General features: G+C 46.2%; 1 protein-coding gene across 1 annotated transcript; it reads left to right on the top strand.

The window, feature by feature from the left end:
* Positions 1 to 61,351: 61,351 nt before the first annotated feature.
* Positions 61,352 to 109,669, top strand: ANXA9 (annexin A9). Its single transcript, XM_040332386.1, has 12 exons — positions 61,352 to 61,541; positions 81,447 to 81,543; positions 82,808 to 82,899; positions 86,482 to 86,595; positions 88,858 to 88,948; positions 92,216 to 92,295; positions 92,370 to 92,429; positions 94,713 to 94,803; positions 96,833 to 96,928; positions 99,947 to 100,005; positions 104,084 to 104,206; positions 109,181 to 109,669. Exons 1-12 carry the CDS (start codon positions 61,494 to 61,496, stop codon positions 109,241 to 109,243), a joined length of 1,014 nt encoding a protein of 337 aa, XP_040188320.1. The 5' UTR covers positions 61,352 to 61,493; the 3' UTR covers positions 109,244 to 109,669.
* Positions 109,670 to 129,045: the final 19,376 nt, after the last annotated feature.

Here is a 129,045-nt window from a genome sequence, read left to right on the forward strand (position 1 = left end):
GTTCTGGAAACTTAGAGAAGACAGGGGGAAGCAGTCAAACCTGCAACCTGTGAGATCTAGAACAGCCCAAAGAAATAAATAGCTGCCCCATTGACTACAAAGGAGCCAAAATGGACTAAAATTGCCTGGCATTCTAGCAGCCTACCTAGAAGGGTGCTACACATCTTAGATCATGTCTGAACTTTTTTTTACCGACTTCAGCCCCGGACTATTTTGCTGGTCAATGACCAGGCCTCTTTTTGAGATTCAGCACTGCGTCGCTTTAACTGACAATTGCGCTGTCGTGCGCCGTGGCTCCCAAACAAAATTGGCGTCCTTTTTTTTTCCCACAAATAGAGCTTTCTTTTGGTGGTATTTGATCACCTCTGTGGTTTTTATTTTTTGCTCTATAAACAAAAATAGAGCCACAATTTTGAAAAAAAAATAATATTTTTTACTTTTTGCTATAATAAATATCCCCCAAAAATATATATATAAAAAAAAACTATTTTTTTCCTCAGTTTAGGCCGATACGTATTCTTCTACATATTTTTCGTAAAAAATAATCGCAATAAACTTCTATTGATTGGTTTGCGCAAAAGTTAAAGCGTCTACAAAATAGGGAATCGTTTTATGGCATTTTTATTAATATTTTTTTTGTTGCCTAGTAATGGCGGCGATCAGCGATTTTTATCGGTACTGCGACCTTATGGCGGACACTTTTGACACATTTTTGGGACCATTGGCATTTTTATAGCGATCAGTGATATAAAAATGCATTGATTACTGTAAAAATGCCAGGGAAGGGGTTAACACTAGGGGGTGAGGAAGGGGTTAAGTATGTTCCCTGGGTGTGTTCTAACTGAAGGGGGGGTGGGACTGACTAGGGGAAATGACAGATCGCTGTTCATACATTGTATGAACAGACGAACAGTCATTTTTCCCCTTGACAGGACCGGGAGCTGTGTGTTTACACACACAGCTCCTGGTTCTCGCTCTGTAACGAGCGATCGCAGGTGCCCGACGGTAATCGCGCCCGCTGGGCACGCGCGTCGGCACCAGGGGCGAGCAGGGGGCACGCGCCTCTGGCGGCGCGGACGCGCCCCTAATGGCTGAAATGCGAAATGACGTATACCTACGTGACTTCGTGCAGCCGGGCCGACCTGCTGCCGTATAACTGCGGTGGCTGGTCGGCTAGTGGTTAAGGATAGTAGTTACTTTCCCAACAGGGCATTATGTTCTATGCAGATTCTAATGCTGCGTACAGACGATCGGACATTCCGACAACAAAACCGTGGATTTTTTTCCGGCGGATGTTGGCTCACACTTGCCTTACATACACACGGTCACACGAATGTTGTCGGAAATTCCGAATGTCAAGAACGCGGTCACGTACAACACTTACGATTGGCACTATTAAAGGGAAGTTCAATACCAGTCGTGTTAGTAGACGTTTTGATGAGAGACAATTTGCGCTTTTCAGCCTTGTGCTTTTCAGTCCGTTACAGCGTGACGAATGTGCTATCTCCATTACGAACGCTAGTTTAACCAGACCGAGTGCTTCCATTTGGCGCATGCGTGAAATTTTGTGCGTCGGAATTGCCCACACACGATCGGAATTTACGAGCACGGATTTTGTTGTTGGAAAATTTGAGAACCAGCTCTCCAATTTTTGTTGTCAGAAATTCCAATAGCAAATGTTCGATGGAGCCTATACACCAGACCTGGGCAAACTACGGCCCGGCGGACCTTTTAATCCGGCCCACCCCTGCCGCCGAAACCGCAGCCGCTGCCACGTTAATCACCGCGGCGGGGAACATTAGACAGCGTTCGTTTGAACAGCTGTTTTCCCCGCCGCGCATAGACACTCCCCCTTGGACGGATCTGTCCAATCGCGAGCAAGGGGGAGTCACATAGACACTCCCCCTTGCTCGCGATTGGACAGATCCGTCCAAGGGGGAGTGTCTATGCGCAGCGGGGAAACAGCTGTTCAAACGAACGCTGTCTAATGTTCCCCGCCGCGGTGATAACAGTAGGCAGGGCCGGGAGGGGTCACACGCAGCCACTTGTGCCAACACACGCAGCCACTTGTGCCAACACATGCAGCCACTTGTGCCAACACATGCAGCCACTTGTGCCAACACACGCAGCCACTGTGCCACCATAAATTGTCGCCACTGTGCCAATCACACGCAGCCACTGTTCCCAAACACAGCCACTGTGCCAATCACACGCAGCCACTGTGCCAATCACACGCAGCCACTGTGCCACCATAAATTGTCGCCACTGTGCCAATCACACGCAGCCACTGTTCCCAAACACAGCCACTGTGCCAATCACACGCAGCCACTGTGCCAATCACACGCAGCCACTGTTCCCAAACACAGCCACTGTGCCAATCACATGCAGCCACTGTGCCAATCACACGCAGCCACTGTGCCAATCACACGCAGCCACTGTGCCAATCACACGCAGCCACTGTGCCCATCAAACGCAGCCACTGTGCCAATAACACGCAGCCACTCTGCCCATCAAACGCAGCCACTCTGCCCATCACACGCAGCCACTGTGCCAATCACACGCAGCCACTGTGCCCATCAAACGCAGCCACTGTGCCAATCACACGCAGCCACTGTGCCAATCACACACAGCCACTGTGCCAATCACACACAGCCACTGTGCCAATCACACGCAGCCACTGTTCCCATCAAACGCAGCCACTGTGCCAATCACACGCAGCCACTGTGCAATCAATTGTTGCCACTGTTCCCAAACACAGCCACTGTGCCAATCACATGCAGCCACTGTGCCAATCACACGCAGCCACTGTGCCAATCACACGCAGCCACTGTGCCAATCACACGCAGCCACTGTGCCCATCACACGCAGCCACTGTGCCAATAACACGCAGCCACTCTGCCCATCAAACGCAGCCACTGTGCCAATCACACGCAGCCACTGTGCCATCACATGCAGCCACTGTGCCATCACACGCAGCCACTGTGCCAACACACGCAGCCACTGTGCCAACACACGCAGTCACTGTGCCATCAATTGTTGCCACTGTGCCCATCACACACAGCAACTGTGCCATCAATTGTCGCCACTGTGCCTATCAAACGCAACCACTGTGCCATCACATGCAGCCACTGTTTAATCAATTGTTATTGATTTAACAGTGGCTGCCTGTCCCCAGCCTCTGTCCCCCTCCTGTGCCATGTCCCCAGCGTCTGTCCCCCTCCTGTGTCATGTCCCCAGCCTCTGTCCCCCTCCTGTGTCATGTCCCCAGCCTCTGTCCCCCTCCTGTGTCATGTCCCCAGCCTCTGTCCCCCTCCTGTGTCATGTCCCCAGCCTCTGTCCCCCTCCTGTGTCATGTCCCCAGCCTCTGTCCCCCTCCTGTGTCATGTCCCCAGCCTCTGTCCCCCTCCTGTGCCATGTCCCCAGCGTATGTCCCCAGCGTCTGTCCCCCTCCTGTGTCATGTCCCCAGCCTCTGTCCCCCTCCTGTGCCATGTCCCCAGCCTCTGTCCCCCTCCTGTGCCATGTCCCCAGCCTCTGTCCCCCTCCTGTGTCATGTCCCCAGCCTCTGTCCCCCTCCTGTGTCATGTCCCCAGCCTCTGTCCCCCTCCTGTGTCATGTCCCCAGCCTCTGTCCCCCTCCTGTGTCATGTCCCCAGCCTCTGTCCCCCTCCTGTGTCATGTCCCCAGCCTCTGTCCCCCTCCTGTGTCATGTCCCCAGCCTCTGTCCCCCTCCTGTGTCGTCCCCAGCCTCTGTCCCCCTCCTGTGTCATGTCCCCAGCCTCTGTCCCCCTCCTGTGCCATGTCCCCAGCCTCTGTCCCCCTCCTGTGCCATGTCCCCAGCCTCTGTCCCCCTCCTGTGCCATGTCCCCAGCCTCTGTCCCCCTCCTGTGTCATGTCCCCAGCCTCTGTCCCCCTCCTGTGTCATGTCCCCAGCCTCTGTCCCCCTCCTGTGTCATGTCCCCAGCCTCTGTCCCCCTCCTGTGTCGTCCCCAGCCTCTGTCCCCCTCCTGTGCCATGTCCCCAGCCTCTGTCCCCCTCCTGTGCCATGTCCCCAGCCTCTGTCCCCCTCCTGTGCCATGTCCCCAGCCTCTGTCCCCCTCCTGTGCCATGTCTATAACAAGTACTCGTAACAGTTTTCCAACAATGATATTTACTGCTTTTTATAAAGAAATACAATTGATTTTATGCAGTATTGAGTTTAGCCTTTTGGCCCGGCCCTCCAAAATATTTTTAGTTTCTCATGTGGCCCCATCGAAAAAATAATTGCCCACCCCTGCTATACACGGTCGGAATTTCCGACAGCCACCCCCCTTTGAACATTTGTTGTTGAAAATTCCAATCGTGTGAACGTGGCATTAGGCTGCGTAGAGGCATTGTACAACTGGAGAAATATCCACCAGTGAAGATATATAAACTGCAAGGCTAGGTTTAATATAATCTCAGATCTGGAAATGCAAGTCCTCCTGTAGAGGTCAGGAGTTTTAGGGTGTCAAGAGAAAATCTGCGGGACCCCATAGAAAGGAGATCACTAACAACTGGACCATTGGAATGGTATTGTCATTGGATGTGTGCCAGAAGACTGCAGGATTAAAGGTATGTATAAAGCAAACTTAAAAAAATTGCAGAGGAGGCTTTAACTTCTTGAGACCCGCGCTATAGCCGAATGACGGCTACAGCGCGGACCTGAATATCCAACTGGACGTCAATTGACGTCCGCCCCTTTGGGCGTTCCCCGCGCACGCTCCAGAGCGCGCAGCGGGGAAACTCTGTGTTGGCCGCGTCCCTTGGACACAGCCAATTACAGATCGCCGCGAACGGCCAATCAGAGTGGCCGTTTGCGATGCGATCTGTGCGGCCAATGAGAGATGATCTCATATGTAAACATATGAGATCATCTCTCATTGCCGGCTCACACAGAGACAGTGTCCTGTCTCTGGAGAGGAGACCGATCTGTGTCCCTTGTACATAGGGACACAGATCGGTCACCTCCCCCAGTCACCCCCCTTCACCTACAGTTAGAACACAATGCAGGGAATACATTTAACCCCTTCCTCACCCCCTAGTGTTAACCCCTTCAATGCCAGTCACATTTATACAGTAATTAGTGCATATTTATAGCACTGATCGCAGTATAAATGTGAATGGCGCCAAAAATGTGTCAAAAGTGTCCGATGTGTCCGCCATAATGTCGCCGTCCCAATAAAAATCGCAGATCGCCGCCATTACTAGTAAAAAAAAAAAAATAATAAAAAATAATAATTCTGTCCCCTATTTTGTAGGCGCTATAACTTTTGCGCTTATTGCGATTTTTTTTTTTTTTTACCAAAAATATGTAGAAGAATACGTATCGGCCTCAACTGAGAAAAAAAAATGAGTTTTTTTTTATTAAATTGGCATATTTATTATAGCAACAAGTAAAAAATATTGTATTTTTTTTCAAAATTGTCGCTCTTTTTTGTTTATAGAGCAAAAAATAAAAACCGCACAGGCGATCAAATACCACCAAAAGAAAGCTCTATTTGTGAGGAAAAAAGGACGTCAATTTTGTTTGGGAGCCACGTCGCACGACCGCGCAATTGTCAGTTAAAGCGACGCAGTGCCGGAAGCTGAAATTTCACCTGGGCAGGAGGGGGGTATATGTGCCCAGTAAGCAAGTGGTTAAGAGGGAAGAAGGAGGCCACGGGAGGAAATAACTGCAGGATTTCATTTTTAAAATGAATCAGTGCCATAATCAAAAGTGTGGATGAAACATTTCTTGCTATATAAAGACGTTTGCAGGTAAATGGTACACTTAATTATAGAGATCTCTGCACCGGAGCTAAAAGAAAACAACCAAGCAGCAATGAGGGACAAAGGATTTAGAAGTGACAGTTGGTTGCCATGTGTATGTTGCTGTCCGTTGGATGTATCTAAACCGTATCTACAACTTAAAGAAAGTCACTTAACAAGTTCTGCCTGTCTGAAACAACCACTTAGATGAGACTCCATAAATATCCCTCCAGTGCCCTCAAGTCAAACGGAGAACATATCAATGTCTCAAAACATGAGGTTGCCTAGTCCAGGGACAGGTAATGGCTAGTGGTATATAGACGTAAACCTAATCAACCTTTTCCTCTCCATCCAAATTAAAAAAAGGGGCTTGGGCTGGAGATCTGTTCTAAGGTGCCTACAGGCACAAGTTCGATTCTAGTCTTTAACCACTTCCCGCCCGGTCAATAGTATATTGACGTCTGGGAAGTGGTTCTGAAATCCTGACTGGACGTCTATTGATGTCCTGCAGGATAACAGCCGCCGCACGCCCGAGGGGGCGCGCAACGCGGCGATCGGTGATGCGGGGTGTCGGCGGCAGAGGCTCTTTACCACGTGATCAGCCGTGTCCAATCACGGCTGATCACAATGTTAACAGGAAGAGCCGTTGATCGGCTCTTCCTCACTCGCGTCTGACAGATGCGAGTAGAGGAGAGCCAATCGGCGGCTCTCCTCACAGGGGGGGTTCGCGCTGATTGTTTATCAGCGCAGCCCCCCCCGCGGATCCCCAAGCTGGACCACCAGGGAAGCCACCCTGGCACCATCAAAACAATAATAATAAAAAAAAAAAAAAAAAGAGCACAATAAATGCCAATCAGTGCCCACAAATGGGCACTGACTGGCAACATGAGCACTGACTGGAGTGATGCCCAGCAATGCCATCAGTGACACCCCTCAGTGCCCACCAGTGCCACCCCTCAGTGTCCATCAGTGCCCATCTATGCCCAGTGCCCACCTATCCACCTATCAGTGCCGCCCATGAGTGCCCATCAGTGCCGCCTATGCGTGCCCATCAGTGCCGCATACCAGCGCCGCCTATTAGTGCCGCCTCATCGGTGTCCATCAGTGCCACCTCATCTGTGCCCATCAGTGCCACCTCATCGGTGCCCGTAATTGAAAAAGAAAACGTACTTATTTACAAAAAAATTAACAGAAAACAAATAAAAACTTAATTTTTTTCGAAATTTTCAGTCTTTTTTTAGTTGTTGCGCAAAAAATAAAAATCGCAGAGGTGATCAAATACCACCAAAAGAAAGCTCTATTTGTGGGAACAAAATGATAAAAAATGTGTTTGGGTGCAATGAAGCATGACCGCGCAATTGTCATTCAAAGTGCGACAGCACTGAAAGCTGAAAATTGGCATGGGCAGGAAGGTGCGTAAGTGCATGGTATGGAAGTGGTTAAAGCCCATCTCTAGGAATTAGACAAAATCTACCCTTGCAGTGGGGCCTGCCCGTACTGCAAAGGGTTAACTGCTCATTCAGTCTAGGGGTGCAGGAATGAGCTGTAATGGGTAACTTATTCTTGGCTCCAGAAGGGTCCCTTCAGTGGTGCGACAGATCTTCTCTAAGGTGCTCGTGGTTCGCTCCTGCCTCCTCCATGTACAATACTGGATTAAAGCTGAATTCCAAGAATGGAGCTCCTTTGTAAAAAAAGGCACACTATAAATTACTGTATTTATCGGCGTATACCGCACACTTTTTTCCTCTGAAAAAAGAAGGGAAATCACGGGTGTGCGTTATACGCCGATAGTGTACCTTGGGCTAGGAGGGGGACGGGCGCTGCCGAGCGCCGCCGGAATTCACGAGCCGTCTCTCCTGTTTACTCGGCTCTAACGTCACACACACAGTCCCGCTTCCGCCACCGGCATTGAACCAGTGTTCTATCAATCACAGGAGGTGGTCCGATGGCGGAGGCGGGACTGTGTATCCTCCCGCGATCCGTACCCGTGCTTCACGGAACGCTGTCCCCCTCTTCACAGCACCGGAGTGTGCGACACTTTTATATGAATTGCCTTTTTTATTAAAACAACGAGATTACTGGAGATGGGCACATAGGCTGCATTTAGACTGGAGATGGGCACATAGGCTGCATTTAGACTGGAGATGGGCACATAGGCTGCATTTAGACTGGAGATGGGCACATAGGCTGCATTTAGACTGGATATGGGCACATAGGCTGCATTTAGACTGGAGATGGGCACATGGGCTGCATTTAGGCTGGAGATGGGCACATAGGCTGCATTTAGGCTGGAGATGGGCACATAGGCTGCATTTAGGCTGGACATGGGCACATAGGCTGCATTTAGACTGGAGATGGGCACATAGGCTGCATTTAGGCTGGAGATGGGCACATAGGCTGCATTTGGGCTGGAGATGGGCACATAGGCTGCATTTAGACTGGACATGGGCACATAGGCTGCATTTAGAATGGAGATGGGCACATAGGCTGCATTTAGGCTGGAGATGGGCACATAGGCTACATTTATGCTGGAGATGGGCACATAGGCTGCATTTAGGCTGGAGATGGGCACATAGGCTGCATTTAGGCTGGAGATGGGCACATAGGCTGCATTTAGACTGGAGATGGGCACATAGGCTGCATTTAGAATGGAGATGGGCACATGGGCTGCATTTAGGCTGGAGATGGGCACATAGGCTGCATTTAGGCTGGAGATAGGCACATAGGCTGCATTTAGGCTGGAGATGGGCACATAGGCTGCATTTGGGCTGGAGATGGGCACATAGGCTGCATTTAGACTGGAGATGGGCACATAGGCTGCATTTAGAATGGAGATGGGCACATAGGCTGCATTTAGAATGGAGATGGGCACATAGGCTGCATTTAGGCTGGAGATGGGCACATAGGCTACATTTATGCTGGAGATGGGCACATAGGCTGCATTTAGGCTGGAGATGGGCACATAGGCTGCATTTAGGCTGGAGATGGGCACATAGGCTGCATTTAGGCTGGAGATGGGCACATAGGCTGCATTGAGGCTGGAGATAGGCACATAGGCTGCATTTAGGCACAGATTAGGCTGCATTGAGGCTGCAGATGGACACTGACCACAAAATTAAAAAAAAAGTTTTTTTCCTGAAACTTCCCTCTGAAATTGGTGTGCACATTATACGCCGGCGCGCGTTATACGCCGATAAATACAGTAAGTCCAGCGAGGTGCACGTCACCTCACGTGTTTAGCTCGATTATTTATATCTGACAGCTCTGTAGTATATCTGACAGCTCTGTAGTTCCGGGAGAGCGATGCTGATCTCTCTGAGCTCTACATATCTTGAACAGGAGAGTCTCTGCAGCTGCTATGCCCACCCCTCCCCTCATTCTGCCCAATCACAGAAGCCTTGGTAATATGTGAACACGTTCACTAAATACAAAGGTTTCTGTGAATGAGCAGTAGAGGGGTGGGGCGGGTATAGCTACTCTGTATGTTGCTCTCCTCTCAGATCCACAGTCTCTCCAGCAAAGCAATAAACCTATCAAATGTAAATAATAGAGATAATAATAGAGTAATAGAGATAAGCCCAGGAGATGTCATGCACTTGGACTTCACACATAGAATGCCTTCGCTTTTCACAAAGTGTCTGAATTCCATAAATTCAGCTTTAATAGTCCTGCATATACAAACAGATAGGGTGTCTGTAAGCATAGGGGGCAGACAGGTTACAGTTGTTTTTCAAGTCCTCAATGTTTCACTGTTGGATACCAAGCAAGGGTCACATTAGAGGCCTACCCCAGGGTGGGTTCTTTTGGCTATGCTAGGCACCTTATACAGGGTCACAGGGCCGCCATCAGGGGGGTACAGGATGGCAACCCCCTTATAAAAAAAATTTTTTTTTTTTTTTTTTTTAGGGCAAATTTTTTTTTTTAGAGGTCCGGAGGTCCCCAGGAGCCCGGAGGCCCCGGATGGCAACCCCCCTTTTTTTATAATTTTTTTTATAAAAAAAAATATTTTTTATATATATTTTTATTTTATTTTTTAATAAAGAGCCATTTTTTTTTTAGAGGTCCGGAGGTCCCCATATATATATATTATTATTATTATTATTATTATTAAAGGGCCCATAGGGCCCCGGATGGCAACCCCCCTTTTTTTATAAAAGAAATATATTTTTTTATATATATTTTTTTATATATGTATTTTTTTTTCTTTATATATATTTTTTTTATATATATATATATATATATATATATATATATATATATATATATTATTAAAGGGCTCAGAGGTCCCCAGGGCCCCATGTGTGGCAAACCCCCCCTTTTTTTTAATAAATGTTTATTTTTTTATTTTTGTTTATATATATATATATATATATATTTATTATTATTAAAGGGCCCTGAGGTCCCCAGGGCCCTGGATGGCAACCCCCCTTTTTTTTCATAAATGTTTATTCTTAATTTTTTATATATATATATATATATATATATATATATATATATATATATATATATATATATATTTATATTTATTATTATTATTAAAGGGCCCAGAGGTCCTGGATGGCAACCCCCCTTTTTTGCAATTTCTTTATATATATATCTATATATATATATATATATATATATATATATATATACACACACACACACACACACATACATTTATATATATATATATATATATATATATATATATATGTATTATTAAAGGGCCCAGAGGTCCCCAGGGCCCCAGATGGCAACCCCCTTTTTTAAAAAAAATATATATTTTTTTTTATATATATTTTTAATTTTTATTAAAGGGCCCAGAGGTCCCCAGGGCCCCGGGTGGCTACCCCCCTTTTTTTATATATTTTTTTCTTTATTTCTTTGTTTTTGTGTAAAGGCCCCCCCCCCGCTTCTCAATCCGCGGCAGCCCCCCCCCCGCTTCTCAATTTATGGCGGCAGCACCCCCCCCCGGTTCTCTGCTCCAGGGGGCCCATGCCTGAAGCTGTGCAAGGGGCCCCATAATTCCTGATGGCGGCCCTGCAGGGTCACTTTACTACACATAGGGTACCTTTTGCTTTGTGCCATTTTTACAGATGCCCTGGAACAAGTCTGAAACTGTCGTGGGAGAGGCGGACCTCCTATTCTAATGCCGTGTACACACGATCGGAAATTCCGACAAGAAAAGTTCGATGTGAGCTTTTGGTCAGAAATTCCGACCGTGTGTAGGCTCCATCTGACTTTTTCTGTCAGAACTTCCGACAGCAAAAATTTGAGAGCTGGTTCTTAATTTTTCAGACAAGAAAAGTTCCGATCATCTGTAAGCAATTCCGACGCGCCAAAAAACACGCATTCTCGGAATCAATTCGATGCACGCTTGGAATCATTGAACTTCATTTTTCTCGGCTCATTGTAGTGTTGTACGTCACTGAGTTCTTGACCTTCGGAATTTTGTGTGACTGTGTTTTCTTGTCGGAATTTCCGATCGCCAACAGCAATAATTAAAGAAAACAAGCAAAAAAATTGATTATATTAAGAAGGGCAAGAAATGGGTGGGCTTCCATAGTCCAATCCACCTATGTCGAATGTATCAAGAAACATGTTCCAATAATAATAATTAATAATAATAAAAAATTATTGTTATTTATTATTATCAATTTGTTACGTTCTATTTATTTAGATACAGCATTCGATATTTTGGATAATTCGTAGCTTCGGATAAATTCATATGCGTTACATTGACTAACAGCCAAATTTAAAAGGAAATCCCAATACAGTTGAACCTCGAATTTACGAGCATAATCTGTTCCAGGAGAATGCTCGTAATCCAAAGAAGTTGCATATCAAAGCGAGTTTTCCCATTGAAGTCAATGGAAATGAAAATAATTTGTTCCGCATTGACTTCAATGGAATGCAATACCTCATGCAGCCAGAGGTGGGGGGGGGGGCGCCGGAGAGCCTCGGAAACAGCCGTAAAGGCCCGAGGTCACGTCGGCTGACCTCGGGCAAACCTCGGAAAGGCTTGGAAACGTGTCTTTCCAAGCATTGCGAACAGCTGCAATCGTCGCTGTTCATCTCGGCTTAGGCGCCCCCCGCACCTCAGGCCTAATGCGGTACTGCAGGCCCTATTAGGTTGAATTCTGCTCGTCTTGTGAAACAACACTCGCAAACCGAGTCAGAATTTAAAAAAAAAAGTTGCTCGCAAATCAAAATGCTCGTTAACCGCGTTACTCTTAAACCGAGGTTCCACTGTACCTTTAATTTGATAATTAGTTATTATTAGTTAGTTGGTTAGTTATTCTTTCAAATTTGGGGATTTTCTTTCTTATTTTCGGATTTTAGAATTGTGATCATAACGAACGACCGGAAAAAGAAAAAAGAATCAAAGATGAACACATTTTTCGGCAATGCAGATGTTGAATGATTACAGGGCTACATTATTCTGTGTCTTTTATATCTGCCTGGAGTTTGGCTTTAACCACTTAACGACCCCTTCACGCCGATATACGTCGGCAGAATGGCACGGCGGGGTACATCAACGTATATGTACGTTGTCCTTTAAGCCCAGTCGTGGGGTCGCGGGCGCGCTCCCGCAACCCGGTCCGAAGCTCCGTGACCACGGGACTCGCGGACCCGATCACCGCTGGAGTCCCGCGATCGGTCCACGGAGCTGAAGAACGGGGAGAGCCTTGTGTAAACACGGCTTCCCCGTTCTTCACTGTGGCGGTGTCGTCGATCGCGTGTTCCCTTTTATAGGGGGACACAATCGATGACGTCACACCTACAGCCACACCCCCCTACAGTTGTAAACACACTTGAGGTCACACATAACCCCATCAGCGCCCCCTGTGGTTAACTCCCAAACTGCAATTGTCATTTTCACAATGAACAATGCATTTTAAATGCATTTTTTGCTGTGAAAACGACAATGGTCCCAAAAATGTGTCAAAATTGTCTGATGTGTCCGCCATAATGTCGCAGTCACAAAAAAAAATCGCTGATCGCCGCCATTAGTAGTAAAAAAAAAAAAAAATTATAAAAATGCAATAAAACTATCCCCTATTTTGTAAACGCTATAAATTTTGTGCAAACCAACCGATAAACGCTTTTTACCAAAAATAGGTAGAAGAATACGTATCAGCCTAAACTGAGGAAATTTTTTTTATATATATTTTTGGGGGATATTTATGACAGCAAAAAGTAAAAAATATTGCATTTTTTTCAAAATTGTCGCTCTATTTTTGTTTATAGCGCAAAAAATAAAAACCGCAGAGGTGATCAAATACCACCAAAAGAAAGCTCTATTTGTGGGGAAAAAAAGACGCCAATTTTGTTTGGGAGCCACGTCGCGCGACCGCGCAATTGTCAGTTAAAGCGACGCAGTGCCGAATCGCAAAAAGGGGCAAGGTCCTTTAGCTGCATTTTGGTCCGGGTCTTAAGTGGTTAACCAGCATTTAACCTTTGCAGTGTGGGGGAGGAGGGGTATTTTCTTTGATATAATGGAATCAATTAAGCTGAGAGTAAGGCCTGATTCACACCAATGCATTTTTAGTGCTTTTTGCATTTTGTAGATCTGCCCTACAGTCCGTTTAACATGGTTTCCTATGGAACACCTTCTGTAGAGCAAATCTGAAAAAATGCAAAAAGCGCTAAAAATGCCATAGATGTGAACCAGGCCTAAGGTAAGCGGTTGATGTTGTGTTGCTCCTACCGGTTGAGCAATGGTGACACTGGTTTGTTTAGTTTTTTCCTACGCAAAAGAAAATTCTCTTGCGTGTCCCAGCCCCCAGCTCGGTATCAGCCGGACCTGATCGTTATATAAGCTGTTCTGCACACAGCTTTCTGTTATCACAAGGTTTTATGACAGAAGATCTGTATAAACCTTTGCCCTCTTCCTAGTAAGAATACACGTGGTTAAAGCGGAACTCCAACCTTACCTTCGTTAAAGTGGAGTTCCACCCATAAATATAACATTACATCAGTAGTTTTAAAAAAAAATCATTAGTCCTTTACGAATTTTTATTTTATTTTAGATGCCATCAAAGTGTTGTTGCTAGGCAGAATAGTTAATCTTCCCACTTCCTGCACCTAGGTGCTTAATGCTTCCTAACCTACACCGCACAGACTCCTGGGAATGTAGTGGGTGTAACTTTCCAGGAGTCTGTGCACTCCCCAGTCTCAAAGAATCATGTGACTTGGACAGCACAGGTGCTGAAACCTGATCTGACACTGCTTGTGCAGCACTGAGCATGTTCGAGATCTGCAAGGCTGAAATCCAGGAAGTCATACAGTCTGGCTTCATGATGCCCACACTTAAGATGGCCCCAGTCAATTTCTATTTTATAAAGTGTCTAAATGCTCTAACAACCTAACAAAACGGACCTTAGTTTACAGACTAACTTTACTAGAATACATTAAGCTTGTGTATTACAGGGGTATTTATATTTAAAAAGTGAAATTGTGGCCGGAACTCCGCTTTAAGGTTGTACGGGCCCCTCTGCTGTATTGAAACTGATTATTCTGGTTTCTAGCATACTGTGAGCTTCTCACAGTGTGTATTTGAAGCTGCAGCAGATCCAATAGAGCCCGCCTCGTTTCTTGGCGGCCCAGCATAATTTTGCGCTTAAAGTGATTGTAAGTTTGTTTTTTTAACCACTTAACCCCCGGAACATTATGCAGCTTAAAGACCAAGCCACTTTTTGCGATTCGGCACTGCGCTGCTTTATCTGACAATTGCGCGGTCGTGCGACGTGGCTCCCGAACAAAATTGACGTCCTTTTTTCCCCACAAATAGAGCTTTCTTTTGGTGGTATTTGATCACCTCTGCGGTTTTTATTTTTTGCGCTATAAACAAAAATAGAGCAATAATTTTGAAAAAAAACAATATTTTTTACTTTTTGCTATAATAAATATCCCCCAAAAATATATAAAATACGTTTTTTCTTTTCCTCAGTTTAGGCCGATACGTATTCTTCTACCTATTTTTGGTAAAAAACATTGCAATAAGCGTTTATCGATTGGTTTGCGCAAAATTTATAGTGTTTACAAAATAGGGGATAGTTTTATTGCATTTTTATTAATAATTTTTTTACTACTAATGGCGGCGATCAGCGTGACCGCGACATTATGGCGATCACATTAGACAATTTTGACACATTTTTGGGACAATTGTCATTTTCACAGCAAGATACGCCGACATTAGCCTAAGATACGACTGGCATAAGTCTCTTACATCGTCGTATCTTAGGGTGCATTCTCACGCTGGCCGCTAGGTGGCGCTCTCGTCGTTTTCGGCGTAGAGTATGCAAATTACCTAGATACGCCGATTCACAAACGTACGTGCGCCCGGCGGTAGTTTTTTACGTCGTTTGCGTAAGGCTTTGTCGGCGTAACGTTGCTCCTGCTTCTATAAGGCGCACGCAATGTTAAGTATGGACGTCGTTCCCGGTTCGATTTTTGAATTTTTGACATCGTTTGCGCAAGTCATTTGCGAATAGGGCTGGACGTCATTTACGTTCACGTCGAAACCAATACGTTGTTGCGGCGTACTTGAGAGCAATGCACACTGGGATATGTACACGGACGGCGCATGCGCCGTTCGTAAAACACGTCAATCACGTCAGGTCATCACACATTAGCATAAAAACGCCCCCTCCCCTTCCACATTTGAATTACGCGGGCTTACGACGGCTCCATTTACGCTACGCCGCCGCAACTTACAGAGCAAGTGCTTTGTGAATACTGCACTTGCTCCTGTAAGTTGCGTCGGCGTAGCGTAAATACAATACGCTGCGCCGCTGTAACTAGGCGCGCAGGTACCTGAATCCGGGCCAATGAGTTTAAAGCGTTGCCTCCACATTCTCCAGATCTTAATCCAATCGAGCATCTGTGAGATGTGCTGGAATAAAAAAGTCTGATCCATGGAGGCCCTACCTTGCAACGTATAGGATTTAAAGGGGTTGTAAAGGTTTACATTTCTTTAAATAAAAAACGTGTTATACTTATCTGCTCTATCAGGGGGTTTTGCACAGAACACCAATCCTCTTCTTCTGGGGTGCCCAGTTGTAATCTGATGAAGCTGTTGGCAGTTAGCTGTAGGTCACTGCCCTTTGCATGTTAATATTACTCTTTTCCATGGCATATGATATACGCCTATTTGTTTCTAATGTTGCTTCTCATTCACCATACTGTTGGTGAGAACAAACATACAAATTAATCCTATAAAAGAGTCTTTAAACAAGTGAAAACCATTTCCTTGGTAGCTGCCCAGATGGCACAGGATGTGTTACGTTAGTTTGGTGACTGGTCTGGGAATTAATACCTGCTTTTCCTGAAGGTGACCAAGACAAATACTGTAAAGGAATATGTTGATCATGGCATTTAGCTTAAGCTTGTTGTTAGCAGAATGGGTGTATAGTACTTCAAACAGCGTCTAAAGAAAATCAGGTCACCTTAACAGCCCTGGCATCATATATCAAGTGTCTACAATCAAGATTAGCGCTCATGTATATGACCTGAGGTGCCCTGACTTTGCTGGGACTCTGATATGCACATAGGGCCGGATCCACAAAGAAGTTACGTCGGCGTATCTATTGATACGCCGCGTAACTTCTAGGAGGCTCCGGCGTATCTTTGTTTTGTATCCACGAAACAAGATACGCCTGAATGTGGGCTCGATCCGACTGACGTACGTCTTAGTACGCCGTCGGATCTTAGGTGCATATTTACGCTGGCCGCTAGGTGGCGCTTCCATTGATTTCCGCGTAGAGTATGCAAATTAGCTAGATACGCCGATTCTCAGAACGTACGCATTTTTTTACATCGTTTACGTAAGGCTTTTTTCGGCGTAACGTTACCCCTGGGTCTGAGGCGTACGCAATGTTAAGTATGGACGTCGGGCCAGCGTCGAATTTTCCGTCATTTGCGTAAAACGTTCGCGAATAGGGCTTTGCGTAAGTTACGTTCGCGTCGTCTCGGCATTGAGCGGGCGAAATTTTTTTTTTTTTTCATTTTTTTTTTTAGGTGTATTTTGTGCGTGTACTCGAGAGAGGAGCCGGATTGCAGGAGTTGGGAGTAGGCAGGCCTCCCCCAGAGGCAATCTGCCACCTTTCTCCATGCCCCGGGTGGCAATGGCGGGTGTGTGAGGGGGTCCTCCCCCCCTAATTTGAAAATTCTACGTGATACTGAGCATGCGCGCGCATGCGCCGTTCGAAAAAAGCGTCATTTACGTGGGGTCATGCTTAGTTTACATAAAACACGCCCCCCTGTTCCTCATTTGATTTAGGCGCGCTTACGCCGGCAGATTTACGCTACGCCGCCGTAACTTTAGACGCAAGTGCTTTGTGAATACAGCACTTGCTTCTATCAGTTGCGGCGGCGTAGCGTAACTACGATACGCTACGCCCGCCTACATTTACGCCGCTGACTGTGGATCTGGCCCATATTGTTCATTTTCATAGGTACATGTCCCACCTTCAAAACTTTACTATTGACATGTAAAGTCATCAGTCACAGTGATGGGTCAACAGTAATGCCGCGTACACACGATCGGTTCGTCTGATGAAAACGGACAGTTTTCATCAGATGAACCGATCATGTGGGGGCCCCATCAGTTTTTTTTCCCATCTGGGGTGGCACTGATGGACACTGTGGGGCAGCACTGATTTACCCATGTTGCCAGTCAGTGCCCATTTGTGGGCACTGATTGGCATCTTTTTTATTTTTTAAAGCTTTTTTTTTTTTCAATACTTTTTTTTTTTTGCCCTTCCCTGGTGGTCCAGGGTGGGCTTCCCTGGTGGTCCAGTGTGGCGATCCGAGGGGGGGCTGCGCTGATAAACTCAGACGCGAGTGAGGAAGAGCCATTAACGGCTCTTCCTGTTTACATAGTGATCAGCCGTGATTGGACACGGCTGATGCAGGGTGTCAGAATGACACCCCGCATAACCGATCGGCGCGCGCGGCATGAAATCCTGCAGGACGTCCATGGACGTCCAGTCAGGATTTCAAAACCACTTCCCGGACGTAAATCGGCTATAGGACGGGCGGGAAGTGGTTAAAGGTCTAGAAAAAACAGCGTTTTTTTTTTCAACCCGATCATTAAAACGGCCTTGCCTACACACGATCGTGAAAAAAAAAATGCTCTAGCAAAGCGCGGTGACGTACAACAAGTATGACGGCACTATAAAGGGGAAGTTCCATGCGGATGGCGCCACCCTTTCGGCTGCTTTAGCTGATTTTGTGTTAGTAAAAGACGATTCGCGCTTTTCAGTATGTTACAGCGTGATGAATGTGCTTACTCCATTACGAACGCTAGTTTTACCAGAACGAGCGCTCCCATCTCATAACTTGCTTCTGAGCATGCGCGGGTTTTTCACATCGTTAAAGCCCACACACGACCATTTTTTACAACCTTAACCACTTAACCCCCGGACCATATTGCTGGTCAAAGACCAGAGCACTTTTTGCGATTCGGCACTGCGTCGCTTTAACTGACAATTGTGCGGTCGTGCGACGTGGCTCCCAAACAAAAATGGCGTCCTTTTTTTCCCACAAATAGAGCTTTCTTTTGGTGGTATTTGATCACCTCTGCGGTTTTTAGTTTTTGTGCTATAAACAAAAATAGAGCGACAATTTTGAAAAAAATTCAATATTTTTTACTTTTTGCTATAATAAATATCCCCCAAAAATATATATAAAAAAAAAATGTCCTCAGTTTAGGCCGATATGTATTCTTCTACCTATTTTTGTTAAAAAGTGTTTATCGGTTGGTTTGCGCAAAATGTATAGCGTTTACAAAATAGGGGAGTTTTATTGCATTTTTATAATTTTTTTTTTTTACTACTAATGGCGGCGATCAGCGATTTTTTTCGTGACTGCGACATTATGGCGGACACTTCGGACAATTTTGACACATTTTTGGGACCATTGTCATTTTCACAGCAAAAAATGCATTTAAAATGCATTGTTTATTGTGAAAATGACAGTTGCAGTTTGGGAGTTAACCACAGGGGGCGCTGATGGGGTTATGTGTGACCTCAAGTGTGTTTACAACTGTAGGGGGGTGTGGCTGTAGGTGTGACGTCATCGATTGTGTCCCCCTATAAAAGGGATCACACGATCGACGATACCGCCACAGTGAAGAACGGGGAAGCCGTGTTTACACACGGCTCTCCCCGTTCTTCAGCTCCGGGGACCAATCGCGGGACTCCAGCTGCGATCGGGTCCGCGAGTCCCGCAGTCACGGAGCTTCGGACCGGATCGATTTTTTACTTTTTGCTGTAATAAATATCCCCCAAAAAGATATAAAAAAAAATGTTTTCCTCAGTTTAGGCCGATATGTTTTTTTCTACACATTTTTCGTTTAAAAAAAACGCAATAAGCGTTTATTGATTGGTTTGTGCAAAAGTTATAGCGTTTACAAAATAGGGGGTAGTTTTTATGGCATTTTTATTAATATTTTTTTACTAGTAATGGCGGCGATCAGCGATTTTTTTCCAGTACTGCGACATTATGGCGGACACTTCGGACACTTTTGACACATTTTTGGGACCATTGACATTTTTATAGCGATCAGTGCTATAAAAATGCATTGATTACTATACAAATGCCACTGGCTGGGAAGGGGTTAACACTAGGAGGCGAGGAAGGGGTTAAGTATGTTCCCTGGGTGTGTTCTAACTGTAGGGGGGGGGGTGGCCTCACTAGGGGAAATTACTGATCGCTGTTCATACATTGTATGAACAGACAGTCAGGCATTTCTCCCCTGACAGGACCGGGAGCTGTGTGTTTAAGCACACAGCTCCCGGTCTCCGCTCTTTTATGAGCGATCGCGGATGCCTGGCTGTGATCGCGGCCGGGCGCACGCCGGAGTCAGGAGCGAGCGGGGGGCACGTGCCCCTAGTGGCCGCTTCGCGAGGTGACGTTATAGTACGTGCTCTCACAGGGGAGCAGACCTGCTGCCGTAGAACTGCGGCAGCTGGTCGGCATGTAGTTAATGACATTAACATTTATTTTTATTTTTTAGAACCCGAAAAACAGTCGTGTGTACGCGGCCTAAGACTTGATAGGCTGTGAGGCGGGCGGCGGCGGCAACGGGCAGAGAGTCGCCGATTGCCTCCATTACTAGTATAAAAAAAAAATTATGTCCCCGGATTTCATTTTAAAAATCTGGTCACCTTACCCTAGGCCAGACCTGTGACGTATATATATATATATGACAGCTGTCAGAGCAGCCGTTGTCAAGCTGATGAGCCTCTGGCCACCTATGAACATGAATCCATAGTGATGGGGGTGTGCAAATATAATATCCTACTATCTGCTGTATGTATAGAGAGAAAATAACCGCTCAGTAGTCTTCAAAGAACCTCCTCACTGGAACCAAACCATGGGTGCCGGCAATGCAATAGTGCAATAGTGATGCAAAAATACGAAGGAAACTTGGACAGCCGCACTCCAAAAATGTTCTTTTAACCACTTAAGCCCCGGACCAAAATGCAGGTAAAGGACCAGGCCCCTTTTTGCGATTCGGCACTGCGTCGCTTTAACAGACAATTGCGCGGTCGTGCGACGTGGCTCCTAAACAAAATTGACGTCGATTTTTTTCGTGACTGCGACATTATGGCGGACACTTCGCACAATTTTGACACATTTTGGGACCATTCTTTATTGTGGAAATGACAGTTGCAGTTTGGGAGTTAACCACAGGGGGCGCTGAAGGAGTTATGTTTCACCTAGTGCAGGGGTGCCCAACCAGTGGCCCGGGGGCCACATATGGCCCGCGGAGCCCTCTGATGTGGCCCGTGACCTCCTGCTCTGGGATGGAATAGAATAGAATTCTGGTATTAAAGGTCAGTTTATTACTAAAATCAGTGTATATATGGGCATATAGGGCCAGATTCACAGAGATCTGCGGCGGCGTAACGTATCGTCTTTACGTTACACCGCCGCAAGTTTTCAGCGCCAGTGCCTGATTCACCAAGCACTTGCGTGTAAACTTACGGCGGTGTAACGTAAAGCGGTCCGGCGCAAGCCCGCCTAATTCAAACGGGGCGTGTACCATTTAAATTAGGCGCGCTCCCGCGCTGAACGTTCTGTGCATGCTCCGTGTGAAAATTTCCTGCCGTGCTTTGCGCGAAATTACGGTGCCCCGACGTATTTTTTGAACGGCGACGTGCGTTACGTATTCCCGGACGTCTTACGCAAAAAAATAAATTTGAAATTCGACGCGGGAACGACGGCTATACTTTAACATGGCTGTTCTAAATGTAAGCCATGAAAAAGCAGGCTTATGTTTGTGACGGGAAAAACTGACTAGCGACGATGTAAGAGAATGCGACGAACGCGCGTACCTTCGTGGATCGCCGTAAACAGCTAATTTGCATACCCGACGCTGAAAAACGACGTGAACTCCACCCAGCGGCCGCCGGAAAATTACACCTAGGATCCAAAGGCGTACGCCTGTCGGATCTTAGCCAAAAGCCGTCGTATCTTTGTTTGTGAATTACAAATAAAGATACGACGCGGCAAATTTCGCTCTGCATATGCAGAGCAGACACGGACATGCCATCCACCCGCTCCACTCATTGTGGTCTGCGACCGGTTACCAAGTTGCTTAAGTGGCCCTCGCTCTTCAAAAGGTTGGGCACCCCTGACCTAGTGTGTGTTTACAACTGTAGGGGGGTGTGGCTGTAGGAGTGACGTCATCGATTGTGTCTCCCTATAAAGGGGATGACACGATCGATGCAGCCGCCACAGTGAAGCACGGGGAAGCCGTGGATGGGTAGATGTACAGGACGTGCCGGTACGTCCATCTGCCCAGCCGTGCCATTCTGCCGACGTATATTTACAGGCGGCGGTCCTTAAGTGGTTAATTAAAGTCATTCACAAAATGAACATGCCACAGCAAAAAAAATTGGAACAAAAGCTAACGTTTCGCACTGTAGCTTCAGTGCTTAGTCATAGATAGCACTAGCTATGACTAAGCACTGAAGCTACAGTGCGAAACGTTAGCTTTTGTTCCAATTTTTTTGCTGTGGCATGTTCATTTTGTGATCGATTTTAATTAAAAGAACATTTTTGGAGTGTGGCTGTCCAAGTTTCCTTCGTATTTTTGTATCTGCTGTATGTATATCGCATCATATTGTCACCATATTCATATTGCGCAATCATTTACAATCTGCATCTTACCTTTAAAACAAGTCTCTATATTTGAGGAAGTGCTGCCATCTCATGACTGCAAACAATAATGCAGATCTCATTTAAAAAATAAAGTTTACAGAAGAACCCTCCAAAGTATTTTGGATGTGAGTTTTAGGAAGCAAAGCCTAATATTTAAAGCTTAATGTGGATGTAAAGCCCCTCTCATCCTTTCTAAACTACTGCCATAGTGCTGATCTATACGAATATAGACGCCTCCTGCATGTATCCTTACCTGTCACATGTCTCCCCTCTGTCTGTTATAAGAACTGAAAACCTGCAGATTCTGTGGGTGGATCTGTTGTCTGGAGCTCTGTGGGTGGAGTCGTGATGTCAGTAGACTCCCCTCCCACCTCTACACTCCCCTTGTCAACATGCATTTTCTCCTGTGTATTCCTTACACTGAATTCTGCTATGATCACTAGTGCCGGGTACAGACGAGAGGATTTATCCGCGGATACGGTCCGCCGGACCGTATCCACGGATAAATCCTCTTGAGGATTTCCGCGGATTTGGATCCGATGGAGTGTACTCACCATCGGATCGAAATCCGCGCCGAAATCCCATCGCGATGACGTGTCGCGCCGTCGCCGCGATGATGACGCGGCGACGTGCGCGACGCTGTCATATAAGGATACCCACTCATGCGTCGAATCATTACGACGCATGCGAGGGAGGGAATCGGACGGATCGATCCGGTGAGTCTGTACAGACCACCGGATCGATCCGCTGAAGCCGATTCCAGCGGATAGATTTCTTAGCATGCTAAGAAATTTTTATCTGCTGGAAATCGGTCGGCCCGGAAAAAATCCGTGGAAAAAGATCCGCTGGGATGTACGCACCAGCGGATCTATCCGCTGGAACTGATCCGCAGATCAATTCCAGCGGATAGATCCTCTCGTGTGTACGGGGCCTAAGGCCCCGTACACACGAGAGGATCCATCCGCTGAAAAATCTCAGCGGATCGGTTTCAGCCGATAGATCCCCTGGTGTGTACGTTCCAGCGGATATTTATCCGCGGATATTTCCGATTTCCAGCAGATAAAAATTTGTTAGCATGCTAACAAATCTATCCGCTGGAATCGGCTCCAGCGGATCGATCCGGTGGTCTGTACAGACTCACCGGATCGATCCGTCCGAACCCGTCCCTCGCATGCTTCGTAATGATTCGACGCATGCGTGGATTTCCTTATGACAGCGTCGCGCACGTCGCCGCGTCATCATCGCGGCGACGGCGCGACACGTCACCGCGGTTGAATTCCGCGCAGATTTGAATCCGATGGTGAGTACATGCCAACGGATCCAAATCCGCCAGAGGATTTATCCGCGGATACGGTCCGGAGGACCGTATCTGCGGATCAATCCTATCGTGTGTACCAGGCCTAACATCCAGTCAAAATCCAGAAAAGTAACCACATGACTTCAGAAAAGGAGTGGGGCTGGGAATTTAAAAATAATGCCTGTCTCCAGGCTAGTGCATGAGATATGTAAATAACCTGTCACTCACAGCAAGGGGGCGGAACGGACTAAGGTTTTTCTCTGTCAGTCCGTTTTATTTCACTGAACAATAAAAGAGGATTGCTCAGAGCTGGATTAACTCTGTGTGGCAAGACTGGGCACAGATGATAGGAAATCTTATACGGTACATTGTGACATCAAAAAAATTAAATAAAAAATGTGGGTTTACATCCACTTTAAGTTTTGTGGTGGTGGCTGCTGTGATCGGTGAAATCTTACTTCCTCTGCCCCCAGATACCCTCACCGCTGTGATCTTTTGGAGCTGTTAGGGTTAATATAAGCCACTGGACCTGTCACAAGTAGTCATTATCAGTGTTGACTATGCCCGCCCTTTCTGCCTCCATGTTCCATTCATTGAAGCTGTACCATCCATTCCTGCTCTATGAATGGAGAAGGTGGACCTTTCATTCATCCACCAATCCTCATAAACCAAGAGCTAGACAAAAAGTCAGGCCCAGATTCTCATACATTTACGTTGCTCCTGGGCAGCGTAACGTATGTGATTTACGTTACACCGCTGCAGGTTTACAGCCTGATTCTCAGAACACTTACCTGTAAACTTGCGGCGGTGTATCGTTAAATCGCTCGGCGCAAGCCCGCCCAATTCAAATGGGGCGGGCACCATTTAAATTAGGCGCGCTCCCGCGCCGAGCGTACTGCGCATGCTCCGTCGGGTAAATTACCCGACGTGCATTGCGCTAAATCACGTCGCCCCGACGTCATTTGCTTAGACGTTTACGTAAATGGCGTCCAGCACCATTCACGGACGTCTTACGCAAACGACGTAATTTTTTTAAAATTCGACGCGGGAACGACGGCCATACTTAACATTGGTTGCCCCTTCTAATAGCAGGGGCAACCTTACGCGTCCCGTACGCTACGGAAACAACGTAAATTCTCAGCGTCGACCACGCGTATGTTCGGGAATCTCGCGTAATTACCTCATTTGCATAGACGACGGGGAAAACGACGATGCGACACCTAGCGGCGGGAAAAAAAATTGCTTTTAAGATCTGACAGCGTAACAGCCTTACGCCTGTCAGATATAATGGGTATCTATGCGTAACTGATTCTAAGAATCAGTCGCATAGATACCCGGGGCCAGATGAGGAGTTACGACGGCGCAAATGGTGTTGCGCCATCGCAACGCCTTTGAGAATCTGGGCCATAGACTATAAAGGCCAAAAAAGAAGTCGTATAAAATTATACAGACCATTTATAAAGTGCTTTTCTTGAACAGGACTGTGCTCGAACCAGCCATTTACCTGGCACTTCAGCTGGAATTTTGACAGCTCTGAACCTGGAAATGCTCACAACCAGTGGTGGTGCCTCTATAAAGGGCGCAGGAGCGCCGCCGCCTTCCCCCTCTCTTCGGCACCTGTCTATCACCAATAGATAGATTTATGCATTGCATGAACCTATCTATTGTCGCCGCCAGCTGCTGCTGCCGCCCCCTATTCAGGTGTCCGGCCCCTTGTCGGGTGCCAGGCATCTAAATTACAGCAGCATTTTTTTTTTGGGAAGCGCCTAAAAGGCTTCCTGATGAAAGCCATAGGCTCTAATAGGCTTACAAATTGGTAAACAGCAGGCGCAATGCTGTGCGTTCGCTGTTTACTTAGTGTTGTGTTAGGGAAGCGAATAAATCGCTTTCCTAAAACACTGTCCCGCCTCTCAGCCAATCAGGTGCTCTGGTCTGGTTACCTGTCACCTGATTGACTGAATCTACAGGAGCTGTGATTGGACGCCTATCATAGCAGAGGATGGGAGAAGACATCGAGGACTCGGAGCGTGAAGGACAGCACCGTGATCCGAGGCAGGTAAGTGCCGGGCGGGGGATGCCCACTGGGGCAGCATGTGATGGGACATAGTAGCGGCAATTGATGGGGCAGAGTAGCGGCAATTTATGGGGCACACTGGCAGCAATTTATGGGGCACAGTGGCGGAAATTGATGGGGCACAGTGGCGGCAATTGATGGGCACACTGGCAGCGTTTGGCACAGTGGCTGCATTTTATGGGCACAGTGGCTGCCCTTGATGGGCACAGTGGCAGCAATTTATGGGTACAGTGGCTGCGCTTGATGGACACAGTGGCTGTGCTTGATGTTTTTTTTCTTTTCGTTTGTTTGCGCCCCCCCAAAACATTTTGAGCACCGGCCGCCACTGCTGCCTGGCAAGTTGAATCTGTCCCCATTCAGTCATCGCTGTAAATGCTAGTGATTGGAAGCATGCAGTGTGCATGCTGTAAAGTGAAGCTATGTCTTGATGAGATGTTAGTGAAGCCATATATACAATGCATCCATTGTGGCCCCTGGCAGGACTAATGCCGCGTACACACCATCACTTTATGTGATGAAAAAAAATGACGTTTTTAAAAACGTCACTTTAATTGACCGTGTGTGGGGGAAAACGTCGTTTTATGTCTTGTAAAAAACGACCAAAAAAAATTGAAGCATGCTTCAATTTTATGTGTCGTTTTTCAAAAGTGCACTTTTTACTTCACAGAAATTGACCGTGTGTAGCAAAAAACGTCGTTTTCTAAGACGTTTTTTCATCCGCGCATGCCCAGAAGCTACTTATGAAGCGAGCTTCAATGGAAAAACGTGGTGGAACGTAACCTCACTTTGCAAGAACATTGTGAGAAAAACGATGGTGTGTAGGCAACTTCGTCTTTGAAAATTGAAGTTTCAAAAACGTTGTTTTTTACTTCGCAGAAAGTGTCGTTTTTTTTCATCACATAAAGTGATGGTGTGTACGCGGCATTAGGTGTTGGCTATGGAGAATTGGAGAATTCCTCTGTGCTGTGCATTGTCTGTGTTCAATTACAGCAATTTTTATATCTGCAGGAAAAAAAATGCACTTTTTTTTAACATCAATGCATAGATTTGAAGGGGTTAAGCTGCAGGTGGATTCATCTGGTTGGGGTCAAACTCCTGTTAGCATGTAGCATGTGGTCTAACAAGTCTTGCATGTTCTTCCCTGGGGCCCGTCCAATGGTATGCAATGGCGCTGAGCCACTGCCTGCTGAATGAATGGAGATCGCCTTGCAGGGGCACGGAATGTGTAATATGGGTGTAGCCTGGAGCACAGAGATTACTTTTCAGGAGGAACGGCAAGGCTGTCAACATACCTTTCTCTAGATCCCAAGCCTTTCATCTCATGTACTGCAGAACCGGGACCAAGAATTGCTGCAGGCCTGCTCACAGCAATATTAAAATCAATGGCCCAGAGTCACAAAGCACTTACGCCGACGTATAACACGTTACGCCGACGTAAGTGCCAATATGTGCCGGTGTATGTGTGCGGCAGACCCACGAACCAACATGCGCCTAAAAACAGGCTACACCCCGCCGACGTAGCTTGCACACGCCGGTGTAGGGTGGGCGCACATATGGGCTGGGCGCATGGTGCTGCTCCCATTGATTAGCCATTCAAACATGCAAATGAGGGAAATACGCCGATTCACGAACGTGCGTGTGCCCGGCGCATGCTACGCGAGATGCGCTTGAGTTGTACGTCCGGCGTAAAGTTATTCCCCATAAAGGAGGTGCAACCCGGCAACAGACATACACAGGTCTGCACCAGGGAACACAAGCCGGCGTATTGTGCATTGGACGTGTGTCTGGCTGGGCGTACGTTATGTTCACGGCGTACGCAGTGATCCGGCGTAGCTTAGGCAGTTGTGCCCGCGTGGTTGTGAGCAGGCGCAGGGGGGTGCTGTGTATGTGTCTACGTCATGGCGCATGCACAGTTCGTGATACGTACCTATCTGGCGCTCGACCCATCATTTGCATAGGGTCACGCCCACTTCCACCTACGCCGGCGTGCGCCTTCGAAACCTACGCCACTCTGGCCAGTATGGACACTACGGCCCAGATTCACAGAGAGCAAGGCACACATTACACCGCCGTAGAGCAAACACTGTACGCCACGCCAACACAGCGCGGAGAGGCAAGCATTGCATTCAGCAAGCCAGTGCAGCGTTGGGAGCACTGGCTTGCTGAATGCAATGCTTGCCTCTCCGCGCTACGTTGGCGTGGCGTACAGTGTTTGCTCTACGGCGGTGTAATGTGTGCCTTGCTCTCTGTGAATCTGGGCCATAGTGTCCATAATTTGGAACTGTTACAATGAAAGGTTCTGATTAGACACGGCTAGGTGCTTGGCAATATTAAAGGGGTTGTAAAGGTAAACGTTTTTTCACCTTAATGCGTTCTATGCATTAAAGCGGAGGTCCGGTAAAAAAAAAAAAAAACTAAAGTCAGCAGCTACTAACACTGTAGCTGCTGACTTTTAATAAGGACACTTACCTGTCCTAGTCGCCAGCGATGTCGGGCCCCGCCGAGGCCGATCCTCGATCCTGGCAGCTCCAGGCGCCGCCATCCACAGTAAGGGAAGCAGGCAGTGAAGCTGTGCGGCTTCACTGCCCGTTTAGTACTGCGCATGCGCGAGCAGCGCGGCGCTTTGTGAATGGCCCGGCTGCTTTCTGAGATACACACAGTTCCCAGAATGCAGCGCGCCCCATTCACAAGAAGAAACTGAGTGTAGGAGGAGGAAAAGGATCCACCGCGGAGGATAAAGAGGCAGATTCGGGACTTCCGCATAGCAACAGCTATTTCGGGGAAGGAAACATTTTTTTTTTTTCATTTTATTTATTTTTTAGATTTTTGGAGTAAAAAAAATGTTCAGGGTGGAACTCCATTTTAAGGTGAAAAAACATCTGCAGATTAGTGTTCCCCCAGCCCCCCTGTTTACTTACCTGACCCCTCGAAAGTCCAGCGCCGTGAACGCGCTTGCTTCTCGGCCAGACTTCTCGGCTCATTCATTGGTTGATTGAAAGCAGAGCAGCCATTGGCTGGCGCTGCTGTCAATCAAATCCAATGGCGCGCTGGGGGGCTGTGACCAAGTGATACAGTGAGCGGCTATAGCCACCGGCTGTATCACAGGGGCATGCCCGCAAGAACTCATCACCATGCGAGCTCGCATGAAGGTGATGAGTTCTTGCGAGGAGGAGCCGAGACAGCCGCCGAGGGACCCCAGAAGACCAGGTTCGGGGCCACTCTGTGCAAAACGAGCTGCACAGTGGAGGCAAGTATAACATGTTTGTTATTTAACCACTTGCTTACTGGGCACATATACCCCCTTCCTGCCCAGGCGAAATTTCAGCTTTCAGCACTGTCACGCTTTGAATGACAATTGCGCGGCCGTGCGACGTGGCTCCCAAACAAAATTGACGTCCTTTTTTTCCCACAAATAGAGCTTTCTTTTGGTGGTATTTGATCACCTCTGCGGTTTTTATTTTTTGCGATATAAACAAAAATAGAGCGACAATTTTGAAAAAAAAACAAATTTTTTTACGTTTTGCTATAATAAATATCCAATTTAAAAAAAAAAAAAAATCTTTTCTCAGTTTAGGCCCATACGTATTCTTCTACATATTTTTGGTAAAAAAAAAAAAAAAATCGCAGTAAGAGTATAGTGATTGGTTAGCGCAAAAGTTATAGAGCTAGATTCAGGTAGCTCGGCGCATAGTTTTGCCGGCGTAGCGTATCGAATATACGCTACGCCGATGGCGGGTACAGAGCCCAGAGCAGTATTCACAAAGCACTCGCCCCGTACGTTGCCGCGGCGTAGCGTAATATGGTCGGCGTAAGCCCGCCTAATACAAAGTAGGCTGGTAGTGGGCGTGTTGTATTGAAATGAATCGTGACCCCATGTAAATGAAGCGCCGTACGAACGGCGCATGCGTGCGCATGCTCAGAATCACGTCGAATATACTCCCTAAGCTACGTCGGCTCAATGCTTTCGACGTAAATGTAGCCTACGCCCAGCCCCATTCACGTACGACTTACGTAAACGACGTAAAATCGTGCAGCGGGGGAGGTGGGGGCGCACGGAGACACAGGATCCTGTGCCTCGTGCGCCCGCACCTCCCGCGGGCCCGCGACGACTGGTAATTGAGGCTGCGGCTTTTTGGCCTTGTGAAGGCCCAAGCTTCCTTCTGTGACCTGGCGCCATCTGGTGGTGGCCGTTGGCATTACAAGTAAAACAGCAGTTCTAATCAATCACCGACGGGCACAGCGCCAGGTCACAATTTCTTGTCGCAATTGCGACCAGGCGCTCGGATTTTGTCGAGCCCTGCCTTAGTGACCACACTGGTCAGTATGAGAGCCCTCATTGGACAGAGATATGGCAGGTGGGCAGGGCTTAGAACTAAAGTCAGGAAAGTCAAGTCTTCTTAGTATCTCTGTGAACCAAGACTTTTGTCTTTGAATATCTCTATCTGTATTGTAGAGTAATGGTTCTGTAGATAAAGATGGCCACAGGTGCATACAGGAATGATTTGCATGGCTTTGCCTTGTTTCCAAATGTGAACATTGAATCATGTTATGTACTAGATTTTGGCAGAAAGCGATGGCATGTGTATACTTTGTGTTTTAATATGTACCTAAGATAAAGGTAATCTAACAAAACAACCATCCATCAGGCAGGAAATGCTTTGCATATGTCCACGGCTGGGTGCCATTCATACTTTCCTGTCATTTGTTTACCAGCTAAATTTAATCTGCTGGGTAGCAAATGATATTGCTTAACATATATAGTAGGGCTGCACGATTCTGGTCAAAATGAGAATCACGATTCTTTTGCTCAGACAAAAGATCACGATTCTCAAAAATTTAATGCCAGAACCCCCCCCCCCAAAAAAAAATAATTAATAAATAAACCTGTGATTTATCTGAAAATATGAATATATAAAAAAAGAGACCATTGATATGTCTATAATGTTAAAGATCATATAACTCCTATGAAAAAAGCAGAATCAAACTTTGATATCACTGGTCTCTTTTTTTATACATCAGAAGCAGTACCGCCGGCAACCATTGGGTGGCGCATGGATACACACAGTTGTACAGAACTGTGAGAAGGTTTAATACATCAGAAGCAGTACCGCCGGCAACCACTGGGTGCCGCATGGATACAAACTACTGTTGTGAGAGAAGCTTAGGCATCTATCCAGCGGCGCAGGCTGCTGACGTCGGTTTCGATATCGGCGGCATTTGCGTTCCACGCTTGTTACGTGGAACCAGCGGTGAACACAGAAGAATCGCGGGTCATCCCACGGGGAGATCGCGGGCGGGGAGAATCGAGATCGCGATTCTCTCCGCGATTAATCGTGCAGCTCTAATATATAGTTGCACCGCATATTAGCTCATTATGAAATACTTACCTCGGAACGAGGTAGGTAACTTACCTGGTCCACGCCGAGCCTCGGCGTGTCTTCCGGGTATCGCCGCTCCAGCGCTGTGATTGGCTGGAGCGGCTATGACGTCACTCCCGCGCATGCGCGCGGGAGATTTCCTTTCCGGGATGGGTCGGCGGGGCCGGCCCTTCAGCCTAGGATCCCCCCTGCGCATGCGCCGCTGCAATCTTTATACCTACAGGTAAGCCTTATTATAGGCTTACCTGTAGGCAAAAGTGAAAAAAGTGGGTTTACAACCACTTTAAGCCACGGACCATTTTGCTGGTCAAAGACTGGGCCAGTTTTTGCGATTCGGCACTGCGCCGCTTTAACTGACAATTGAGCGGTCGCGCGACGTGGCTCCCAAACAAAATTGACGTCCTTCTTCCCCCCACAAATAGAGCTTTATTTTGGTGGTATTTGATCACCTCTGCGGTTTTTATTTTTTGCGCTATAAATAAAAGTAGAGCAACAATTTTGGAAAAAAAAAGCAATATTTTGTATTTTTTCCAATAATATCCCCAATTTTGTTTTAAAAAAGCATTTTTTTTCTCAGTTTAGGCCGATACGTATTCTTTTGCAATCGCAATAAGCTTATATTGATTGGTTTGCGCAAATGTTATAGCGTCTACAAAATAGGGGAACATTTTATGGCATTTTTATTATTTTTTTTACTAGTAATGGCGGCAATCTGCGTTTTTTATCGTGACTGCGACTTTATGGCGGAAACATCGGACACTTTTGACACATTTTTGGGACCATTGTCATTTTTACAGCGAACAGTGCTATAAAAATACACTGATTACTGTAAATATTACACTGACGGTGAAGGGGTTAACCACTAGGTGGCGCTAAAGGGGTTAAGACAGTCCTAGGGAGTGATTCTTACTGTTAGGGGGAGGAGCTACTAGTGACACATCAATGATCACTGTTCCAGATCACAGGGAACAGTAAATCAGTGACATGTCACTTTGGTGACCACAATCGTGGGCCGCCCGGGAACATCAAGCACACTCACGAGACCCGGGCGGCAAATTTAAAGGGACGTACAGGTACGCCCATTTGCCTGCCCGTGCCATTGTGTCGACGTATATGTGTGTGGGATGGTCGGCAAGTGGTTAATTAGCAGACTCTAATAGGTAGATTCAGGTAGAGTTAGGCCGACTTATCAGTAGATAAGCCGACCTAACTCAGAATCTACGCCGACTTATGTTTAAAGCGGGAGTTCACCCCCAAATCAACTTTCTGACATTAGTTCCAGCATACTGCTAACATCTGCAGTATGCTGTTTTTTGTTTTTTTTTCCGCTACTTATTGTTTTATGAGCCCTTGTTATCCGGCTCCGAGCGGGGATCGCTTCCGGGTATAGGCGTTCCTAAGCGAAGAGGAGTTGATTGAAGGTCGGCTAAAGAGCGTCACGGCTTCCGAAAATACCCGAGAGTGACACTAGGGTGTTTACGGCGCCTGCGCAGTCAGCTCTACACGGCAGGCGCAGGCGCCGTTTAGCACCCCGTCAATCAACTCCTCTTGGCTTAGGAACACCTACTCCCTGCAGGATTCCCCGCTCGGAGCCGGATAACAACAGCTCATAAAACGATAAGTAGCGGAAAAAAAAAAAAAAAACCCCAGCATACTGCAGATGTTAGCAGTATGCTGGAACTAATGTCAGAAAGTTGATTTGGGGGTGAACTCCCGCTTTAAGTGTATGCTCAAACAGAGATACGCCTAAACATATCTAAGATACGACGGCTTGCGCCGTCCTATCTTAGATTGCAATATTTTGGATGGCGGCTAGGTGGCGCTTCCATTGCGGTCGGCGTAGAATATGTAAATGAGGAGATACGCCGATTCACGAACGTACGCCCGGCCGACGCAGTACTTTTACGCCGTTTGCGTAAGAGATAGGCCGCGTAAAGTTAGAGCTAGGCCCTAGTGGAATAGTAATGTTAAGTATGGCCGCCATTCCCGCCGCAAAGTTCAAAATTTTTACATCGTTTGCGTAAGTCGTCCGCGAATCGGGATTTACGTCGTTTACGTCCACGTCGAAATCATTAGGCCCGTGCGGCGTACTTAGCCGCAATGCACACTGGGAAATGTAGGCCCCCGGCGCATGCGCAGTTTAAAAACAAAGTGAGGTCAAGCCTCATTGTCATTAAACACGCCCCCCCCCCCCCACCCCAACACATTTGATAAAATAAAATGCGCTTTTTATCTATCAAGTGTTTTCCATCCAGTGTTAATTTCGTAGACTAAAACATTTTAGTAGACTAAATGAATACTATTTTAGTTGACTAAAACTATAACAATTGAGATGACTAAAACACGACTAAATTAAAATTTTAAATTTTAGTCAAAAGACAAAGACTAAAACTAAATTGAAGTTTGACATCAAAATTAACACTGGTCTGTAGTGCATGTCCATAGCTCAATACCCTAAATATTAATGTAGCACCCTCTACCGTAGGTAGGTGCTAGAGTGAGGATTTTTGTAAGGAAAGCTGTCAGTGCAGGTACATTTGGACAGGCCTATTCTTCAGGCTAGGCCTGTTTGTTTTGATTTGTGGGCAGGGAGTGGTTAGTGTAGCAGTGGGTGTGACCACATGTGCTTTAGTTCTGGGGCGCCTCCCCTGCTTCCAGGGAGAATGATCTGGAAGAGGGGCAGGGCACAGGACTGGAGTGGCAGGGAGCTCACGTGAGGATCCCTGACCAATCCCCAATTGCAATTGGCAGGGGGCAGGCCTCCCATATAAGCTCAGGTCCAGCCCACAGGGGGAAGTTGTTGGCAGTTAGATGTGGAGAATGGAGTACTAGGTGGTAGCAGGGGCCCCACCCCCATCTGGGGGGGGGGTGCTAGGCCGAGAGGTGGAACCCGGGAGGAGCTGGGAGGGAGCTTCATCTTTACACGATCATGGATGAAGTGTCCTGGAACAGAGGGGCTGGAGAAGCTGCCAGAATTTAGTCAAAGTTCTCCATCATGGACTCGGGGACTACTGGAGATTTAGTCGACTAAATACGACTAAAACTAAAACAAGTGCATTTTTAAAACTAAAATGCCACTATAGTCCTAAGACTAAAACTAAATCGAAATTCGCTGCCAAAATGAACACTGTTTCCATCACTAAACCTTTCATCTGATTTCTAAATGGCTGCATTTGTAAATTCCAAAAGGAATAGTAGTGGTAAAAAACTTACTAGTGGGTTTAACCAATCTTGTTTTTTGTACAATTCTCCTCTAAAGGGGGCGTGGCAAGGGGTGTGTCCTATACCTGCATGCTTTTGCCGATAGGTGTCCCTCATTTCCATCTCAAAAAATTGGGAGGTATGCATTCAGAATCAGTCCGCACAGGACACGGTGAAACAAACAAGTACAGTCAGTATACAGTACCTTCAGAGAAGAAAAGGGATGGAAGATTGTTAACCACTTGTCGACCGGCTAACCGATATATTTCGGCAGAATTGCACTGCTGCGCAAAGCAATGTACCTGTCTGTCGCTTTGAATTTGCCCGCCGCGAGTGTGCCCGCGGGTCCCGCACACTCAATGTCCACCAGTGTCCCGCGATCGTGTCACAGAGAGGCAGAACGGGGAGATGTAAACAAGGCATTTCCCTGTTCTGCCTAGCATCATGACAGAGATCTACTGCTCCCTGTCATCGGAAGCAGTGATCTCTGTCATGTTCTAGGTAACCCAGCCCCCACACAGTTAGAATCACTCCCTAGGACACACTTAACCCCTTCATCGCCCCCTAGTGTTTAGCCCCTTCCCTGCCAGTGTCATTTACACAGTTTTCCATGCATTTTTATAGCACTGATCGCTGTATAAATGTCAATGGTCCCAAAATAGTGTCAAAAGTGTCGGATGTGTCCGCCACAATATCGCATTCCCGATAAAAATCGCAGATCACTGCCATTACTAGTATAAAAAATAATAAAACTATCCCCTATTTTGTATAACTTTTGCGCAAAAAAAATTATTATTATTTTTTTTTTACAAAAAATATGTAGAAGAATACGTATCGGCCTAAACTGAGGAAAAAGTTAGTTTTTTATATATTTTTTGGGGATATTTATTATAGCAAAAAATAAAAAATTTTGCTTTTTTTTTAAAAAAAAAATTGCTTATGTTTGTTTATAGCGCAAAAAATAAAAACCGCAGAGGTGATCGAATACCACCAAAAGAAAGCTCTATTTGTGGAAAAGAAAAGGACGCCAATTCAGGTACAACTTTGCACGACCGCGCAATTGTCAGTTAAAGTGACACAGTGCCGAATCGCAAAAAATGGCCCAGTCATTGGGCAGCCAAATCCTCCGTGGCTGAAGTGGTTAACCAATCTTGTTTTTTTTTTTTTTTTACAATTCTCCGATAAGGTGGCGTGGCAAGGGGTGTGTCCTATACCTGCATGCTTTTGCTGATAGGTGTCCCTCATTCCCATCTCAAAACTTTGGGCGGTATGCATTTAGAATCAGTCGGCACAGGACATGGCGAAACAAACAAGTATATAGTACCTTCAGAGAAGAAAAAGGATGGAAGATTGTTAAAATCCTTACAATGCATATCGATCACCCAGATTTATTTATTTTTTTCACAATAAAAGTCTAGCTGCTCTTTTAAACAATTAAATAAAAACGGACTTGTGGGTTTCTTATAATGCAGTGTGACAATCTGCTCATTCTGTGCACAGGTCGGAGGATGGAGGAGGTCAGGCTTGCACAGGAAAGGGTGTAAGGGAACATCTGGGCAGCCAGTCAACAGATTAGAGAAACCCGCCCTTGTGCCAGTGAATCTACATTCACCCGGAGACCGATCCACTCGCTCTGTGTAAGTACCGTGTGTTTGTGTGTTCTCTTTTCTGCACCCCTTCATGCATTTCGGATCATTTCTGTTGTTTCTGTATTATAAAACTGTTGTTTTTCATCCTTTTTCCTCTTTACGACTTTCCAGAAAAAAAAAACTCCTGGCTCATCCCAATGGAGACAATGGCCTGGATTCAAGAAGCAATTGCGCCTGTGTAACCATAAGTTACACAGCGCAATTGCTTACTTGCCCCGGCGTAACGAATGCTCCTGATTCAGGAACCTCGTTACGCCGACTGCAGCCTAAGATATGCGCGGCATAAGGCTCTTATGCCCGCATATCTTAGGGTGCATTCTTGCGATGGCCGCTAGGTGGCGTTCCCGTTGTGCTCAGCGTATAGTCTGCAAATTGCATACTAACGCCGATTCACAACGTTGCGCGAGCCCTGCGTACGCAATTTACGTCGTTTCCATACGGCGGTTTTCGCGTAAGACTGCCCCTGCTATTAGCAGGGGCAGCCAATGTTACGTATACCCGTCGTTCCCGCGTCGCGAAATTTGAAATTTACGTAGTTTGCGTAAGTGAATCGTGAATGGCGCTGGACGCCATTCACGTTCACTTTGAAGCAAATGACGTCCTTGCGACGTCATTTGCCGCAATGCACGTCGCTCTACGCTCGGCGCGGGAACGCGCCTAATTTAAATGATTCCCGCCCCCTACGGGATCATTTAAATTGCGCGCGCTTACGCCGGGCATTTTGCCGGCGCGCCCACGCAATTTACGGAGCTACTGCTCCGTGAATCAAGGGCAGCGCAGTAAATTTGCGGGGGCGCAGGGCAAAAACGTTGCCCTGCGCCTCCGTAAAAAATGCGCAAATCTACTTGAATCAGGGCCAATATACTTTGTGTACTGAAGTTTTATTTTAGTTAATTACAGTATATGCAGGGCCGACATCAGGAGGGTACAGGCAGTACACCTTTAAGGGGCCCGGTGGTCCCCAGGGGCCCGGATGGCATCCCTCTTTTTTTTCTTTTACATCTTTTATTTATTTTTGTCAGCACCCAAAGCCCCCCCCCCCCAACCTCTAAGGGGCCCGGTGGTCCCCAAGGCCCCAGATGGCATCCCCCTTTTTTTTTCGTCAGCATCCAAAGCCCTCACCCCGACCTTTAAGGGGCCCTATGGTCCCCAGGGCCCCGGATGGCATCCCCTTTTTTTTTCTTTTTCGTCAGCACCCAAAACCCCCCCCCCTCCCCCCACCTCTAAGGGGCCCGGTGGTCCCCAGGTCCCCGGATGGCATCTCTCTTTTTTATTTTATGTTCATCAGCACCCAAAGCCCCCCCAACCTCTAAGGGCCCTGGATGGCATACCCCTTTTTTTTCATTAGCATCTTAATTCGTAACTTGCGACACTCTTCCCGCTTCTCAACTTTCGTCACCCCCCCCCGCTACTCAATTTGCGGTGACAGCACCACCCCCCCCCCCCCCCCCGTTCCCGGTTCTTTGCTCCAGGGGGCCCATGCCTGAAGCTGTGTAAGGGGCCCCAAAATTCCTGATGGCGGCCCTGAGTATATATGTTATTTTCTGGAATATTTTATCTCAGGGGTTTCCCTCTCAGCTCTCCATTGCCGTCGGTGTCTCTGTTAAGGAGATTCACTCTCTTTATTTGTCCTGCTTACCATTATTACCGAAAGTGGAAGAAAATCCCAAATGTTGGGTTGTCACCAGAACAGGAATATGGGGTAAATCTTCCAATGGGGATGCTAGTTTTGGCATACCTCCCAACATTTTGAGATTGGAATGAGGGACACCTGCTAACAAACCAATATAGGCATAGGACACGCCCCCTGCCATGCCCCCTTAACTACTTGCCTACCGCCCGCCGTCATATGTAGGCGGGATGATGAGGCTTTCGTTCTGGGAAGACGTCCTATGACATCTTCTCCTTTCCAGGCCACTAGGGGACCCGATGCACGTGCCCGGCGGCCGCAATGTAACAGTAACTGAGCAGGACCGTGGATCTGTGTGTTTAAGCACACAGATCCATGTCCTGTCAGGGAGAGGAGCCCAATGGAGTGTCCCTTGGAACACATTTAACCCCTTGATCGCCCCCTAGTGTTAACCCCTTCCCTGTCAGTCATATTTATACAGTAATCAATGCATTTTTATAGCACTGTTCGCTGTATAGATATGAATGGTCCCAAAAATGTGTCAAAAGTTTCCGATATGTCCACCGCAGTATTGCAGTCATGATAAAAATCGCAAATCGCCGCCATTACTAGTAAAAAATATTAACCACTTAAGGACCGGACCAATATGCTGCTAAATGACCCAAGGGGTTTTTACAATTCGGCACTGCGTCGCTTTAACAGACAATTGCGCGGTCGTGCGACGTGGCTCCCAAACAAAATTGGCGTCCTTTTTTCCCCACAAATAGAGCTTTCTTTTGGTGGTATTTGATCACCTCTGCGGTTTTTATTTTTTTGCGCTATAAACAAAAATAGAGCGACAATTTTGAAAAAAAATCAATATTTTTTACTTTTTGCTAAAATAAATATCCCCCCAAAACATATATAAAAACATTTTTTTTCCTCAGTTTAGGCCGATACGTATTCTTCTACCTATTTTTGGTAAAAAAAATCGCAATAAGCGTTTATCGATTGGTTTGCACAAAATTTATAGCGTTTACAAAATAGGGGATAGTTTTTTTTTTGTTTTGTTTTTTTTACTACTAATGGCGGCGATCAGCGATTTTTTTCGTGACTGCGACATTATGGCGGACACTTCAGACAATTTTGACACATTTTTGGGACCATTGACATTTTCACAGCAAAAAATGCATTTAAATTGCATTGTTTATTGTGAAAATGACAGTTGCAGTTTGGGAGTTAAACACAGGGGGGCGCTGTAGGAGTTAGGGTTCACCTAGTGTGTGTTTACAACTGTAGGGGGGTGTGGCTGTAGGACTGACGTCATCGATCGAGTCTCCCTATAAAAGGGATCACTCGATCGATGCAGCCGCCACAGTGAAGCACGGGGAAGCCGTGTTTACATACAGCTCTCCCCGTTCTTCAGCTCCGGGGAGCGATCGCGAGGGGGCGGCTAGAAACGAATAGCCGCGCCGTCGTCCCGGATCGCTCCTGAAGCCACGGGAACCGCTGCATGTACCGGGGGGGGGGTCCCGTACAGGTACGTTGATGTGCCTGTCCATGCCATTCTGCCGACGTAAATGTACATGCAGCGGTCCGGAAGTGGTTAAATCATATTTAATACTAAAAATGCTATAAATCTATCCCCTATTTTGTAGACGCTATAACTTTTGCGCAAACCAATCAATATACGCTTATTGCGATTTTTTTTTTTTTACCAAAAATATGTAGAAGAATACGTATCGGCCTTAACTGGGGAAAATATTGAATTTTTTTCAAAATTGTCGCTCTATTTTTGTTTATAGCGCAAAAAATAAAAACCGCAGTGGTGATCAAATACCACCAAAAGAAATCTCTATTTGTGGGCAAAAAAAAATGATAAAAAATGTCATTTGGGTACAGTGTTGAATGACCGTGCAATTGTCATTCAAAATGTGACAGCGCTGAAAGCTGAAAAATGGCCTGGGCAGGAAGGGGGTGAAAGTGCACGGTAATAAGGTGGTTAAAGGGGAAATAATAAAAAAAAACATAATTAACGACTTCAGCCCCGGACCATTTGGCTGCCCAAAGACCAGAGCACTTTTTGTGATTCTGCGTCGCTTTAACTGACAATTGCGCGGTCGTGCGACGTGGCTCCCAGTTTAGGCCGATACGTATTCTTCTACATATCTTTGGTAAAAAAAAACGCAATAAGCGTTTATTGATTGGTTTGCGCAAAAGTTATAGCGTCTACAAAATAGGGGATAGTTTTATGCCATTTTTATAAATATTTTTTTTTTTTACTAGTAATGGCGGCGATCAGCGATTTTTATCGTGACTGCGACATTATGGTGGACACATCGGACACTTTTGGTGCTATTTTGGGACCATTGGCATTTATGTGATCAGTGCTATAAAATTGCACTGATTACTGTGTAAATGTGACTGGCAGTGTAGGGGTTAACCAGTAGGGGGTGGGGAAGGAGTTAAGTGAGGGGGAAAGAGGGACAGAGAGACATTGCTCCAAATCAGGGACAGTCCTTCCTTACTAAGAGGTCCAGATACCACTTTATTCTATTAACCACTTAACCCCCGGACCATATTGCTGGTCAAAGACCAGAGCACTTTTTGCGATTCGGAACTGCGTCGCTTTAACTGACAATTGCACGGACGTGGCTCCCAAACAAAATTGACGTCCTTTTTTTCCCACAAATAGAGCTTTCTTTTGGTGGTATTTGATCACCTCTGCGGTTTTTAGTTTTTGCGCTATGAACAAAAATAGAGCAACAATTTTGAAAAAAATTAATATTTTTTACTTTTTGCCATAATAAATATCCCCAAAAAATATATAAAAAAAATTATTTTTCCCCTCCGTTAAGCTGATACGTATTGTTCTACAAATTTTTCGTAAAAATTGCAATAAACGTTTATTGATTGGTTTGCGCAAAAGTTATAGCGTTTACAAAATAGGGGATAGTTTTATGGCATTTTTATTAATATTTTTTTTTTTTACTAGTAATGGCAGCGATCAGCGCTTTTTTTTTTTCAGTACTACGACATTATGGAGGTCACTTTTGACACATTTTTGGGACCATTGGCATTTTTATAGCGATCAGTGCTAGAAAAATGCATTGGATTACTATAAAAATGCCACTGGCAGGGAAGGGGTTAACACTAGGAGGCAGGGAAGGGGTTAAGTACTTTGCGACCTTTTGCCACATTTCAGGCTTCAAACATATAGATATAAAACTGTAATTTTTTTTGAAGAATCAACAACAAGTGGGACACAATCATGAAGTGGAACGAAATTTATTGGATATTTCAAACTTTTTAAAAAAATAAAAAACTGAAAAATTGGGCGTGCAAAATTATTCAGCCCCTTTACTTTCAGTGCAGCAAACTCTCTCCAGAAGTTCTGTGAGAATCTCTGAATGTACCAATGTTGACCTAAATGACTAATGATGATAAATAGAATCCACCTGTGTGTAATCAAGTCTCTGTATAAATGCACCTGCACTGTGATAGTCTCAGAGGTCCGTTTAAAGTGCAGAGAGCATCATGAAGAACAAGGAACACACCAGGCAGGTCCGAGATACTGTTGTGGAGAAGTTTAAAGCCGGATTTGGATACAAAAAGATTTCCCAAGCTTTAAACATCCCAAGGAGCACTGTGCAAGCGATAATATTGAAATGGAAGGAGTATCAGACCACTGAAAATCTACGAAGACCTGGCCGTCCCTCTAAACTTTCAGCTCATACAAGGAGAAGACTGATCAGAGATGCAGCCAAGAGGCCCATGATCACTCTGGATGAACTGCAGAGATCTACAGTTGAGGTGGGAGACTCTGTCCATAGGACAACAATCAGTCCCTGTATACTGCACAAATCTGGCCTTTATGGAAGAGTGACAAGAAGAAAGCCATTTCTTAAAGATATCCATAAAAAGTGTAGATTAAAGTTTGCCACAAGCCACCTGGGAGACACACCAAACATGTGGAAGAAGGTGCTCTGGTCAGATGAAACCAAAATCAAACTTTTTGGCAACAATGCAAAACGTTATGTTTGGCGTAAAAGCAACACAGCTCATCACCCTGAACACACCATCCCCACTGTGAAACATGGTGGTGGCAGCATCATGGTTTGGGCCTGCTTTTCTTCAGCAGGGACAGGGAAGAGGGTAAAAATTGATGGGAAGATGGATGGAGCCAAATACAGGACCATTCTAACACCTGGATACAGGACCATTCTGGAAGAAAACCTGATGGAGTCTGCAAAATACCTGAGACTGGGACGGAGATTTGTCTTCCAACAAGACAATGATCCAAAACATAAAGCAAAATCTACAATGGAATGGTTCACAAATAAACATATCCAGGTGTTAGAATGGCCAAGTCAAAGTCCAGACCTGAATCCAATCGAGAATCTGTGGACAGAACTGAAAACTGCTGTTCACAAACGCTCTCCATCCAACCTCACTGAGCTTGAGCGGTTTTGCAAGGAGACATACCCCAAGCGACTTACAGCTGTAATCGCAGCAAAAGGTGGCGCTACAAAGTATTAACTTAAGGGGGCTGAATAATTTTGCACGCCCAATTTTTCAGTTTTTTATTTGTTAAAAAAGTTTGAAATATCCAATAAATTTCGTTCCACTTCATGATTGTGTCCCACTTGTTGTTGATTCTTCAAAAAAAATGAAAGTTTTTTATATCTTTATGTTTGAAGCCTGAAATGTGGCAAAAGGTCGCAAAGTTCAAGGGGGCCGAATACTTTCGCAAGGCACTGTATGTATCTTTTTTCCATTAAAATTCCAATTGTTTACTGTGCCATTAAAGTCCGAATCGGGTTCACTTTTGGGCTTCTGTTCCCCCTCTTTTTTAGCATATTATATACGGATGTGGCAATGTGAGTGCTAATCTCTCATTATTTCAATGACTTGGCATTATTCCTCTCAGTGATACCAATGATGGGCACTATTCGTCCTGCTGACACCAATGATGTGGCACTATTCATTCCACTGATACAAATGATGGTTCTCTATTTCTACCACTGACACCAATGATGGTATACTATTCCTCCCAATGATACCAATGATGGGACACTATTCCTCCCACTGACACCAATGACAGGGCATTATTCCTCTCATTGATACCAATGATGGGACACTATTCCTCTTGCTGACACCAATGATGGGTCACTATTCCTGACACCAATGGTGAGGCATTATTCCTCTCACTGATACCAATGATGGGGCACTATTTCTTCCACGTAGACCAATGATGCATTTTTTACTCCCACTGACACTAGAACAATTTTGACTTCCAATGGCCACAGTCCGGCTCCCTTTGTTTAGAAAGTTTTGAGACTCCTGGTCTTTTTTGTCACTGAAATCCCTGATACAGTTTCAGCCTGTGTGTGGGTCGTTTAGGAAAGAGATACCTGACCATCGTCTGTAGCTTTGGGTCCCATCCATCTTTTTTACCGGAGTAACTCTTTCTCATTTCCCAAGAAAGAAGTATCAGCCAGGGCACTTGGAGATTTTCCAACAATCTGGAAAAAATATGAATAAACTACTTTCAGCCTACCCTACCCATGTCCAATTCCCCAACCCCAATCGGATGCCCATCAGCACTATTCCTTGCATCCTGATATTGTGACTGCAGAGCACTGTGCTGTCACTCCATCGGGGGCGGACTCTTGACACCCTGCATTAACAGGAAGTGGATTAAATAATGTTTGGGAGTCATTCACCCCAGAAGACTGGTGACATCTTGTGGTGAAAATGAAGTACTGCAGGCAACAGCTACAGAGAGGAGAAAAAGAATTGGGGACTTGCCTTTTTATTTAAAAAAATAATTGTAATTGATTAGCAAAAATATCAGTTAGGATTTATTTCGACCCAGATATTATTTTCAGCTGTCAGAGCTGGCAATTTTTGGCCTGGTTACTCTGGTGTCCCACATTCTGTTTTTATAAAAAAAATAAAAAATCTTTTTCCTTTTTCAAACTAATAAAAGAAAAAAGCAATACGTGAATTTATTGTATAAACTAAGAAGTTCTGTATGACGGATGCAACAAATACAACATAAACAACAACAGTAATGGTAATTATAATAAAACATAAAAAGGTCAGCATAGAATTGTTTGGCTGTAGGCTGGTGTGTAGTCAGGCGCCTTCAGATCCCCATCAGTCATCACAACAATCACATTCATTCCAGCTAACTGCAAACCCAGCACTCGCCCTACCTCTGCTCTGCATTGTTTAAGGCCGGGCTGGGGCACCGCTCAGGACCTTTGACTCACCAGATAGTAATAGTAATTAGTGATAGAAAAAAACTATTTCTAATTGCAGTGTCATGGTGCTTGCACACTTGATGACTTATTTTCTTGCTTCCTAACGTGAAGAGTTAACCCCCAGGTACAAAACAAAATATACATTTGTGATGTTTGTTTTTCTCTATGACATATGAGGGTGCAAACGCCTAGTGCATTATCAAAAGTTGATTGCTATGAAGAACAAATAGCCAAACCCATACTCACAAAAATAGGAAATATATAGGCGTTGCAATACACCAAATCACGATCCAGTGGGGGGTGTCACATAGCCTGATCTGATGCACCACTGTGTGGGCAAGCTGACAGGTTTCAGGGGACACACCTCTTTCTTTAGAGCTAAGCTCTGAGGAAGGGGACATGCTTCCCTTGAAACAGGGCAGCTACTGTAAGCTTTGAGGAAGGGGTTGCTTCCCCTGAAACAGGGCATCTACTGTAAGTTTTGAGGAAGGGGTTGCTTCCCCCGAAACACGTCTTGTGCTTGGCTGTTGGTTCTTCATGTCATTAAACTTTTGGTAATGTACTAGTCGTACTCCTGTGTGCTTTTTTTACAGTTATACACTAGATTCCCCCATCTGAGGAACGGCTGCACCAATAAAGCATACCAGAAGGAGTCTTTCATGCTATTGTTGATGGTTTACATAGGATTGAGACTCTATGGCAGTACTCTAAGACCACTTTCACACTGAGGCAGTTTTTAGGCATTTTAGCGCTAGAAATAATCTCTAAAAAGCGCCCTGAAAACTGCCTCCCATTCTTTTCAATGAGTGTTTTCATGACTTTAGTACAACAGATGTCCTACTTCACTTACTTACCACCTTAACCAAACCCTTAGTATCCCCCCAACCTCTGCCCATTAAATTGAAACCACACCATTGCTTGTTGGGGAAAAAATAGGCCGTAGCAGCCTGATTTATTAACATAATATATTTTAACACAAACTAAGCAAGAACATCTGCTAACTTAAAACTACCTGAAGTTGGTCCCCGCAGGCAAAGCCTCTATCCTTCCATAAAATATCTATATATATATAAACATATATATATATGCCCTTTTTGCTGCACTGCGGTCTTCGGATTCCTCTGCAGGCCTCAAGCCGAACAGGCTCAAAGGCGTCTCACGACCGTAGTGCTCCATACTCCATTCTTCCAGCTAACCTCCGTTAACTGGCATCACCCTCATCATCGCCTGTCACCGACAGGTCATTAATTTCATTCTCAAAGTCTATTCCTTACCCGCAGGGACCAACCAACGCCACCAGCACCCAAAGGTAAAACCTTACCCTTGGGTGCCCCTCCACACCCTAATGGCCCTCTGAATCCCATCCTGTAACCCCAATACCCACATGTCAATCCCAACTGGGCTGAGGTGGACCCCATCTCCTCGCAGATACCTCCAGGTCTCTTCCTCTAATTCCATATGGCGTACCACCAACCCCCCGTTCCTCACTACAAACTTGGCCACATCCCTATTAATTTTTCTCCGGGCCCTGTTGATTCCCGCTACCGACCTAGCCATACGCCATGCAGTCCGAGCCACAATGTCGGACCACACAACGATCATATCCGGAAAGGCCATCCGAAGTCTCAAGATATCAAACTTGATATCCCGAGTGATGTCCATCATTGCTCTGACCCCTAGGTCGTTGCCCCCCACGTGCAAGAGTAAGACGTCGGGGGGCCTGTCCAGCCGCACAAAGCGATGTACTTCCGGAACCACCCTACCCCAGAGCATTCCCGGAATCCCTAACCAGTGCACGCTTGCCTCTTCCCTCGGGAAACCCAACTGCCGACCGCTATGTCTAAGCTCAGCCCGTTTTGCCCCCCAAAAGACATAAGAATGTCCCATTATCCATACTAGTGCCGGGGTCCCACCTGAAAGAAAAAAGACAATTGCACCAGGTAATCCACCGCATAACCCAGCAACACTCAAAACAGATCACACCACACCCCAGACCCCCTCCCCACCGCCACTTGACGTTACCGTCCTAAACATCCAATAGGTGGGGACGGACATAACTCTGAAATCTCCTAGATTCCCATCTGCCTATGCGCTGTATGGCTTCCGTACCCAATCCCCAACGGGCCGCCTCTGAGGCCGCCCCTATCCTAAAGGAGTGTGACGAAAAACCCTTGCCATCCAACCCCATGGCTAACAAACACTTCCTAAAAACAGCCCCGAACTGATATTTTGACAACGGCAACCCGTCCCTATGTACCAGAAACGACCCCGTCGCCTCAGGCCGTTCGGCCCCGAAGGCCCGCACCGCCTGCACCGGACATAAAGGAGAACCCGTAATTGTAAATACCTGTATGGACTTGCCCCGTCCCCCCTGGTCCGTCTTTGACTTCGACAGCCAAATAGATACCCTGTCCTGCCCACAAGCCACATCTTGAAATCCCAAGCCCCCTTGACATTTGGTCGACGGGCTGACCAACTCACTGATCCTGAAAGCCCCGAAGAAAGCTAACGTGAAGGCCGCCCTGAACAGCAAAAACTCATATTCCGAAGAACAAATAACCGGTAATTTTCTCAGCATTCCTTCCAGTAGAGCAAACGACACGGGGCGCCTGGAGTCCCTTGTCGTTCCTGCCTTTCTATAACCTCTCAGCGCCTGCCGCACCCAGAAATCCTTCGTGAAGTCCTGGCACCCCCGTAATTTAAAAAGGAACGCAAGACCTGCCATCTTTTTGTTCAGCGTGGCCACAGACGTGCCGTCCTCCATGTTCCTAGCCACGAAGTACAACACCAGCCATCGTGTCTCCGACCCGAACGGGTCCACAGCCACCATTCTTGCCAAAGCCTCCCATTCCAACCACACCTTGCTATACGCCCCCCAAGTTGCCTCACTCACCGACCTCCTGAGCCATTTTGATATCATGCCAATGCAACCCTCCACAGCCAATCCGGACAAGGCTCTCCGTGTCGTTCCGCCTCCGGTGCCAACTCTCGGAACCTGTCCCACTGAAATCGAGACAGCGCGTCAGCAATAACATTCTCAACCCCAGGCAGATGAACTGCATGGACAAAAATATTCAACTGTAGGCACCGTAAAACCAGATGCTGCAACACCCGAACCACCGGCGGTGATGAAGCCGATACCCTGTTAATGACCTGAACCACTCCCAGGTTGTCCCCATGGAACCTGACCTTCCGATCCCTGAACTCCGCGCCCCACAACTCAACCGCCAGTACCACCGGAAACAATTCCAATAGCACCAAATTCTTAGTGAAACCCGCGTCCACCCATTCTTGCGGCCAAGGACCCGCACACCACTTGCCCTGAAAGAATGCTCCAAAGCCTGTGGAGCCCGCAGCATCCGTGTACAGCTCCAAGTCAAAGTTACTGACCGGTCCCGCCATCCACAATGCCCGGCCGTTGAATGACTCCAAAAAGGAGTGCCACACCCTCAGGTCATCCCTAAGAACCCTGCCGAGCGTGACAAAGTGGTTAGGGGAACTCACGCCCGCGGTCGCCGCCGACAGCCGTCGGCTAAACACCCGCCCCATGGGCAAAATACGGCACGCGAAATTAAGCTTACCGAGCAACGACTGTAGCGCTCTCAGCTTCACTTTCCTGACCCCCAGCATACCCCTGATTTCTGCCTTCATCGCCTCAAGTTTGTCCTCCGGCAGGCGGCATTCCATTGCCATGGAATCCAATGTTATGCCCAGGAAAGTCATCTCCGTGCTTGGACCCTCCGTCTTCTCGGGAGACAAGGGGACCCCGAAGCGCTCCGCCATGTGTTCCAGCGTTGCCAGCAGAATCGCCGCGATCCGTGACGCCGCCGGTCCAACGCACAGGAAGTCATCCAGGTAGTGGATGATAGAACTCACCCCGGCCACGTCCCTAACCACCCATTCCAAGAATGAGCTGAACATCTCGAACAGTGCACACGAAATGGAACACCCCATGGGCAAGCACTTGTCCACATAAAACTGCCCCCCCCAATGACACCCCAACAGCCGAAAGCTGTCCGGGTGCACTGGCAATAAGCGGAAAGCCGCTTCAATGTCCGATTTTGCCATCAAGGACCCCCGCCCATAATGTCGCACCCAATGGACAGCCGCATCGAATGACGTGTAGCTCACTGAGCAAGCCTCCTGGTCTATAGCGTCATTAACCGACCCCCCTTTTGGGAAGGAGAGGTGGTGTATCAGCCTAAACTTGTTGTGTTCCTTTTTGGGCACCACCCCCAGCGGAGAAACTACCAGATCCCCCCAGGGTGCCGCCGAAAAAGGACCTCCCATGCGCCCCAGAGCTACCTCCTTCCGCAGCTTCTCCGAAACCACTTCCGGATGTAAGAGCGCAGACCGCAAGTTGCGCGGGACCGGGGGTACCACCCCCAGCGCACACGGTATTTGAAAACCCTCTGAGAAACCCTTTTCCAGTGCCCGAGCCGCCCCCTGTCCGGATACCTACCGAGGAACGGCCGCATCCTTTCCACCATCACCGGTGTCGTCCCTCTTGTTCGCAAAATCTCCGGAACGTCCCTTCCCCTGCTTGAAGCACTTGGACAACGGGTGGGAGCCTCCGCAACCAGAGCACTCGTGTTTGTATCTGCAGGTGCCTCCGAATTTGCACGTGCCGGAGCTAAACTGCCAACACACCCCTTTTGCCCGACCGGCCGGTTGTCCAAGGGAAGATGGACCCCCGGCCCCCCCTTGAAAGGACTGCCCCGGAACCCTCGCCGCCGTCATCAAACACAGCCAAAGGTTCATATCCTTTTGATTCCAGCGCAGGTCCTGCCGCACCGCCATCCGCTGTCGGAATTGTTCATCATATCGCAGCCAAGCGGATCCTCCGTAGATCCTGTGTGCCTCTCCTATAGCATTCTGATATATGAAGAGCCCTGAGCAGCATTCCGGCTTTTTCTCCCCTACCACACACGCTAGGATACTGAACGCCTGCAGCCAATTAGTAAACGTCCGTGGAATCAAGCGATACCTGCGCCGTTCCTCCTCCTCCTTTTTGGATTCATCCGGCTTCCCCCTGTCCAGGTTGAACTTCTCTAATGGGAGTAACGCGAAAATCTCCACATACTCACCTTTCCATATCTTCTCCCGGACCTCTGCCTTCAAATGTGTCCCCAGCGACGCCTCATAGCATAAGTACACCTCACATTTTGCCGCGTCAGCAAGGCGGATTATTTCCTGTCGCGCAACCTCACTTGCCACCGCCCCTTTTTCCACTGTTGCTGCCGCCGGAGCCGCAGCTGCTCCCGAACCCCCGCTCACCGCGGGGGCGGATGCCACCACCGGCCCAGCCGTCACCACCGCCGGCAGAGTGTTAACTGTAGAGACCACCCCCCCTCCCACCGGAACCGCAGGGGGGACCCAAGCCGCAACCGGGCCCGCCGTCGCCCCATCTGAGCCTTCAAATCTGCCCACCAGCTCTTTTATGCCCGCTAAAAAACCTGCAAAACCACCCCCCCCAGGGACCCCCCCCCCGCCCGGTGTAACAGACTGAGAGCCCCCTGCCCGTGTATCCGCCCCCCCCGAGATGACACCCCCCCCCTCACTGCCCCCAGCAGACATCACACCCCTCCCCACAGTACGAGGCAAAGATAAAAATGACTTACCGGGCTGCCTAGGTGATGACCCACCAGCCGATCGTCCCGTCTCCACCGCTGCTGCTATTGTCCTGGATGGTTGCTCGTCCTCCGAATCCGTCAGCTCCCCTTCCGACCGTAACGTGGATGGATCCTCTTCTTGCGCTGAATGCACCCCAGGGGAAGGATCCCTGGCTGCCGTGGGCCTGGCGTCCGCCTGGTCACTCCTCCGCGCGCCCGACCCGTTCACCGATTTCTGCGCCGCTTTTCGTGGGCCTGGGGGTGTCTCCCCATCCCTGCTGCCCCCAACTAGGTCGCCGGTGGTCCCCTCCCCTTCAATCCGGATCGCGGCAAGGCTGTGGGCCGAGGAAATGGGAAGCCCAGCAGTCGGGCCTCTAGATCTCCCACGCTGAGGCACCGCACCCCCCGCGGTGGCGCGGGGGGCGGGGCCCGCCGAATCACCATCCGCACGCCGCGCGGGCCCAGGTGCTGCTCCAGGGCTGGCCGAACGGCCTGCTGCCGCGCCACGGCCTCGAGTGGGATTCCTCCCGTTCCCCCCCTTTGTGGGCAGAGCTGCGCGCTTGGCGGGGGGGCCCGGAGGGGCCCGCGAACGGGGGCTCCCTTGTCTTCTTTGGGCCCTGGGGGATGTGTCTGGGGAAAAGCGCTCCGGCGGACGAGAACGCCGGGCACGTCCTGTGTCCCTCCCCCCCGCGTCCTCAATAGCTGCCGACCTACCGAAAATAGGCCGCAGCTGGTCCCGAAGCCACTCAGGGCCGTGCGCCGACGCCTCCGCCTGCAGCCGATCCAGCATGAGCTGCACTTCAGACATCCTCACTAAAACTTTCTTCCGCGCTGTGTTGCCGGGAGGGCGGGGACCAAACATTAAATAAACTCCCTTCCCCCGCCCCCCGGGACCTGACAGCCAATCATTAATTTTGCTGTCCCCTGTGACGTCAGTCATGCCAGCCCTCCACCGAGTCCACTTCGTTCCCCTGCTCTGGGCTTTTCTTACTCTGGTGGTGTGCTTGTGGACATTCAGAAAAGTCCTGCAAGCAGCATCCTTGGGGGGGCTTGGGAGGGCTGTAAATAGCGTTCTCAAAACGCCCCTGCCCATTGAAATGACTGGGCAGCGCTTCAAAATTTGACTTTTTTCCTTTATTTTAAGGTCACATTGTCACGTGACCTTAAAAAATCTGCCCCACTGACGCCCGAAAAGCGCCGCTAAAGCACCACAAAAACGACAGGCATTTTAGCGGACATGCAGTGTGAAAGGGGTCTAATGCAGCTCTGTAACAATTCATAAAACAGTTTATGACATCAGCCCGCTAATTCACGGCATTGAAACTGCATTAAAAACACAACTTTTCTCAAAAGTGCATTTCCACGCCTCTGAAACACAAACACCCGTCGGCACATTCTTTTTTCTGTCAGTGACCCCTGAATTACAGGTTTCCTTGTTGGACTGGTCTGTACCTTTATCTCATCTCGCATACCTTGGTGATCAATATAGACATTCCTTGTATGCTCACTCCCTGCCAAGTTCTATTGTAGCTGTAATACGGCACAGAACTGGGGGCTGCCATGACTTGTTCACTTGGTTTGACAAACATTTTAGTCAGTGCTTTAGTCACACCAACTGACGCTTTTCCCAGGTTTGGCTTGTCCTTAAGCATTGAAGAAATAAACCGATCAGCCATAACCTTATGACTACCCACCATTACCCATTGAGGCATTAACTCCAATAGACCTCTGAAGGTACTTTGGGGTATCTGGCATCAAGCTGTCAATAGCAGGTCCTTTAAATCTTGTAAGTTGGGAGGTGGGGCCTCCATGAATTGGGCTTGTTTTTCCAGCACATCCCACAAATGCTTGATTGGTTTGAGATCTGGAGAATTTCGAAGCTGAGTCAACATCTCAAACTCGTTGTTGAATTCCTCAAACCATTTTTAAATTCATAAGACCAGGCCACCTTCTTCCATTTCACTGGTCCAATTCTGATACTCACGTGCCCATTGTAGGCTGTTTTGGCTGTGCACATGGGTCAATGTGAGCACCCTGGCTGGTCTGCAGCTACACAGTTCCATACACAACAGACTGCGATGCTCTGTGTGTTCTGACACCTTTCTATCGGAACCAGCGTGAACTTTTTTTTATCAATTTGAGTTCCAGTAGCTCTTTTTTTGGACTGGAGTACATGGACCAGCTTCCACTCCCCACGTGCATCAATTAACTTTGGCCACCTATGATAAGGTGACCAGATTTTTTAAATTAAATCTGGGTACATATTTTTTTTTTATTGGCAAATGATAAACTATTTTATACGCATATTTTCCTCAAACTATATATGCAGACAGTGGTGTAGTGTGGGTTGTCAGAGCCTGGGACAAGGCAAAAAATGTGCACCCCGCCAGACTTTTAGCACTCCCTGAGTCCCTTCCACTAGTGCAGTAGTACTGACCAACTTGATTCCTACACTGACCTACCTGACCACTACACTGACCTACGTGATTCCTACACTGACCACTACACTGACTTACCTGATTCCTACACTGACCTACCCGATTCCTACACTGACCTACCTGATTCCTACACTGACCTACCTGATTCCTACACTGACCTACCTGATTCCTACACTGACCACTACACTGACCTAACTGATTCCTACACTGACCTACCTGAATCCTACACTGACCACTACACTGACCTACCTGATTCCTACACTGACCTAACTGATTCCTACACTGACCACTACACTAACCTACCTGATTCCTACACTGACCACTACACTAACCTACCTGATTCCTACACTGATCTACATGATTGCTATACTAACCACTACACTGACCAATACACTGACCTATCTGATTTATCCACTACTCACACTCCCCCCCCCCCCCCCTCCATATGAACAGTGTAGATCGGTTGATTTTGTTGGCCCCCATGATAATCCATCGAAGAAGGGCTCCCCAGCACTATGTACTGTTCCCGACACCCAACCGCTCCACAGTATCCCCTGCCAAGAGCTTCTCCAATAGCCGCCGTACGCTCTGAACCGCCCCTCCCCTCCGCTGTTCTCACACATACATGGGCCACCCACACCAGAGGGATCATGGGGGACAGGCTGGACCACAGGAGTCACTGGGCGGGGGGGACAACACAGCACACTTGGGGGGCACATTAATGATTTTGCGCCCCCCCCCCCCCAATGTTGCACCCGGGCGAGAGTACCAGATGCCCTTCCCATGCAATCTGGGGGCAAAGCCAGGGACAGACTGGTCACCCTAACCTATGACTCTGTCACTGCTTGGCCGGTTTTCTTTCCTTGAACCCCTTTTTAATCGATCATGACCACTGCAGACAGGGAACATCTCATATGAGCTGCAGTTTTGGAGTTGCTCTGACCCAGTTATCTAGCCATTACAATTTGACCCATGTCAGAGTCACTCAAATACTTATGTTTGTCCATTTTTTTCTGCTTTTAACCACCACCCAATAGCAGGTTTACTGCTACAGGGCGGCCCTCTTGTGCAGAATCACACACACACACACATATATATATATATATATGTGATTCTGCACTTCCACCTAGGAGGGCGATTAATCACAGCAGAAGCCAATCTGCGGGGTGCCAGGCACTGGACGTCCACAGGCACCCGCTAATCGTCGGTAAAACACACAGAATGGAGCTCTGCCTATGTAAACATAGCAGATCTCCATTTTGACAGAGGGAAGGGATGGATTTTATGTTCCTGCAAAGCAGGGAATAAAATCCACCACTTTTCTTAGTAAAAGCACCTAACACAGTACACAAGAACACAAGGCACACAGTAGAATTAAAAGGCAAAACGTTTTTTATTCACTTTGGAAATTAAAGCGGAACTAAACTCCCAAAAGTGAGTTGGAATCACTTTAACACTCCCCTCCGCAGGCAAAAATTATTTGACGTCCATTATTGTTCTGGTGACAATCCAAAAAAAATTCTTTCACTTTTGGGGACAAAAAAGAGGATAAATCTCCCTGATGGGGACACAGACGGCAATAAAAACCGGGGTTCTAATCCCTTTCCACTCTGTCCAAAAATGAAACAAAAGTTCTGCCTTTAGTTATATTTTAACTTTAAGCAGTATGTAGTTAAGGTATATGTGAAAGAAAGAATGTCATGGATATGCAATAGCTGGGAAGCTTACCTGTGTTTCCATCTGTTCAGTAAGAGGCCTGACTCTGTTCTGGTTCCCTTTTTATCACTTCCTCTTCCTGTATGGCCCCACCCAGGCCAGCCCAGGAAGTCTTTATTATCTGTCGCTCTACAGGTCTGCAGTGCTGTTCAACAGTGTAGTTTGCTACGGTCATCTTCCCGTGTATCGTTTTGGCTTGTTCCTGACTTCTGCTGTTTGCCTGTGCCCCTGACCATTTGCCTGTCCCACGGTTATCCTTGTCTGCCTGTGCCCCTGACCATTTGCCTGTCCCACGGTTATCCTTGTCTGCCTGTGCCCCTGACCATTTGCCTGTCCCACGGTTATCCTTGTCTGCCTGTTGCCCTGACCTCGGCCTGCCCATCACCACTGTTTGTCCTGCTGGCTGCTTCCCCTTTCTCCCTGCGGAGTGTGACCTAGGGAATCTCGGGGACGCGACCTGGACCCAGTTGCGGCGAAGACCATCCTTACCATCAAAGGCTCTGGTGAATACAAAACTGGGTCCTAGACTCCGCGCCCTGGGTGATCTTGGGTTACGCTTCCTCTCTGCTAGCAGTAGTCGTCTATAGGGTTCACTTCCCTATGGTGCATCCCTGACCCCAACGGGGTGCACTTGTCACCTGGCCACGGGTGACCTGACAAAGAAAATAATTGTATTATATAGAACCCTATAGAAATTATGTTTTTAAAGTTCTAATTCAATTCATTTAAGTAAAATCAATTTATGTACCTTTTTTTTTTTAATAACTGTGTTTATTTCAGGTTTTACAAGTTTTACATTTCCAACAATGCACAATTACATGGAATATATGTGCAAGTTCCATTTAGGCTAGCACACAAGAAAAGTTGGGATCAGAGTAAACTTGGCTGTCATTGCCAAGCCAAAGAATTGCAGATGGAAGATTTCCAGCCCCACAGTGGACAAAAAGAAAAAGGGCAGGAGATGTTTGTGACATCATATGGGCACATATGACCTAATATGGCCATATCAGGTGGATGATGTCACAAGCATTCCTGGCCCTTTGTTCACATGCAGCTACGCCTGCAGCTCATTGGCCTAGCAATGACAGATAACTTCCAGAATAATGATATTTATTTGGGTGGGAATCTTGGTTATCCATTGAAGAGGAATTTTTCTCCTAGCCTAGGGTGACCAGACATCCCCGGTTTCCAGGGACAGTCCCTGAATTGATGACACTGTCCCCGGAGCCCATCTGTCCCCGGATGTGTCCCCGGATTGCAGTGGCATGGGGAAGGGGGCACATGCAGCATGCCTCCTCTGGCCACCTACACCTCCAATGAGGGAATGTCCCGGGCATTGGTCTGCACCGCTCCCCCACCGCCCAGGGACTCCTATGGTCCAGCACGTCCTGTGTCCCCCATGATCCCTCAGGTGCGGGCGGCCCGTGTGTGAGAACAGCAGAAGGGGAGGGGCGATACAGAGCGTGCGGCAGCGGCTATTGGAGGAGCTCTCGGCAGAGGAGCAGCTGGATGGCTGGAACAGTACCAGGTGCTGGGAAGAGCCCTTTTCCCATGTATTATCATGGAGGCAATGAAGAGGTGAACAACCGAATCTACACTGTACATGAAGGGGGGGGGTGAGAAGTGCAGGAATCAGTTTAGGGATCAGGTAGGTCAGCGTGGTGGACAGTGTAGGAATCAGATAGGTCAGTGTAGGGACCAGGTAGGTCAGTGTAGTGGACAGTGTAGGGATCAGGTAGGTCAGTGTAGGTATCAGGTAGGTCAGCTTGGTGGACAGTGTAGGGATCAGGTAGGTCAGTGTAGGGATCAGGTAGGTTAGTGTAGGTATCAGGTTGGTCAGTATTACTGTACAAGTGAAAGGGACTCAGGGAGTGCTAAAGGTCTGCAATAGTTTAACATTTAAAAAAAAGAAAAATGTCTCCCAATGGGAAAAAAACACTGCGCTAACAAAAAATCACAAACGTGAGAATACCCTAAAATTAATAAGGGGGAGAGAGAGAAGCTGCCAGTACCAATTACTTAGAAAACCAAAAGTAAAAAAGCAAAAAATAAAAAAATAAGGTACAGCGCTGAACTAAATTATTTGTGAAATGTTCAAAAGTGAATAAATTGATATATAATGATGTATGATACCAAACAACCGTGAAAATCCAAAGTGAATGAATTAATATATAATGATGTATGATAACAAACAACCGTGAAGGTAGAAGTTAAAAAGTAAGAAAGTCCATAAATAGTGATTCAGATCATATTATGTTGTGATTCATATCATGATAGAGGTTGAATAAAGGAATAAATCTTCTTCCACCAAGGAACCACCCAGTGAGTGAGATGTAGTCTCCTTACCGCAAATAAATGACCGGCATTACAGCGGTCTGAGTAGACACAGGGATAATTAAAGTCTTCCCAAGCAGACTTGCTTCAAAGTATACAGGTTTTGACTCCAAACAACTTTCTCCAAAGAGTAATAAGGTGCTTCATATACTCATGAAATGAGAAACAAAGAAGGGGGAACCCATAGCGTGATACTTTTTGAGATAGGGTTTAATGGGCTATACAAAGTGCACTTACAGTTAATTTGAAAAACACGTGCGGCATGTAAACATGTGGAGGGGATGCGGCGTTTCCTCGGGTCCTCTCCTGTAAGCTAGGCTCCGTACTGCGATCCTCCGTAATCGAAAAACGTGATGACGTTCCACTGCGAGGCCACACCTACGCGTTTCGTCATCAAAAGACGCCAACGGGGATAGGCATGATATGAATCACAACATAATATGATCTGAATCACTATTTATGGACTTTCTTACTTTTTAACTTCTACCTTCACGGTTGTTTGTTATCATACATCATTATATATTAATTCATTCACTTTGGATTTTCACGGTTGTTTGGTATCATACATCATTATATATCAATTTATTCACTTTTGATCATTTCACAAATAATTTAGTTCAGCGCTGTACCTTATTTTCTATTTAATAGTTTACCATTTGCCAATAAAAAAATGTCCCCGGATTTAATTTTAAAAATTTGGTCACCTTATCCTAGCCAGGGCTGCTGTTAGAAATCATGGGGCCCCATACTGCTTACCTGACAGGGCCCTGCTCCTCCCTCCCTCCCTCTTTTTTCTAGTACTTCAATCCATGAGCAAGTGACCACTAGGTCCCACTCCTCTCTTGTTGAGCTTGGCGGGCTCAGGGTGAAGACTACAAGAAATGCTCTGCAGCTTCTCACATATTCATAGATCCAATAAGACCTTTTTTTTGTTTTCTTTTGTCCCATTGTGTAGTGATACACACTCAGAAAAACAAAACACCCAGTGCACAGAAAAAAGTGGTGCCTGGCATGATTAATATTAAACAGTAAGGATGAGCTCCGGCGTGTTCGCATAAAACACGTGCAGAGCCCGCCAGGAAGTCGGCACCCGCGCTGCGCTAATCACAGCCAGGCAGACATTTCCCGATCTCTGCAGCCGAGCATCGGACAATGTCTCCCTGGCTGTGATTAGCGCAGCGCGGGTGCCGACTTCCTGGCGGGCTCTGCACGTGTTCTATGCGAACACGCCAGAGCTCATCCTTATTAAACAGGAAGAGGTTGTTCTCTGAAGGTTTGGGCAGGATCTGCAGGTATTTTATGAATTTAAAGAATGCAGAATGGTTAGGTATTAAGCACCTGGACTCTGGGGCAATCTTGTAATTTTTCACATATGTTAAAATCCTGCAATTTATGCTAGGAAATTACTTAAAACCCCCAACAATGACATATTTTTTGAAATAGGAGGCAAAACCTGTTTTTACTGCCCCCTGGCAACCTGTGTGAAAGAACTCTTATAGCTGAGCGCTTCCTGATTTAGTGATCATATAGCAACAGTGGTCATCAACCCTGTCCTCAGGGCCCATTAACAGGCCTGGTTTGCTAGATAACTGAAATACATCACAGATGATGATATTTGCTGCTCAGTGATTGCAGTATTCTATTCTGCATCTCCCCAAGGTAATACATAAAACCTGGCCTGTTAGTGGGCCCTGAGGACAGGGTTGCCAGCCTAGCAAATTGAAATTTACTGACACAACACCCAAAATTTACTGGCACAGCCGAATTTTTACTGGCATTTCCAAAAGTTACAAAATTACAGTTGTAAGGAAAATTTCTGTATTTAGGCTACAAAAAAGTACACTGCAATTAGCAATGTGATTTAAGGTAGATATTAAGGCAAAAAGCATATTTCTTATTTTATTTTCAAGGAGGAGTGGGACAGCCCGGGAACCATGGCGGATGTAGGGAAGGCATGTTTGCAGTACTATAAGGCTTCATTTCCACTGGCGTTTTTACAGCCACTGTTGTTAGGCTTTTTTACAGCTTAAAAACGCCTGTCCATGTTTATTTTGTAAAAAAAAAAAAAAAAAAAAAAAAAAAAAAATTTTTTGTGAGCTGCAGCTTTAAAAATGCCGCGGTCGCGTTTTTGAGCGTTTTTGCGCGTTTTTGCGCGTTTTTGAGCGTTTAACGTCTGGCGTTTTTACAGCTCTACTCTGGAGCTTCAGAACGCCCTGGTCCCGCGTTTTTTTTACAGCTCAAAAACGTCTATGCCACTTGCAGCTCAAAAACGCCTATGTGGGAATGAAGCCATAGAATAACATGGACAGGCGTTTTTAAGCTGTAAAAAACGCTCAGAAACGTGGCTGTAAAAACGCCAGTGGAAATGAGGCCTAAATGTGAAAGATGGAAGCTAGCTGAAAAAAATTATACAAAGCTCACAGCTACTAATCAAACCGTGAGTTTGTTTTAATCACCATAAATAACCTATAGATGGTGATTGGTTAATAAGGCCCTGTGAAACAGGCCTAAATTAATTAGTAGCCAGTTTCCATACACTTGAAAATAATTACCCAGATTCAGGTAGAGATACGACGGCGTATCAGTAGATACGCTGTCGTAACTTCGAATCTGCACCATCAAATTGAGATACGCTTAAATGTAGCTAAGATACGACCGCCGGCGCCGTCGTATCTTAGCTGTCTATTTACGCTGGCCGCTAGGGGCGTGTACGCTGATTTACGCCTAAAAAGCGTAAATCACCGAGATACGCTTATTCATGAACGTACGCTTGCCCGTCGCAGTAAAGATACGCCGTTTACGCAAGGCGTTTTCAGGCGTAAAGATAAACCACCAAAAAGATGGCGCAGCCAATGTTAAGTATGGACGTCGGAACCGCGTCAAATTTTTACGTCGTTTGCGCAAGTCGTCTGTGAATGGGGCTGGGCGTAATTTACGTTCACGTCGAAACCAATGAGTCTTTGCGGCGTAATTTGGAGCATGCGCACTGGGATACGTCCACGGATGGCGCATGCGCCGTTCGTTCAAAACTTCATTTACGTAGGATCATGCTTTATTTACATAAAACACGCCCACCTCTTCACAATTTGAATTAGGCACATTTACGCTACGCCGCCATAACTTAGGACCAGGGCAGGACTTAGGGTGGTGGGCCCCTGGGCTTGAGTGTTGAAGGGGCCCCCTGGAGCCGAGAATTGGGGGGGATCTAAGTTGTTGAGCGGGGGGGGGCGAATTGAAGTTGTTGAGCGGGGGGGGAGCGCATTAAAGTTGTTGAGCGGGGGGAGATTTTGCAGTTGTTGAGGGGGGGAGTGCCTCTCACCTGTGCCAACAGCCGGGGCCACAGACTGTCATTAGCCCGGCTGTCGGCTTTCTTCCCTTCAGCAGCCACAGTCCTCCACACACCGCTCCGGTTCCTCCTGCTTCCGTGCTGCCTCCTCTTGCAGTCGGGGAAAATTAACCCTTTTGCGGGAGTGCGGGAAGAAGCTGTCTGTGCGGGAAAGTCCCACAGAATCTGTGCGTGTTGGGAGGTATGCGCAGGGCCGCCATCAGGAATTTTGGGGCCCCTTGCACAGCTTAAGGCATGGGCCCCCTGAAGCAGAGAACCTAGGGGGGGTGGGGGTGCTGCCGCCTGAAATTGAGAAGCGTGGGGGCTGCCGCAAATTGAGAAGCGGGGGGGCCTTTACAAAAAAAAGAAGAAATAAAGAAGAAAACAAATATATATAAATATATGTAGCCATCCGGGGCCCTGGGGACCTCTGGGCCTTTTAATAAAAAGAAAAAATAAACCTCTGGGCCCTTTAATAATAAAAAAAAAACATTTATAAAAAATACATAAAAAAAGGGAGGTTGCCAAACCCGGGGGCCCTGGGGACCTCTGGGCCCCTGGGAACCTCTGGGCCCCTGGGGGCCTTTTAATAAAAAAATAAACAAAAATAAAAAAATAAACATTTATAAAAAAAATAAAAAAGGGGGGGGTTGCCACATGGGGCCCTGGGGACCTCTGAGCCCTTTAACCACTAGCCGACCGCGCACCGTCATTATACGGCGGCAGGTCGGCTCTCCTGGGCGAGAGCCCGTAGCTATACGTCCTATCGTATAGCCGCCACTAGGGGGCGCGTGCGCGCCGCCGGAGGCGCGCGCTCCCCGCTCGCCCCCGACTCCCGTGCGTGTGCCCGGCGGGCGCGATCGCCGCCGGGCACACGCGATCGCTCGGTACAGAGCGGGGAACGGGAGCTGTGTGTGTAAACACACAGCTCTCGTTCCTGTCAGCAGGGGAAATGCTGATTTTCTGTTCATACAATGTATGAACAGAAAATCAGTGTTTCCCCTAGTGAGGCCCCCCCCCCCCCCCACAGTAAGAACACACCCAGGCATACTTAACCCCTTCCCCGCCCCCTAGTGTTAACCCCTTCACTGCCAGTGGCATTTTTATAGTAATCTAATGCATTTTTATAGCACTGATCGCTATAAAAATGGCAATGGTCCCAAAAATGTGTCAAAAATGTCCGAAGTGTCCGCCATAATGTCGCAATACCGAAAAAAAAATCGCTGATCGCCGCCATTACTAGTAAAAAAAATATTAATAAAAATGCCATAAAAATACCCCCTATTTTGTAAACGCTATAACTTTTGCGCAAACCAATCAATAAACGCTTATTGCGATTTTTTTTACGAAAAATATGTAGAAGAATACGTATCGGCCTAAACTGAGGAAAAAAAAATTTTTTTATATATTTTTGGGGGATATTTATTACAGCAAAAAGTAAAAAATATTAATTTTTTTCAAAATTGTCGCTCTATTTTTGTTTATAGCGCAAAAAATAAAAAACGCAGAGGTGATCAAATACCACCAAAAGAAAGCTCTATTTGTGGGAAAAAAAGGACGCCAATTTTGTTTGGGAGCCACGTCGCACGACCGCGCAATTGTCTGTTAAAGCGACGCAGTCCCGAATCGCAAAAAGTACTCTGGTCTTTGGGCAGCAATATGGTCCGGGGGGTAAGTGGTTAATAAAAAAAAAAAAAATATATATATATATATATATATATATATATATATATATATAAAAAATGTAATTTTTTTTATAAAAAAATAAAAAAGGTGGGTTGCCATCCGGGGGCCCTGGAGACCCCTGGGCCCTTTAATAATAATAATAATAATAATAATAATAATAATAATAATATATATATATATATATATATATATATATATATATATATATAAAAAAACGGGGGGTTGCCGTCCGGGGCCCTGGGGACCTCCGGACCCCTAAAAAAAAAAAAAAAAAAAAAAATTTTTTTTTTTTTTTTTTTTTAAAGGGGGCCCCCTATTGGGTGGGGCCCCTGGGCTTGAGCCCAGTCAAGGCCAATGGTAAGTCCGGCCCTGCTTAGGACGCAAGTGCTTTGTGAATACAGCACTTGCCTCTCTAACTTACGGCGGCGTAGCGTATATGAGATACGCTACTATTGCCTAACGTTAGGCACGTCTACCTGAATCTGTCTAAATGAGTGCAAGGATGAGCAAAGGTGTTGTCCATAGCAACCAATCAGATATCTTACTTCGCTTTCTAAACTGCAGTAGCAAGCAGACATCTGAATCTGATTGGCTGCCAAGGGCAAGACCCACTTTCCCCGTCATCGGTTTTATAGAACTTTGCCGCCTGACATGTTGAAGGTCATAACATTACATTGCGTTTGTATTGGGTTACGGGACATGCCACCCTGCGTAGAATGAATCCGTGTCATTGCAGAGCTGCTCAGTTACCTCCACATTCCTTGACACCATTCCATGTGAGAGCAAAGTATTGTCCACTCCCCCCTCCCTGCCATAGGACAGGCTCCTTGCTTGTTTAAGAACAGCCAAAACCAGTTATTCGCTTTCAATAAAACGCTTCATCCAGAGTTTCTACAACCTTTGCAGCTGAACCCCCCTCCCCAAGTCTCCATTACCTGCACACATATACCTTCTATCTTCTAGATTGACCAGCAAGGAAATATGACTTTGACTGATGAGATTTTGGGTTCGCTACACCTGGCAGATAAGGTGAGTTTGTCTTATCACTCTTTTTTTTGTAATGACATTTGTGATAGAACTGTAAAGACAACATGCCTTCTCCAATGTTAAGTGCTGGGCAGGAAAAGTCAGTATCTGCCTACTGTCCTTCTCAACTTACCAGTATTTTGTAAAAAAAATTGTTGTATGGCTTACTTTTTCATTTGAAGATGTCATTGGGCAGAGATGAAGATGCAAAGTCACCAGCACGCCAAATAAATGCGTTTGTAGGTGGGGTGTTGCGCGGTGCAGCAGTATAACACAGCCCAAGTGCGATGTAAGAACGTGTATTAAAGTAACGCAAAGACAGTTCACAATGAGAAGACAGCCCCACTGGGAACACCCACGGGTCTAATAGCATGTACTGTATAGAGCAAGTTTCAGCCGAACTGACAGCACCTGTTAGGAGGGGCAGAATGTGGCCTGGCCTTCTTGTGTCCAACCAGGCCCAGGGATGGACTGGCCATTGAAACTACAGTGAGTTTCCCGGTGGGCTGATGGCTCAGTGGGCCGGCTTCAGTGACAGCGGACTGCCGCCCCCCTCCGCTCCTCTGTCTCTCCCTCTCCGCAGCGCCCACCTGGGGGTAACAAAGAAGCAGGGGGAGGACCAGAGGAGCAGGGGGGACGACAGAGGAGCATGGGGGGAGGGGACAGACAGCTGACTCAACAGCTATGGCCTGGGAGTTTCTCACTTCTGCCTAATCTTGTCCCATAAGAGGGGCACCAAACTGATTCTTTGCCCCGGGTGAAATAATGTCTAGCTTCCCCACTGGTACTGCCAGTACCAGCCGTTCTACTCTAATAAAGGAGAACGGCTAGTGAAGGGGGAGAGGGGGCTTTGGGGGGGGGGTGCGGGAGTTGTCCGGTTGCCATGGGAGAGACCTGTCAAAGTGGGCCAGTCTGGATGAAGTCCAGAGCCAAATTGTTGTCCCAGTCCAGCCCTGACCAGGCCCTACACTTTCCCTCTTCGTCAGGATTCTTTCCCTGCCAGACAGGGTACCTGTCCCTACGCTACCCACTCGAAAATGCACACCAAGCCTGGGGCAGTCAAGGCCTTAGATATGCTCTGCCTGACCCAAGATGGCTGCTAGAGTCACATGGCGCAGCAGCATCCAACCAGATAGCTTTCCCTATGACTCAGGAAACCTGTCACTGCAGATGAGCACCACCTACAATGGAGAAAGTAGACTGCACTTGCCTACACGTTTTACGTGTTTATTGTAAAGACAGTGCCACACAAAGCGTAAGACCAACCTTTCAGGGCCTCACAGGGTCCCTTTGAACTATCACTATGTTTCCTTGAGAAAGGGACCTTGGGAGGTCCTGAAACATCGATTTCTTATGCCACGTACACACAACTGTTTTTCATGACGAGAAAAATGACATTTTTTTAAATTAGTCGTGAAAAACGGTAGTGTGTAGGATCCAGAGCATTTTTCTCGACGAGAAAAATGGCTGATAAAAATTTAGAACCTGCTCTATTATTTCTTGTCGTTTTTCACGTCGTGAAATACGGCCGTGTGTACCCTTTAACGAGGGGAAAAAAAACATGCATGCTCAGAAGCAAGTTATGAGACGGGGAAATTGGCATAAGCAGCCCGCCCAAAGGGTGGCGCCATTCGAATGGAACTTCCCCTTTATAGTACCATCGTACGTGTTGTACGTCACCGCGCTTTGCTCGAGCACTGAGAGGAATCACGTCGAGAAAAACATAGTTTTTTTCCATGACATGAATAACGGTCGTGTGTACGCGGCATTATGCTTTATGTGATGCTATCTTTACAATAAACATGTAAAACAAATTAATTTAAAGTGCTGGTGGCTTTACATCTTCATGTCTGGTTTACGGCATGGCATTACCCATGGCATTCACTTCAAGCACCCATTATTAAAAGGCTGAGAACTATGAGGAGTGCTGGTTCTAAAAGGACTTTATCATCTGACAGGGGGTACTTCTGTAGCCCCCTCCTAGCGTAGGGTGCTAGATACATTTAGTTATTGAGTCCTTCTGCCATCAAGGCAGCAGTGATCGTTTGTCCTTGTCTATTCAGGGTTTCACAGGCTGGGAGTTTGATTGCTTACCCCTGCCTCTGGAAGAAGCTTCCAGAGCTTAGAGAGGGAAATGCAAATAACCTGTCCTAATATTTATGCTCCAACCAATTTCTGTATAGGAGTGCCCAGAAGGAAGCTGGAACGGTGATAAATAGTCTAAAGCACTGGTGAGCCGGGTTCCTTCTCCCCTGGAGGGTTCCAAAGCCTGAGGGTCCTTATGGTCACAAAGGATAACATTGAATGAGTTCATGGGCAGTTAAAAAAAAGCATCCAACTGCCTCTGAATGTACGTTTAGCAGCATCCCGTGTACATGGGGCCTAAGATGCATGACCTGTCAGATGCCATCACTGCTAGAAGATTGAGATGTATTACCGTATTTATCGGCGTATACCACGCACTTTTTTGCCCTGAAAATCAGGGCAAAATCGTGGGTGCGCGATATATACGCCGATACTCGCTTCCCGTGCTGTGTTTGAACCACTGCGCCGACATATACTGAGCACAGTACACTCGGGTATACTCGGGCAGGCTCGGCTCCGCTCGCGGTCACGTCCTGTGCGTCCTGTACGTCCTTTACGCGAGAGGAGCCGAGCCTGTCCGAGTATACCCGAGTGTACTGCGCTCGGTATATGTCGGCAGAGTGGTTCAAACACAGCGCGGGAAGCGGGGATTCGACTCGGAGACAGCGCGGGAGGACACCACGATGCCTGCAGAAGGACGCCAGACAGGACAAGGCCACCGATGGACGCCCTTGCAAGACACCAGAACTGTAAGTATAAAACATTTTTTTTCCCAGGAATTTCAGGGCTACATTAGGGGTGCGCGCTATACGCCAGAGCGCGTAATAGGGCGATAAATACGGTAAATCTAAAGATTCAACAATGTAATGGTGTATGCCCAGCCTTATGCCCTGTACACACGAGCGGAATTTCCGCCAGCAAAAGTCTGATGTGAACTTTTCAGCGGAAATTCCGACCGTGTGTAGGCTCCATCAGACTTTTGCTGGCGGAATTTCCGCCAGCAAAAGTTTGAGAGCAGGTTCTCAATTTTTCAGGCGAAAAAAATTCCTGTATGGAATTCCGACTGGAAAAAAAAAAACATGCATGCTTGGAAACAATTCGACGCATTAAACTTGTTTTTCTCACCTCGTCATAGTGTTGTACGTCACCGCGTTCTTAGTGCTCGAAAGTTCAGAGAACTTTTGTATGACCGTGTGTATGCAAGCCAAGCTTGAACGTAATTCCATCGGAAGAACCATCCAACTTTTTTCCGACGGAAATTCCACTCGTGTGTACAGGGCATTACAGTCTATGCAGATGGTATACCTTGGAAGACAGTGGTAATGGGACATAGACAGCTATCAAGAGATCAGTGTAGTATGTAATGTTGACTTCTTGACTGTAGCACTACCTATAATGAACTACACCGGGGCGGGTGTGTGACCAGACATTCAGCAAAGAACTATATCTGCAACCATTCCAGGAAACGAGCGAATTTTGGGCAGCTAAATTAATGCAACATAGCTTCTGACACTTGTCCACACTATTCATCGTATGGCTACCAATCTACTTTGCACATCATTTATCGTCCCTGAGTTCAGCTACAGTGCCTACAGACGATGGGATCTATACTAATGCATCAGTGACAGTGCATTAACCCCCTTCCTGCTGCATATTACCAATACCATTGCTAATTAAGCAAACTCCCCTCAGAGACTGCAGACATGATATAAGACAAGAGATGGTCAGAGACTGAGAATATGATACAAGAGATAGTTAGAGACTGAGGACATGATGCAGGCGATGCTTAGAGACTGAGGACATCATACTAAAGATGGTCAGAGACTGCAGACATGATACAAGAGATCAATGCAGTTTCACCAGTGCCCATCAAATGCAGCCTACCGCTGTGCACGTAATCACAGCATCTCTGTGCCCATAATTGCAGCCTCACTGTGTCCATAATTGCAGCCTCACTGTGCCCATAATTGCAGCCTCACTGTGCCAATGAATGCAGCCTCACTGTGCCCATAATCGCAGCCTCACTGTGCTCATCAGTGCAGCCTCTCTGTGCCCGTAATCACAGCCTCTTTGTGCTCATAATTGCAGCTTCACAGTGCCCATCAATGCCGCCTCACTGTGCCCATCAATGCCACCTCACTGTGCACATAATCGCAGCCTCTCTGTGCCCATAATCGCAGCCTCTCTGTGCCCATAATCGCAGCCTCTCTGTGCCCATAATTGCAGCCTCTCTGTGCCCATAATCGCATCCTCTCTGTGACCATAATCGCAGCCTCTCTGTGACAATAATCGCAGCCTCTCTGTGCCCATAATTTTAGCCTCCCTGTGCCCATAATTGCAGCCTCACTTTGCCTATGAGTGCAGACTCACCATAGCCTTCCCTGGATCACACAGCGGACTTCTCCCGCAGCACTGTGTGTCAGGGAGCTGGGTCTGTGTGTGTGGTGTCGTATCAAGGTCCTGCCCCCCTAGACCAGCTTGTATGATAGGTGGAACACTGATTAAATCTGCTACCACATGAGCCGGTCTAGGGGGGGGGGGGGGGGGGGGGCGGGACATTGTCACAGCGCTGCCCAACACACACACACAGACCCAGCTCCCTGACACACAGCGCTCCCGCCGTTGTGTGACAAACAAGAGGAGGAGGTGGGAGGGGAGTGCTGCAGCCGCAGATCAAGGCGGCCTGTAGCGTGGCCTCTACTGCGCCCCCCTTCCTCCAGGAAATGGTCCCGCCCAGAGCATCCATCCCTTCTGCCCATCCCTTGTACCGGCCCTGTTTAGGGGCCTCGATCTTCTGTCCGTGGTGACTTATGTCATGAGCACAAAACAGCTCCATATTACTAGGCCGCTAACAAAATGCCTCAACAGTTTGCTAATGCAGAGACTGAATGGTAATATTTAAATTTATGGTGGTACTTTAAAGGCCATTGCCATGAGATACTGTACTTGTAGGCTACCGTTACTGACCTTTCTTCAAAAATGCCAGTTCCTTGGCTGTCAAGCTGACCCTTTGACTTCATTACTTAAGTCACTGACCCAGAACTTAGATCACTTAAGTGGGGTAAAGGCCTGCTTTAATTATCTGACCGTTCAGCTTTAATAATGTAATCACCGGACTAAGTTTAATTTTAGGTCAAATTTTACTACGCTCTCTTCCTCGTGTTTCTTTCTCTTTGAACTTTCTTAAGCAACTATGCAGAAAATGCTGAAGCTACAAATACATTCATGCTAAGAAATACACCTAAAGCACAAAAGAAAAACAACACCTTACACCAAGGGCCTATTCTCATTTCCATGCTACCATAAATATCTGGAATTTTAATGCCCGGCACTCGGTGTGTTGCTTTACAATGCCATTCGTAATCAGTACGCTCCATTCATTATCATACCCATCGATGGCAGTTTCTGCCAATGCACAACGCATGGTATTGCACCATAGAGGTATATACCAATGCCCTCTCACTCTGTCTCTCGCTATTTCTCGCTGTTGCACCCTCTCCCTCTTTTTTTGCCCTCTCATTCTTTCTCCTTCTTTCCTTCTCTCTCTCCCTCTTTCTCCCTCTCTTTCTTGCGCTCTTTGCCTCTTTCTTGCCCCCTCTCTCTCTTCCTCTTTCTCACTCTGTATGTCTCTCGCTCTCTCTATCTCTCACTCTCTCTTGCGCACTCTTCCTTTTTCTTGCCCTCTCTCCTTTCTCCCTCTCACTCTGTGTCTCTCTTTCTCGCTCTTGCACCCTCTCCCTCCTTTTTTGCCCTCCCATTCTTTCTCCATCTCCCTCTCTTTCTTGCGCTCTCTCTCTCTCTCTTTCTTGCCCCTCTCTCTCGTTCTCCAACATCATTTATCCAAATTGTTTATTTTTTATTTGTTAAATACTTAATTTAAGGTATGCAACAGGACAGTTTGTATTCAATGATAACCGTCAAGAGTAGTATATTATACGTGTAAAAACAAGGGGTAAATAGGACCACATAAATGCTGTTCAAGTTCCCTCACGATAACATACAACACCTAAAGACTGGGAGTGGCATCCATGGCAAATATAACTTGCATTGTGATGGGAGTCAGATAGGGGAATATGATGGACATGTAAACAGATGCCTCATACACACAACCAGGATTCCCGACGGGAAAAGATCCGTCGGAAATCCTGGGGGAAAAACTGAAAACCTGCTCTAACTTTTCCCCCGTACACACGAGAGGATTTCCCATCGGGAAAACTCTGATAAGAGGTTTGGTCGGGAATCTCGACCGTGTGTTTGCTCCATCGCAGTTTTTCCCATGCGAAAACTGCCGGGAAAAAGTCAGGTGGGCATCCTGGCGGGAAAAAAGAGAGCAGGTTCTTTTATTTATTTATTTTTGGCGTTTTTTGTGCAGTTTTGCATTGTAAAAATTGCCATTGGGAAACCAGGCCGTGTGTAGGAGGCTACAGAGAAGAGAGCACAGACAGATAGGTCAGGGGTCAAGTTCTGGGGGAAAAAGTGTGGGAACTCCTACCCAAGATCCACTCCCCCACCAAAAAAAAAAAAAAATGATACGCTCATATGCATAATTACTAAGCCGCATGTTTTTTTATTTTTTCGATCCACTGTACCTTAGTAATCCTTTATGTTACTGGCCGCTTCCTGTATATGGATTCATCAGGTAGTGTATTCCGTCACTTCCTCGATGCCGCAATGTCTCCTGGGAGCTTTTGTCATTGTTCCCAGGAGACATTGCGGAGGTCTGCCGCGAGTTATCGCGGGATTTAGAAAGAACTTTAAGCAAGTTGAACAATGACAAAAGCTCCCAGGAGACATTGCGGCAATGAGAAAGTGACGGAATACCCGCACACTACCCGATGAATCCATATACAGGAAGCTGCCAGTAACATTAAGGATTACTAAGGTTCGCCTGCCCCTGACAGTGACTCGAGCTGGGCATCGCCGCTTAGTGAAGGATTGGCTCGGCTGCTCTAGTCCTGCAAAGGGAACTCAGTTCCTGCTGTGAAAAAAGTGCAGGAACTTCATTCCCACGCGTTCCCGCAGGACTTGAGCCCTGAGATAGGTGCATAACTACTACAAGGTGAAGGTTTACACAAAAAACCTCATATGGTATAGGGCAGTGGTCTCCAAACTGTGTCCCGGGGGCCAGATATGGCCCTTTGCTTGCATCTATCTGGCCCCTGTGGCACTATTTTTATTCACTGATACCAACAATGGGCATAATTACCCCCTCCCCCCCCCCCCCCCCACTGACACTAATGAAGTGGCAGAATTCCTCCCAATGACACCAACGACTGGGAACAAATTTCTCCTAATGGGACCCAGTGACACCAATGATAGCTGTTCCTCCTAAAGATAATGCATTATTTCTTCCTACTCTTCTACTCCCACTGGCCACAATCCGTCTGAAAGACAGTAAACTGGCCCTTTGTTTAGAAAGTATGGAGACCCCTGGTATAGGGCAACCATGCCCAGGCCTCAAGGCAGTTGCACCAAATGGTCTGAGCATACAAGGCAGCATTTTTCTTGATTTTAGAGAGAAAAGTCTCAACACACTGGGTGTCTAGAAAAAGGGAGAAAGGGGGAGAAGAAGAAGAAGAAAAATAAAATAAAGGAAAAGGAAGGTTGGGGAGCACTGACGGGGTCGACTGGTCAAGGAGACAGATTCCCATAGAGGAGTAATCTCAATTTAAGAGTAGGTCAAATATTAATTTGAGTCAAAACCCAATAAAACTATTCTGTTCCTCCATCCTGTCCCTGAGGCAGTGGTCAGGGCTTCCATCTGTTGGAAAACCATTGCGACACTGTAGGTGGGGAATGGGGATTGTTGTTTCCACGTCCTGGGGATGCATGTTTCAACAAGGACTTAGGGCATCTCTTGCTGGACATAGGTGTTAAATTTAGAAGCACTGCAGCTGGGTTGTCAGAAGTGAAATATCTGAAAACTTGGGAACGATCTGCAGGACCTTTTGCCAAAAAGGGCGGAGCTTTGAACAGTCCCAGAAGATATGGAGTATTGTACCAGCCTGGGAACCACATCGCCAGCATAACGAGCTGTGAGTGGGGAATAGCGACGCTAATACTGACAAGGTCCGATACAAATATGTCAGGGTTTTAAATGTAATCTCCTGGCATTTACTGCAAAGGGAAGGCTTGTGAACAAAACGGAGTATCCAGTTCTTTTGGTCCTGTGAGCAAGAGAGGGTGGCTATGTTCCTACTGTAGCACCCTCCTGCTAGGCTGCTTAATTTTGGCTATGCTAATTTTAGTTTTTTTCTGGCTCTCCTATAATCAGCAGAGCAGAGTTGATTGCATTGGGCTGCCCTGGGTTCTGCATGCTGAAGGTTTGTATGCATCCCTCGGTTTTCTGGAGATTTCCAGAATATAGTGGGTGGGAGAGTTAAATAGGCAGCCTAAATATTTATGCAACCCCAGCCAATCCCTGGATAGGTGTGTTAAGATGGTGGCTGGGGTGTGTATAAATAGTCTGGAACCCATTTAGCATGGTTCTTTCCCTGGAGAAGTTCTCAGAGCTGTCAGCCTTCCAGGCCGTCCAGCTGAAGGTCCAGCCTGCTCATCAGGATCCCAACCATGCTGAGAGGGCCTGCACAGCCACAATCTTATCAGGGGTTAAAGAGGGGTGCCACTGAATACCTAACTTGAAAGTTCACAGGGGAGTCTGCTAGAGGAACTCTGAATACTGTCCGAAAAGGAAAGAATTTTAGCGACTGTTGCTTCTATCACCCACTTTTGTACAAAGTAAAAGGCATCCCTGGCATGGGACATTGCTAAAGGTGCCTCAGTGTTGTCCACTTGTTGTCCCACTGTTAAAGGGACTGTTCTGCAGAAATACTTGAAGGAAGAGTTTCCTCGTTGTTCCTGTTAGTAATATGAGGAACTCCACAGCTTCCTGAACCCTATCCAAGTTTTGCTGCAATAAACCTTAAAAAAGGCAGCCCTTATGGACTGTGTTTTCTGGACTCAGAAGTATGAAGTTGCTGTTTGCTCGGGAATAGAACCTATGACTTTAAATCAGCGGCCGTAATGAAGGGTAGTGCTACACTACATACAGTGGAACCATAGAGAATGAACGTAGGGGGGACAAGAGAGGGCCCCACCCCCTCAGGAACCATAGCAGGCCAAATGCCCTGAACATGGGGGGGCTTTGGGGCAAGGGCCATCCCATGTTGATAGGGACAAGGGCCCCTTCCCCACAGCCCTGGCTGGTGGTTGTGGGGGTTTGCGGGTGGGGAGCTTAATGGAATCTAAAACCCCACTTTAACAAGGGGGCCCCGAAATCCTTCCCCCCACCCCAAAGCACTTTGTTTCCATGTTGATGGGGACATGGACCTCTTCCCCACAACCCTGGGCGGTGGTTGTGGGGGTCTGTGGGCACCCCCCTACCCCAAAGCACCCCCCATATTGAGGGCATGTGGCTTGGTATGGTTCAGGAGGGGGGGCGCTCACTCATCTCCCCACTTTCCATGACTGCCGGGCTGCATGCTCAGATAAGGATCTGTTATGGATTTTGGGAGAGACCAAAAGATGCTTTTTTTTTTTTTTGGTGTGAGGTTCCCCTTAACCGCATATTTCCCTAATTTGCTGTCTATACAGCTGTGCCGAGAGCAAGCGCTGCTTGCGATCGAGAGGTTTCGGATCATGTGACTGCCATGACAGCCAATCATGATGGTCACATGATCTTAAGTCCCACCTCCCAGCATCATAAACCTCCTAAAGGTGCCCGGAGGCGCCATTGCAACAAGACTAAAATCCATACCATACCCAAAGTGCCTGATATTGATTGGGGGGGAAACCCCCACGTTGTTTTTCTTTTTCTGAATTTCTATTGCCGGCATTCTTTCATTTACATTTCAGCTCTCAGTGGGGAAGCCCACTGACAACTGATGAGTTATCTGTTGTTAAGCTCTGCCTCCCCCCTAGTGCCACATTTGGCACCTTTTGGGGGGAGCGGGTACCTGTTTTTGACAGGTAGTACCTGTCCTTACTTCGGAGAAATCTTGCCGTGGCGAGATCCCTTGGAAGTTCACCCCCTTCTCCTTCCCCCGCCATTGGGCCATTCAAAAAGCACAGTAGAGAACCGGTTTCCCTTACAGCGATGGCGGTGGCAGCACCCGGGAGCCGATGGAAACATCCGCTGGGGTACCGGGACAGGTAATATAAAAGTATGTGTAGCTGCTGACTTAATTTTTTTGCTGGGGAGGGGGGACGACGACGACTTTGCTTTAAGGATGTGGTGGCCAGCTTCCCTGCCCGCTCCTTAAAAACAAGCTATTCTCCACACAGAATTCGAATCGGTTGATCATTTTTCGACCGACCCGAATTCGAATGGTTCCTAAAATTTGGAATTCATTAGAAAATAATAAACAATTTTACAAAAGGCAACGAAACTAATTCCGAAACAAATCAACGAAACAAAATTAGTAACATAACAAATCTATCCAAAACAAAATAAATGTTTCCGTTCTGCACATGTCTAGTGTCACTTTAACCTACCAGCATGTCTTTGGAGTGTGCAAATCAGTGCTTTATGCTCCATTGAGCAGATGCACATACAGTCAGGGCCGTCTTTACCACAGGGCAAAAGGGCCACTGCCCCGGGCCCAGTCATTGTTGTGGGGCCCCAAGGCAGCTTCCCCTTGAGCCTGCACTGTCCACAAATAGTTGATATGTATGTAGCGCCTGGCTACTGTCATAGCAGGTGCTGCTGAAAATTTAGAGGGGGTCAGAGAGTTAGTCTCATGTTTATTTGGTTAGATTTAGAGCCTCTGCTTCAGCTCTGGCTGTACTGTGTGTCCATGTTTGTTGTCTGGGGAACGTCACACCCCCAGACAGTAGATGGCAGCAGTGAGGTCAGGGTCGTGTGGATGCTTCTCCTCCGCAGCCAATCAGGAGGGTTGATTGCCTCGCTGTGCATGCTGGGGAGAAGTATTTAGGGGGCAGATGCCACTGGTTGGGGTCGTTGTCCCCGCCGACATCCGCCTGGGCAGTCGTCCCACCACCCCTGTGTGTGGCCCTCCTGGCCGGGGTGTGTGTTAGAGTGTTCCTGGCTCCAGGACCACGTTGGTCCAGAGCAACTAATCTACCTGTAGGCCCAGTGGGTAGACTGGGTCTGCAATGTGCAAGTGGTCCTGTGCTGTCCGTCCCGAGGGAGGAAGCTGACCGATGAGGAACCTGTCCGGGAGATACCGAGCACGAGGCTGGTATCTCAGGAGAGGCCTGTTGCTTCATCGAAGGACACATCGTTCTGAGAGGCTGAATGATGGTCGCCTATCAGTCCCAAAATCACCAAAGCTGTTTGAAGGAGATCCGGGTGCTAAATCCAGTTTGAGAAGGATTTCGGACCAAGAATATCTCCACTCTTTGGGAAGGTCCATGGCAGGGACTTTGCTAAAGCTCTGAGTGACACCCTGGCTGCTAAGCTGTAGTGTTGCTCAAGAATATTCGTATTGCGAATATTCGTTACGAATATTGCATATTCGAGTATTCGCGAATAACTCGAATATCACGGTCAAAATTCGCTATTACGAATATTCGTATTTTTTCAAATTTATTTTTAAAACAGATCACATCCTAGTGATCTCCATCAACGTCTAAAAGCATTGCTGGTATGATTAGAGACCCTGGGCCGAGTAGCTGAGGCGATCCTTTTATGTTGACGAATATTCGCGAATACTTTCCCCGCCCTTCTTTTGCATCAGAGCCAATCAGAGTTCTCCTACCACAGTTGTCAGAGGTTAGCAACCTCCATAGCAACCAATAGGAACCTGCCTGCACGACCAGTATATAAGATCACTCCCAGCAGTATTTCAGTGCAGATTCACAAGGTGGCTAGAGAGAGTGGAGTGTTTCTGTGCGATCTTAGAGCTTAGAGCATTGTGCTTCCCATAGTGCTTTCAGTTCTGAGTTTCCTGCTTCTATATAACTAACTGCTTTTTTCAAAGCAAAAGACCCAACAGCTTTTCTAAAAGCTCAGATTTGTGTTGTTTTGTCCAGATTAGTGTAGCTTAGTGTTAAATAGATTTCTGTGTAGTTAGTGTAAGTGTACATTTCTTTAAGGTAGCTTAGTTTAGTGTGTGTTTAGTCTCTGTGTTTTGTGTATTAAAAAAAAAAATTAGCTTTAGTTTAGTCATATAAGTTTGTGTAAGTAGAGTTAGTGTTTAGTGCATATTAGTTTAGTATTTGTAGTCCTCGTCCTTGTCTGCGTCCTTCATATGCATACGCAAAATTAGGGCTGCTTTTACATGGTGTAAAGTTAGTACACCATGTAAAAGCAGACCTTTCTGTCCAGCGACGCGATTTTTTTTAAAAAAAAATTAAATTTTGAATTTTTTTCCCGCCGTATTTTTTTTTTCCCGACGTAACTTTATTGACCCGTCGCAATCCACAAAGCTCGGCGTAACGTAATTTCGCGCTATGCACGTCGGGAAAATGACGTCACGAGCATGCGCAGTACGGCCGGCGCGGGAGCGCGCCTAATTTAAATGGGAATCGCCCCCATTTGAATAGGAACGCCTTGCGACGGCGGAATTTAAGTTACACAGCCCAAAATTTCTAGGTAAGTGCTTTGTGGATCGGGCACTTAGGTAGAAATTTTAAGGCAGTGTAACTTAAATGGAAAAAATTAAGTTAGGCAGGATCTTTGTGGATTTGGCCCTTAGTTCCTGTTTAGTAGCTGTCCGTGTCGTAGTCTACGTCTTTGTCCGTGTAAAAAAAAAAAAAAAAAGTTTTAGGTGTAGTAGTTTTATTCTAGTAGCTGTCTACGTCTTTGTCTGCGTCTTTGTCTGCGTGCCTGTCTTGCTAAAAAAACAAAAAACACTCCTTTCTCACATTCCCCCCCCCCCAATAAAGTTTACCCCCCCCCACATCAGCAAGCTGTCCAGGCATGCTGGGAGTTGTAGTTTTGCAACAGCTGGAGACACACTGTTTGGGAAATACTAATATCTGATCTTATATCCTAACTTTTAAACTAGTCTAAAATGCAGTTAAAGATAATGAAATAACAGTGGTGAAATTACTTACACTAATCAGCAGTTTTTCCTCACTGGATGAAAAGTTACTCCCCACCATCTTCGCTGGGCAGCACAAAATAGCGATCTGAAAATCGACTGGCAAAGATCCAGGAAATGATCTCCGTTCTCGCGTGTTCTTAGCGCGCATGCGCGGATGAGAATTTCGCAATCAATTTCGCATTAGCGAAATTTTGCAAAAAATTTTTTTTGGATAAAATATCACGAATATTCGATTTTAACGAATATTTCACGAATATTCGTCTATATGTTCGTGATATATCGCGAAATCGAATATGGCGTATTCCGCTCAACACTACTAGGCTGGTGAGAGAGGCCTATCCAGGTGCACTGTACCCACTCTGGCTAGAGTGGCGAAGAAAGTTGTCGTAGGAAGCAGGACTGTTTCCAGAAACCAGTTAACCCTGAATCCGCCATCTTCCATTTCTTCTATTCCTTCTCCTATTACTATCTTTACCATTTTACCCCGTTGGGTAATAAAGCACAGAAAAGACATCGGCAGTGTGGACATTAAAGGAGTTGTAAAGGAATTTTTTTTTTTTTTGCTGAAATGACTGTTTACAGGGTATAGAGACATAATAGTTAACTGATTCCTTTTAAAAATTATTAAAAATAGATCTACCTGCAGTTTCTAGTTTCGTTTTTGCATGTTGTTTCCTGCTTCTGTGATGTACAGAGCCACAGAGCCAATACAGGGCAGTGATGGTTTGGAAAACGAAACTGATTGGTGCTGTGGGGTTTTAGACACACAGGCCCAGATTCAGATAGGAGATACGACGGCGTATCTCCTGATACGCCGTCGTATCTCTAAGGCCGGCCGGTCGTATCTATGCGACTGATTCATAGAATCAGTTACGCATAGATATGCCTAAGATCCGACAGGTGTAAGTGACTTACACCGTCGGATCTTAGGCTGCAATTCCAGACCGGCCGATAGGTGGCGCTTCCGTGTCTTTTACGCGTCGAATATGCTAATGAGCATTTACGCCGATTCAGAAGCGAACGCCCGCCGCTTTTTTTTTACGTCGCTTGCGTTCGGCTTTTTCCGGCGTATAGTTACCCCTGCTATGTGATGCGTATCCTATGTTAAGTATGGCCGTCGTTCCCGCGCTGAGTTTTGAATTTTTACGTCGTTTGCGTAAGTCGTTCGCGGATACGGATGGACGCAATTTACGCTCACGCCGAAACCAATGACGTCCTAGCGATACTACACTCCCCCTAGCCGCGGAATTTGAATTCCGCCGGGGGAGTTACGATACGCCGCCGCAAGTTTTGAGGTAAGTGCTTTCTGAATACAGCACTTGCCTCAAAAAATTGCGGCGGCGTAACGTAAATCAGATAGGTTACGCGGATCTAAAGATCCGCTAACCTATCTGAATCTAGCCCAATGTAATCACACCTCCTTGATTAGTGACCACAGAGAGAAAGCTCCCAGCACTGTGGTTATCAGGAAACAGACAACCAGGAAGTGTGGAGATCAGAGAAGAATTACAGCAACTTGAGAGCAAAAACGAACAATGAGGACATGAAAACAGCACTGCATTAAGGTAAAGGAAGCTATTAAGATAAAAAAAAAAAATTTCCTTTACAAACCCTTTAACTTTATTACAGCTCTCATCCAGTACCTTAGACAGAAGAAAAGATAGGGGTAACGTGCCACCCAAATCAAACCAGCAGCTCCTTCGGGGGTAGTGCTACATGTAGATTCAGGAGGGCCCAAGAAAATGTTTGCCCGGGGTCCAATCAATATTAAAGACGGCCCTGTATACAGTGCAAATATAGCCTAATATTATAGAGTCAGCATGGAATAAATTACACTATAATACTATAGTATACTCTATTTGCACCTTTTTTTTATATACTCTTATTTTTTTCGGATATGTGGTGGAATGAGGCATGGGAATACCTTCAGTTTTATAATGCTATGTACAGATTAATGTTACAGTTATTGTTCAGAATGTGTACACACTACAAATACACCATTGTTTCCTTGTACGCTGTATTGTCACGTTGTGATTAATGATAAATTGCAGCTCCGAGCACATATAAATAGCGTCTGTAAATGACTCGCTCTTCACTTCTTAGGTAAATAATGGGCAACACAGTTTTACGTCACTGTGCTAATTAGAGGTGAGCTCCAGGCAAACAGCCAAATATACAATTGAAATATATAAAAGGGAACTGTGTATCTGCCAAGCTTTTGTTGCTATACAGAACACTGCCAGACAGCACAGCAGGCTGATGACCTGACTTTTTTCTGCTGCCGTTACCCAGCACAGCTAGGTCTCTTCCCCGCCCCCTGCCTGTGATTGGACAGTTAGGCTGCATTCACACCTGAGCGTCAAAACGCCCGACGCCGGGCGCTTCTGCCGCTAGAGGGGAGAATTCCCATTGCTGTCTATGGAGATGGTTCACATCTCATAGAATGCCTGTCGCCTAAAAAAAGTCCCGGACCCTTTTTTTCAGGCGACAGTGGCGTTTTCCCATTGACAGCAATGGGAAGACTTTTGTAAAAAAAAAAAAAAATTGAAAGTTTCACACCCGCGCCAAAATACGCCGCTACCGCCGAACGCGGCTGTCGCTCAGGTGTGAATGGGGTCTTACAGAACAGCTACAGATTGACCAATCATCTCTTTGCTCTCTTCACCTGTGAAACATGATCCTTGTCAGGAGGGGCATAACTGCAATTCATGAGACCCCATAGCAAAACTTTGATGTACTCCCCCCTTCCATCCCCAACCTCGTGTGTGTGTGTGTGTGTGTGTGTGTGTGTGGCACCTGCAGTGTCATTTGAGACAACAGTCACTTGAAGACCAAGCCTTTTCTCAAACTTTTTGTTTTTCATTATTTTTTGCTAGAAACTGACTTAGTATCGCCAAACATTATATATTTTTTTTTTAGCAGAGACCATAGAGAATAAAATGGCGAGCATTGCAATTTTTTATGTCGCACGGTATTTGCGCAGCGTTTTTTCAAATGCAATTTTATGGGAATAATTACACTTTAATTTGTATTTATTTTTTAATTATTGATTTAAAATGTTAAAATATTAAATTAAAATTAATAAAAAAATCAATAAAAAAAATATTTAAATGTCAAATCTGTGAGTGAAACCACAGCAATTATATTAGTGTTTGCTTCCAAACAACACCTGTCCTTGTTTTGGTGTCTCGTCCACTATAAATTGTCTTTTACCTACAGAAACAGTCCATTGTCCTAGACAAAGCTGGCCTTCTGACTCTGGCATTCCACCAGAACACAACGACATTATTCCACCGATGTATGGACACAGATATCATTGTACAGACTTGCTGGGATGGTGGGCAGCACAACATATGTACAGTAGACGGGGTCATATACAATACGTATCTGTGTATTGGCTATTGCGTGTTATATGGACAAAATTCAAATCAGTTAGAACTGTTTTCTTTAAAGAGAACCTGTCATATGAAATTAAAATAATCTTCAGTTCGCTTTGGGGAACTTCTTTCTGAAAGATCTGTGAGTTTTTGCATTAAAGTGTATCTGCAGGTCATTCTCAACCTTTTATTTTCCAATAATTTTTATTGTAGTAAGACACAAAGAGTTACAAACATTTGTTTAAGACAGAGGCTTGGATAAAACACAATAGAAAACTATATATGTGTAAAGAACAGCACACTGGGCCAGATCCACAGCCCCGCAGCGCAACGTAATTTAACCGATTTAAGTTACACTGCCGCAAATTTCCTAAGTTAGGTATCGATCCACAACACACTTACCTGGAAATTTGCGGCGGTGTAACTCAAATCCGTCCGGCGCAAGGCGTTCCTAATCTAATGGGGCGAGTCCCATTTAAATTAGGCGCGCTCCCGCGCTGGACGTACTGCGCAAGCTTGTGACGCAATTTTCCCGACGTGCTTTGCGCGACGTTCCGTATTCCCGTACGGCTTACGCAATAGACGTAAAATTTTAAAATTTGACGCGGGAAAGACGGCCATACTTTGCACAGCAGTACGCCTGCTGTGTAAAAGTAGGGCTGCTTTACAAAAGTGTAACTAAGCTGATGGGAAACTAACGTAGCGGCGACGTAGCGAACGCGAAAAAGCTTTGAGGATCGACGTAACTCCTCATTAGCATACCCAACGCGTAATTTCAACGCTGAATGCCCCCAGCGGCGGTCGCGGTACTGCATCTTAAGATCCGGCAGTGTTAAACTATTACACCTGCCGGATCTTCTGTCTATCTCTTGGAAACTGATTCTGTGGATCAGTTCCAAAGATAGAAACAGGGATACGCCGGCGTATCCCTTTTGAGGATCTGGCCCACAATGTTGTAGCATAAAGATCAGTACACAATGCAGGACCCTTGTCTTTATACTTATTTAACATACCAGAATGGGGCTAGAACCCATTTGGCTTCAGAGTAAGAGGGCCCAGTAATGGATAACTGCAATGTGCATAACCCAAAAAACGATGGTCAATAGGGAGCTATACTATGTTGCCAAAAGTATTGGGACACCTGCCTTTATACGCACATGAATTTTAATGGCATCCCAGTCTTAATCCGTAGGGTTCAATATTGAGTTGGCCCACCCTTTGCAGCTATAACAGCTTCAACTCTTCTGGGAAGGCCGTCCACAAGGTTTAGGAGTGTGTCTATTGGAATGTTTGACCATTCTTCCAGAAGGGCATTTGCGAGGACAGTTCTTCCACCTCAAAATTGTTCATCCATGTCTTTGTGGACCTTGCTTTGTGCACTGGTGCGCAGTTATTTAGGAACAGGAAGAGGCCGTCCCTAAACTTTTCCCACAAACTTGGGAGCATGAAATTGTCCAAAATGTCTTGGTATGTTGATGCCTTAAAGCGGTTGTAAACCCGCATTAAATTTTTTATTTTTTTTACACCTGCAAGGAAAAAGCCATAACGAGCTAGTATGCACCGCATACTTACCTCGGAACGAGGTAGGGAACTTACCTGGTCCACGCCGAGCATGTCTTCCGGGTATCGCTGCTCCAGTGCTGTGATTGGCTGGAGCGGCGATGACGTCACTCCTGCGCATGCGCGCGGGAGATTTCCTTTCCGGCATGGGTCGGCAGGGCCGGCCCTTCAGCCGAGGATCCCCCCTGCGCATGCGCCGCTGCAATCAGCGGCGCTTTGCAGGGGGAATATCTCCTAAACCGTAGAGGTTTAGGAGATATTCTTTATACCTACAGGTAAGCCTTATTATAGGCTTACCTGTAGGCAAAAGTGAAAAAAGTGGGTTTACAACCACTTTAAGAGTTTCCTTCACTGGAACTAAGAGGCCAAGCCCAATCCCTGAAAAACAACCCAGCACCATAATCCCCCCCTCCACCAAAAGCAAGGTTCATAAACCTACGGCACTTCAGATATTTAAAGGGGTTGTAAAGGTTCATGTTTTTTCACCTTAATGCATCTTATGCATTAAGGTGAAAAAACATCTTCCCATCACTGGCCCCCCAGCCCCGCCGTTTTACTTACCTAAACCCTGTAAAGTCCCGCGTCGCAAATGCGCTCTTCCTTTTCTCTGTCTTCTCGGCTCTTCATTGAATAGATGGATAGCAGCGCAGCCATTGGCTCGCACTGCTGTCAATTAAATCCAATGACGCGGGGGGCGGGGCCGAGTTCTTCAATTGGCAGCTAAGGACGCCGAATTCCGGACTCGGGAGCGTGCACGCAAGGTAACCCCTTTGGGAGAACACATCCCAGAGGGGGTTATCAGAAGCGGGGAGAAGCCGAGACAGCCGCCGAGGGACCCCAGAAGACGAGACTCGGGGCAACAAAACGAGCTGCACAGTGGAGGTAAGTATGACATGTTTGTTATTTAAAACAAAACATTTTTGAAGCTTTAGTATCCCTTTAAGCCAAGGATCCAAAATCTTATCACATCTGGGTTGCTTATCTTGTAGAATGCTGGAAAGTTTTTCATGGAGCACAATCCATAAAAGTTTATTCTTGGTGGCAGCTATAGGAACTACTGAAGATTTCAATGCCTTGGCAATCATGGTTTTCACTGCCAAAACCATAAAATATATGAAAGTCTGGGTGTGCTTAAGGATATCTGCAATTGGTTTGATCAGGAGCGATGTTCCTGCATTTTTGGGTATGTTGACTACTTTCTCAAACCTTTTTACCCTAGAGGAACTCCTAAAGTAATTTTCATGTCTTGGGGAACTCTTACTAAAACCATTTCATCGGGGGTCAATAGGAAAATGCCCCTTACACTGGTGGTCAGTATTAAGAATGCCCCCCTTTCAGTGGTGGTCTGAGTGCCAACCTTGGAGACACCTAAAAAGATCATTGGTAATTTGGTATCATACTGCTGGCTTTGTTAAGTGGCCCTGGCCCGAAATTATGAGGGCACCATCAGCCACAGCTCAAGGAACCAATACCACCCCTGGTTGAGAAATGCTCTTCCAGGCAAATCCTTTTTTTTTTTTTTTGGATAGAGAAAAGGAGGGGTATAACTCCTGTCCGATTCTTTTTTTGCCATCTGTGTCCCATTGTAGATATTTCCCTTCACTTCCTGTCCTATAGCCAAACAGGAAGTGAGAGGACAGCTCTGCAAATTAGGCAAATCTCTTGGGGCCAGAACTAGTGTCCCCATTGGAAGAATTCCCCTCTATTACTTTTCTGGGGACAACCCAAAATGTGTGTTTTCTTTCTTTTAACTTTTAATGATAATGGTAATCAGGACTAATAGAGAGTGGGAATGTCATTTGCCTTTAGTTTTACTTTAATAAAGTTCCAATGTTATCAGCTGTAAGCTAACTTTCGTTGTTTCTGATTTCCTATAGACTGGTGCTTGGGGAACGTTGGGCACGATTAAGCCTTTGAAGAATTTTGAACCTGAGCTCAATGTAGACAGACTCAATGACATCCTTACAAATAAAGGTAACTTTTTTTTTATCTGTGAGCTACTAGTGACTACAGTATATGAGGAGAATAAACATTGTGCACTATTGTTTTATAACCTGTGAACTCTCCTTACTTGGTCATGTTGGCCCAAGCTTCTTGGAGTAGATTCACGATTACTTCCAATGGTCAATGGGATCCACAAAACAGGTCTGACCTGCCTCCTCCTACCACTCCTGTCTCGCTATCAGATCCAAGTGTATAGAAGTGGTTAAATGATAAGATAAATAAAAAATTAAATACAATTTAAAACCTAACCATGGGCTGAACCCAAGAGCAGTGGTGGCTGGTGCTCAAAATTTTTTGGGGGGCGCAAACAAACTGAAAAAAAAAACATCAATTGCAGCCTCACTGTGCCCATCAAACGCAGCCACTGTGCCCCATTAAATGCAGCCACTGTGCCCCATTAAATGCAGCCACTGTGCCCCATTAAATGCAGCCACTGTGCCCCATCAAACGCAGCCACTGTGCCCCATCAAACGCAGCCACTGTGCCCCATTAAACAAAGCCACTGCTGTGCCCCATCAAACGCAGCCACTTCTGTGCCCCATCAAACGCAGCCAGTTTGCCCCATCAAACGCAGCCAGTTTGCCCCATCAAACGCAGCCAGTTTGCCCCATCAAATGCAACCAGTTTGCCCCATCAGACGCCACCAGTTTGCCCCATCAAACGCTGCTAGTCTGCCCCATCAAACGCTGCTCGTCTGCCCCATTAAATGCTGCCAGTGTGCCCCCCTGCCCTTTGTTCTGCACATTGACACCTTTTTCTATTTTTTTGCGCCACGTGTTCCTCACTGAAAACTTTTTATGTGTGTCTTTTTCACTCGCTAAGGATGACAGGTCTTTTGACCTGCCCTGAACTCTAGGTGGAAGTTGTGTGGCCCTTAGGTTCCTTCCTCTTCTGACTGGTGGTCTCTCTTTGAGAGAACCCCTTACCTAGCACTCAGTGGTCAGCTTTGGCTATTCACGAGGGGAGGGGTCCAGCAGGCCTTTTGACTAGGTGGATCAAAGTGCCTTGCCCCATCAGGAGTCTTGCTCCCTGGGGGCCAGGGAGGTTCCTCCCCTTTAGAAGTTCCTATTAATTGGGTGGATGCATTCAGAGTTCTGAAATAAGGGTCCACATTTCAAAATAAAGAACTCCTTTAATATGTTTTTTTTTTCTCCCACATGTATATCTTTTTATCTGTCTATTTTGCATGTTAATAAAATGCGAACCTGCAATAATTCTGTCTGTACGTTGATAGGTAGCCAGCAAACAATCAGTGGCATTGTCACAGGGCTTGACAATGAACAAAGGCAAGAGGTCATTCGCATATACAAGGAAGAATTACAGCAGGTATGGCTAGTAATAAATCTATAACACATCTTAGATTGTAAGCTCTTATGAGCAGGGCCCTCTTAACCCCTTTATATTTTATTGTATTTTAACTGTACTGTCTCCCTTTTATATTAAGTGATGCATAAACTGTTGGCGCTATATAAATCCTATATAATAATATTAATAATAATTTTACTTCAGTGATGTCTTACAAACCTATTGAGTGGCCATTGAACTGTGGATATTTCCACGTAGTAAGATACTCTGCCTGGTCTGCTAGAATGCAGGGGCCAGGGCCATCTTTGATATTGATTGGACTAAGGGCAAACATTTTCGTGGGCCCCCCCAAATGCTCTTAGACATATAACAAATAGCAGGAAGGCTCAAAATCAGTTTACTGCAGCAGATCAGGCAGCAATTGGTTGCTAGAGGTTACAACACATCATTTCTGCTTGTTCATTCATCGCTAGAGGTTACTGCACATCATTACTGCTCACTGATAGACGTACTACAGGAGATGACCAGAGACTGTGGATCTAGTACAGGAGATGACCAGAGACTGCGGATCTAGTGCAGGAGATGACCAGAGACTGAAGATCTAGTACAGGAGATGACCAGAGACTGCGGATCTAGTACAGGAGATGAACAGCGACTGCGGATCTAGTACAGGAGATGACCAGCGACTGCGGATCTAGTACAGGAGATGACCAGCGACTGCGGATCTAGTGCAGGAGATGACCAGAGACTGTGGATCTAGTACAGGAGATGACCAGAGACTGCGGATCTAGTACAGGAGATGACCAGAGACTGCGGATCTAGTGCAGGAGATGACCAGAGACTACGGATCTAGTACAGTAGTACAGGAGATGTCCAGAGACTGAGGATCTAATACAGGAGATGACCAGAGACTGATGATCTAGTACAGGAGACGAAAAAATAGAGAACTCTGCACTATGGTAATAAAAATATAAATATATTAAAGAAGCTGCTCCCCTAAAGTGGTGTGAAAACAACTTTAGCAATGTGGGGGGTGTAAATAAGGGGGCGCTAATAGTAGGTGATAAATAAATTCCAAATTCTAGCTTGAAACAATATATTAACTATAAGGTCAACAATATAATAGTGATTTAAAGTGCAAGTGCTTATACTGTATAATGACAACATCAAAAAATAGGTGCAAAAAGGTCCAAAAAATGCAGCAATGGTCACTAAATGATAAGCATTGGTAAGTCCATGCATCAAATGGTTGACTTGAGAGTAGACACCATCACTACGGAACAGATATCAAACTGGCGACACCCAGTGAAAGGTAGAGGTAAGTGCCTACTTACCAGACCACCATGACCCTTCGTATGAAAAAAGGATCAGGTGGAGCTTTAGTACAGTTGGTGGCCTAAGGTCTGTACTGGTACCTGGATGGGACTGGCCAGGTATGGACTCCAACAGAAGAAATTACCATGAATAAAATGAAGAAAAGTGGGCCATAGTGAAGTTCTGTGATTTATTGTAAAACAGATTAAAAAACAAAAGCCAAATGGCCGCTTACTTGTGCAAGTGCCGAGACCTTGGCACTAAGGAATCAAGCGTGTTTCAGCTAGATGTGACGTGGAGCACCAGCTGCACTGTGTCTCACCCTCGTGGGTAGGTGTAGCGTGCGTTCCACCGCCCCTCTGTGCCAAATCTGGAAGTGGCTGAACGTGACCAGGAATGCCTCGACGTACGTTTCATCTATTGATGTCGTCAGGAAGCTTCCTATGCTACACCTACCCACGAGAGTGAGACCCAGTGCAGCTGGTGCTCCACGTCACATCTAGCTGTAACACGCTTAATTCCTTAGTGCCAAGGTCTCGGCACTTGCACAAGTAAGCGGCCATTTGGCTTTTGTTTTTTATCTGTTTTACAATAAATCAAAGAACTTCACTATGGCCCTCTTTTCTTCATTTTATTCATGGTAATTTCTTCTGTTGGAGTCCATTCCTGGCCAGTCCCATCCAGGTACTAGTACAGACCTTGTGCCACCAACTGTACTAAAGCTCCACCTGATCCTTTTTTCATACGAAGGGTCATGGTGGTCTGGTAAGTAGGCACTTACCATCTACCTTTCACCGGGTGTCGCCAGTTTGATATCTGTTCCGTGGTGATGGTGACTACTCTCAAGTCAACCATTTGATGCATGGACTTACCAATGCTTATCATTTAGTGACCATTGCTGCATTTTTTGGATCCGTTTGCACCTATTTTTTGATGTTGTCATCATATAAGCACTTGCACTTTAAATCACTATTATATTGTTGACTTTATAGTTAATATATTGTTTCAAGCTAGAATTTGGAATTTATTTATCACCTACTATTAGCGCCCCCTTATTTTTATACACCCCCCATAGTACATGAGATGACCAGAGACTGCGGATCTAGTAAAGGAGATGACCAGAGACTGCGGATTTAGTACAGGAGATGACCAGAGACTGTGGATCTAGTACAGGAGATGACCAGAGGCTGTGGATCTAGTACAGGAGATGACCAGAGACTGGGGATCTAGTACAGGAGATGACCAGAGACTGAGGATCTAGTACAGGAGATGACCAGAGACTGCGGATCTAGTAAAGGAGATGACCAGAGATTGCGGATCTAGTAAAGGAGATGACCAGAGACTGTGGATCTAGTACAGGAGATGACCAGAGACTGTGGATCTAGTAAAGGAGATGACCAGAGACTGCAGATCTAGTAAAGGAGATGACCAGAGACTGTGGATCTAGTACAGGAGATGACCAGAGACTGCAGATCTAGTACAGGAGAGGATCAACTAAGTAACCATTTTAAAATTTTACCTATCAGCAATGTACAGCTATACTGTCCATAAACAAGAGGTCAGGGCTATACTGTACATAAACAAGAGGTCAGGGCTAGGATAACAGTCCACAAGCACTCTATGGGGAGAAGAACCTACCTACTCAGCCAGGCTCACCACCCGCTCCCATAGGTCCAGGTTCTGGGCCCTCAGGGGACCAGGAACGGTGCTCTTAGAGGTCTGGAGGCAGGGCTCTCAAAAGGTCTGGGGGCAGGACACTCAGAGGTCCAGAGACAGGGCTCTCAGCGCTCTTACACCAAGCATACAGGCTGCCTGGGGTGGGGTCAGAGCGGCAGTGGAGCTCCAAGCCTCGCCCCCGCCCTGCTGGCCAGGGAATAAACTGATGTGTTTCTCTGTGCTCTGCAGTGTCATCATGGGACCCCAATTTGTGGGCAGCACAGGCTCAAAGGGCAGCTGCTTTGGTGGGCCCCCCGACAATGACAGGGCCCAGGGCAGCTGCCCCTTTAGCCCTGCGTCAAAGGGATCATGATCTTCCCCTGATACAGGAACATTTTGATCCTTCCTTCTGCTTCACCTTCTTGTATGAGGAGCACCTTCAACTACCTAAGCTGCCTGTTGCCCTGTCCCTCATGATCAGACTGTACATTGTCACAAGGTGAGGGGCAACCTAACAAGAAGCTGGCAAGCATCTATAACTGGCAATATATACTGCTGACCCAGAGAGGAATACTAAACTGGAGTTTTCCTAAAAGTGTATTGAAATAACGTTGTATATTTCTATATTGGCAGGACTTGGAGGAGAACATTAAGAAGACTCTCTCAGGAGATCTGGAGAGGCTAATTGTGGGTTTACTGAAGACCCCAGCTGTATACGATGCTCAGGAGCTGAAATCAGCAATGAAGGTGAGATGTTCTTCAGAGTCAGAAAAGACTTCCAATGAAATTATAAACACCTCAATTGAATCAACTTTTTTTAGTTTTAGATAAATGTAGGCAGGTGCAGTCTATCTTCTCCACTGTAGGTAGCGCTCAACTGCAGCGGCATTGCAGTTGGAGAGGAAGTCAAGAGAAACACCATTCCTCTATGGTTTCCTGGGTCACTAGGGAAGCTATCTGATTGGATGCTGCCATGTGACTTTGGCATCATCTTGGGTCAGACAGAGCCTATTTAAATGTTCTGGCTCCCAGGTTTGGCACGCATTCCACATGTGGGTAGTATAGGGACAAGTCACTCTTATGACAGTGACAGTAAATCAGTAGGGAAAGGTTCCTGATGAGTAGGGAAAGATCAGGGACATACTATTCACCCGGGAATTCTCCCCCGTTTTGGCGCACATCAGCCAAGCCAGGTTCTATGCCTCAAGATCTGAACTCCATTGGGTTTTCTCCCTGCTAGGTAGTTGTTTGATTGAAGTTTACCTCAATACAGTTCTGTTGTTACATCTGGTCTCTGAGTTTTTAATGCTGCTGCACCATGTTGCACCTAGTCACATATAGACTCCCTATCAGTTTTGTATTGCTGCCTATGTCCCCGCTGGGGAGATTTTCCTTCACATCCTGTGTTATGACTAGGATGGGCAGGGAGACAAAAATCCCTAATAGAAAGCAGTTAAAGCACTCTTCTATTAGAGTGAGGAAGGCTTCAGACCTCTGTGAGCCTTCTGTCTGTGTGTCCATTGCTGAGATTCTCTTCACTTTCTGTTTGGTCACTAGAAGAGGAAGTGAAGACAAATTAAAGTGGATTCTTTTTGCTGTCACAATGTAGAGTATAAGATTCCCTATCATCTGTGCCCAGTCTTGCCACAAAGAGTTAATCCAGCTCTGAGCAATCCTCTTTTCTTTTTTCAGTGAGATAAACAGGAGAAAACTTTTGTCTGTTCTTCCCCCTTGCTGTGAATGACAGTTTATTTACATATCTCATGCACTAGCCTGAGACAGGCATTATTTTTTAATTCCCACTCCTTTTCTGAAGTCATGTGGTTACTTTTCTGGATTTTGACTGGATGTTAGTGATCATAGCAGAATTTAGTGTAAGGAATACACAAGAGAAAATGCATATTGACAAGGGGAGTGTAGAGGTGGATGGGGAGTCTACTGACATCACAACTTCACCCACCGAGCTCCAGACAACAGACCCACCCACAGAATCTGCAGTTTTTCAGTTCTTATAACGGAAAGAGGGGAGACATTTGACAGGTAAGGATACATGCAGGAGGCATCTATATCCTTATAGATCAGCATTATGGCAGTAGTTTAGAAAGGATGAGAGTGGGTTTACATCAACTTTAAGTCTATAATTTTTTCACCTTAATGCATTAAGGTGAAAAAACATCCAAGGATTAGTGGCCCCCAGCACCCCCCCCCCCCCCGTTTACTTACCTGACCCCTCGGAAATCACGTGCTTTGAACGCGATGGCGTCTCGGCCGGGCTTCTCAGCTCATTTATTGGTTGATTGATAGCTCCCGCTGCTGTCAATCAAATCAATGACTCTGCATGCCGGGGGGCGGGGCCGAGTGATACAGTCGGCGGCTGTGTCACGGGAGCGCGCCCGCAAGCTAACCCCCTTGGGAGAGAGCTTCCCATGTAGGGGGTTAGCTGATGCGGGGAGGAGCCGAGACAGCCGCTGAGGGACCCCAGAAGATGTGGATCGGGGCCACTCTGTGCAAAACGAGCTGCACAGTGGAGGTAAGTATAACATGTTTGTTATTTTAAAAATATTTTCAGTTTTGCAGAAACACACTACAGACCATTTAACATGGTTTCCTATGGATCATGTTCACATCTATGCATTTTACGGAAAGGGCCAGGGACTTTTTTCTGGCTTTTGGTTCCATAGACTTGAATTGATCAAAAACATTTATTGAAAAATGCAAAATGCACCTGGAATATGCAAACTGCATCCTGCATAGGTGTGAACCAGGCCTATCCCTTGCCAGCTATCCTAATCTTTTTTAAAGAAACTGGACTTTTTATTTCGTACTAATTGTCTTACTATTAACCTATTCAATGTTGTGTTCAGACAATAAAGGCATACCCACAATGTATTTTATATGTATAAAGCCACTATGTCTATGATGGTGCATGCCTAGAGATTTGAGCACTTCCAGGGGGATCTGAAAAGGGGTCAGAATAGTGGTAACCAGTATTTATTATCACTGTTGCAGGGATTAGGGACAGATGAAGCTGCACTGAGTGAAATCCTCAGCACCAGATCGAATGAACAGTTGCGAGCCATCCAGGCCTGCTTCAAGCAAGGTAAGAGGTGAAAAAGAGTGTCAGATCACTTGTGGCCAGATGACAAGTGCACCCTGTTTGAGTCTGGTGGTGCACCACAAAGTAGTGAACCCTATAGCAGACTGCTGCGAATGGACCACAGAGTGGATATGGAGGAGAGGTTCACTGGGGCACAAACAGGGACCCTACAGGAAGCTTGAGCCCAAGATTCCCCAGGGCACGGAGTCTAAGATCCAGCTGGTATTCACCAGAGCCTCTAGTGGTGAGGATGGTCTTCGCTGCAACTGGATCCAGGTTGCGGCCCCCAAAGTCCCCTAGGTCACGCTCCGTAGGGAGAGAGGGGAAGCAGCCACTCAGGACACAAGAGATAGTGAGGGATAAGCCAAGGTCAGGGCAACAAGAAGACGAGGATAACCAAGGGACAGGCCAAGGGTCAGGGTCACAGGCAAACAGGAGTAGTCGTAGACAAGCCAAAATCGGTACACAGAGATAACGTAGCACACGCAAGCAGGAACACAATGCTAACAAACAACGTTGATCAGCAAAGCAGACCTGCAGTGAACTGGTGAATATAGAGTTCCTGGGATGGCCTGGGGTGGAGCCATACAGGGAGGAGAGATGATAAAGGCAGCCAGATAAGAGAGTCTGGCCTCTAATGAACACATGGAGAGAGAGGTAAGCTGCCAGACATACTACATATCCATGACAAAGAGTTTAAAATATCCAACTTCCTATTGTATTTTTGTTAGACCAGGCAGTATCTAAAGCTGGGTATATATAGGTTTACATTTTTTTTTACATTTACACAAGATTAATTTACAGTATACATTGTTCCCATTAGTTATTCAATATACACCTTTCATCTATTATCTACACATGTTCCTATTATCTTCCATATCCATTCATCCTCGCATCCGTTCGTCCAAAAAAAAAAAATGAATTTACCCCTGTCTCCCCCTCATTTCTCTCCCATATTCCGCTTCATTTACATTTCCACTTAGTTTTTCTCCTGATTTGTTATTTATATATATTCTTTCATCCATTCTGAGAGACGAAATTCCTCCCATTTTTGCCATATTACTGGCATTTGACTACTTATGTATCCTTCTTCTCTTATCTGTTTTTCCATATATTGTATTTCGTTAATTTCACATATCCAGTCTGCTATAGTTGGACATTTATTTTCTCTCCAATTGTGAGCTATTATTTTTCTAGCTACTGTATATGTATATGGTCAGTATATGCTTTAACGAGCACCCAGAAAGGTGGAAAAAAAAACATAGGGGGGGGAGGGGGGGGTTTAGTACCACTTTAAGGCTTCTAAATGTCAAAATGTGCACTGCGCTACTTAACAGATTAGGAAAAGCTGCAAACACTACAATCAGACAAATTGAGTGGATAATGGGAATATTAAGTGCAGCGCTAATCCATATTATGTGTATATATTAGAAAATTGTGCAAGTCTGCAAAATGTTGAAATTGAAGATATATTCGACCTCTGAAGGATAGGCCACCATCCAGTAAGAAATCTCCATAGATTGTGAATCTACCACAGATGAAAAAAGTTGGATACTCTTACCGGACTTAGTGGATCCAATGCCAGGGGCATGGAGTCAAACAGGCATGGAACTGGGAACATGGTCACTCTTCCTTTCTACGTTGTCACCGGCCCCAATCATGTACTCCACCATTCATAAAAGAAAAAGGCTGCCACATAGTGTAAAACCATCAACTATGGGTTTTATTTTAAAAGGTAGAACACTTACATCAATGATGATATAAACAGGCGAGATAAGGTATGTGATCACATATCCATCCAAGAAGCTAGTTCAGTCTACCCGACTGGTTTCGTTTAAAGGGACATCATCTGAGACATGAGCCTCATGCCCCAGGTGATGTTCTATTGAAGGAAACCAGAATTTTTTCTCTTTTATATAGGACGTTTGAATGCCTGAGTACTGGGGATATTCGAGGACATGGGTCTCCAACTCATCCTGTTCATTATTAAGGGATATTTTGGGGTAGTAGCATGATTCTAGGAGTTAAATGTAGATAGTTACATAGTTAGTCGGGTTGAAAAAAGACACAAGTCCATCTAGTTCAACCATAAAAAAAAAATATATCGTACAATCCCATATACCCAAGTCTATACCCACAGTTGATCCAGAGGAAGGCAAGAAACCCCAGCAGAGCATGATCCAATTTGCTACAGCAGGGGAAAAAATTCCTTCCTGATCCCCTGAGAGGCAATCGGATTTTCCCCGGATCAACTTTACCTATAAATGTTAGTACCCAGTTATATTCTGTACATTTAGGAAAGAATCCAGGCCTTTCTTAAAGCAATCTACTGAGATGGCCAGAACCACCTCTGGAGGGAGTCTATTCCACATTTTCACAGCTCTTACTGTGAAGAAACCTTTCCGTATTTGGAGATGAAATCTCTTTTCCTCTAGTCTAGACATAAAGAGTGCCCCCTTGCCTTCTGTGTTGACCGTGAAGTGAATAACTCAACACCAAGTTCACTATATGGACCCCTTATATATTTGTACTTGTTGATCATATCCCACCTTAATCTCCTCTTCTCAGGAGAGAATAAATTTAGTTCTTCTAATCTTTCCTCATAGCTGAGCTCCTCCATGCCTCTTATCAGTTTGGTTGCCCTTCTCTGCACTTTCTCCAGTTCTCCGATATCCTTCTTGAGAACTGGAGCCCAAAACTGAACTGCATATTCCAGATGAGGTCTTACTAATGATTTGTACAGGGGGGCAAAATGATATCTCTCTCTGGAGTCCATACCTCGCTTATACAAGAAAGGACTTTGCTTGCTTTGGAAACCGCAGCTTGGCATTGCATGTTATTATTGAGCTTATGATCTACCAAAACCCCCAGATCCTTCTCCACTACAGATCCCCCCAGTTGTACTCCCCCTAGTATGTATGATGCATATTCTTAGCCCCCAAGTGCATAACTTTACATTTATCAACATTAAACCTCATCTGTCACTTAGTCGCCCAATTAGTGCATTGAGATCGGCTTGTAAATTGGCGACATTCTGCAAGGATGTTTTTCCACTGCATAGCTTGGTGTTACTTTTGATCCCAGACCCAATATCATTTATAAAGATATTAAAAAGTAAGGGTCCCAACACTGAACCTTGGGGTACACCACTGATAACCTTAGATGACCCTAGATCCCATGGCTTGTTCATGTAACAGTTCAAAAACACAATAAAAGGTAAACTCTAGTAATAGCCCATCCCATTGACTTTCCATGTTGTCATTTTCATAGAGTTTAAAATGGAGTTGGAGAAGGCCATTACGTCGGAAACAAGTGGACCATACACTGCGCTCCTCCTGGCCCTTCTCAAGGTAACACATTAAATATTCTGGAAGTGACATGCCTTTTCCATCTGCTATGAAATTAACCATACCTTCCCTTCCAGGGCAAGAGAGAAAAGGAATCTGGGATTATCGATTATGGACTGATTGAACAGGATTCTAAGGTAGTGTGCATTCTTGTTTCTACTAGTGGTGTTATCTGGTAGCCCAGTCTGAGTGTTGCCCCAAGGCTGTTTCCAGTAAAAACAAAATCCGGTCTAATGGAAATCAGAGGGATTGGTTTTAATATTAGGAACCTGGGCTGCCATTAAAAATCACGTACATCATGTACAGTCTAGTGGACAGGGCCCTCCCCCATCCCAAAATGACCATGCGCTTTACCATAAATGCATGTTACATGCATTTGTTACACACCCTAACATGAATTTCGCTGCCAAAAAATAGTGCATGCACCTTTTTTTTTGGCAATGCAGCAGATTGTTGCACTGCAATGCACACGTGTCACGAGGTGTACTGGGGTGACATTTAAAATGAATGGCACCCAATTAAACCAGTCCATGTAATGTGTGTTGCTTCAACACTATAGTGTCTGAAGGGGGGTCTGTACTGTAGGGAGGGGGTCTGTATTGTAGGGAGGGGGCCTGTACTCTAGGGAGGTCTGTGTAACATGCAGGGGGTCCAGAACTGTTAGGGGGGTGTCTGTGTAACAAACTGTGGGGGGCTGTGTAATGTAAAGGGGTCCAGAGGTGCGGTGCTGTGTAATGTAAAGGGGTCCAGAGGTGCAGGGTGCTGTGTAATGTAAAGGTATCCAGAGGTGCAGGGTGCTGTGTAATGTAAAGGTATCCAGAGGTGCAGGGTGCTGTGTAATGTAAAGGGGTCCAGAGGTGCAGGGTGCTGTGTAATGTAAAGGTATCCAGAGGTGCAGGGTGCTGTGTAATGTAAAAGGGCCCAGAGGTGCAGGGTGCTGTGTAATGTAAAGGGGTCCAGAGTGCTGTGTAATGTAAAGGGGTGCAGGGTGCTGTGTAATGTAAAGGGGCCCAGAGGTGCAGAGGGGTCCAGGCTGCTGTGTAATGTAAAGGGGTCCAGAGGTGCAGTGCTGTGTAATGTAAAGGGGTCCAGGCTGCTGTGTAATGTAAAGGGGTCCAGAGGTGCAGTGCTGTGTAATGTAAAGGGGTCCAGGCTGCTGTGTAATGTAAAGGGGTCCAGAGGTGCAGTGCTGTGTAATGTAAAGGGGTCCAGGCTGCTGTGTAATGTAAAGGGGTCCAGAGGTGCAGTGCTCTGTAATGTAAAAGGGTCCAGGCTGCTGTGTAATGTAAAGGGGTCCAGAGGTACAAAGTGCTGGAACCCCACATCCCATCATTAACCGCCGTGCCCAACCGCCTGGTTGGGCAAGAAACAGGGGCAGGGCCACCACCATCTGATTGACAGCACTCCCGACCAATCAGAGCATGTGGCTCCCTTCCTCTGCCGAGAGCATAATAAGCAAAACACAACCTTGAGAGGTCTGTAGAGGTAGGCTGTCACTGTAGGTTCACAAAGGCATGCTGCACATCCGCCTATTTAATTGGCCATCCCTGAGAGAGGAACTTGACTGGCCTGCACAGTGTCCTGACCTCAACCCGATAAAACACCTTTGGGATAAATTAGAGCGGAGACTGCGAGCCAGGCCTTCTCGTCCAACATCAGTGCCCGACCTCACAAATGCACTTCTGGAAGAATGGTCAAACAATCCCATGGATACGTTCCTAAACGTTGTTGACAGCCTTCCCAGAAGAGTTGAAGCTGTTTTATTTGCAAAGGTTGGGCCAACTCAATATTGAACCCTACGGACTAAGACTGGGATGCCATTAAAGATCATGTGAGTGTAAAGGCAGGTGTCCCAATCATTTTGGTAATATAATGTATATTAAGTTTACTATAGAAGAAACAAAGGAATGCATAAGTAGGGACCATCCCTATGGAAGAGCCTAAGTAGATAGGAGAAGGAGAGAGTAGACAGAGGGGATAAGAAAAAAGGAAAGTGGAAAAGGTCACAGGAGCACCCCAACCGGAACCCCAGGGTCACCCCAACCGGAACCCCAGGGTCACCCCAACCGGAAACCCCAGGGTCACCCCAACCGGAAACCCTGGGTCACCCTAACCAGAAACCCCCGGGTCACCCTAACCAGAACACCAGGGTCACCCTAACCGGAACCCCAGGGTCACCCCAACCGGAAACCCCAGGGTCACCCTAACCGGAACCCCAGGGTCTCAGTGCTCATAGCAATGTATAACTGTCCATTGGTATAGGAGGGTGAGCAAATTCACCTGCTTTTTATGAATGTGTCCCTAAGTAGTGAGGCAGATAAATGACAGCTCTGGAACATGCTTCTTCAAAAACGAGTGATCACTGACATTTCTGTATATCTTTCCTGACATTTCTGGATCTTATCCCCTTTTTTTAATAGATGCTGAGTGAGGTGGGACCTAAGAATAACCCCAATGATGCCCAGTGGATTACAGTCTTTACAGAACGACCCAAGGGACACCTCAGACGAGGTACACGCTAAAATATAAACGGTGCTGTATGAGGCCTCTGTGCCCATGTAACAGAGCTTTAAGACTGCTTTCACACTGAGGCGCTTTCACGCTAAAAAACAGCGCCTAAAAAGCTCACGGAAACCTATTTGCATTAAAATCAATTAATGCTTTCACACCGGGGGAATGTGTGCTGGCAGGGCTGTGAAAAACTCCCCTCTCCATTGAAATGAATGGAAAGCTCTTCAAAAGCACCTGAAAAGCTCTTCAAAAGCGCTCAGTGGGCCAGATTCACAGCCGAGATACTCCGTCGTATCTCTCAGAGTATCTATGCGACTGATTCATAGAATCAGTTACGCATTGATAGCCCTAAGATCCGACAGGTGTAATTGTTTTACACTGTCGGATCTTAGGATGCAGTACCGCGGCCGCGGCTGGGGGGAGTTTGCGTCGTAAACCAGCGTCGGGTATGCAAATTAGGAGTTAGGGCGATCCACGACGGTTTTTCGCGTTCGCTACGTCGCCGCTAGTCTAGTTTCCCGTCGCAAATTTAGTCGTCGTTTTGGGTGCCCTAACTTTACACAGCACACGTATGTGCTGTATAAAGTATGGCCGTCGTTCCCGCGTCGAAATTTAAAAATCAACGTCGTTTGCGTAAGACGTCCGGGAATACGAAAGTACGCTACGCACGTCGCCGTTCGAAAAAATGACGTCACTTCGCGCAAAGCACGGCGGGAATTTCGAAACGGAGCATGCGCAGTAGGTCCGGCGCGGGAGCGCGCCTAATTTAAATGGCACAAAACAGATTATAGCGCACACATGCAAAAATGACATTTATCCTGCAAGGCTAGTTAAAAAAACCTGAACATATTCAAAAGTACGGGGGTTTGGTCACACTATATAGTCATATAGTGCTAAGCCCACTTACTGCGACAAAGTACCCCGAATTAGTGGGTCCTACCCTAGTAATAGAATGAAAGAACCTGTGTCTCAACCATGGGAGATAAACTCCTCTATGTGGGAGAACTGAAGGGATTCTTCCTATAAACTGGTGGCCACTAATGTGAGGTAATGAAGAGGGGGAGGGGTGCTCCAGCCAAGAGACCTGGTCAGGGTCTATACAAAATACAAAAAGATACTTGGTGGGCACACCCAAAAAATGCTATACATCTAAGCTGGTGCTGCTATAAGACCAAATACAGTACAAAACAGATTATAGCGCACACATGCAAAAATGACATTTATCCTGCAAGGCTAGTTAAAAACACCTGAACATATTTGGTCTTATAGCAGCACCAGCTTAGATGTATAGCATTTTTTGGGTGTGCCCACCAAGTATCTTTTTGTATTTTGTATAGACCCTGACCAGGTCTCTTGGCTGGAGCACCCCTCCCCCTCTTCATTACCTCACATTAGTGGCCACCAGTTTATAGGAAGAATCCCTTCAGTTCTCCCACATAGAGGAGTTTATCTCCCATGGTTGAGACCCAGGTTCTTTCATTCTATTACTAGGGTAGGACCCACTAATTCGGGGTACTTTGTCGCAGTAAGTGGGCTTAGCACTATATGACTATATAGTGTGACCAAACCCCCGTACTTTTGAATATGTTCAGGTGTTTTTAACTAGCCTTGCAGGATAAATGTCATTTTTGCATGTGTGCGCTATAATCTGTTTTGTACTGTATTTGGTCTTATAGCAGCACCAGCTTAGATGTATAGCATTTTTTGGGTGTGCCCACCAAGTATCTTTTTGTAATTTAAATGGCACACGCCCCTTTAAATTACGCAGGCTTACGCCGGAGGCCGCCAGCGTAGGTTTTCATTGCAAGTGCTTTGTGAATCAGGCACTTGCGCTGAAAACTTGCGGCGGCGTAACGTATCTACGATACGTTACGCCGCCGCACTTCTACGTGAGTCTGGCCCAGTGTTTTTACTGGCAGTTTAGAAGCACCTCAGTGTGAAAGTGTCCATAGAGTAAAAAATAAATAAATCAGTACGGTGGTGTCTGTTTTACCTTCCCTTACTAACTACTGTGCCTATTTGGTACTAGTGTTTGACCACTACAAGAAATCTACCTCTGTGGACATAGAAGATGCTATAAAGAAGCAATTTAAGGGGGATATCCAGAAATCACTCTTGACTCTAGGTAAGTGCCCGTATACAGTATGTATTTAGAGAATGAAAAGAAAATAGTACAATACATACTGAATTCATACTCGTAGGCTTTTTAGCAGCTGAAGTTGTTTGTACCTGTAGCTGTCCACTGATCAGTATGTAGATGCAGGGCGGCCATCAAGGGGGTACAGGCAGTAGGACCTGTAAGGGGCCCGGATAGCAAACCCCCCCCCCCTTTTTTTTGTAAGGGGCTGGAGGTCTCCAGGGGCCCAGATGACAACCCCCCTTTTTTTTCTTTTTTATAAAAAATTTTTTTTTATATATATATTTTTTATTAAAGGGCTACCCCCCTTCTTTTATAATTTTTATATATATATATATATATATATATTTTTTTTTTATTTCTTTTTTTTGTAGGGTAACCCCCCCCCCCCCAATTCATGGATCCCCCCCCCTTCTCAATTCAATTCACGGTCCCCCGCCTCAATTAGCGGCGGCACCCCCCCCCGCTCCTCAATTCGTTGTAGCCTCCCCGGTTCTCCAGGCTGAAGCTGTGTAAGGGGCCCAATAATTTCTGATGGCGGCCCTGTGTAGATTTATCCTCCAGAGCAGCCTTTCTCAACCTTGGAGGATATATCTACAGCTCACACGATATTAGCAACACCAAGGACCTTTACATTGGAGGTCAGTGTGAATAATGTCCCATCGGCGTGCGCAGAGGGGGTGTCAGGTGTGTCTGGGCATACCCTAATCATTGTGTGCAGTGCCAATTATCCCAAATGCCCAGGCTTCTCCCACCTTGTTGGCCCCTCGACCTCACAGTGCTGCTGACTTCCCTCCTCTCCCTAAATATGTAATTTAATATGCACCTTCTTTTTCTAAATGAACACAGCGAACACACTCACTCACTGTGTCCATTTATAACTAAAGCACAGTAAACTGTTTACTATGCTTCAGTTTCTGAATGAACAGGAAGCCACTCAGCACAGAGCACTTCCCATTCATTCACTGCCCATGCAGCTAAGGTTTCAGAAAAAAGGCATGTGTGTTTTGAGCTTTGGGGTGCAAACCCTAATGCAATAGGCTGAAGAATGTCCCTTACATTGGTGATAAGTAGGAAGACTGCCCCTTATATTGGCGATCAGTGGGAAGAATGTTCCTTACATTGGTGATCAGTGAGAAGAATGTCCCTTACATTGGTGATCAGTGAGAAGAATGTTCCTTACATTGGTGATCAGTGGGAAGAATGTTCCTTACATTGGTGATCAGTGGGAAGAATGCTCCTTACATTGGTGGTCAGTGGGAAGAATGTTCCTTACATTGGTGATCAGTGAGAAGAATGTTCCTTACATTGGTGATCAGTGAGAAGAATGTTCCTTACATTGGTGATCAGTGAGGAGAATGATCCTTACATTGGTGATCAGTGGGAAGAATGTTCCTTACATTGGTGATCAGTGGGAAGAATGTCCCTTACATTGGTGATCAGTGAGAAGAATGTTCCTTACATTGGTGATCAGTGAGAAGAATGTCCCTTACATTGGTGGTCAGTGAGAAGAATGTCCCTTACATTGGTGATCAGTGGGAAGAATGTCCCTTACATTGGTGATCAGTGGGAAGAATGTTCCTTACATTGGTGATCAGTGGGAAGAATGTTCCTTACATTGGTGATCAGTGGGAAGAATGATCCTTACATTGGTGATCAGTGGGAAGAATGTTCCTTACATTGGTGATCAGTGAGAAGAATGTCCCTTACATTGGTGATCAGTGGGAAGAAGGCTCCTTACATTGGTGATCAGTGGGAAGAATGTCCCTTACATTGGTGATCAGTGAGAAGAATGTCCCTTACATTGGTGATCAGTGGGAAGAATGATCAGTGAGAAGAATGTCCCTTACATTGGTGATCAGTGGGAAGAAGGCTCCTTACATTGGTGATCAGTGGGAAGAATGTCCCTTACATTGGTGATCAGTGGGAAGAATGTTCCTTACTTTGGTGATCAGTGGGAAGAATGTTCCCTACATTGGTGATCAGTGGGAAAAACTTAAATACAGCAAACATAACCATTAGTGTCAGTGGTTACTTACATGGGAAACAAATAGAGAAGTTTTAATGGTACCTTGCTGCTAGCTTTGCCAGATGTTTTTGGTCCTAGAAATCTGCAGGCTCAACAAAGTAAAAGAACAAGCTATTAGTGCTCACTGTTAAAGAATGAATTAGCAACCTCAGGAGGAACCCTAGGGCTCCATGGAACCATGTTCGAGGAAGGCTGCTTCAGAGAGATTTCTCACTAAGGCCTTGTAAACACAGGCTTCAGCTTGCTACATATAAGTCTATATTATATAGGAGTCACCATTGGGGTTTTTTTTGTGGGGGGGGGGGGGGCAGCAAACAACCCCCTTCCCGGTCGGCCGTCAGCAAATCCCCCCCCCCCATGCTTTCGGTTGGTTTATCCGCCCCCCGGGCAGTCGGTCGGTCATCCGCTCTTACCCCCATCTAGGTTCCCGGGTGGGCAGCGCTCTTATGGGTGGCGGCTTCCATTGCGTCTCCTCCTCGGCATCATAGCGGCTTCCGCCGCTTGTCTCCTCCCTCCTTCCCGCTTCCTGGTTGGCCGGGAGGAGGATCAGTGTGACAATAGCGAAAATTCATTCGCTATTGTCACACAACTGGGTGGGCTCAGGACCCAGAGCCCACCCTTTTTTAAAGCCTATTAGAGCCTCTGGCACTAATCACATCACTAATCACATTCTTAAAAAACACACCCCCCTCCCCCCTACAATTGGAATCAATGTGTCCGGCAACCTGCATGTAGATTAGAGGGCCGGATGCATTGATGGGGGGGGCGGTGCCCATGCGCCCCTAATAGTTGTGCCGCCACTGGGAGTCACCCTTAACTGCTGGGCACAGTATGTATTTATTCTGTTTAATAATGCATTGACCACAATTGAAGATGAAGTTACTATATTTGTACTGAAAAAAACTTGATAAACTTTTATTTACTGAAATACAAACGTAATTTCATATGTCTTATTTTCTATTTTTTCAATCTCACAGCGGCTGTAATTAAGGATACTCCCCTTTATTTTGCAGACAAATTGCACAGCTCTTTGAAGGTGATTACTATCTTTTTCGCACTATAAAAAGTTTTATGTATAAAAGTGTAACATAAGGATATAATGCTACCTTATTTAAAGGTGGCTGCACCCAAAGGAGAAGTTATTTTAGATATACCCTGTTTCCCCAAAAATAAGACCTACCCTGAAAATAAGACCTAGCGTTATTTTCCAAAAGGGGTGCAATATAAGCCCTACCCCAAAAATAAGCCCTAGTTAAAGATGCTTGTAAAATCCTATAATCCACTATATTACAGTAGTTTATAATGTACAATGTGTGTGTTTCTGTAATATAATTGCGGGGAAGAGAGCTCCGGCGGGTAACAAAAATGCAGAGCGTCGCTATAACAAATGTATTTGGCACAATTATATTACAGAAACGCACACATTGTACATTATATAATACTGTAATAGAGTGGATTATAGGATTGTACAAGCATTTTAACTCAGTTCACACTGGGGATTACTGATAGGCAGGGAGGGAGAGGGGGAGAGAAGACAAAACATTACATGGTAAGACCTACCCCGAAAATAAGCCCTACTGTGTCTTTTGTTGGCATAATTAATATAAGACCCGGGCTTATTTTCGGATTTTATGTATTGAGCGTTGGCTTGGTTCCCATTCATCCAGGGTTACCAGATGTAAGTCTACAAACAAGTACGATATGCAAACATCAATGTAATTTAAGGTAGAAATTAGGGCACAAAAACATATTTATTTTATTTTCGATAGCAAAAGAAATGAGGCTAGGCACCCTTGTTCCCATCCTGCAGACCTGCACACAATGGCCCAGATTCACGTAGGAAAGCGCATCTTTGTGCGGGCGTAACGTATCCTATTTACGTTACGCCTCCGCAACTTTTACAGGCAAGTGCAGTATTCGCAAAGTTGCGGCGGCGTAGTGTAAATAGGCCGGCGTAAGCCCGCCTAATTCAAATGTGGAAGATGTGGGCGTGTGTTATGTAAATTTATTGTAACCCCACGTAAATTACGCTTTTTACGAACGGCGCATGTGCCGTCCGTGAAAGTATCCCAGTGCGCATGCTCCAAATTAACCCGCAAAAAGCCAATGCTTTCGACATGATCGTAAATGATGCCCAGCCCTATTCGCGACCGACTTACGCAAACAACGTAAAACGTGAAAAATGTGTCGCTGTTCCGACGTCCATACCTAACATTGGTATGCCTCATCTTCGCCTCATAGAGCAGGGGTAACTTTACGCCGGAAAAAGCCTTACGTAAACAGCGTATCTGTACTGCGACGGCCGGGCGTACGTTCGTGAATAGGCGTATCTAGCTGATTTACATATTTCTAGGCGTAAATCAGCGTACACGCCCCTAGCGGCCAGCGTAAATATGCAGTTAAGATACGACGGCGTAAGGAGACTTACGCTGGTCGTATCTTATACAAATTCTGGCGTATCTGATTCTTTGAATCAGGCGCCAAGATACGACGCCTCAGACTCGGAGATACAACGGCGTATCTGGAGATACGCCGTCGTATCTCCTACGTGAATCTGGGCCAAGGTTTCCGTCTGCTCCGCTCAGGTTCCCTTGCGCCATGACGTCACACATGTTCTGCCAGACCTGCCTCCAACCAAACCAGGAGAAAAGTGCCAGTTTTTTACTGGCTGACAGTAAAAATACTGACGGTTGGCAACACTGGGCTGGGGCAATTTCAAAGACAGTCAGTGCAGAATTCAAAATAAAAATTCTGAATTACACCCCCCCCCCCCCCCCCCCCCGCTCCTACTAGCTTAGGTACTGTATTTGTTTTCCATTATCTGTGCCTCTTTCTGATGGTCATGTGCTGGTCGGAGCGGAGGAAATATTTCTTCAGTTTCGGGCACATGCCCATCCAACTTCACTCACATATTCTTCTGCCTTGGTTTAAGTCCCGGCCAGCCGCCTTCTGTTTATCTCCATGCCTTCCCCGGCGGAGGGATCTTCCTCCGCACCTTACCCAGTAGTAGCCGGGGCCCGGAGAGTAAGGCCCCTTTCACACAGGGCGGATCAGTAATGATCCGCCACCGAAAGCTCAGCGGGGATCGCTCCGTTGATCCCCGCTGAGCCGGCGGATGACAGGGCGGTCCCGCACACTGTGCAGGGATTGCCCTGTCTTTTCTCCGCTCTCTCCTATGGGGGGATCGGATGAACACGGACTGTATGTCCGTGTTCATCCGATCCGCAGACGGAAGGAAAAATAGGGTTTTCTTCCACTGGAGAATCAGATCATTGCGGAGGCGGACGAGATCGGGTGTCAGCGGATGTTTATCCGCTGACACACGCAATCTCATAGGGACCAAACGGATGGATGAAAAAGTGGACATATGGTCCGCAGGTGTGAAAGGGGCCTTAGACTTGACATACTGTGAGGCGGTCAGCGGCCAGAGATTCGCTGATTGCCGCCATTACTAGTAATACAAAATATATGTTACCGGATTTTAATAAAAAAAATCTGGTCACCTAATAGTAGCCTGGCTGTAATGGTGACCCCCTGGATTTCTTAATTTAAAAGTGAACTCCAGCATTGTGGGGTAAATATGATCACCACCCCCTCACCTGAAACCCCTCCAGGCTTTTGAAGAAAAATAAAACAAATAAAAAAAAAATCCTGCAGTCTTCTAGCAGGTCTGATGACGTTACTGGTACTTGCTCCGGTGATTGGTAGGCATTCTTCCCGTACTTGGCAGCACTCATGTAATGACATGATGTGAGTGCCACTAGGTCCTGGCGTACTGTGATTCCAGAACCCTTAGGGGGATGTGTCAGCGATGGGCTGAGCTGGAGAAACACCGGTGTTGGACCAGGTAGAAAGCTGGGAACAGCGCTGGAGCATAGAGAGGGTAAGAGCTCGGGCACTTTTTTAAATGTATAGGAAAGGAGGGGGCATACAATTAAAAATAAATTGTTGTGGTGCATTTCTGGGTGAGGGTTTATGTGCGTTATGCCAGGTGTTAATGTGCGTTGCATTAATGTGATACTAAAGGTTTGTTTTTTATTTTTTAAATAGGTTCCTTTAAAGCTAGTGCACTGTTGTTTCACCTTTTCCTTCGATTTTCCTTCTAAATGCTTTTTTTCTTTCTATAAATTTCTCACTTCCTGTTTCTCCTCAGTAAGCTTGCCCCCATCATCCGAGCCGTTCTGGCTGGGGGTTAGTCAGCATGCTCGCCCCCTCCTTTGGGATTACATCCCTGTGGGGAGACACTGTGTACGTTCACAGGCACGGGAGGCAGAGGAGCAGCGGGCGTGTCTAAGATGCTGTAGCTCCGCCTCCCGTTCCTTCTTATTGTATTGAAGGACCATCACAGCAGCACAGCCCTGCCTTAACTCCGCCCCCTTATTTGCTCCATTGAAATAGTTACTAGTATTTGTTTACTTATGCTATGGGCTTGCTGGGGAGATGGGAATGGGAGTGTAAAGTGGGCGGCGTGTGCTAATCCAAGCGAGAAATAGAATCGAGAACTAGGCCCGTTCTCGTTATGTGACACAGCTAAAAAGCGGCACTGCGTATGCGCGATGCTGCTAAGCCTCAAGGGAGTTGTAGTTCCTTTGATGCCGTGACGTAGCTGTAGTGAACGCGCTCGAAAACCCGGAAGTTCAAGAGAATACAGAGAGGAAACAAGGAAGTGGAGAAAAATTTGACTTTTTTCCGATGTCCTCACGTCCAGAGCAGGTCTATGTGCTTGAGGACGTCAGGAATAGTCCATGGCAAAAGTAAGTCCACTAGGCCATATGAGGGGGGGGGGGGGGGGGTGAGCGAGAAACCACAGAGACCATTCTTGTGTGGGGAGGATTGGAGGATTAGGTAATATATCTCCATTCTCCAGTCCTAGACAAAAACAAGCAGTTGACCCATGCAGTGCAGGCACAGCCCCACGGAGTTGGTCTTTAAAGCCAGAGTCAGCAAGGCAACTAACATGTAAAGGAGGATGTCAGTAGTATCAGTCCAGTAAATCTTCAAACAACGTCTACTTCAAATTCCATCAGCATTTTATAGGGTAGTATACAGTATGATCAGTATCCTTCAAATGCAGTATGCAAGTGATTTCTAAAGCATCTTGTGTCCTCGGGCAGGGTATGGGAACAGACGACAAGGCTCTTACCCGCATCCTTATTTCTCGGAGTGAAGAGGATTTGCTGAGCATCCGAGTGGCGTATAGGAGGAAATATGGAAAATCGCTCTACTCATCTATTCAGGTACTTTATATTTTTACAACACTGGAACTAAGGCCATGACACATGCTGGATCTTTTCCTATTCTATTCTCCTGATCAGAATGTGGGTGAGTGTGGGTGAGGCCTTCTCGCCATGCACGTGGGGGACCTTTCTCGCATGTACGCGCTCATTAATATCTAGAACCAGGCGGGGCCATGTTCATGTTCCACTTTAAAATCGGGTGTAACATGTTCCCAAAGGTGAACTTATCCTTTAAGTGTTGCAAGTAAGAGGGACACTGCTGAGCCCATGCCCTCTTCATCAGTCCAACATAGCTCTGCCACCTCACTCCCAGTGAAAGAATGGGGTCCCCTCGAGCACCAGCGCGGACCACATGCATACTCAACATTAACACCTTCAGCTCACCAGTACAATTCGGCTAGGTACACGGGGTCTCCATACAGCAGGTATGGTCCCAGTTAATTTAGGGGAACTGACCACTAGGGAGGGAGCAAGAGTACCGACCTTCTTGATACCGGAGGATTTGTAACCTTTGCCAAGTAACACGCTTCATGACCGGCTGCTATACACTTCAAACAAGTTTTTGGTTATCCACTGCTTACCACTCCAACTCTCCTGCTGAGCTAGTGGCTAGTGGCCTTACTTCATACCACATGTGTGCTTTAAAGGCTGCATTCTTCTGATAAGCAGTGTACCACCTTGCACCCCTTTAGAGTAGAGTAATTTCAGACCAGGCTCAACAACAGTTCAAGAACTTTAAACAGTTCAGAAACATTACAGCATTTAAGTAAATCTCATTCCATTACCTAACTATTATGTGGCTGCCCAGGCATACCTGAAAAGGTGTGAGTCAAAAACTGGTAGTATCCATAACTGCTAAATTCCTTGGGGTGGCAGATGACGATTACATTCTTCCAGGTGCTCTCAACAGAATAGCCCTGTAGCCTGGGTTTCCCATATATATATATATATATATATATATATATATATATATATATATATATATATATATATATATATATATATATATAAATCTCAACTAGGAAGGCAGGCAGGACCCAAAAAGCCCGGAAAAACTGGCGGAAAGAACTTAACTCCTACCTAGCCTGGGCCGTCTAAGCTCACTTACTGTAGCAGAACATTCCCCTTGAAGGCAATAGCCTACAAGCTCCAGACAGCTTCTTAATGCCCAACTCTTGGAAACTTGAAAATCTAAAATAAGATTTACTTACCTGATCCTCCACTCCTCCACACTGCTAGACCAGCCACTGCAGCATCTTCTCCCCCTTGCTCAAGTGGTCTAAGATCCTGATAACGAGAGACAGTCCACTGCCAAAGCGTAGGCGAGTGCCGTCTGCCAGAGGAGTGGAGGATTGGGCAAATAAAAGTGTTTTTACTTCCCCCTAGACCTAAGCAGTCAATCCTCGCAGTAAGGGTGCAGCCTGCTCTAGAAAGGAAGCAGCAGAGCTTACTGCTATGGGCAATGCAGACAATGGAACCTCCTTTTCTGATCTCCTTCTGATCAGAGAGCAATAGATGAGCAAGGGGACTACACCCAGTGCCTCACCACCCATAAGGCCAATTTAGGTGGCTGCCTCAGGTGGCTTTTATGGAGGCCCAGTGGTGGCTGTACTACGGTTGATTGTCTGTCTGTGCTGGACATTTGTTCAGCTCTTGTTGTGTTCAGCCCCTGAGCCGCACAGCGTCTTTTATTGTTATGGTGCAGGTAGCCCCCTGCACCATAACAACCAATGATACTGTACTGCCTGGTCACCTGCATCCTAGCAACCATTAAAGCTGTGTGCTGCCAGTGTCATAGCAACCAATGATGCTGTGTACTGCTAGCATCCTAGCAACCAATGATGCTGTGTGCTGCCAGTATCCTAATAACCAATGATGCTGTGCATTGGTAGCATCCTAGCAAACAATGATGCTGTGCACAGCCAGTGTCCTAGCAACAAATGTGGCTGTGTGCTGCCAGCATCCTAGCAGCCAATGATGCTGTGCACTGCCAGTATCCTAGCAACCAATGATGCTGTGCACTGCCAGCATCCTAGCAACCAATGATGCCGTGCACTACCAGCATCCTAGCAACCAATGATGCCGTGCACTACCAGCATCCTAGCAACCAATGATGCCGTGCACTACCAGCATCCTAGCAACCAATGATGCCGTGCACTGCCAGCATCCTAGCAACCAATGATGCCGTGCACTACCAGTGTCCTAACAACCAATGATGCTGTGTACTTCCTGTATTCTAGAAACCAATGATGTCATACACTGCCAGTGTCCTAGCAACTAATAATGCTGTATGCGGCTAGCATCCTAACAACCAAACCAACCAGCCGTTTTCCCAAGTTGACAGGTTCGCAGGTGCAAGGGCAGCCCTAACTACAGACACTGCACCTCTGGGGCTGCTCACCTGCACACCTGTCAAACTGGGGTGAGTTGCAGCATCTGTATCCCCATGCACATACAATGGCCTCCTGCATGCAGCACTTAGTGACTTAAAGCCGCATAAAGCCACATAGCCCATTCACAAACTACAGGCCTCAGCGCCCACGTAAATGAGGCTTAAAAATGAATAAAATTACCCTAAATATTATAGTTTTCCTTTACATAAAGCATATGTATTAATACAAAGGGGGGAACTGAAGCGCTAGCCAATACTCCAAAGTGAGGGGTGGAAAATTAAACAATAAAATTAAAGTGAAATAATAATGCTGCTCAAATCTAGATTGCAATAACATCAAACAAATGATATGAATAAAGTGAATGATGAGCGCAAAAAATTGATGAATAGTGCACATAGAGAAAAATAAAATATGAATGTGAAACGTCCACTGTGAAAAAGATCTCTTAAATGAAGAGAAAAATACACCAAGGTGATACATTCATCAGTGCCACTGTGGTAAGAATACAGTGGGTGATGAGCGCAATTAATAAATAGTGCACATAGTGCAATAAAATTATTAAAACATTTATATATAAAGAATATATATAAAATAAATCCAATATGAAACAAGCAATGCTCTATGGTGAGAGGAAATAAATAAACCAATGTGATGAATTCATAAAGGAAAACCACTGTGCTTTAAATATGAAACAATATAGCAGTCCAGTGTATAAGCAAGATCTGAAAATACAACAATGAATACAAAACAGTTGTGACAAAAGTTCATATATGACAATTCCTATGTCAATGGAAAAGGAGTGATGGAATATCCCAAATGGTGACTAAGTGTCCGTGTATACGTGATGGAACAATCCTCATATGCAGCTGAGCTCACAGAGCGCTTACCTCACCAACATGTAAAAACAGCATGGTATCTCCTTAGATGGGGTACGTCCCGGGAAACAATTCCTCCTCAACTTTCTCCCTGCTATGTCAACAGCTGCGGTCCTGTAGATTTCAGAAACAGCGTCCTTCTCACTGTATGTGCGGCTACGGTCTTCACAAAAATGTGTCACTTCCGGTCACGTCTTAGAGGCCTTACGCGTTACGTCACGACACGTGACGTAACGCGTAAGGCCTCTAAGACGTGACCGGATGGGACGCATCAGCCCGTTCACACAGCCGGTTTTTCGCTGCACGTTTATTGTTCAAGCTTTGTACAAGCTGAACATTGTTTTGTTTTTACTCTTTGGACTTAAATAAAATCTTTTTAGAAATACTTCACCATTGGAGCCTTTTCCATTTTATTTTGGGTCATCTCGAGTGCTTTTTGCACACGGAGCCTCCATTTTTGTGAAGACCGTAGCCGCACATACAGCGAGAAGGACGCTGTTTCTGAAATCTACAGGACCGCAGCTGTTGACATAGCAGGGAGAAAGTTGAGGAGGAATTGTTTCCCGGGACGTACCCCATCTAAGGAGATACCATGCTGTTTTTACATGTTGGTGAGGTAAGTGCTGTGTGAGCCCAGCTGCATATGAGGATTGTCCCATCACGTATACACGGACACTTAGTCACCATTTGGGATATTCCATCACTCCTTTTCCATTGACATAGGAATTGTCATATATGAACTTTTGTCACAACTGTTTTGTATTCATTGTTGTATTTTCAGATCTTGCTTATACACTGGACTGCTATATTGTTTCATATTTAAAGCACAGTGGTTTTCCTTTATGAATTCATCACATTGGTTTATTTATTTCCTCTCACCATAGAGCATTGCTTGTTTCATATTGGATTTATTTTATATATATTCTTTATATATAAATGTTTTAATAATTTTATTGCACTATGTGCACTATTTATTAATTGCGCTCATCACCCACTGTATTCTTACCACAGTGGCACTGATGAATGTATCACCTTGGTGTATTTTTCTCTTTATTTAAGAGATCTTTTTCACAGTGGACGTTTCACATTCATATTTTATTTTTCTCTATGTGCACTATTCATCAATTTTTTGCGCTCATCATTCACTTTATTCAAAGCATATGTATTGCCCCTAGTAGTCAATACAAGTACCAGTTAGAGAATGAAAATGAAATAGTTTTCTTCTGGCTGTATTAGGGTTGCCACCTTTTCTTCATGTCAAACCCAAACACTTTAGAGGCGCACAGCAATTTTTTTTTATGGTATAAACAATACATTATATTTTGCAATTAAATAACATTTATTTCGTTTGAATGTATTGCCTAACGTTTATGACCAGGTTGTTGTTTTTTTATGTTTCTTTCTGTTTGTTGGTTTGTCTTAAACCTAATAAAAATATCTTTAAAAAAAATAATAATAATAATAACAACAACAACAACAACATTTTTTTTTATTGATCATTATTTAGTTTTTATTAAAAAAAAAAAAAAAAAAAATTACAAACCCACGTATGTCTAATATTAAAAAGTAACATTACAATTTTCATCAGACATTTATATTTAAATATGTATATCCCAGTTCCCTAGTATTCCCTAGGCAGCCCTAGTATTAATAAATTGTTTTAAGGTTGAATTTTGTAAAAAAGCACAATTTTTTTTTTCTTTCAGAGTGATACCAAGGGAGACTACAGATCAGCATTGCTACTGTTGTGCAGGGCTGAAGATATCTGAAAATACAGTTTACACAGAGATGTATCTATTCGGTTGAAGGCTGGCCATACACAATTTGATTTTCTTTCGAACACTTATAGAAAATTTGTTTTTCCAGAACATTCCTTCTGGCCAATAAGCTAATGTCATTTGAAAGCCCTGAAAATGTAACCCATACCTGCTAGCTGAATAGAATCCCAAAGGTATACAATATATGTACAAAGAGACTTCCAAACTAAAAACCATATTCTCTGCTTTTCGTTCAGGAAACATTTTCCATCCATCTCCTTTTGCATCTTGCTTTATCCACTTCAGCCCCGGAGGATTTTGCTGCCAAATGACCGGGCCACTTTTTGCGATTTGGCGCTGTGTCGCTTTAAGCGACAATTACACGGTCGTGCGACGTAGCTGCAAAACAAAAATTGGCGTCCTTCCCCCCCCCCCCCCCCCCCCCCACAAATAGAGCTTTTTTTTGGTGGTATTTGATCACCTCTGCGGTTTTAACTTTTTGCGCTATAAACAAAAATAGAAAGACGTTTTTTGAAAAAAAAGCAATATTTTTAATAAATATCCCCCAAAAAACTATAAAAAAAACATTTTTTTTCTCAGTTTAGGCTGATACGTATTCTTTTACCTATTTTTGTTTAAAAAAAGGCAATAAGCATTTAATTGGTTTGGGCAAAAGTTATAGCGTCTACAAAATAGGGGATTGTTTTATGGCATTTTTATTAATAATTTTTTTTTTTACTAGTAATGGTAGCGTTCTGCGATTTTTATCGTGACTGACATTATGGCAGACACATCAGACACTTTTGACATTATTTTGCGACCATTGTCATTTATACAGCGACCAGTGCTATAAAAATGCACTGATTACTGTAAAAATGTGACTGGCAGGGAAGGGGGTTAAACACTAGGGGGCGATGAAGGGGTTAAGTGTGTCCTAGGGAGTGATTCTAACTGTGTGGGGGTGGGGCTTGCTGTGACACGACACTGATCACTGCTCCTGATGACAGGGAGCAGTAGATCGCTGTCCTGTCTGTAGGCAGAACAGGGAGATGCCTTGTTTACACAGGCATCCCCCCATTCTGCAGCTCCGTGACACGATCGTGGGACACACCGGCGGACACAGAGTCCGCGGGTCCCGCTACATGGTCACGGAGCTTGCAGAAGGGGAAATTTAAAGGGACGTATCTATACGCCCATTTGCATGTCCGTGCCATTCTGCCGACGTAAATGTTTGTGCAGCGGTCGGCAAGTGGTTAATTTTGGAGTGAATGGACTTTCCTGAACGAAAACCACATTTGCTGTTAAAAATTCATAATAATTTCGGCTATTTTCGGAACGCGTGACGCGCCATAGCCGGACGTCAATCATCTTCCCCTCTTCATAGGAACGCCTACTCCCCGCGGGAGTCTGAAACGAAACTGAGCGATTAAACGGTAAATACAGCGGCGAAAAAACAAAAAAAAAACAAACATACTATAGCTGACGCAAGTATGCTGGATGGGATGGTACTTAAAAAAAAAAAGTTTTAGGGTGAACCTCCGCTTTAAGAATCCATCAGCATTAGGATCTGACCTGAGATGTTCACCAATAGAGACAAGCTCAGTGACATGTGTCCAAACCTGCCTGAGCTATCCCACTGGAAAGCCTTCAAAACCAACAACCAGTCATAGGCGGTAGAGGAATTTCCTGCCTTGCAGCCGCACGTACACAAGGGACGGGAAATGCCTCTGCTGCCTATGATTGGCTGTTGGCTTTGACAGCTTCCCGGTGGGAAGCTCATCCCTATTTGTCAAAAATACGTTTGAACCTGAAACTCCTGATATTGACCTGACCAGCACAGATGGTGTTATTCTGGTACACAACAAACAATGGTGTACCGCAGTGTGGTGTTCACTGTTATTTTTACATTAAAATGATATTTCATAAGACTTTTTTCTTGTTGTTTTTCAGAAATGGTATTGTAGCTATACTTGGTCCTGGGGACATAATAAGGTGGAGTTACGAAAGACATATAGACTTTGCAAGTACAGTTGCTCCAAAGATTAGTAAATGAGGTAAAGCTTCACTTTGCAAAGACAACTGTCCCTGATTTGAAGCAATGTCTCTAATGCCGTGTACACACGGTCGTTTTTTGTGATGGAAAAAAAACGACATTTTTAAAAACGTGGGGAAAACGTCGTTTTATGTCTTCTGAAAAACGACAAAAAATTTGAACATGCTTCAATTTTTTATGTCGTTTTTCAAAACGTCGTTTTTTGCGTCATAAAAAATGACCGTGTGTAGGCTAAAACTACGTTTTTAAACCCGCACATGCTCAGAAGCAAGTTATGAAGCGAGCTTGAATGGAACAGAGTGCCGCCGTACGTGCTGAACGTAACCGCGCTTTGCTAGAGCATTTTGAAAAAACGATGGTGTGTAGGCAACGTCGTTTTTTAAAATGAAGTTTGAAAAACTTTGTTTTTTTTCCCCATGAGAAAAAACAATGTTTTTTTACAAGACAAAAAACAATCGTGTGTACGCGGCATTATTCCTCATTTGTCCCTCATTTTGGACTGATCTATAGAGTTGTATATAAAATGCACTTTTTATCTATCAAAGTGTTTCCCAGTGCTAAACCTCTCATTTAATTTCTAAATTGCTGCATTTGTAAATTCCAAAAGCCAAGATAAAGGAATAGTAGTGGTAAATAAAAATAAATAAATAAATAAAATAAAACAAAAAAAAGCAAAAAAAAAAGCACTTGTGGGTTTACCAACCTTGTTTTTTTGTACAATTCTCCTTTAAGGGGGCGTGGCAAGGGGTGTGTCCTATGCTGGTATACTTTTGCTGATAGGGGTCCCTCATTCCCATCTCAAAAAATTGGGAGGTATGCAAAGATAACCCAATCACATGCAAGGAAATAAAAAAAATAGCATTTTGATGGAAGTCAGCAGAGCTTTAACCCGCTTACTATGCTCTGGAGCAACTGCAAGTGCACAGTCAATTTGCCTTCAGTAAATAGTTTCCAATATGTCCTCATACTTCTTTTATTTACCACAAGCACAAATACCTTATACATTATAACCAAAGCCTCCTATAGATAATAAAACTCATGCCACGTACACACGACCGTTTTTCATGACTAGAAAAATTCCGTTTTTTCAATTGGTCATTAAAAACGATTGTGTGTGGGCTCCAGAGCATTTTTCTCGACGATAAAAATTTGCATTAAAAATTTAGAACATGCTCTAATTTTTCTCGAAGTTTTTCACGTTGTGAAAAACGGTCGTTTGTAGGCTTTGACGGGGGGGAAAATGTGCATGCTCAGAAGCAAGTTATGAGAAGGAAAATTTGCATAATCAAGCCCAAAGGGTGGCGCCATTCGAATGGAACTTCCCCTTTATAGTGCCGTTGTACGTGTTGTACATCACCATGCTTTGCTTGAGCATTTTTTATCACGATCGAGTGTATGCAAGGCAGGCTTGAGAGGATTAACGTAGAGAAAAACATAGTTTTTTTCCATGACATGAAAAACGGTCGCGTGTACGCGGCATAAGGGATGTGCAGAGTACTGAGGCTCTCGTTTCTTGTAAAGTTACACAGCCAAAACCCCATTCCTCAACCCCTCCCCCCCCCCCCTTTTCTCCCCAGGGATTGACCAGACGACACATCTTCATTTTGGAGTTGATCGGCCATAGCAGCCTTTTTTATTACAACAAATGAAATACAAATCACAACATACAACGTAATGCATAGAATACCTTTTTTACATAACCATTAAACCAAACTTAAACCTTCCTGGCCTAAGGTAGGGTGACCAGACATCCCCGGTTTCCGGGGACAGTCCCTGCATTGGGGACACTGTCCCTGGACCAAGTCTGTCCCCAGTTTTGTCCCCGGTTTGGATTTGAACAGGGGAATGAAGCAATTTCAAAGACAGTCAGTGCAGAATAAAAAAAAAATCTGAATTACACACTCCCGCTCCACCGCTCCTACTAGCTTAGGGGGGTGTATTTTTTTCAATTATCTGTGCCCCTTTCTGATGATCATGTGCTGGTCGGAGCGGAGGGAATATGTCTTCAGTTTCGGGTGAATGCCCATCCAGCTCCGCTCGCATGTTCTTCTGCCTTGGCTCAAGTCCCGGCCTGCCTGCTTATCTCCTTGCCTTCCCTGGCGTAGTGATCTTCCTCCGCTCCCCACCCAGTAGTAGCCGGGACTCGGAGAGTGAGACTTGACAAGCTGTGAGGCGGGCAGCAGCGCCATTACTAGTAAAAAAAAAAAAAATGTCCCCGGATTTCATTTTAAAAATCTGGTCACCTTACAGATAATCAACTCCAATAAGTCCTCATACTTCTTTATTTACCACGAGCACAAATACCTGATGCCGCGTACACACGACCGTTTTTCGGGTTGTAAAAAATGGCGTTTTTTTTATGTCATTAAAAACGATCGTGTGTGGGCTCCAGAGATTTTTTCACGATGTAAAAAACGGGCATTAAAAATTTAGAACATGCTCAAATTGTTTGACGTTTTTAACGTAATTTTTAATGTTGTAAAAAATGGTCGTGTGTGGGCTTTAACGAGTCGGCCACGTGCAAAGTATTGCATCAAAATTTTTTATTAGGCGCCCCTGTTATACAGGGGCACAAAAATGTGTCCGTAGGCACAACACAACACAACACTGCAACCCCTCCCAATATCTGTAATTGGAGCGCAACAAGGAGCCACGTGCAAAGTATTGCATCAAAAATTGTTATTAGGCGCCCCTGTTACACAGGGGCACAACAATTGTGCCTTAGGCCACGTGCAAAGTATTGCATCAAAAATTGTTATTAGATGCCCCTGTTACACAGGGGCACAAAAATGTGTCCGTAGGCACAACACAACACTGCAACCCCTTCCAATATCTGTAATTGGAGCGCAACAAGGAGCCACGTGCAAAGTATTGCATGAAAAATTGTTATCAGACGCCCCTGTTACACAGGGGCACAAAAAATTGTCCGTAGGCACAACACAACACTGCAACCCCTCCCAATATCTGTAATTGGAGCGCAACAAGGAGCCACGTGCAAAGTATTGCACCAAAAATTGTTATTAGATGCCCCTGTTACACAGGGGCACAAAAATTGTGCTTTAGGCCACGTGCAAAGTATTGCATCAAAAATTGTTATTAGACGCCCCTGTTAAACAGGTGCAGAAAAATTAGGCCTTAGGCACTGGTGGCGGAGCACAGAAAAACAAAATTTCTTACTAGCTATCAGCAAGAAAAGTGAGGAGGAGAAGGATATTCCATCAGCAGCATAACAGGACAGTCACTCAGCATCAGCAGTCTCAAAGGGATCTGACATTTCAACAAAAAATTCTTATTCAGTAACATCAGCATCAGGTGCTTGGTAGCTGGTGTTGATCCAAGCCTGATTCATTTTGATGAAGGTCAGTCGATCAACAGAGTCGGTGGAGAGGCGCACCCTGTGATCGGTCACAAAGCCTCCAGCAGCACTGAATGTGCGTTCTGAAAGAACACTGGATGCAGGGCAAGCCAGTAGCTCAATTGCGTACTGTGCAAGCTCTGGCCAGTGATCCATCCTCAAGACCCAGTAAGCCAGAGGATTTTCCGTGGGGAAGGTGTCCAAGTCGGATCTTGCCGCTAGGTATTCCCGGACCATGTAAACCAGACGCTGGCGATGGTTGCTGGAACCGGTCAGACCTTGGGGCTGCGGAATAAAAAATTGTCTGAACGCATCGGTCAGACGGCCACCTTCTCCACCGCTCCTTCTCTGACTCACCGAAGCCTCAGCAAGACGTTGTCCAGGGCCTGGTTTTGGTAATCCCCCCGGTTCTGGGAACGCATTGCACAGACCCTTCTGCAAGGCCTCCCGCAGAAGTTTCATCTTCTGCTCCCTCTGCGATGGCAACATAAGGTCCGCTACCTTACTCTTGTAACGTGGATCAAGGAGAGTTGCCAGCCAGTAATGATCCCTCTCCTTGATAGCACGTACACAAGGATCCTTACGCAGGCTTTGCAGGATCAGGGAGGCCATGCAGCGTAGGTTTGCAGAGGCATTCGGGGCACAGTCCTCTGGGTCACTGAGGACGACAGGATCCGCAGCCACCTCATCCCAGCCACGTAAAAGTCCACGTGTTCCTTGGGACTGTAAATGATCCCTTGAAGACTGCTGCTGTTGATGCTGAGTGCTAGGCTCCACCTCCATGCTGCTGATACAATCCTCCTCCTCCTCCTCCTCTTCCTGTGTTCTAGGTGGGCAAGCAGGAACAGTGTCTGGATAAAGGGGGCCTTGAGAGGTAAGGAAGTCCTCCTCTTCCTCCCTCTGTTCTGCCTCAAGGGCCCTGTCCATTATTCCACGTAGGGTGTGCTCCAACATGTGAATATGCGGGACAGTCTCACTGATGCATGCACTTTCACTGCTCACCATCCTCGTGGCCTCCTCAAATGGTGACAGGACAGTGCATGCATCCCTGATCAAGGCCCACTGGTGTGGTGAAAAAAAACCAAGCTCCCCTGAGCCAGTTCTGCTGCCATATTGGCACAGGTACTCATTGATGGCCCTCTGCTGCGTGTGCAGCTGCTGCAGCATGGCCAACGTAGAGTTCCATCTGGTGGGCATGTCACAGATTAGGCAGTTCTTGGGCAGGTTGTATTCCCTCTGGAGGTCTGTCAGCCGAGCAGTGGCATTATATGACCTCCGGAAATGCACACAGACTTTCCTGGCCTGCTTCAGGACATCCTGTAAGCCCGGGTACCTGCCCAAGAACCGCTGCACCACCAAATTGAGAGCATGCGCAAAACAGGGAACATGGGTGTGTTTTCCCTGTCGCAGGGCAGAGAGGAGGTTGGTGCCATTATCGCTGACCACCATTCCAGGCTTCAGCTGGCGTGGCGTCCACCACCTCTGAGCCTGCCCCTGCAGAGCTGAAAGAACCTCTTCCCCAGTGTGGCTCCTGTCTCCCAAGCACACCAGCTCTAGCACCGCATGGCATCTCTTGGCCTGCATTCCTGCGTAGTCCCTCGTACGCCTACGGAGAACGGCTGGTTCTGAGCAAACATCACCACAGGAAGAGGCCACAGAGGAAGAAGAAGAGGAGGGGGTGGAGGAGAGAGGTGTGTCACAAGCAGTAGTAGTGTTTTGGAGGCGTGGTGGCGGAACAACCTCCAAAACTACTGTACCTTGCCCTGCGTCCTTCCCAGCTGCCAGCAGAGTCACCCAATGGGCCGTAAAAGACAGGTAACGTCCCCGTCCATGCCTGCTGGACCATGAGTCAGCGGTAAGATGCACCTTACCACTGACCGCCCTGTCCAGCGAGGCATGGACATTGCCTTCCACATGCCGGTAGAGAGCTGGAATCGCCTTCCGGGAGAAAAAGTGGCGTTTGGGTACTTGCCACTGAGGTACTGCACATTCCACAAACTCATGGAAGCGGGCAGAATCTACCAACTGAAAAGGTAGCAGTTGAAGTGCTAGCAATTTTGCTAAGCTAGCATTCAACCGCTGGGCATGTGGATGGCTGGGAGCGTACTTCTTTCGGCGCTGCAGCAGCTGGGGCAGGGAAATTTGTCTGTTACTATCATTAGATTGCCTGCATGTACTACCACTACTACGTTGTGACACACCTATTTCTACACCTTCGGTGCAGGCTTCAGAGAGGACTGGGGGTCTAGTGGGGTTGGAGGTCACAGAAGGGCAAGGGGAGGTCCGCTTCGGTCTTTGGTGTGGGTCTTTCTGGTATGCTTGCCATTGAGCTGCATGGCAGCTCGACATATGTCTGGACAAACATGTGGTGCCCAAGCGGGTGATGTTTTGGCCACGCGAGATACGCTTGAGACATATGTTGCAAACAGCAAAGGTACGATCTGATGGACATGTTTCAAAAAAGGCCCACACCAAAGAACTTTTGCTGTACCGTTGAGACACAGCAGCGCCACGTAATGCAGTTGGTGTGCTGCCCTTAAGCTGACCCCTGGAGGGCATCCCGCCTCTTTGGAGATGTGACTGTGCCTCGTCCTCCTCCTCCTCTTCCTCCTCCTCTCTCCTATCAGGCACCCAGGTAGAGTCAATGACCTCATCATCCCCTCCCTCCTCATCATCACTGTCGAAAACCTGGCAGTATGCTCCAGCTGGGGGAACATCACTCCCAGATTGTTGTCCCTCTCGGCCACCCCCTCTCCCTGGGCTCACATCAATGCCTTCCTCTATCTGTGTTCCGTCATCGGAGTCTTCGAAAATGCGGCGCATCTTCATGTAGCATGTACCCAACACTGTGTTGAAACAGTTCGGGCGACTCCTCAGGAGGACACGGTGGGACTAGGGAAGGATTGTGTGATGCCATTGTGCAGAGGGTAGAGGACGCCTTGGCAGCTGCTTTGCCAGACAAACTATGATCAGTCTGTGTGAGAGAGGATGAGGAGGATGAGGACAGCTTGGTCATCCACTCAACTAATTTCTCTGCATGTTGAGGCTCAACGCGGCCAGCTCCCGAAAAGAAGGACGAGCGGCCACGGCCACGTGCTGAAGAGGATGCACCACATCCACCACCAGCGTTACCTCTAGATGCAGAGCCTGCTTGCCCTCGTGACTCTCTGCCTCTCTTTGTCCTTCCAGCCATATTTATGCGTTCAGGTGCTATGTAACAAAACAGGCGCAATCACACCGACTGCGTTCAGGTGTTAGTAAACTGCACACACGCAGTAAGAGCGACTGCGTTCAGGTGCTATGTAACAAAATAGTCGCAGTCACACCAACTGCAGTCAGGTGGTATTAAACAGCACCCGCACAGTAAGAGCGACTGCGCTCAAGTGCTATGTAACAAAATAGTCGCAGTCACACCAACTGCGTTCAGGTGGTATTAAACAGCAACCGCACAGTAAGAACGACTGCGCTCAAGTGCTATGTAACAAAATAGTCGCAGTCACACCAACTGCGTTCAGGTGGTATTAAACAGCAACCGCACAGTAAGAGCGACTGCGCTCAAGTGTTATGTAACAAAATAGTCGTAGTCACACCAACTGCGTTCAGGTGGTATTAAACAGCAACCGCACAGTAAGAGCGACTGCGCTCAAGTGTTATGTAACAAAATAGTCGTAGTCACACCAACTGCGTTCAGGTGGTATTAAACAGCACCCGCACAGTAAGAGCGACTGCGCTCAAGTTCTATGTAACAAAATAGTCGCAGTCACACCAACTGCGTTCAGGTGGTATTAAACAGCAACCGCACAGTAAGAGCGACTGCGCTCAAGTGCTATGTAACAAAATAGTCGCAGTCACACCAACTGCGTTTAGGTGGTATTAAACAGCACCCGCACAGTAAGAGCGACTGCGCTCAAGTGCTATGTAACAAAATAGTCGCAGTGACACCAACTGCGTTCAGGTGGTATTAAACAGCAACCGCACAGTAAGAGCGACTGCGCTCAAGTGCTATGTAACAAAATAGTCGCAGTCACACCAACTGCGTTCAGGTGGTATTAAACAGCACCCGCACAGTAAGAGCGACTGCGCTCAAGTGCTATGTAACAAAATAGTCGCAGTCACACCAACTGCGTTTAGGTGGTATTAAACAGCACCCGCACAGTAAGAGCGACTGCGCTCAAGTGCTATGTAACAGCACACACGCAGTGACACCAACTGCGTTTAGGTGGTATTAAACAGCACCCGCACAGTAAGAGCCACTGCGTTTTTGTGCAATTCAATAGCCCAGTTGCATTAACAGCGACTGCCTTTCTGTGCAAATAAATTGCACACGTGCAGTAACAGGTAATGCGTGTATGTGTAATTAACTAGCACACGTTGAATAACACAGACTAATATTTTAAAGCTAATCCCTAATGCAGGCAATACAACACGTTAGAGCGCTGCATGTAGAACAATCTCCTGCCTGACAGATACTAATAGCAGATCTAGCTGAGCTATACAGTTTATAAATATATTGACAACTCCTAGGGATGTGAATATATTCTCTACAAACTGTAGATTTAACTATACTGACTAGCCTTCCTGCTCTATCTATCTATCTATTTATCTATCTATCTGTCTATCTATCTATCTATCTATCTATCTGGTAGAAAAGACACTGTGGGCCAGATTCACGTAGATCAGCGGATCTTTAGATCCGCTCGATCTACCTGATTTAAGATCCGCTCCCGCAAGTTTGCGAGGCAAGTGGGTAATTCACAAACCACTTACCTCCAAACCTGCGGCGGCGGATCGTAAATCCCCCAGCGGAATTCAAATTCCGCGGCTAGGGGGAGTGTACTATTTAAATCAGGCGCGTTCCCGCGCCGATTTAAATGAGCATGCGCCGTCCGCGGAATTTCCCGGCGTGCATTGCTCCCACTGACGTCACTAGGACGTCAGTGGTTTCGACGTGAGCGTAACTAGCGACGCGCTGGTTTCTGAATCGGCGTACGCAAACGACGTAAATTTTTTTAAAAGCGACGCGGGAACGACGGCTATACTTAACATTGGCTGCGCCTCATAGAAGCAGGGGTAAGTATATGCCGGGAAAGCCGCTACGGAAACGTCGTAAGGACACTGCGTCGGGTCTGCGTACGTTCGTGAATTTGCGTATCTCGCTGATTTACATATTATTCAACGTAAATCAGCGGGAACGCCCCCGGCGCCATTTTCAAATTGAAAATAAGATCCGACAGTGTAACACTGTCGGATCTTAGCCATATCTATGCGTACCTGATTCTATGAATCAGACGCATAGATAGGACCAGTGTAAGTCAGAGATACGATGGTGTATCAGGAGATACACCGTCGTATCTCTTTGTGAATCTGGCCCGAGGTCTCTATCTATCTCTCTATCTCTAACTGTCTGTCTGACTTGTCTTTAACAAAGCCGGAACACACTACACGAGGCCGGCGTGCAGGCTGTCTTTTATAGTGTGGGGCATGTACTAATCCCCCAGCCTGGCTTTGGCCAATTATGGATCTTCGTTTTTTGCGCGCTGTAAATGGCCAAGCATGCGGGACATACAGCATGCTTGGCCAATCATCAGCGCTCAACGCCGCAGTGAATTATGGGACGTTTTGCGTCACTGGAATTTGGCGCGAACGACCCGTTTTGTTCGAGTTTCAAACGACCGATGTTGGAGTCGAACATACGTTCGTATCGAACGCAAAGCTCATCCCTAGTCTGCACCATGGAGACGAGAATCATATCTCTCCATAGCAGAGACAATAATGGCCCTCTCATCTTGGGTGAAGTTTTTCTTCCTTCTTTCCTTCCTGGGTCCAGGCATTGCAAAGTGAACGCTCCAAGATCTCACACCACCAACAGAAATAAATGGAGTCACTTTGCACTCGTTGGGCGCATGTGGTGACGCTTTTATGCACTGGGCCGGCCCAACTCAGCGGGGATTTACGCCTAATGTTGGTTTGCGCATGCGCAGAGGGCGGGGCACGTCCGGCGCATGCTCCGTTCGGTCTGGACATCATTTGCATGGGGTCACGGTTCATTAGAATGCTTCACGCCCACATCCCTCCTACCGTCACTTGCGCCTGCTTACGCCGACACATTTAAGTTACGCGAGCGCATCGTAGGGCGCATGTGGTCCGGGAATATGGGCCAGCTCTCTCCAAGTTAAGCCGTCGCTACGCCTGACTAAATATGCGCCGATCTACGAGAATATGGCTCCAGATTTTTTAAATTAAATCCGGGGACATATTTTTTTTTTTTAATAGTAATGGAGGCAATCAGCGACTCTCTGCCTGCCGCCGCCGCCGCCCGTCTCACAGCCTGTTGAGTCTTACTCTCCGTCCCCGGCTACTACTGGGTAGAGAGCGGAGGAAGATCACTTCACCAGGGAAGGCAAGGAGATAAGCAGGCAGTCGGCTGGCCGGGACTTGAGCCAAAGTAGAAGAACATGCGAGCGGAGCGGAATGGGCATGCGCCCGAAACTGAAGAAATATTCACTCGGCGCCAACCAGCACATGATCATCACAAAGGGGCACAGATAATGGAAAAAATACACCCCCCCTAAGCTAGTAGGAGCGGCAGAGCAGGGGGGTGTAATTCAGCCCCTGACCGTCTTTGAAATTGCACCAGCCCCTGTTCAAATCCAATCCGGGGAAAAAAACTGGGACAAACCAGGTCCGGGGACAGTGTCCTAAATCCGGGGACTGTCCCCGGAAACCGAGGATGTCTGGTCACCCTAGCCTATGCCTTCTTTCTCCTCCTCCCTCCCCGAACATTGGCCCAGATTCAGGTAGATCCGCGCAATATTTGCGTGGGCAAAGGGCAACGATTTTTGCTCTGCGCCCACGCAAATATTTCGATTTGCCCGCGATTCACGGATCAGTAGCTCCGTAAATTGCGCGGGCGCTATGCTAATTAGCCCTGCGTAAGGGCGCCTAATGTAAATGATCCCGCCGGGGGCGGGAATCATTTAAATTAGGCGCGCTTCCGCGCCGAGCGAACAGCGCATGCTCCGTCGGGAAACTTTCCCGACGTGCATTGCGGCAAATGACGTCGCAAGGACGTCATTTGCTTCTAAGTGAACGTGAATGGCGTCCAGCGCCATTCACGAATCACTTACGTAAACGACGTGAAATTTAAATTTCACGAGCGGGAAGGGCGGCTATACTTTAGCATTGGGTGCTCCTACTATGAGAAGGAGCAGCCTTACGCTAAAGTCGCCGTACGGAAACTCCGTACCTTGCATGCACAGGGCCCGCGCAACTTTTGTGAATCGGTGGTAGTATGCAATTTGCATACTATACGCCGATCACAATGGCCGCGCCCCCTAGCGGCCAACGCAAGAATGCAGCCTGAGATATGAAGGCATAAGGAGGCTTATGTCTGTCACATCCTAGGCTGCAGTCCGCGTAGCGATGTTCCTGAATCAGGGGCATTCGCTACGCGGGAGCAAAACAGCTATTGCGCCGCGCAACCTATGGTTGCGCGGGCGCAATAGCTTCTTGAATCTGGGCCATTGTGTTGTCACAGCAAAGATACTGGAGTGTGCAGGGGAAGAAGAGGAGAGAGCCGCCGCGCCTCTCTCAATCCAGCGCTATGCCGGGTGTCATCCCTCTGGCGAGTGTCACCTGTGTGCGACCCGCACCCCCCGCTCCCCCCTAGCACTGCCACTGATAGGAGGCCAGATGCGTGGATAGGGGAGAGGTGCCCCTGCGCCCTGCATTACGGGTGATTATAAGAAATGTAAGGGGGGGGCTGAGCGACATCATAATTTGCTTGGTGTTCCTAAAAATAGCCAACCAGTTTTTGCCAACCTGGACACCAAAAAGTTTCAGATTTATAGAAACATTTTTTAATCATGTATCCTATGTTTATATTTTCATGCATAATACATGGATTTGCAAAACCAAGATTGTTTACCTATAGTAAAAAATAAAAACTGATATAAAATAGTTTAAAATGTATAAATGCCCATATAAACATATAACAGAAGCAGTTAAAATGAACGCAAAATCATTATAGTTGATTTCTTTTGTTACGTCGGACATATAATTGTACGTATTATTTTACATTTTACACTTTAACCACTTCCATACCAGGCACTTACGCACCTTCCCGCCCAAGCCATATTTCAGCTTTCAGCACTGTCGCACTTTGAATGGCAATTGCGCGGTAATGCTACACTGTACCCAAACAAAATTGGCGTCCTTTTTTCCCCACAAATAGAGCTTTCTTTTGGTGGTATTTGATCACCTCTGCGATTTTTTTTTTTTGCGCAACAACTAAAAAAAGACTGAAAATTTTGAAAAAAAATTATGTTTTTATTTTTTTATGTTATTTTTTTTGTAAATAAGTAAGTTTTCTCTTTCAATTACGGGCACTGATATGGCGGCACTGATGGGCACCGATGAGATGGCACTGATGGACATCGATGAGGTAGTACTGACGGGCACAGATGAGGTGGCACTGATTAGCGGCGCTGGTATGCGGCACTGATGGGCACACATAGGCGGCACTGATGGGCACACATAGGCGGCACTGATGGGCACACATAGGCGGCACTGATGGGCACTCATGGGCGGCACTGATGGGCACTCATGGGCGGCACTGGGCACTCATAGGCGGCACAGATGGGCACTCATGGGCGGCACTTATGGGTGGCACTGATGGATACTTATGGGTGGCACAGATGGGCACTGATCGGTGGGCACTGGGCATGGATGGGCACTGTGGGGTGGCACTGATGGACACTGTGGGGTGGCACTGATGGACACTGTGGGGTGGCACTGATGGACACTGTGGGGCGGCACTGATTTACCCATGTTGCCAGTCAGTGCCCATTTGTGGGCACTGATTGGCATGTTTTTTTTTTTTCAGACTTTTTTTTTCCAGACTTTTTTTTTTTTTTTTAGACTTTTTTTTTTTTTGCCCTTCCCTGGTCCAGGGTTGGCTTCCCTGGTGGTCCAGTGTGGCGATCCGAGGGGGGGATGCGCTGATAAACAATCAGCGCGAACCCCCCCTGTCAGGAGAGCCGCCGATCGGCTCTCCTCTACTCGCGTCGGTCAGACGCGAGTGAGGAAGAGCCATCAACGGCTCTTCCTGTTTACATCGTGATCAGCCGTGATTGGACACGGCTGATCACGTGGTAAAGAGTCTCCGTTCCGTACCGTAGGATGTCATATGACGTCCTGGACTTCAGTGGGGGATATCTGAATGATGGGTGCAGCTACAGGCATCATTCAGATATCCTTTTTTCAGGCGGCGATTCTGCGCACCATGAGAATGATCATAGCGGCAGTTTCACCGATTGATCGTTCTTACAGGCGGCGGGAGGGGACACCCCCCCTCCCGCCGCTATCCAGTGCTTCTCCGGGCTCTCCCGTGCCATCGGAGGCCCAGACAACGAATCGACCGCCCCTGAATGAAGAGCATAGAGATTTCTCTATGACCATCGGAAGCCCGGGCACGACGTTATGACGTCACGCCCGGGTACCCGTAAGTAAACAAAGTCGCAATCGCGGCTGAAAGCACGAGATCGGTGAATTTTGTTTTCCAATTCTCATGCTTTTCAGCCTGGAGGAGAGATGTGGGATCTTATTGACCCCCCATCTCTCCATAAAGAGAACCAATCACACAATATTCCTATTACAAGGGATGTTTACATTTCTTGTAATAGGAATAAAAGTGATCAAAATTATTATTATTTTTTTAAAAGTGCAAAAATAAAAAAAATTAAGTAAAAAAAAAAAAAAAAAAGAGAACGCCCCTGTGCCCAGTAGCTCGCAGCCCAAAATTTTTAAGCGTCACCTATGGACATTTTTAAGTACCGAAGTTTGGTGCGATTCCATGAGTGTGCGCAATATTAAAGCGTGACAAGTTAGGTATCTATTTACTCGGCGTAACATCATCTTTCACATTATATAAAAAAATTGGGCTAACTTTACTGTTTTTTATTTTTTAATTCATGAAACCGTTTTTCTTTCTTTCAAATATTGTTGCGAGATAAAAAGTTGCAATGACCGCCACTTTATTCCCTAGGGTGTCTGCTAAAAATATATATATAATGTTTGGGGGTTCTTAGTAATTTTCGAGTAAAAATTTATTTATTTTTTTACATGAAGGAGAGAAGTGTGAGAATAGGCGTGGTATGGAAGTGGTTAAACAGAGGCGGCTCTTTAATTAGGCAAATTAGGCGGTCGCTTAAGGCCTCACAGTCACAGGGGCCTCGCGGTTGCCTAACTTACCCAATGCATTGCCCCAGTTTTGAGGGACAGGGGACCTTAACGTTGCTGCGCTCAGGCAACAATAAGAGCCCTGATTTAGGAGCGGGGCCGCCAGCATCCCTAACATCCAGTAAATATCGGTGACACCACCCCTTGTGATGTCAATGACCCAGCATGCCCTCAGTCACAAGGGGCGGGTTCAGCAGATGACATCGCCAGGTGGCCCCGCCCCTTAGTTATTAAATAGCAGGATCTGGGGGCCACCTTGTTAAAGGGGGCTTCCAGATTCCGATAAGCCCCCTGCCCGCAGACCCCCACAACCTCCGGCCAGGGTTGTGGGGAAGAGGCTCTTGTCCTTGAATTATTTTTCCCCATCATGGGTGTGAGTGGGGCCCCATGTCAAGTTTTGCCTAAGGCCTCACAAAGCCTAGAGCCGCCTCTGTGGTTAAATATACAATTTGGAATACAGCTAAGGCTTTTTTAGGTTGGTGCAATTAGCTAGTCTGCCACTAGGTGGCTGTGTGCCAGAATAGTGTCTGTTTACATCAGACAGTGTCATCCGGTACTAGATCCCTTCTAGGTAGAGCCCTCCTACAGTGATATCATGGGTGAGTCTAAGACAGGTTGGGAGGAGCCTTAGGGCATTGGAGCCTAACAGCCCACACCAGTACAGAGGTAATGTGCATGTGGAGGCCATGTACAGGGCAGGAGGTCGGGGAGGAATGGATCTGTCCTGTAGACCGAACAGGAAGTGAGAGGCTATCTTTCCATTATGAGAAAAATTCCTTTTAGAAAGCGATCTTGGGATCTGTCCTCATGGGAAGATTTCCCCTTTATTCCTGTTCTATTCTGGTGGCAACCAAAAATATTTGGATTTGCTCTCACTTTCCTTCCAGGTGACATTGAGGATCAGGGCAATTACTTCTGGCAGTCCCAAATTAGACTTGACTATTCCACAATATGAGGAAAATCCTGGACCACAATTAAATCCAACTGCCCATCGTTGTCATCGAGCAGGGAGATTCTGCCACACAAACTACAACGATCACTCAACATGCATCAGTAAGTACTGATACCAATAGCGCCCTATTGGTATCAGTGGAAAGAATAGTACCCCAATGTTGGTATCAGTGGAAGAAATAGTGCCCTATTGGTATCAGTGGGAAGAATAGTTCCCCCTTTGTCGGTATCAGTGGAAGAAATAGTGCCCTATTGGTATCAGTAGAAGACATAGAGCCCCATTGTTGGTATCCGTGGAAAGAATAGTACCCCATTGTTGGTATCAGTGGAAGAAATAGTGCCCTATTGGTATCAGTGGGAAGAATAGTACCCCATTGTTGGTATCAGTGGAAGAATAGTGCCCTATTGGTATCAGTGGGAAGAATCGTACCCCATTGTCGGTATGGGTGGAAGAAATAGTGCCCTATTGGTATCAGTAGAAGACATACTGTAGTGCCCTATTGTTGGTATCAGTGGAAAGAATACTACCCCATGGTTGGTATCCGTGGAAAGAATAGTACCCTATTGTTGGTATCCGTGGAAGAAATAGTGCCCTATTGGTATCAGTGGAAAGAATAGTACCCCATTGTTGGTATCAGTCTTCCACGTCTACGTAGACGATACCCAGATACACTTTCGCCTCCCCAGGACCAACGAGAGGCAAGTGGATCTTGCCTCTTGTTTGGAGGAGATTAGAACCTGGATGGGAGCCAATTGCCTCAAGCTTAATGACTCCAAAACTGAAACTATGATCTTCAGTAACCATGATTGCCCTAGTAAGATGCCGACTGGCCAGACTCCTTTAAACCGAGTCCGGCACCAGTCTCTAAAGTCAGGAACCTGGGGGTTATCCTTGATTCTAAGTTGGCATTGCGTAGCCAGGTGAATCAAGTGGTAAGTGTATGTCACTTCCACTTGAGACTCCTGAGATCTACGTTTCGCTTTATCTAGGACTCTGATAAAATCTCTATGGTCAATGCAATGGTTGGTAGTCGACTCGATTACTGCAATGCCCTGTACATGGGTGTTTCTAAGAACATCTTGCACAAGCTTTAGAATGCCGCGGCTAGGCTACTCACGGGCGTGGGCCGGTACGATCACATCACTCCATCCCTACAGGCCTTGCACTGGCTGCCTGTAGTACAACGGGCTCAGTTCAAGACGGGGTGTCTTGTGCATAAGGTCATCTATGGTTTTGGACCGGGCTATCTCAGAGAAAAATTCATCAGACATGTGCCTACCAGATCGCTGCAGTCTGAGAATTTGGCTTTGTTGAACATTCCCAAATTTGCCAAAAACAAATGTGGTGGGAGGACCCTGGAAGTTCAAGGAGCTCAGTTTTGGAACTCCTTGCCCAAGACTTGAGAATGATCTCCTAAAGTTTAGGAGATTGTTAAAAACATGGCTATATATCCAGGCTTTCGGGGTGACTTAAATATTAAACATTCTAATAGCTCTAAATGTTATATTTTTAACTTTGTATGTTTTATATATCTTCTTGTTCGCTGATTGTTATTGTTTTATTGTTACTTGTTTGATCGATGCAGTTTCTGCCCCTTTTTTGTTCTGTTTTTATCCTGCCAACGTATCGAGGCACATGTGTAAGACTGAGCTGTTGTTTTACAAGCATTTTAACCACTTGCCGACCGGCCACCGCCGTTATACGTCGACAAGGTGGCTCGGCTGGGCGAGAGCACGTAATATGACGTCCTCTCTCCCAGCCGCCACTAGGGGCGCGCGCGCGCGCGCTCCCCGCTCGCCTCCGACTCCCGTGCGTTTGCCCGGCGGGCGCGATCGCCGCCGTGCACACGCGATCGCTCGGTACAGAGTGGGGACCGGGAGCTGTGTGTGTAAACACACAGCTCCCGGTCCTGTCAGCGGGGGAAATGCTGATTTTCTGTTCATACAATGTATGAACAGAAGATCAGTGTTTCCCCTAGTGAGGCCACCCCCCCCCACAGTAAGAACACACCCAGGCATACTTAACCCCTTCCCCGCCCCCTAGTGTTAACCCCTTCACTGCCAGTGGCATTTTTATAGTAATCTAATGCATTTTTATAGCACTGATCGCTATAAAAATGCCAATGGTCCCAAAAATTTGTCAAAAGTGTCCGAAGTGTCCGCCATAATGTCGCAGTAACGAAAAAAAATCGCTGATCGCCGCCATTACTAGTAAAAAAAATATATTAATAAAAATGCAATAAAAATACCCCCTATTTTGTAAACGCTATAACTTTTGCGCAAACCAATCAATAAACGCTTATTGCGATTTTTTTTACGAAAAATATGTAGAAGAATACGTATCGGCCTAAACTAAGGAAAAATAAATTTTTTTTATATATTTTTGGGGGATATTTATTACAGCAAAATGTAAAAAATATTATTTTTTTTCAAAATTGTCGCTCTATTTTTGTTTATGGCGCAAAAAATAAAAACCGCAGAGGTGATCAAATACCACCAAAAGAAAGCTCTATTTGTGGGAAAAAAAGGAGGCCAATTTTGTTTGGGAGCCATGTCGCACGACCGCGCAATTGTCAGTTAAAGCGTCGCAGTCCCGAATCGCAAAAAGTGCTCTGGTCTTTGACCAGCAATATGGTCCGGGGGGTAAGTAGTTAATAAATAAATAAATGAGTGGGAAGAATAGTACCCCATTGTTGGTATCAGTGGAAGAAATAGTGCCCTATTGGTATCAGTGGAAGAAATAGTGCCCTATTGGTATCACTGGAAGACATAGTGCCCTATTGGTATCCGTGGAAAGAATAGTACCCCATTGTTGGTATCAGTGGAAGACATAGTGCCCTATTGGTATCAGTGGAAGACATAGTGCCCTATTGGTATCAGTGGAAGACATAGTGCCCTATTGGTATCAGTGGGAAGAATAGTGCCCTATTGTTGGGGTAGGTGGTAGGAATAGAGCCTTGTATCAGTGGGAGGAAGAGAGCCTCAATGGGCAGATAAAAGCAAAGAGCTGCATCCGGCCTGCAGGCCACAGTTTGGGGACCACTGGATTAGAATTAACAGCAATAGATATCCCTAGAACTATTGCTCTCACTCACATTCTCGCCAATCCTTTCTACATGACAGCCGACCGGCAGCTGAAACCCGTGGAACCCCCTAAAACAACGTATATGTACTTTGGATGGACCTTAAGTGATTGTGTTTCCATGAACATAGAAA

The sequence above is a fragment of the Rana temporaria genome, chromosome 13 (assembly GCF_905171775.1).
Source record: "Rana temporaria chromosome 13, aRanTem1.1, whole genome shotgun sequence".
NCBI lineage: Eukaryota > Metazoa > Chordata > Amphibia > Anura > Ranidae > Rana > Rana temporaria.

Coding starts and splice junctions, on each gene's coding strand:
- ANXA9 (XM_040332386.1), top strand. CDS start 61,494: ATGACTTTGACTGATGAGATTTTGGGTTCGCTACACCTGGCAGATAAG. Junction 86,596..88,857: donor AGCTGAAATCAGCAATGAAG/GTGAGATGTTCT, acceptor TCACTGTTGCAG/GGATTAGGGACAGATGAAGC. Junction 104,207..109,180: donor CGCTCTACTCATCTATTCAG/GTACTTTATATT, acceptor TTTTTCTTTCAG/AGTGATACCAAGGGAGACTA.